The sequence below is a fragment of the Cupressus sempervirens genome, chromosome 4 (assembly GCF_028749045.1).
Source record: "Cupressus sempervirens isolate cs-2001-9-10 chromosome 4, ASM2874904v1, whole genome shotgun sequence".
NCBI lineage: Eukaryota > Viridiplantae > Streptophyta > Pinopsida > Cupressales > Cupressaceae > Cupressus > Cupressus sempervirens.
The window spans coordinates 79203915-79348093 of record NC_143121.1 but is presented as its reverse complement, the minus strand read 5'-3'; the positions used below and the strand labels follow the sequence as shown (position 1 = coordinate 79348093).

Below are 144179 nucleotides of genomic sequence, written 5' to 3'. Positions count from 1 at the left end.
TGAACTTTAGAATAGGAATCTTAATGTTAAGTGGGAACACTGGTTCTTTTCCATAAATGAAAAAGTATGGAGAAGTCCCCAAAGCATTCTTGACTCTAACTCAATCTGTCCATATGGCATTTTTGAGTTGTGTATTCCAATCTCTAGGGTTCTCCTTCAAAATTTGTCTTATTACTATGATCAAGTTCTTGTTTGTAGATTCTGCTACCCATTTCCTTGTGGGTTAATAATTTGAAGAGAACTTGATAATGAATTTATTTTCAAATGCCCATTGGGTCAGGAATGCCGATGTGAAAGTAGACCTATTATCACATACAAGGGTGAATGTCATTCTGAATCTAGTAACAATGTGTTCTTCCAAGAAGTTTGTTACCACATTAGTAGTGTAGTTTCTAAATGTTTCTACTTCCATCCATCATGTGCAATAATTTGTAGCTGTGAGAATAAATGTATGTCCAGTTGATGATGGTGGATTGACTGGACCAATGAAATCTAGCCCCCATTTTGTGAAGGCACATACCTCATACACTAGTTGTAGTGGCATTGTCAAGTTCCTTTCTCTATTTGCATTGGTTTGATAGATATGGAAAGAATGCACATGCTTGAAAGTGTCTTTGAAATTTGAGAGCCAAAAATAATACGATCTTAAAATCATGTGAGTCGTTACTTTTACTGAACCATGTCTTGTACCATACTTGTCATGAAAATGTTCTAAGACTTCCTTTGCTTCCTCACGTCCCAAGTATTTTAGATAAATGCCTTCATAGTTCCTTTTATATAACTTTTTGTTTTGTAGCATGTAGGATTCACACTTCATTTTGAGTCCCCTACATTGTGAACTATTCATCCAACTAGGACATTGGTCTTGTAGAAGATAATAAACAATATCCTAGTACCAAACATTTGTCACCACACCTTGGTTAATATTGACTTGAGATATAATCATTTTATTATGATCATCCTCATTTGTTTCATCATCAAACTTGAACTTCTTTTCATTTCCATTTTGGTTATCAACTATCATTCTTGACAACCCTTGACCTCTAACTAATCTCATAGGCTAAATTTCAAAATCAAATTCTTGAAGTATGGCCATCCATATACCTCTCCTCTCATCGAGTTCATTTTGCATCAAAACAATCCTTACTGCTAGATTAGGTACAATTGTATACACTTTACTTCTTAATATATAATGATGGAACTTCTTCAATGCCTTGATTAACAAAAAAGACTACTTATCAAGGTTTCAATATTTCAGCTTGGCATTCTTTAGAGGGAAACTCATGAAATTGATTGGTCTTTCATCTTCCTTTTCCATTTCCTACATCAGGATCCCAGCACAAGAGTGCTTTGAAGCAAAGGAATATATCTTAAAAGGAAACTCATAGTCAGGACTTGCTAAGACCAAAGTTGTAGAAATGGACACTTTGATATCTTTGAATGATTTCTTAATCTTTGGAATCCATTCTATCTTAGCCCCCTTTTTGAGTAAATCATTAAGGGGATGAATGATTTCTGCAAATCCACTTATGAATTTCCGCACAAAATTTATCTTCCCGTAGAAAGATTTAAGTTCTTTTCAACTATGGGGAGGTGACAACTTTAGAATAGCTTCAATTCTATTAGGATTGATGGAGATCCTGACCTTAGAAATTATATGACCTAGGAGCTTTCCTTTAGTGACCCCAAATGAACATTTCTTGGGATTGAGTGATATGTCGTACCTATGATACTTATTGAATACCTTTCTTAAATCAGCAATGTGAGTGCTTTGATCTTTAGAAAAGATGATTAAATCATCCATGTAGATGACTATACGCTTATTTACTAATCCCTTAAAAGCTTCATCCATGGCTCGCTGACATGTAGCCCTTATGTTAATCAGCCTGAAAGGCATTCTCCTATAGGAAAAAATTTCCCATTTAGTTGTGAAAGTTGGTTTTAGTTGATCTTCTTCATCAACCATCACTTGATTATATCCTAAATATTCATCTAGGAAAGACATCATTTTTTAGCCATTTACAATTTGTAGAACCTCATAAAGTGAGGGTAGAGGATAATTGTCCTTTTGAGATGCCATGTTTAAGTTACAAAAATCAACACAAAGGAAAATATCTCTAGTCTTTTTTTACTAAATTAGCCACCCATATATAATGGTGGATGGGGAATATGAACTTTGCATCCAGCAATTTCTTGACTTCCTTCATTATCAAGGGCTTAAGGATGGGATTGACAAGTCTTTTCCTTTGTCAGAAAGTTTTAGCATCTAGTTTTCATGGGATGTCATGAGTTATAATCTCAAGATCATATGTCTTTAATTCTCCATAGCTCCAAGCAATAACATCTTTATACTCAGTAAGCAACATGAGCATTTCTTCCCTTTCTTTTGCATTACATGCCTTCCCTATTTAGACCATTCTTAGATCTTCTTCAGTTCCTATGTTGTATTCATCACAGTCCTCAATCCTTTTTTCTTGGATCATTCTTTTATTAAGTGTTGATTGATCATGATAAAAAATATGTTCTAACTCAACCATCCCCTTGGGGATAGTTTTAGTCTTTAAAGTTAGGATTCCATTTTTATCTTCAAGTTTATCATCTTCAAGTTTGTCATCTAGATTTTCATCAATTTCTTGTCCTTAAAGTCATGAGGCCTCACCCCAAACCATCTTAGCACCTGTGATACATTGTTATTTTGATACTCATGCTGACATGTTAGAACATTATTGGATACACTGAACATTGTTATGCTATTTTGCGATGTGTGATGCTTACTTCAGTTAGTTTATTTTGCCATTTAATGCTTATAAATATGTATAATGATGAAATAAAATGTATGCAACACTAACACATTTGGTTATGCAAGTTGAAAGGTTAGAAATATGAGTAGAATTAGATAAACAACTATTTATTAAGAAATGGATGCTTTAAATTATATATAATTCCTCTAGCATGTTATTCACATTATGCATGTGATTTTTGGACCTACTGATGTGTGCAATGAGTGTGTAGGAAAATTAGCCAAGATAACTCAATGGAAGAAACAGAGTTAAATTTCTTGTTAATTTTGTGCTAATCTTATATTGTAATTCTTTAAAGGTTGTAATTTGATCTTACTATTCTCCTAACTTTTAATTGTTCCTAACAAGCCTTTAAAGGCTTAGAAAAATTAACTTTAAGTACCCCTATGGATAAGGGTATGGGTTGGGGTACTTTCCAACCCTTTAGCCTCCTAGGTTGACTCTTAGGGTCTATTAAAAACCCTATTCTAGGCTCATTTCGAAAATGAGTTGCTCTTTACTTGGGTTAGTGAACCAAACCTCCATCTTGAGTTACTTGAAGCTTAGTGGGGTTAGGGAACATACTTAGAGGCATTTTGGGGGAGTTTAGTTTTTTGTCACCCAATCCTCCAGTTTTCGAGGAAGCCTTGAAGATTGAAGAAAGAAAAAAAAAAAAAAGGGAAGCTCTTCTCAAACCACCATTACCATAACTCTTTTATGAAGGTAGGAGTTCTTCACTCCATGAATGGTTTTTCTTGTGTCTGTTCATGTTTTGAAGCTTGTTGGAATCTTGTTCGAGACATTGTGTAGATATGTATTCCTTGCTTGTGTGTTGAGGGTGGTATTGGGAGGGATTTTATCTTGCTTTCCTTGATGTTATTCATATGCCTTCTTGATTTTTTGTTTGTTTGAGAGGTTTTCATGGGGATGTTCTTGGCAACACTCACCCTTGGATAGGGAAGAAGTGGCCATGCTTGGGGAAAGGGCCTTAGTTGGACCTCAATAGTGTAGAGTCTCCTCTCATGGAGAGAGGAGGGAGAAAAGGGTAGGGCGTATGGGCCCCTACTTGTCATCCCATACCTTGTTGTTATTGATAATTCTTGAATGTGGTAAAAAATGAAAATTCTTGTGGATATAGCCTCGAAAGGGCCTTGTGAAAGAATGGAAATTCTTGAAGTTTTAGCCCCGAAAGGACTAAGTGAAGGTATGGTGATAGACTTCTCTTATTGATAAAATCCACCTTTCCCCTATATTGGTTCATTGTTGGACCTATTGTGCAACCAGGTGGGAATGTATGTTCTTTTTGCTTGTCTCCTTGTGTTGTTATCCCCATGTTGTTTCTTGTATCTTCCATGTTTACTCTTGATGCAATGAAGACATTTGATAAAAGTCTCTTGTGGAAGCCTTGAAGAAAACTCAATGAATTGTAATGTTATGTAAATTGTAATTGAATTTGATGTAGTGGCAAAGACATCAGGTTTTCTTACTGGTTCTTTCCCGATGGAGCCTTGAACCAAGATGAATAATAGAGGAAAGAAAAGATTATGAAATTTTCCTTGCATTGATCTCATGTGATTTCAATTTTTGCATATGTTGTGAGAAAATTAGAATGATTGTAAATGTCTAGAAATGGGAAATATGAGTTCTCAATTATAATAGAAAAAGGCAATTGGATGTGTTGAAGTTTCAATTCAGTTTTGAACATTACCATGTTGTAATATCAATCCTATATTGTGATCACCAAGCTAGCATTTTTATTGTTAAGTTACAATAATTATACAATTGAATTTGATAAGAATTATTCATCACCTTTCTTTTATTTCTGAAGTTAGGTTCATGATTCCTTGATAAGATTCACAAAGTTAACTCTTTCATTGCCAAGTTTCATGTTGAATATAAACAATTGATCTAAAGATCATGTATCCCTTAAATTCAAATAGAAGGAAGATCCACCATTGTGATGTAGTGAACAAATAAATCATAATTTATGAGATGTAAGACACAAATATGCCCTTGCATAACCTTGGAATTTGATACTGGTTGTAACAATTCATGTTGTCATTAGATTGGAATGCATTACTGAAATAAAGATGTATATATATATGTATGTATATATATATATATATATATATATATATATATATATATATATATATATATATATATATATCAAAAAAAAATTCCAACTCTTAGCCAAAATTGGCTTTCAAAAAAAAATGTGCACCTCCAGGCCTAAAAGACCTCTCTGGAAAATGTATGGAAGAAATTCTAATTTCCCTTGTCACAGAGAAGATTCTCTGTATTATTCTTTTGGATCTCAAATAAACACCATTATTAAATCCTTTAAAGAATATATATCCAATGCTTTTGAAATTTAAAATATTCTATAGAAAATTTTGTTGACATCTTTTTTTCACCAATAAAAGTTTTGGCATTGAATTTCCATAAGACTTGTGATACAAGTCGGATTGCATAAAAGATCTTATTAATTCAAAAGGGAGACCCCACCTCCTACGAGCAAGTACAAGGGTTGCATCATGCAAGAGGCGGGAGAGATTATAATTTTTTTTTTTGCAGGGTATTTAAGAGAGGGGGGGGAATGGGAACTCATCAACTTAACCCCCTCACATCACGCGCTAACCTGTCAGAGGTATTTGGGGTGGAAAGAGGGAAACAAGGGAAGCTCTCGTACCATTCCCCTGCTGCCACAAATTCACAGTTCGTCCTATGTGGTGTGTCCCCCATGCAAGGATAGGGGACGGTCCTGCCACGCGCAGGCCTTGGTTAGCACGTGGGTAGGCCCCCATGATGGGTACCAAGGGGTAGGCATTTGATTTGAGGATTGTGTGGGGTTTATTTAGTATGTTAGGATGTTTAGTTTATAGTTAGTATGTTAGTGTTAGTTAGTGGTAGATTTTAGGTTAGTATATGGGTAGTTAGTAATTGTTTTAGCTATTTTGTTCTTAGTTAAATTTATTAATTGTAGTTTAGTTTGTTGTTTAGTTAATTATTATTGAGTTAGTTTAAGTTATTTTAATTTGAAGTTTAGTTAGATTAGTGTTAATTTAATTATATTAAATTTAGTGGTAATATCTTTAGTTTAGTACTAAATTATGTTAGCTTAAAATTTGAATTTAGTTAACTTGTCTTAGTAGTAATTAATTTAGTCAAGGGTCCTAATTAATATCTATGTTTAGTTAGTTTAGATGTATGTCTAATTTAAATTAGGATTAGTCTTGATTATTAGGTAGTGATTAGATGTTAGAATATTAAATTAGTTCAAAAAAAAAAAAAATTGCATGAAATAGAATATTGTAATTTAAAAAAAATTTTAATGTTTTATTAATTAGTTTTATTCTATGATGAGCTTTATAGATTGATTTTAATGTGGACTTAAAGTTACGATAATTTGGATAAGTTTAGATTAAAATATAGATTCATTGAATTTGTTATAGTCACCAACTTTAATAGTGAACATTAAATTAATTAATTAGACTGTATAAGTAAGGTGGAGTTAATTGTCAATTTAAAATGTTAAGATTGGTAAGTTATGAAAGCTTGTTTTATTTTATTACCTAATCGTAGTTATATTAGTTATATTGTATTGCCTTTAGAAATGTCTTTTCCTAATAAATTTAAGTCTAAATTAAGTGGTTATTAAAGATTTAGATAGCGTAACTCTTATGCTCATTGGTAAGGAAAGTTAATGGGAATGTTATAAATATTAATTGACATAGTATGTTTTAGTTAGATTTCATTCATTCAATTTTTAGTTATGTAATTAACGGTATTAGTACCCTAGGATAATTCTTAAACTTTATTCTAAAACTTTAGATTGGACTATGGATTTAAATCTAAAAAAACGTAAATTAGAATGAAGTTGAAAGAGGATAATTGATTGTCATGAAGCCTAAAGTAAATATTTAAAATTGCAGTAACATTCAAGTGATCAAGCTAAAAGAGGGTCTAATCAGTTAGATCACCTTTAGGGTTAGTGGTATTTTTTTTCTCATAATTAATTGTTTTACTAAATTAAATGTTGGGTTATGACCTTAGTTAATTAGATTAAAAATAATAATAATAATAATAAATAAAAAATTGTGTGTGTTTTGCCCCTTATATTTTGGGCAAGACAAAAGTGACCATTGCACATGATAAATTCAAGTATGTGTCGATCATCTTGAATACTTGAGAGTTTGTAATATTGTTTAGAATAGATCAGGCAGCAACAAACTCTACTAAAAATATTTTTAACTTTATTCTTTCAACTAGTTGTAATGCACTTATCAAAATAGTGAGAGCTTCTACCACCATGTTATTCCTTCTTGGAATGGACCTTATGTTTAAAGCTTCAAACTCATCTAGTAAATCCCATACACTCTTCCTGTAAGAAAGTAACCTTTTGTTTTTGCAAGAGTATAATGATTTTACTTGCCAAATAACCAACTGATAATCTCCTTCGATCATGAGAGTCATGACTCCTTTCTCAAGTCCAAAGAGAAGTCCTCAGATCAATGCTTCATATTCTACAACATTGTTAGTACATCTAAATTGTAATCGATATGCTACGTAAAATGACTTACCTTTTGGATTAACCAATTCTATACCTACTCCAACCTATAATTTACATCTAGAACTATCAAAGTGAACTATCAAAAGTGGATCTTCCTTGGACTTTCTCACCTTGTTTTTGTTGGTTCTTAACTTCTCTTTGATCTGACAGTTAAAAGATTGCTTCTTGGGAACCCTTTGCAACTTATCATGGGGTGGACTTTATGATTCCCCAATGTAACATGTTGGTAGAGGAAACGTATGTTTTTCTTGTTTGTCTTGAATTTCCTCTATCAATTCCTTAATTTCATCTATTTTGGGTTTAGGATGAATGACAAAATGAAGTCCACCCTTGGCCTTTCACATACTATCTTCTTCTCTAAACCTTGATTATCCCCAGGGGAGGAGAAGGTAGACCTCCTCCATCTGAAGAGGTATCACTATATGATAAATTTAGAACTTTGATTTCCTCTTCGATTTTCTCTATTAACTCAATTGAGTTTATATTATTTTGATCTCCCACGAGTCTCTTTTCTAGAATATGGTTATCCTTGTCTTGTATCATATGTGTTAACACCCTTGTGACCACTTTTTGGCATGATATGCATTCAAATTTAGAGTGGTTAACTTTGTGTAATTGGAAAAATCCTGGGAGGAGTAAGATACTAGGATCGGATTCTTCTCCCAAGTATTGCAAATTAGTCACCAGGCTATCTATGAATTGCCTCATAATCTCATCCTTTGGGATTAATATCTTGAGTTCTTTCTCTTGATTGTTTGATGTTTCAAAGTGGATTGTATCAAATTCCATTACTTTGTATGAGCCCAAATCTGATTGGAGGAATGCCACCTCATTCAGAGAATTGTACTCTATGACCATCATTTTTAATTTGGGTTCAGCATCTATCTTTATTTGATTGTTCACTCCCTACCATGGTAACCATAGCTAAGTGAAATCCATGGAAAACCATCCTCTTAGGCATTTTGTCCATTCTCTACTTAGAGCAACCCATATGTCTCTGAAATGCTCACCACATGTATATTAATGACATCTTGAATTCGAGGATCAATCATCAACTATATTCAAACGTCTTTCAATGCATTGATGACTTTCACCTCTATTTTGTCCAACTGTATCACTATCCTATTGGAAGGTTGAGGACTTACCCCTAAATTTTGTGCTATTGATAGTGGCATGACATTACACGAGGCTCCTAAATCAATCAAGAAATTGTAAAGGTTCTTTCCATATATCTTGATGCTAAGAAAGAATGGGGGTACTTCAACCTTTTCTTTAAACATAGTTGGCATCACTTCTGTAGCATTGACTTGTTGAGATACTATCTTTTGAGGGACTATATTCATGTTATGGGGTATCTTTATATGATCCAAAGTCTTCATGTGCACTTCTCACTATTGTGGACAATTTTGCAACATGTCAAACATGGACATATTTGCTTTGGTTTGTTTCAAGTCTTCGATGGTGCTATACTTTTCAGTAGACCAAGCATGATTCTTCAATATTGTTAGCATGTTCACTTGGTTTTGATTTTTTTGTCCTCCATATGGTGGCCTAATTGGTGTCAGATTGTTACACACTCTCAAATCAGGAGGAGTTGGTTGTAAAGTTAGAGGGATTCCACCCGTCAAAGGTTCTTTTCTATTTCTCAAATTATATGTATTTTGATTATCATTGCAAAAAGAAAACATCTCATCATACTAAAGATTAGGTTCCTGACTAAATGGAAAATAAAACTCTTCAGTGGTTGGTTGTTATACCTATACATTTTGTGTAGAATCATAGGATTCTAGTAGCATAGCATTAAATTTTACAAGAGCTTTGTGCTTTTCTTGTGAGCTTTGAGTCATCTCTTGATTCCCATTATAGTATGAACCATCATAGTTGGATGCATTTTGACTATCATCATACTGATTAATATCTGCATACTAAACATTATTATTGTTGTTATCGGCAAGAATGCTTCCATTATTCAGCCAAGTATTCCATTGTCAATTTTGTCTTTGGAAGCCATTGTTATGATTAGGAGGATTGAAATTGTTCCCCCCATTGTTGTTTCCAATGAAGTTCTTATTATAATTTTGGCCATAATTGTTGTTGTAAGAACCAGCATTGTTTCTTTGAAAGTTATTGTTCTATCCTTGTGATAACCTTAGATGAGTCAATTCATTGTTCATTTGTGACATAGTCTTTTTCATCTGACCAAATTCAAAAATAAAACCATTGTCTGCTTTAGTGGGTGCCACTGGCCTTTTCTCAAAGAAGGTAGCTGTTGGAGATTCAAACCCTAGATACACTAGAGTAGGGTTTTGTAGAGCAAGTGCCTATTGCAATGGAATTGGGTTCATAAGTATGAACTAACTAGGCATCATGGGTACTCTGGTAGGATATGTTGGCATCATTGCAATAGCTAGTGCTAGAAGCATTAATCCTCCTCTATTAGGATTAGCTTGCTTAGTGAAGGTAATTGCTTCTATGAAGACTTTATCTAATGTGTCAATATTTTCTACATGAAGTCTTTTCAGAAAAATTATAGTAAGATGGTCCATAGCATTTAGATAAATCTAAATAGTAGCTTCAACTGATATAGTGTATGACATCCCTAGCTTGTGATATTCCATATGAAAGTGATAGTTGAAGTGAGAAACTATCTCAGCTAGGTCTCTTTTGATTGATATGAATTGTTGATGTATCACGGCTGGGTTGATGAATGTTTTGAATTGTTCCAAGATTTTTTTTTTGAAAGTATCCCAATCTCCTAGGCATCTAGGTAGCAAATTAAAGCACCAATTGACAAAAATTTCCCCCAAAGAGTAGGGGAATAAATGAAGAACCACATCCTCATTAGCAACCTATTTTTAGTTACAAATTTCTTTGAATACTTTGATGTGATCTTCGGCAATTCATGTCCTAATATAGATGAACCTTGGGCAAAACTTCTCGGGATTCTTAGGGAGGTCATGGTGTGCACCTCTCAAGTTTATTGTTGAGTCTACAACATTTGCAAAAAAGGGCATAAGAGGGTTTGGCAGACCTAACAATGGTTGTTTAGGTGTAGCTATTGGAATATGTGGCGACCCACCAGGGGTTGGAGTAGAGGTGGAGTTTAAGAAGATGATGAAAGTTAGAATGAAAGTGGTTGAATTTGGAGTATTCCCTTGTCACTACGTGGTTTTTAGAAGTGGGTAAGCTCAAGGAACTTGTGTTCACTTCTCATGGACCTCAATGCTCACTAAAATGGGGATTCTGGATCAAAACCCTCTAGTTTGCATCAATTCTAGAAAAAGTGCACCTCTGCAGAAGTACACTTTCTCACCTCACTAATTTTTTTTTGCACCATAGAGTCTTGCACACCTATGTACCTACATACCTGTGGACTTGCATAGCTACACACTTGAATTTATCAAAACTTAGAAAAATTTTCTAAACTTGTGTGAAGTGCTGATTTTTGCAAAAAGTGCAGAATTTTGAAACTTTGGAAAAATTTCCTTCCTTTTCTGAGAATCAAATGTGTAGCCCTCCTTCTAGCACCACTTCTATTGAGCTATCATTTTACATGATGCTAAATGACAGGAAGTCTTTTGAACTCCTCTCTTGAAAAGCTAATTTTGGGAATCAACTCCAAGGTTCTAGGTGATCTTGCGACCTACTGCAATCTACTCAATTGAAGATAATTATGAATGTTCATGAGGAGGATTTTTCTGGTTCATTTTGATTTTATATGAAATGAAGAATTTTCATGTTGTTTCAAAAATAACATTTAAAAACAACTATGTTTTTGTATTTTTATGTTTTTTATGAATGCAATTCTAATAGTGCAGCTAGTATGAAATCCTATTCTAATAAGGGAGTTAATAAAACAAATAACAAGAACTTTAAAGAAAATAACATGAAATTCAAGGCAAGTAGCATGAAATTGAAATCCTAATGGACATAAGCTATAGAAAAAAACACATCTACAAGTTAAGCTTTCAAAGAGATTGGTAGGTAACCAATGAAAGTAGGTGCAACGCTTCCTCAATTCCAATGATGCAATCATCAGTAAGAAACTTTAATGATCCTATGATATTTCACTCTTCATCAAATTATAAGGCCACAAAAATTGCACTCATGCAAGACAAAGAGTTATGCAGGCACAATTTGATGATTTCTTCTTGAGCTAGATATGTTAGCAAAATTTGTCAAACTAAAAAAAATGCCAGAGCTAAAAGATCACACAACCAGAAACAACGAAATAAACCTTTGGCTTAATCACAATTCCATGAACAAAATTCACAAAAACATGATACATTCAGGCAAGAATTCCTACACTCCAAATGCGAGCACCAAAAGTATAATTTTATTGCAAAATAATAGTGACCCTCATTACATATTACAATGGGGTATTTATAAGAAATTGTCTCCTCAATTTGTTTTGAGAGTGAGAGATATCTTCATGCAATAAAATTATTTTAAAAAATAAAACAAACTAATTATATACAAACTAACAATCTAACTAGTGCTAAACAAGACTCCATCCATATTTTATTCATTCATTGGATGCATGAGCCTTTTACATGTTTAAGAAAAATAAATATCAGAGAAGAGAGAATGAAAAAAATTTGAATTGAAGTGGAAGTGTCTAGGAGTGCCAAAAATGGAAGCTAATCCTTCATAGGGCATTTGTAGGAGTTAAATTACCATCAGAATAAGTTTATGATGCATGGAAAGCTCTATTTTTGGAATTGGCAGGTGACTGTCGATGAAACGTTTCCAAAAATGTACACCTACAAAACTGCACACGTGCATACCTCAAAATGGTCCAAAAATCTCAAAATTTTATTGAGTGTCAAAATTGAAATTATGGCATTTGTGTTTTGTTCTTCTTCATCCCAAAAAGCTATGTTTGGATGCTTGCCCTTGAATTTCTCTATAATCTTAGTAATTTTAGCTGCATCCAATAAATCTAAAGCCTTGTATTTGTCCTTAACCTTTTGTCTATAATTCTCTACCTCAATTCGGGCATTAGCAAAATCTCTAAGTTTGGTATCCAATTCTAACAAAGCTTCTTCAGTCTTGAAGGCTTGTCGGATATCCTCATCATCAGCAACTTCCACAAAAATTTTCCTGAAATACTCTACCACTATCTCCACATGTAACAACTTTTCTTGTTCCTCATCCTCAAAATTATCAAAGCATGCATCGCTATAGTGTCTCTCTACTTCCAAAATTTTCTCTTGGGCTTGGTCCCTAAGCTGATGAATTTCCTCATGTAATTTTTCCATTACTTTAGTACTATCCACTATTTTCTCTATCCAATAATCAATCATATCTAACTTTTCTCCTATATATACATCAATCAAAATCCAATACATTTGCCCCTTTATGGCTTGCAGAGTTTGTAAATCCTTACTAGGGGCCCTTACTTCATCCATTATATGGAAGTCCTACTTCAAAATCGCTATGAGTTTATTCATGTTCTCTTGTGTAGCATGTACTAAATTCAAATTTTGCATGATAATCAAAATACCTTTCTCCTCAAAACTTTCTTGCCATTGCTAACATGCTTTCAAAATTAGATCCATATGCATAGCTCTCCCCTCTCTAAGAAGAATATTCAATGTGTCTTCAAGGTTATCAAGATCAAGAGGACCAACCACTTCAGCCAACTATCCCTTTAGGATCTCGATCTGCCTTTAAAGTCTTTGGAGTTTGACCTCATCCTACCCCAATCTCCTTAAGACTTTTTTAATTCCCATGGTCACCATTAATCAGGCTATATCCCATATAGGTCTCCCAAGCATGGTCTCTTTGAGTTGATAATCTTTGGGACCAAGGCTTTCCATAACTGTGTCTTTAGGAGGAATGACCACTTGCACAAATAATTCCTAGTTTCATGTACTAGTGAAAAATGCCAATGGCATTACTTCATGTGATAGGGATGAAGGTTTATTTAAAATCTCTATAATGTCAAAAATCTCTTCCTCTAAAGCATGGAATTTAGGTATGTTATTCCTCATTATTTCCTTTTGGATCCACCTTGGGATGCACTCTTCTAAAGACCTTCTTCTTGAGGATGAACGAGTGTGTTCTACTACCTCCTTCCCCTTATCACTCCTCCTAGGAGTTGTTTCCCTCTACAAAGACTCTTCTTCTACAACTTCTATTTGAGCAGACCTTCTATCTTGCTCCTTAGTGTCTTGGGAAGGTGGTTGAGAATATTCCACCATTTGTCCCTCCTTTGACACTTCATCGGTGGCCCTTTGTTTTGGTTCTTCTCCTTGTGATGGCTCCATCTAAACCTATTCCTCTTCTAAACATTGGGGTAGAGTAATAATCAAGCCCTTATCTATCATCGTGACTTGTGGTGGAGATGGGGGAATAAGATTAGGACCAACTGAATCTGGTGGCATCTGCATCCAGTCTTCTTGTTGAGGTTCACCAGTAAGGGTATCCTTGATCTTATCCCCAACTAGTTTTGTACCAATGGGCATAAAATAAAAATTTGACATTTTTAAAACATCATCACCTTCTTCACTTTTCTCATCCACCCATTATTGTACTTCACCTTCCAAAGAAGATACTTCCAAGGGTCCTGCTATGATGGATGTAAATATGCTCATGGTACTTCTTCTTTCTTGCTCGATGGCTCTAGCTAGTTGGGTTCTTTTCTAAAAGGGTAGCTATTCTTCTTCATCTATCTCTTCTTATTGCTCCTCTTCCCCTTCTAGAATGTCTGAAGAATATATGAAAAAGGTACCATTCTTCTTGTCACCCTTTTCCTTTTCCTCATTTAGATCTTGATCCTCTTTGGATTTATGGAGGTAGAAGGGGATGTTGGCTCTTCTTGCAAAGGAGGAATGGGAACTTGCTAACTCTCTCCCTATTCTAATTGGTTAGGCAGAAAGGGATGTAATTGAGGGTCATCCTAAACTTGAGAAGCACTGGCATCCTCAGACCCTTGTACACTCTCTTCCTATTGCTAGGGAGGTACTTGCACTTCACCTTGTTCTATCTTAATCCTTTGAGGGGAGGTCCTCTTCCTCTTGTTCTTTTTCTTCCTCTTTGGAGGATGATAGTATCCAATTGGGCAATCAAATTGGTATACTATCTCTAGCCTAATGGGATACTGAGCCACAAAGGTAGGAATTGTAGCTTTCCTCCCTCTACCTTTCTCAAGGTGAGCTTGAGCATGAAAGATAATAGTGTTAGGCATTAGATCAAGTTGAAAAGGTTTCTTGATCCAATCCTTGGTCATTCTGACCACATGCCTTGCCTAATGATTAATATCATCGGTCTCCTCCCTCTCAACCTCAGCATTCATAATGGGCCTCTCTCCTATTTTGGCCAAGTTGAATAGAGGGTGCAGTAGCTTTCATGAATCCTGTTGCCTTATTTCCTCTAGAATGTTGAGCTTGAGAGCCTTCTCAACTAGATACAAATTCAACCTACAATAGTCCCTTATGCAAACATCATAGTCATTTGTGGCATTCATCCAATGATCTTCAATGGCATCTTCATGATGGAACCCCTTGTCGGCAAGACTCTCCACTCTAACAATATTATCAAAATAGAGTCTAGGGGAGTTGTACTCCTTGAGGGGATAATTCTCCCATTCCCACTCAAAGGATGAAATATCTTCTTTCCATTTCACCTGATATGGTCCTATGACCAAGGGCCATGCCTAGAAAGGTCTCCATTGTCTCTTCACTCTCTCATATGCAAATTCAATTTGTTAGGAAATCTCCAATAACACTAGTTTGTCACTTGGATATCTAGGGAGCTTCTTGGGGTTGATAGTGGCACTAGCTACCTGCAAATATGTGAATGTCTTGATTTGGATGAAGTAGGCCTCAAGAGCTATTATCTATGCTTTAGCCTCATCTAATAACCTCTTTGCATAATTTCCTTCTATGAATTGGATGATTGCAAGGATGAATGTGTCATTCACAATTCTATATTCTTTGCTTTGCACCAAGAGCTTCTTCCTCACCAGTTGATGGTAGACAATGTAGGGCCAAGCATTGGGATCTTGCATAATGCCTCTCTTGTACAAACTCGGGTAGTTTTTCACCCTTTCTGCAAGAAGATAAACCATGTAGGAAGTCATATAAAACTGTTGATTTTCCTTAACTACTTGGAATTGCTCACACAACTTCTCACTTAGTGTGGTGGCCCAATCTAGTGGCATCCTCTCCATCTTGATTGTCTCAATGAAGTTGACCATGAAAGCACTGAGGTGGTAGCTGCTGGTAAACTGATGACTCTTATCAAAAGGATAATGGAATATCCAATGTCACCCTTCATGTATCCCTTAGTCATGTCTACTTTCCCTATGACCTTTCCCAAAGGAGTCTTCTCAATGAGGTAGGAGGATTGAATGATTTCCATCGCCTCTTTCTAGTGCTTCCTATACCATCTCTCTGCTACTTCATAGGAGAGTCTAATAAATTGATCTACCTTTGGGAGATGGAAGACCCTTTCAATGTTATCAAGTCATAAGTCCACTACCACTTCTCCTTTCATGGTCTTAACCACTCTCTCTTTAGAAACAAAATGTTGTGCTAGAGTCATGATCAATTCCTCTAACTACACTGATACTAGATGTGAAGTTGCACTCACCAACCCAAAATGAATCAATGATGATACTAGTGCAGATCTATCTGTGGTTTTGTTACAGATCCTAAGGAATTCTCCAAAATCTGTGTGCTCCAAGTCAATGTCCCTAATTTCTGCATGATCGTCATGAAATCTCAGCTTTGATAGCATATCTTGGAATTTAAATATAATGGGCTTGCGTGCCATTTTCTCTCTAGAAGTGGATGCCATAATATCTACATGATACAAGAGAAAAAACATTTATTAGTAAGAAACAATGAAAACTTAGAGAAAAAAAAACAAAAAAGCATTAAATTTTTTCTCCAATTAATTGTTAACAAAAAATTAAAAATGAAACTAAGTTTCCTTTCTATTTATTTATTATTATACATTTTTATATTTTTTTGGTTTTTTGTTTTTTTTTTTAATTTTTAATTTTTAATTTTTAATTTTATTGTTTTTCTTTTTAGGGTTAGTGCACATAGTGGGAATTGGTGGAAGCACTGCATTTGCAAAAGGCATGCAGCTAGGGTTTTGGTGAAATGGGGTGCACACATTGTACGGTGCAAAGCATGTGCATGGGCACAGGAGTGAGTGGCACATTGCATGGTGCAAAGTGCATGTATGGGTGTGGGTGTGAGCGATTTATTGCATGGTGTGAAGCATGTGAGCACAGGTGCAATTGGGATGATGGATGTAGTGGGCATGGGGCATGAAGGGGGTTGCACATGTAGTAGGAGCAGTGTGCATGGCCATGGAGGGAGTGGCACACATGGGAATAGAGTAGTGCATGTAGACCATTGCATGTGGGATTAGCAAGTGTAGTGGTACCAGCATGCACAGGGGAAGTAGCACACGTGGGTATAGAGGGAGCTGTGTGTGCAATGTTTGGGCATAGAAAGCACATAGTGGACAAGATTTCTGCAATAAATGTTATGTAGAGGCGTGTGGGTGCAGAGTGTTGCACAATGGGCACATTGTGTGCAAAATCACCTTTTTTAGAAATGCGCTTGTACAAAAGTGTTTGAAACAAATGAGGGTTTGAAAGGGGAGGCGGGGGGTTTTTATAACCTCGCCCCACTGCAAGGTGCACAAGTGCATGGGTAAGTGGCATGAACCATGCGGGTGGTGCATGCCTTATGTGTGGTGCGCTTTTTTTTTTTGAATTATATATTTTTTGATTTTTTGATTTTTCCATTTTTGATTTTTTTGACTTTCTCTATTTCTTGATTTTTTATGTTTTTTATTTTTTATTTTTTGAATTTTTTGATTATTTTTTAATATATATATATATATATATATATATTTATTCTAACATTTTCTTGAATCATGAATCATGAATTTGGGAATTCAAAAAAAGGTAGGGGGGCCCATTCCTAGTACAGAATTGGGCGTGTTTTATGGAACCACAATAAGAACCTATTATCATTTATTATGATAACATAAGTACAATGAATATGTCTAAGAATCATGTATTGCATTCTAAGACTAAGCATATATCAATTAAGTATCATATGTTGAAAGAGAAAGAAATAGAAAAGGAGATCAGATTTGAGATACCTTTATGAAACCTTTTCCTAAAGATACATTTGAGTAGTTGAGAGGTATGATTGGGGTTATGCCCCTAACTACTTCTGAGTAGATGATGCAATAAGTGCATCAATCTAGTGGTATAAAGTACTACTATTAGATTGGATTGAATGTTGATGCTTCCCATATGGGGAAGTATCTATGATGAGTTGAGTCATTGAGGACTCTTGGTATTTGGTTTTGAATAGTGTCGTTGGACACTCTAGTTGGTTGAAGACTCAAAGTAGAATATTAGAGATTGGTATTTAACAATTGGTATTTTGTAATATTGAGGCCTTTGACACTGATGTCAATGGGGGAGAGAATATGCATGAAAAAAATCTCCTAAGAAATGGGATAGAGGAACTCCTTAGTATGAGTGGGGGAGAGATATATCTTTAGGGAGATTTAGAAAGATTTAGTTTAGTGTAAAGTAAACAATTATTGTCAAAGAAGTAGGAGTATGCACCTATTGTGTTGAAGACTTTTAGCATGTGAACAATTGATCTTAATCCTCAAGTCTAGAGGATTTCAGACTTGATTGATGAAGAGGATATGCGAAGATGAGAACAATAACAACAAAGTATTGTTTGGTATTCTTAGAACTTAGATGCCTTTCATATATGTTTCCATAAATGTCAAAGGGTGAGATTGTTAGCATGAATGTTGATAATACTACTTTAACAGAGTATTCTAAGCATTGGAGAGTATTCACACATTGCATTCATGAGTATATTTTTCATTGATGTCAACATAGAATGGTTTTTGTAAAGATCTACTAAGTGGAAGATAAAGATCTTTATGGTATGGACAATGTTTTAATTGTCTAGTGATGTGCAGCCGTGGAAATGTTCTACACTATGTCCTAATGACATGGTAAAGTGAATAGATTCTAAGTTGAAGATGTATAGAAGTTGTACCTAATTTAAAGAGAAAAATCCAGTGATAGAGTATTGGGAAAGTAGTTCTTATTGTTTTCTCACTATCTTACATCTAAGATACAGTAAGATGATGCATAGTTACATAGTGATATGGGACATTCATTTGGTGATGTTAGCAAGTACGCAATCCCTAGTATCACACGTGTGAATTTTTTTATACACTTTGACCTGACAATACTATTGTTATTGTAACTAATTAATTATCTTATTATAATTAATTGATAAAACCTCAAGGCTAACTCAATGAATTATTTTGAAGATATGGTGTAAAGGAAAGATGTTTTCCTTGTTTGTAAGTGAAGTATGAGAGTATGATCATGGTATCAAGTGTGAAGTACAAAAAGGAGCAAAGTGTTTGAGGAATGCATACAAGAAATCCAAGGGATTATTGGATGTGAGTTTTGTGATCTGATTACAAGATCAGACGGAGAAGAGGTCTAGTTGATAGGACAAAAGAAGAGGAAGGAAGTACATTTCAATTCTATTATTCTGAAAGGAATAATATAAAGATCATTTGGACAATGAGTTCTTTGGTCTTGCCCATAATATTTTTTGGGTAGTGGATATTTTTGTCTTCCACAACACCTAATAGGGTTGGCACAACTCCTAACAGGGTTGGAATCTCCAAATAGGGATTCAAAGTCTCCTAATAGGGACTAATATATACTAAATGTATTCATAGACTCCTAATAGGCTCCATCCTCTAACAAGGAAAATTTATATCAGTACATCATGTTGTGGATACTATCCCCACTAGGGTTTTCCCTAGTTAACATATATGGTGTTATTATGTACGAGTATCATTTTCTAGTTTCTGATTACATTGCTCATATTGTTAAAGTTTAATAAGGTTGATAATTGTGATATTAGTTGGATAATTGATTCACACCCCCCCTCAACTATATTGGTGGACTATATATCCTAACAATTAGTATTAGAGATTCAAGCCCTTGAAGGATAAGCTTAACAACTTTTAGAGATCCACAAAAAATCTTTTTAGAAAGGATAGTCCTAGATTTGATGAGGCCAACTATGATAGTTAGAAGAAGAAGATGAAGACTCGTATGTTGTGCATGGGTCTAAGATATTGGATCTTGACAAGGAAGGAGAGGAAAATCATTGCAGAAGAAAAGCTTGAAGGATGTAGTGAAGAATAGAGAGATTTATTCATGTGTAACATGAGAGAAAGAGAAGCTCTATTATCATCTCTTCTAGAAAATGAATATAGTTGGGTAAAGACACTTCAAACATCTCATGAAATTTGGAAAGCATTAGAATCTACTTTTGAAGGTGACACTCATGCAAAGAGAATGAGATTGCAGAATTGGATATGTGCATTTAAAGATGCTAAGATGATGCAAGATGAACTAGTAAGAAGTTATCTTGATAGAATATCATAAATTATTGTAATAATTTGGTCTCATGGTGGAGCCAAGTAAGAAGACAAGGTAGTTTAGAAGATCTTGAAAATATGACACCACCATTCAAACAAGTTGCTCAAATGATTCGAGTCTTGATACCTTGCACTAAGGATTTTGCCAAGGAAACATTTCTTGGAAGATTAGAAGCTACAAAAGTAGATCTAAGATGATCTGGAGATTTAGCAAGAATGGAAATCACTTTCAGTGCCCTTAATATTGAACCTAATCTAATAAGGAGTGCAAGGACATGTGAGGATTTTCATGGTAATAGAAAATCTAATGAAGACAAGAAGATTGAGGAAAGTATAGCCCTTCTTGTGAGAAGAGAAAAATATGGTAAGAAAATTTTTAAATTTGAACTTGTGATGAATTTGGTCATCATGCATCTAAATGTCCTAAAAGAAAGAAAAATTATAATGAAAATTGTAATCCTAGAAGATATAGAAATTGTTTGTATGCAAATGAAGATGAAGAATCTAATGAGAAAGGTCAAAGTGAAAGTGATAATGAATTGGGATTTGTAGCTATCAAGGAAGATGGTCTTGATATAGAAATTAGAGAAGAAAGAGATCTACTTTCCCAAGTTAAAAAGAAATCTAACTGGATAATTAATAGTGATTATTCACATCACATGAATAGTGATATGAATAAGTTTGTCAAGTTCAAGAATCATGATGGAGGTATTCTTAGAGTTGGTAAGAATGTAGGCTTTCATATAATAGGAATTGGATCCATTACTCTTGATGTTAAAACTAACACTAGTGATGTTTATTTTGTTAATGGATTGAAGCATAACTTGTTGAGTGTTTGATAGTTTGTGGACAAGGGTTATCAGTTGCAATTCATTGAGAAGACTTGCATTATCAAAGATAGAGATGGTAAGTTAATTGGAATAGGCATAAGATCTAGAGGTAATGTATTTCAATTGAATCCTACTAAAATTATATGCTTGGTAGCTAATGTGGAAAATAGTTGGTTGTGGCATAGAAGATTATGTCATATAAACTTTGATAATATTGTGAAGGTTAATAGCACATTTGCAGTTAGAGACTTTCTTATGATAACTAAGCCTAGTAATGTTGTGTGTAAAGAATGTATTTTGGCTAAGCAGAGGAAAGTATCACTTCCTAGCAAGAAATTATCTACCATGGAGAATCTAGAGATCAATCACATAGATCTAAATGGCCCTTCATGAACAAGAGGATTATATGGTGAAAGGTATTTTATGGTTTTTGTTGATTTCACTAGAATGGTGTCGATGGCATTTCTTAAAGAGAAATCTAAAGCTTTTGAGAAGTTTATGATATTTAAGAATAGAGTTGAGAATGAATATGGTATTAAGATAAAGTGTTTGAGATTAGATAGATGAGGAGAATTCACCTCTAGAGTATTTAAAATGTTTTGTGAAGAAAATGGAATAAAAGGGAAGCTATCTTCACCTAGAACACCTAAGTAGAATGGGATTTCTAAAAGAATAAATAAGTCAATAGTATAGATAGCAAGAGTAATGTTGTTTGAGAATGATGTTTCTAAGATATTTTGGAGAGAATTAGTTAATACAATAGTGTGCACTCTGAACAGAGTATAAATCAGAAAAGGTATGAGCAAGACACCTTATGAACTATGGTTTGGTCAGTCACCATTAGTTAAGTATTTCAAAATAGTTGGGAGAAAATATTACATTAAGAGAGATGATGACATTGGTAAGTTTGATCCAAGAAGTGATGAAGGTATATTTCTTGGTTATTCATTGAAAAGCAAGGCGTACAGATGTTTTAACTATAGAACTAAAACAATAGTTGAATTCAAAAATGTAAGCATTGATGAAAATTTTGGAACGAAGGAAAGATGGTAGATTACAATTCAGATGAAGAAGAAGACAATTCTAGAATTCTTAGAAGAATTTAGAAGTTTTAATTGAGACTAACAATGGTTTTTGAAATTATGTGTTGACTTTTGAGCTAAGATGATAGTAGAGATATGAATGTAGAGATGAGATAAGAGTTGAGATGTCAAATCCTACCTCTAATAGGAATTTGACAAAGAATCACCCTCTTGTGAAGATAATTTGAAGAAAAGAAAAAGGTGTGATGATAAGGATTGGAGTAAGTGAGAAGATGTGCTTGACATCTCAAGTTGAACCTAAGAGAGCAGATAAAGCATGTAAATATGAGCACTAGATTCGATTAATGAAGGAAGAATTAGATCATATTGTTAAGAATGATACATGGGTATTCAAAAACAAGATAAATGAACAAGATTTATTCATCTTGTTTAACTCTCATCCCTATGTATTTATTTATGAGGACAAATACTAGATGATGATTACAGAGTAGCCAAAATCACATAGCTAGATCTACTTGATGAAAAAAGGCAACAACCCTATGACCATCTCATGGTATATCATAATCACCTCCAACACAATTTCAATAAGAAGGTTCACCCATGTAAATTTTAAGTAGGTGACATGGTCCTCAAATAAAATATGAAAATCCAAAGAGGGCAAGTTTGAGCCTATTTTAATTATTGAAGGTGAAACATTGAATGAGCCCACTAACATCATTCACCTCAAGAAGTTCTATGCCTAAGACCCTTGATATATCCTACTAATCCTATTGAAAAATAATAATAAATACCCAAAAAATAAAAATAAATAATAAAAGAAGGAGAAAAAGAAAAATAAGTATCCAAAGGTGAAAACATGGCAATTGAAGCACCTTGGATAGGTACCTTGGTGAAAACCGAGCAAATAGGAACCATGTGTACTTGATCTTTTCATTATCTATCAGTGATCTACATTCATACACCATCTCCCCATATGTCTTTTTGCCCATCTTCCCATTTCCCCAAGGTGTTCCAATGATCTCATCATCAGAATATCACTATCACTACCCCCTTCCTTGAGCTTGGAAACTACATCAAAATAGTGTATCTTATCATGACCCTATAATTTGTATCCTAACTCATGTATTATATCTCATATATCATATTCATGTATTCTACCACATGTATTATATCCCTTGTATCATGCAAATTATCAACTATATCATATTCATGTATCATACCCCTATATTATAATTTGTGTCCCATATTAACTTTTTCTTGCTATCTCCTCATCTTGAGATTTTTCCATTATACATAAAACCACTCACCCATTATACTAAGTACCTCATCCCTCTACACTTTTCTATAGTAGTCCTTGTAAATCCCTTGGTTAGTTTGTCAGACATACCCTTGCAGTTAGTCCCTAGCTTAGTCCTATTGTTTATCTCTCATTTGTTCATATCAGTTTGTACCTGGTCATAAAATTTTTATTCTCTTGAATATGTACTTTTGTGAATCATTATGCAAGATCTCTTGTCATCCATACATTGTCCTAAAAAATTTATAGTTTCCCAATTCATCGTAGCCTCAAATACTACCAATAGGTCCTTGTAGGATGCATCTATACTCATGTCTGATCTTTGGTAAAAGGTTATCTTTAATGGATTTATTCTTTTTTACAATATTGGATTTCACTTTTTGGTTCTCAAAATATCTTTCCAATAAATTTTTTTGTTCCCCCCTCAAGGCCACCATGATCTTTTATATCATGGTGTGTTGTAAATGGAGCAATTAGAGAGCAAGTTTTTGATTAGGTATTTTTTGCTTGTGAGAAGTCAAATGTGACCCTTACATGTTCCAAAGATATGATCATTCTAATCACATGGTGCAATTGGGAAATATTCTTTACTTATGGATTTTCTAGTTTTGTTTCCACTCTTATTCCTTTTAGATTCATGTGTGATGTTGGGGCAATCCTTGTGCACTTATTTTGAGTCAGTCCTATCTAATATTGGTGAATTATCCTCGATGTTCTTGGTAACCTTGGTATATCCCCAATATTCCTATATCAAACTAAGTTCTCAAGCTACATGGTGGTACTTCTTTATGAAGTACCCCACCCTCAATCTTCAAGCATAATTTTATCTCCCCAATTACCTCTTTTTTTCCTTAAAAAGGTAAGAAAATACCCTTCACTTCAATTTACCACATCTATCCTACATATCCTCCAGTTTCTATTTCCTAAACCATCTATAGTTTTCCTATCTTTCCTATACCATTCCACTCCACCACACAGGTCCAATCTAATAGCTATACCTTTTCCATTTTCCCTAATCCCCTAGCCCATCAACTCTCCCTGGATCTCTAACCTCCCAATAATTATGTATAAACTTGTGTACATTCATCCACCCTCAACCAAGGCGATAGTCGATTAGTGATATGCTATAGGTCCATCTTACCCATCATTTTATTCCCACATTTTCTTCCCTACCATGATACTTGAATTTAAATCACCTCCATTCATCTCTTATCTCATTATCATGATCTCTTTTAGTTACATTATCATTTTCATCAATACACATTTTAGATTTCTTTTACATTCATTTTTATCCATTTTGCATTGTCATAGTTTTTAGGTTCATTTTTATCCATTTTTTCATTATCATAGTCCTTAGGTTCATTTTTATCCATTTTTGCATTATCATAATCCTTAGGTTCATTTTTATCCAGTTTTGAATTATTAGTCCTTAGACTCACTTTATTTATCCTTTATGCATCAGCATAGTCTTTGGGTTCATTTTAGTTATCCATTTTTGCATTATCATAGCCTTAAAGTTCATTTTAATTATCCATTTTAGCATTATCATAGCCCTTAGGTTCATTTTAATTATCCTTTGTGCATTATCATAGTCCTTAGATTCATTTTAGTTGTCCATTTTTTCATTATCATAGAACTTAGGTTCATTTTAGTTATCTTCTTGCATTATCATAGTCCTTAGGTTCATTTTAGTTATCCATTTTGCATCATAATAGTCCTTAGGTTCATTTTAGTTATCCATTTTTGCATGATCATAGTTTTTAGGATCATTTTAGCTATCCATTTTTGCATTATCATAGTCCTTAGGTTCACTTTAGTTATCCTTTTTGCATCATCATAGTCCTTAGGTTCATTTTAGTTATCCATTTTTTTCATAATTATAGCCCTTAGGTTCATTTTAGTTATCATTTATTGCATCATCATATCCCTTAGGTTCATTTTAGTTATCCTTTTTGCATTATCATAGTCCTTAGGTTTATTTTAGTTATTCATTTTTGTATTATCATAGCCCTTAGGTTCATTTTAGTTATCCCTTTTGCATTATCATAGTCCTTAGGTTCATTTTAATTATCCACTTTCCATCATCATAGTCCTTAGGTTCATTTTAGTTATCCATTTTGCATTATCATAGTTTTTAGGTTCATTTTAGTTATCCATTTTACATTATCACAGCTTTTAGGTTCATTTTAGTTACCTATTTTGCATCATCATAGTTTTTAGGTTTATTTTAGGTATCCATTTTTGCATCATCTTAATCTTTTTATTTTTTTAGATTCCTTTGTTTCATATATACCATCCATATCATAAACAAAACCACATCCCACCACCACCAAACAGCATGCATATCATACATCTCATATAAAGCATCTCATCCTACATCACAAATTGTTAGTAATATCATATATTTTATATAAAGCATACCATCATGCACAACAAAATGTCACTAACATCAATGATTATCATCCATCTCATAAACAAAATCACATCTTGCATCATATGTAAGTCCATCTCATACATATATCCACATAAATTTCATAATAGCATATAGCATAATAAAATTACAATGACACAATACTCACAAACATATCTCATCCCAAAGAATTCTCACCATATATACATATATCACATCCACCAAAGAATAATGAATAAATCACCCAAGCCTAAATGAATAAAAAAAATCCATCATAGTCCAATTCAATGTCCATATAGTACAAGTATCCATAACAAATACATTTGGCTATGTGCCCACAAAAATACATATTTGTACATCATAAAATATATTGGAAAATAAAAAACTATAGCATATCACTGCTCAACCTCACCTCATCCATCACCTCCTCCTTGTGAAACCCCTCTCCTCACCTAGTGCCACTAGTGGTAGTGGTGGCCCCATCCTCCCTCCTCCTCCTCCCATCCCTAAGCTCTCCCCCTCATCTCTTGTCCCATTTATCCCCGTCTCTAGTCTTTAGCTCTACCTTGTCCACTGTGTCCCACTAGTCCTCTAAGAGCCCCTAATACACTACCCATTCTCCCCCCAACCCTACATGCCTATGTGTGTGCTAGTTGTACCCGACCATGTTGGTGTCCTAGAGTACTCAATTTGATCCACTAGCATAGTTGTATGGTATCTCCCCCTATAGAAACCTACCCTCTTCTACAGATCCTCCATCTCCCCCTCAATCTCCTCAACTCCTCCATGTTGTGATTTGGAGCCTAATTAGACTTGAAGGTTTATTCAATGCTATTTTTCTCCCATATTATTTCTATTAGGGTTTGGGGGTAGTGCCCCCAAGATAGAATCAAGGGGAAGCACCCCTGTAAGGTCCTAGAAAAGCACCCTAGGTGCACTCCATGTCGTAGTACAAGGTGGGGTCAAGCGGCAACACCTCCATGGGGGATTTCGGGGGCAGTCCCCCAAAGCCATGACCTTATATTATAAAAGGTGTTGGCTACTATTTTTTCCTTGGATGACTTATTCTAGTCCTAATTTTGTAAGAAGAAAAATCTTGTATAAAAAGGCTTAGGGATTTCATAATGTAATGGTGATATTGTAGCTCCTTGCAATAGTATTGTGTTGTAAGGGATTGTAGATCATAATCATTGAATAATAATAATATTGGACTTGCTATTCGTGGACATAGCCCAGAGATTGGGTGAAACACATTAAATCTTGGTATCTTGTGTTCTCTTCTATACAATCTATTATTTTCTAATATTGGTTATATTTGCATGTAACTATTATTTCTATCGAATGTTAATCCTAACAAATGGTATTAGAGTCAGACAGTCATCATTATTTTTAAGCTAGACCATCATCATTTTTTTAGCGATCCTCTATAGGAAGGTCTCATGGTTGAGTGGGAGCTATGGTACATGAGGGTAAACCAAAGGTGGAGAAGTTTAATGGGTAGAACTTTTAGTTATGGAAAATGCTAATGGAGGCTATCTTTATCAGAAAGACTTATGGAAGCTATTGGAAGGAAAAACAAAGAAATAGGGAACTATGACAGATGAGGACTGGGAGATTTTAGATAGAAAGGAACTTGCAAGCATTTGATTATGCTTGGCACCATTAGTGACATTTAACATTACAAAAGTGAAGACAATAGAAGAGTTGATACAAACCCTAGTGAAACTATATGAAAAGCCCTCCACTTCAAATAAGGTATTTCTCATGAAGCATTTATTTAATATGAAAATGATAGAAGGTGGATTTATTGAAGATCATTTAAATGAGTTGAATACTATTACTAGTCAGTTATCTTCTATGGGTATTAATGTTGATGAATAAATTAGGGCTCTCTTGATTTTGTGTTCTTTGCCTAAAAGTTGGAATGGCTTGGTAATGGTCGTAAGTAATTCTCTTTTTGGATCTATTACCCTAAAATATGATGATGTGATCAATGTTATTTTGAGTGAGGAAACTTGTAGGAAAACCCCATGTGGATCTACATCAAGAAGTGCTTTGAATGCACAAAGCAGAGGCAGAATGAATTATAGAATAAATAATTTTGATAATCATGGGAAATCGAGAAGAAAGTCAAAGGGGAAAAGGTCTCAATCTAGAGGCCAAGGAGATTGTTGTTACTGTAGTAAACTAGGGCATAAGAAGAAATATTATTGGACTTAAAAGAAAAATGAAGGAGATAAACTAGAAGGAAACAATAAGGCAAATGTGGTAAGTAACAAATTTGAAGAGGATGCTTTGCTTCTTTCTTTAGAAATTATTGATGATTCATGGGTTTTAGATTATGGTGCTTCATTTCATGCTAAACCTCATCAAGGTTATTTTATTGATAATGTCTAAGGGGATTTTGGGCTTGTTTTTATGGGCGATAATGAACCTTATCAGATTGTTTGCAAGGGAAAGTTAAGATTAAGTTGCAAAATGGGATTAATTGGATACTACATTAGGTAATACATGTTCCAGTGTCAAGTAGGAATTTAATTTCAGTAGGGCAACTTAGTGATGAGGGTTGTGTAGTTACATTTAATGATAAAAATTGGAAGGTTCCAAAAGGTTCCTTCTAGTAAAAAAAAGGTGTAAAATTAGGCACCTTATATCTTTGTATAGGTCATATTGTTCTATCTACTTTAATTGTTTCACAGAAAAATGTATGTCTAGGAATAGTTTTTGTAGTTGAGCAAAGAGAACAATTAGCTACTATAGATTTTGATACAATGTTGTGGAAAAACAGACTTGGGTACATGAGTGAGAAAGGTATGAAATTACTTCATTCAAAGAAAGTTTTTCCAAGTCTGAAATGTGTTAGTATGGATTTCTTTGAAAGTAGAGAGTGAGTTTTGTGAAGACTAGGAAGGAAAATAAAAGTGAGAGATTAGATCTTGTGCATACATATGTATGAGAACTAGCTGAGGTATGTTCCCTTGGTGGGTTTCATTATTATGTTACATTTATTGATGATGCAACCAAAAAAGTATGGGTTTATTTTCTTAGAAAAAAATTTGATGTATTTCAAACTTTTAAGAAATGGAAATGCTTGGTTGAAAATGAGATTGGGAAGAAATTAAAATGTCTCCAATCTGATAATGGTTGTGAATATTGTAGTCATGAATTTGAAGATTATTGCTCCATTAATAGTATTTGTAAATACAAAACTATTCTAAGGACTCCATAGGAAATGGAGTGGTTGAATGCATGAACAAGACTATAATGGAGTGTGCAAGGAGCATGAGGTTTTATGCATGTTTTCCCTTATACATGTGGGAAGAGGCTATCAATACTACTATATATTTGATTAACAAAGATCCCTCTACTCCTTTAAGTTGTATTATTCCAAAGGAAATGTGGACTGGTAAGAAGGTGAGTTATTTTTTTCTCAAAACCTTCAACTGATAATAGAACCAATCTAGAAGCTAAGTTAATGAAATGTGTATTTGTTGGATATGACATTGAAGAATTTTCTCATAGGCTTTTGGATTTTGAAAATTGTAAAATTGTAAGAAGTGGGTATGCCATATTCAATGAGAAAGTGTTGTACAAAGATTTGTTGCAACAACATGAGAAGAATGAAGATGAGTATGTATTGTTGGATGATACTCAAAAATATGATGTTCCAACAATTTTTCATGATGTAAAACAACTGCAACAACAAATACCAAACACCCTAGTGAATGTTAGATGGTCAACAAGGCTAAGTAGACCTCTAGAAAGCTTTTCTCCTTCTTTGTATTATACTTTACTAACAGATGTTGGTGAACTTGAATGTTATGATGAAGTTGTGGAGGTAGATACTAAGGTTTAGTGGAAGTCTGCAATGAAAGATGAAATGGACTCTTTGCTAAAAAAATAAGACCTAGGATTTATGCAAGTTGCCTATAGGTAAAAATGCTTTATGGAATAAATTGGTTTATAGGTTAAAAGAAGAGGATGGAGGTAAGAAAAGATTTAATTCCAGGTTAGTGGTAAAAATATTTGCATAGAAAAGGGGCATTGATTTTGATGAAATATTCTCTCCTATTGTTAAAATGACTTTTATTCACATTGTTTTAAGTATTGTGGCTATTGAAGATTTTCATTTGGAGAAGCTTGATGTTAAAATGGCCTTTCCTAATGGTGATTTGGATGAAGAGATGTATATGGCATAGCCATAGGGATTTGAGGTCAAAGGTAAGGAAAACTTAGTGTGCAAATTGAAGAAAAGTTTATATGGCTTGAAGCAAGCACCTTGGAAATGGTATCTAAAAGTTGATAGGTTTATCCATGAGCATGAATAAAATAGGTGTCATTTAGATCATTGTGTTTATTTTAAGAGTTTGGGTGATGAAAAATACATTATTTATGTTTCTATGTTGATGATATGCTTGTAGCTAGGTCTAACATGGATCAGATTAAGCGGTTGAAATGCTAGTTAGCACATGCATTTGCTATTAAGGACTTGAGGGCAGCAAAACAAGTACTTGGTATGAAGATTTGCATAGATAGAAAGAATGGGAAATTGACATTATTTTAGGCTGATTATATTGTGAAGGTGTTGCAACATTTCTCTATGGAGAATGCTAAAGTTGTCAGCACACCTTTACCTAGTCATTTGAAGTTGACTACGGAGATGTGTCCCAAGACACAAGAAGAGGAGGATAAAATGTCTAAGGTACCTTATGCTTTAGATATAGGAAGCTTGATGTATGTTATGCTATGTGCAAGGATAGATATTGCACATGTAGTGGGAGTTGTTAGTAGGTATATGAGTCATTCATGAATTGAGCAATGGAATGTAGTTAAATGGATTCTTAGATTTTTGAGAGGTACATCCATTAAGTTTTTACACTTTGGGGGCTCTACTACTGATTTATAGGGCTATGTTGACTCAAATTTGCTAGGAGATATTAATACCAAATAGACTACTACAAGTTATGTATTTACTATTCATGGAGTAACAATGAGCTAAGTTTCTAGGTTATAGAAGGTTAATGCTTTATCCACTATAGAGGCAGAGTATATTTTTCCTATAGAGGTAGCCAAGGATATGATATGGCTTCAATTCTTCTTGGAAGAATTGGGACATGATTAGAGGGATAATTATTTGTCTACATATAACTAGAGTGTCATTTAGCTTGAGAAGAATTTTGCATTGCATTCAAAGACAAAAAAAAAAGATGCCATACCATTTAATTCAGTCAATTTTGGATGATGGATAGTTAAAGATGGACAAGATACATATAGATAAAAATCTAGTAGATATGTTTACAAAGGTAGTAACAAGGGAGAAGTTGAATTCCTCTTAAGCTTCAATTGGTCTTTTAGACTAAATAAAATAAAAGAATAATAGAGTCCAAGATGGTTTGATATTCCAATTTGAGCTACAAGTTTAGCAGTGCTATGATCAGTCTCCAAGTAGGAGATTGTTATGATGTAAATCATAATTAGACTTTGAGGTTTATTCAATGTAGTTTTCTTCCCATATTATTTCTATAGGGGTTTAAGGGTAGTGCCCCCAAGATGAGGTCAAGGGGAAACGCCCCTGTGAGGTCTTGTGGTAGCACCCTAAGTGCACTCCCTATCACATTACAAGGTGGGGTCAAGGGGCAATGCCCCCACAAGCATTTTTGGGGGCAATGTCCCTGAATTCAAAAATGACCTTATATTGTAAAAGGCATTGGCTATTATTTTTCCATTGGACAATTTAGTCTAGCCCTAATTTTGTAAGTGAAAAAAAGCTTGTATAAAAAGGCTTAGGGTTAGGGATTTCATAATGTAATGGTGATATTGTAGCTTCTTCCAATAGTATTGAGCTATAAGGGATAGTAGATTGTAGTCATTAGATAATAATAATATTGGACTTATTGTTGGTGAACATAGCCCAAGGATTGCGTGAACCACATCAAATCTTGGTGTCTTGTGTTCTCTTTTATGTGATCTATTATTTTCTGATATTCATTATATTAACATTTAATTATTATTTCTATCTAAAGTTAATCGTAACACTCTAGCCCTTCCATCACTACCATCTATGCTCTAAGAGTCACCACCTCCACCACCAACCCATCCCTCTCCTCATGCACCATATCCACCCTCCTCTGGAGCCTCTCCCTCTCTACCTCCATCATAGGAAACCACCCCTCCAACCATAATCCCCCCAACTCAATCTCTTCTTGGTTTAGTTGCCCCTGAGTCACATTTTGCTCCTGCCAAAACTGATCTCACTCAACTTTGAACTAGTCCCTCTCTTACTAAGTATCCTATAGTAGCTAGCTCATAGCCTCATGTGCCTACTACAAGGATGCATATCTCCTTGCTAATCCCCCATCTTCTCTACCTATGGATGATTCTCCTCCTCCTCCCTCAACTATCCCTTGGCCCCCTCTCCTCCCTCCTAATGTGGCCTATTTGGTTGTGGCCTCACCTCCTCTTGTCTCCCCTCCTGCTCTCCCTCCCATTTCCCCCTCATCTATAGTTTCTCCCTTAACATGATATCCTTCACTCATTGTTTTAATCCCCTCACCTCATATCTCCCACTCCTCATTTTTGAGGTAATCTCCGCTGCCACCCTGGTCACATATGCCCTCCCTACTGACCTCAAGCATTGGAACTAATAAATCCTCTCTCTATAGATGTTGTCCAAAAGGAATCATTAACTTCTTGGTCACTCTTTATTACCAAATTGGATTTCTTGGCACATCCTATGGCTATCCAAACTACTAAAGTACTCTATTTGGTCAATATTCCTCAGCTATGTACTCCATAGACCAAAAATGAAGCATAACAAAATGGTGTAAGGTAGATGTTGCCTCTCCTCTACCCATGGCCTGAGACCCACGTATGACCTCTATTTCATTGCTTGGATCTCATCAATATGGACTCACTAGTAGTCCACCTCCTTGATATGGTGGTATTTCAATGGATCTCCCCAACTGTATACCACCAGTTCCTCTGGTCTCCTATCCCTCCACTCAATCAATATGAAAATTGCAATGTGCTCCCACGCCCAGACCTGTAGTAGGGTTGAGAAGCCCATGCTCCTCCCCTAATGACACCCTGCAGTCTAATATACTATCTAATGTAAGTCCTTTTATAGCTCTACAAGAATCAATGAGCCCCATGTAGTTGGAACTCTCTCATCTATGATCTAGATAATCATAGGAATCAATGCAAGTGTCACTCTTGTCCTATGAAATGTGCCTTTTCTGATTTTACATGATATTTCAAGCCTCAAATCAGATTTTTAAAACCAAACAACCAATATCACAAAGATCCACCAATTTCTCAAATAAACCCAAATCGGGTATGTCCAAAATAGTGCCAAAAGCTTCACAACTTCACAAATTATTAATAAATCTGAAAATGCACATTTATAAAAAAATTTCAGCAGCATAAAAGCATACAAAATGAAATTTCCAGATCCATATAGCCTTTACACAACAGTTCACAAATGTAGGACCAAAACTATGCTCATCGAGCTCCCAAAATTAACACAAAAATGCTCGGAAACACCACAAAAACACTAATAATCTATCTCAAAAGTTTAATCATGCCCCAATACATATATTCAGCTCTATTTTAACACCTTAAAGTCTGAAACACAGCAGCAACCCAAACTAATATGAAATACTCAACTGAAAACACCAAACTCATACAAAAAACACACCCGAAAACCCACAAATCTGCACTGTTCAGCACAAAGGCAAACTTTGTATGAGCATGCACATGGAATGGCTTCAAAATCCCATCGTTAACCTTCTTGGAAACCTAAAAACTCCCATTTTTGGGTCTTCCTGGAAACCTACAAACTCTCATTCTTGGGTCTCCTTCTCTAGAGGTTTGGCAGCTTCTGAAGAATAACAAAGAATGAGCAAAAATCAAGTTCTGGAATTAACCCAAAAAATCGTCCAAACCCCTTAAAAGAGGGCATAACTATAACTCACGTCCAAGAGAGGTTAATGAAACATATTTTAATACTAATTTTCATTTATTAGTCCAACGGTTTCCAAAGATTAACCCCCTTTTTTCGAAACTTCACTTTCTTGGGCCTGCCTGCCTTAGCAAAGATTATTATTTTTTAATTATTTGAAAAGGGGACATGACAAGTCCTCCCCTCCCAAACATTTCTTGTCCTCAAGAAATGGCTGAACAATAAACTAATCAATCCACCTAGATCCCAAATGTAGTCATGAACTATACTACTACCAATTAACGCAGGCTCCTACAATATCCTCTGCAATATGACCAAGAGGAATCCATAATCAAACTGACAATTATAGCTCAACCAAACTCCAAAATCACCACTACTAGAGTAAAAAACCCATGAGACACAAACTCTTAGAACATCATAACCCAATTAAAGTGGACAAATCAAACTACCAACACAGTAAATACCATCAACGCATCCCACTGGCCTATACAGAATGTACAATTCAACTCTGCAACAATGGTGAATGCTCTCGAATGAAACTGTACCAAGTATGGAGAATCCACACACTGTACAACTCCTACAGTCAACACAACTCTACAAATCACTGGCCACTATCTCATAACCATAACTCCCATGCACTGTTGATGGTGAAAAGACATTACAAGATAAAGAGTAAGAAATGGAATCCAAACCAAATTTTCCTGCCATCAAATCCTCAAAAAAAGGATCAAATGCTAACTGATGTACATACCCTGCAATATAATGTTGATTAAAAAATCCAACCTTAGTCAACAGCTCACCATGAACAAGTGATACAACCCACTGTGACTGATCACTAGCTAAGTGAGGAGATGTCATAGCCAAAGGTGTAGAATCAATAACAACACCCACTGAAGCATCACTCCCAAACTCCTGCTCTAAGTCACATATTATCAAGCTATCAACTGCAGAACCTATCACCATGTCATGCCCATCACAACTCTCATCTTGAGGCATCAAACTATCCCATAACTGATGATAAGCACTAGGAACCAAAGTACATCTCTATATCATCATCTCATCAACATGGTCATCAAAGGTAAATTGATGAGCATACCTCACAGTGTAATGCCGATAGAATTTGCCAATCTTAGTCAGTGGCTCAGACTATAATCTAGATGAAACTAACTGCAATTGATCATTAACCATGTTGGAACTAACTACTACCTCTGAAGATATCACCAAGGGAGTAGTATTACTAGCAGGAATGATGCCAACTGCCGACTCACCAAAATCACACATGATCTTTGATACATCTCTAGTTTCCGTGCCATTAGTACTAGAGGTCACCACCATGTCAGGCATACAACAATCTACTACAATACCCAACTCAATTGAACCTAACTCTAGTGGGAATGAATCTTATATGCCAATGTTAGTATCAAGGATGGATGCATCCCCATCTCCACTGTCTCTGACAATCTCGGCCATGGACATCCTCGGATCACCAAACACCACAGCTTGGGATTGTATAGAATCAGGTAAAGATTGTAGTCACTCTAACTCCATGGTCACCTTAGCCAAATGAAACTGTGACTCCTTGAAAGCCAACTATGTACTCTCAAGAATCTTAGAAGTTACCTCAAGCTGCTCAGTAAGCTCACTCACCTCATCTTCCTTGGCCAATAATGCATCATATGTTGTACTGCCCCACTCCATAAGATAATCTCTGTCGGCTACCAACTACATATAATTCTATCTCAAAATCCAAATAGCCTCCCATAAAGAGTGGATCTCTGTCAAGGAAAGATAACTGCCTTCTTGCTCATCACTAGTAGGAGAACCCCATCCATAAACTACTAACAACTAACGAGCAGCATCGAAATGCTGGCAAGTGATAGCAATGTCTCGATCACTAACTCTCAACTAATTAGACACATGATGGCACTGGCCTTACTGTCTCCTACAAAACTCCTCTGATGCACTGTCTAAAGGAGTATCCTCAAAGTTACTAGTCTCTAGAGTATTACCATCCATATCCTGTGAATCAAATCTAAAGCTCATATCAACATACGGAGTATCAAAAACATTAGCATTTCTGTCCAACTCCTCTATACCCAAGGAAATTAAGTCTTCAAAACTGCCCACTACATCCTCCTGGATGTCATCAATGCCAATATGATCCTGGGACTCATCTATACACACTTCCAAATATGAAATATCATCAACACATTCCAGCAAGTATGGTCAACTGGATGTATGAACAAAGCCCAACATCGGTGTATAAAAACTAATACCAACATCGGACAAGATACTAGCACAAGAAAAGACAACACCATGTAATCTACTAATCAAATCCATGATAGCACCGAAACACTGCTACCAAAAAGTGTTAAAGATCTCCAATCAACTGAATCCCAAATGCTAATATAACAATCTCGAGTCCATATCCGTAAACTAGAATCAACTAGTAACTCAAGAAAACTCCTCACTTGAGTAATATGACCAATACCAACTAACTCCACATAGCTGTCATGATGAGATAATGAAGTCACAATACTATCTTTGTTCACCTTCAGCTGGCTAGACAAATCATGTGAAGTGCTACTAGCCTCAACCTCATGTGATGAAGCATCTAATTGTGCCTAGTACTCTTTCTCATCAAAGTCGTGAATGCTCAATGTCTACTCATCTCTACCAGGTATCTCACCATCCTGCACAACAACATCCTCCTAATCATCATCTAAACCCACTACACTGTAGTCATTGCCTATTGTAACTATACCATCCTAAATACCTGTGGCATCACCCTTTGATGACCTATAAACAATTGTCTCAATTTGAGTATCAAGTTGACCGTTACTATCAATCTGTGTAATATCCTTTCCCACCACCTCCTATGGCAGAGTAGAATCTGAGACCTCTGCCTGGCTATAAGCTAGTTTCTCAAACTCTTCATGCAAGTTCTAGGTAATTGTGTCATCTACCTTGTGATAAAATCTGCCAAATAGAAATCCAGTCAACTTATCCACCTTAGCTGGGTCAGACAACATGTCATTCATTATACGGTGGTGCTCAACCAACTGTTTAGACATGTCATGGCTTATTTTTATAAGTTTATCTCGAATGTCTAAATAACCATCCTTTCTACTATTTTGACTTTGGATATCAATTGTCCAAGATCGTGTCCTTTGAGACTCTGTACTATACCTGTCCATTCTGGATAAAGTAGAGTGTAACCCCAATAGGATATAACTTCTTCAAACACCAAGAACTAGCATGCAGATGATTAGAAGTAGCATGCAACCATAAATTTTGACATGCAGCTGATTAGAAGCAACATGTAATCATAAATTCTGACATGCAAGATCTGGGTAATTGTCAAAATTGACATGCAAGATCTGGGTAGTTGTCAAAACTGACATGCAAGCTCTGGGTAGTTGTTAAAACTGACATGCAAGATCTGGGTAGTTGTCAAAACTGACATGCAAACTTCTACAACCACCAAATTCACCAAGAACTAACATGAAAATGATTAGAAGTTGCATGCAACCATAAATTTTGACATGCAACTAATTAGAAGCAACATGCAACCATAAATTATGACATGCAGGATTTGGGTAGTTCTCAAAACTAACATGGAAATTTCTACAACCACCAAATTCACTAAGAACTAACATGAAAATGATTAGAAGTAGCATGCAACCATAAATTTTGACATGCAGCTGATTAGAAGCAACATGCAATCATAAATTATGACATGCAAGATCTGGGTAGTTGTCAAAACTGACATGCAAGCTTCTACAAACCCTCAGGCTGGCAAGATCATGGCTTTGATACCACTGAAATGTCTCTTTTCTGATTTTACATGATATTTCAAGCTTCAAATAAAATTTTTAAAACCAAACAACCAATATCACAAAGATCCACCAATTTCTCAAATAAACCCAAATCAGGTATGTCCGAAATAGTGCCAAAAGCTTCACAACTTCACAAATTATTAATAAATCTGAAAATGGACATTTTTACAGAAATTTCAGCAGAATAACAGCCTAAAAAATGACATTTCCAGATCCGTATAGCCTTTACACAACAGTTCACAAATGTAGGACCAAAACTATGCTCATCGAGCTCCCGAAATTAACACAAAAATGCCCAAAAACACCACAAAAAAACTAATAATCTATCTCAGAAGTTTAATCACATCCCAATACATATATTCAGCTCTATTTTAACAACTTAAAGTCTAAAATATAGAAGTAACCCAAAATGATATGAAATACTCAACTAAAAACACCAAACTCATACAAAAAACACACTCGAAAACTCACAAATCTGCACTGTTTAGCACAAAGGCAAACTCTGTATGAGCATGCACATGGAATGGCTTCAAACTCCCATCCTTAGCCTTCTTGGAAACCTGAAAACTCCCATTCTTGGATCTCCCTGGAAACCTACAAACTCCCGTTCTTGGGTCTCCTTCTCCACAAGTTTGGCAGCCTTTGAAGAATAACAAAGAATGAGCAAAAATCAAGTTCTAGAATCAGCCTAAAATGCCTCCAAACCCCTTAAAAGAGGGCATAACCATAACTCATGTCCAAGAGAGGTTAATGAAACATATTTTAATAATAATTTTCATTTATTAGTCCAACGATTTCCAAAGATTAACCCCCTTTTTCTGAAACTTCACTTTCTTGGGCCTGCCTACCTTAGCAAAGATTATTATTTTTTAATTATTTGAAAAGGGAACATGACATCCTATCAGTACTATAGAAATATACCTTGACACTAGTTTTCATATGTAGAAGTATATTTTCTAATCTATGACAACTTGCTCCAAGCGCTCATCTAGTGCGACCTAGCCCCCCTAGGTCTAGAACTGGACTTAGGACCCCAAAAACCACTACACAACCCTGTCTCCTATGACTCCCCTTGTAACCATAACTAGCAATGCCCCACACTAGTAGTTGGAAGATCTTGTAAACATCGTCCAAGGTCATGTTCATCTCATCTATCGATAGATGAAGCATCCTTTTCTTGTTGTTCTAGCACTCACACAATGTTATCACCATCGCCATGCATGTATGAGTATGTGGCAGCCTTTCTAGATAACCTAGCTTGATCATGTCAATCCTCATCCAATCCACTGGTGTAAACTACTCTTCCATGTGAAGAATAGTGGCACATTGCTCCCACAAAACTAATGCATTGAAAGACCACTACATCTAGCATACAACACTCATGTTAGTACTAATTTCATTTAACCCCTCTCTACCTATGTTTCATCACCATCCCTTTTACCCCTTGAGTTAGATCTTGTTCCTGCATCCTTTCCAATGGGATTGTGTTCCCATGACCCATCTCTATCCTAGTGTTCCTGAAGCTAAACATTTTAGTGGGAATGCATTTCATCTTTTTCCCCTCCCCACTCAAATCCTAACCCACTTTCCTACAACCCCTCCTAGTCCCTATGTTCCGATAGTTGTAGACCATAGTGGGAATGCATCTCCCTTTGTTCCCACTAGTCAAACTTAACCTCATTCTGATATTGACTTTACACTTACCCCACCCTACACTACAAAATTTGGAGTTAACTTGCAATGACAATTTCTGATGGGTGTGTTATTTGTGGTGATTGTCATGTTTTTTTTTACAAGTTTCCCCAACATCATTGCAATACCAATATTGGTGTTGTAATTGTGACACCTGTGTGAGTATTAAAAAAAATGAAAACATGACATAAATCATTCCCCATTTGTTTTGATTATCGAGAGTTTCACACAAAAGAGTGTGGAGAGCTTTGAATGAGGATGGAGAGCTCTGAATGTTTTCATGCCCTTGTGATCAGTGTATTTTATTATTGTGATATCTACATTTCATTGTCCTACCCTCTCTCTTGAATTTTTTTGTTGTGATTTCTGCATTTCATTGTTGTGCCTTTTCTCTATGATTTCATTGTTGTGCCCTTGTGATCTTCATGACCTTACTCTAGGATTTTCTTCAAGGGGAGAAGAAATACCTATGTTAAATGTTCTTTTCTTTTCCTTCTAAACATGTATGTCTTTATTTTTCCTTCTAAACATGTATTGCTTTATATATACATAGAGATCTTTTTTAAGATGCTTATTACATATTAGCTCACAACAACAAAATTAATCAAATTTCATTCATATTCCAAAATCCAAATAATAAAATAATAAAAATCACTCAATTAGTACTAAGTGACTTAGCTCGATGGGAATAGAATGTGAAGGAGGATGGATGGTGTCTGCAACTCGTTGTCAAGCTAGGGCAGTTGTGCCCTAGCTCCTTTTTTGTATGATTGTGACTGTGTAGGAGGGGAGTGGTTGATTGAGTGTATGTGGGGGGAGTCATTTTTCTGCTATCAATGGTTCTGGTTATCCTTTTCTGGTCATTGTTCTATGATGAGATAGTTTTTTTGGCCTGTGTATGCGTGAGGGGGTATTGCATCTATGTTTGACGCCTCTGTTCTCACCTTTTCTGCTTGTGAATTTGTGCAACATCTATGATCTGATCGCAATGCTATTGTGATGGGTTAGGGCTGTGTTGGGCCCAGACAGATCCCATTGTTTTGGGGTGTCCAAGGCTGGGTGGGTTAATGGCCAAGGGAGAGCCATCTAGGGCGGTGCTTGGTACAAAATTTCAAGAAATAGTGGGTATGAATATGCCAGGTCAGGATGCAAGGGATTTTGAAAATGCCCTCTTCTCTTAGAATATAGGGGCTACAGATCCAAGCTTGCCTGTGGGATCTCAGATCACAAAGATTAATGGATGTCTTGAAAGATGCAAATATAGACCCAAACTGGTAATTCCCTTTCAAATGATTGCTGAAGATGTTGAATATTACTCTAAACATTCATTGTATTACAAGTTCCTGGGTTTAAGAGTTTCTCTCCAATTTTTAGAGAACTAGGCTCAGAAAGTGTAAGAACTAGAGGGCGAAATGGAGGTTACACTACTAGCAAACAATTTTTTCATGGTAACTTTTCTTTGTATGGCTGATCGGAATAGGGTTTTTGAGGGTGGACCCTATTTTTATAACCAAGTAAGACTATTCATCAAACCATGACATGCAGGATATAATCCTTCTGAGGAGCTTCTAAATTGGGTTCCAGTGTGGGTTCAGTTACCCAGATTTCCTATAGAATGCTTTCGCAATGATGTTCTCCATATCGTTTCATCGATGCTCGGGAAGCCGGTGGATCCTTCATCACAAACCTTGGGGAAGAAAGTTGTGAATTTTGCTCGAATTTGTGTGGAACTTGATTTGAGTAGACCACTACCTGATGTGGTGGAGATGTGTGTAGGCTCACATTCCTGGGTGCAACAATTGGATTATGAGACCCTTCCTTTTCGATGCTTCCTTTTTCATGAATATGGCCATCTTGTGAGAAGATGCCCAAAGGCCAAGCCAATGGAACAACAACTTTTGCCTCCTCCTCAAGATATTGCTGGTGTAGACAAAGTGAAGAAGCCTATTAGTGGGGAGGGCAAGGATGCTGAGGGCTTTGTTTAGGTTAAGGCTCAAAATCGGAATAGAGGCTAGAAGCAGACTCTAAGGGAGCGACAGGAAGAAAATACCTTTAACAAGTTTGAGATCTTGGATGAATTGGGTTAGCCAAAAGTTAATCTTGGATTAATTATTAAGGATCAACATGTAGGGGATTCTAGAATGGAGACTATTTCATCCATTCCTCTTGTTGATTCTCATGTGGAGCCTACCATGCCTATGGTCATAGATGGGCAGACAGGGGTTCAGATGATATTAGAGCCAAATGTTGAATTGGGATAGGGGGTAGAGAATGTTTCTATTCCTGCATGGACTGCAGCTCTAGATTCAGATAAGCGAGGTAAATCTTCTCCTCATCTAGGCATTCTTCAAAAAGATGGTAAGAAAGGGGTCTTAGAGAAAAATGTTAAGATGGCACAAAAGAAGGACCTAGAGAAGATTAAGATGATAGGGGAGATGTTGGTGGATTTAGGTTCTGTGAAGACCTTGGATTTCCACTTTTTGACTCCTTTGAAATGATAGTTATTTCATGGAATGTAAGGGGCTTGAACAGTGGCCCTAGACAAAAGGTTGTTCGAGAATTAGTGAGGAGTCATTCTCCTGATGTTCTCTTCCTTTAGGAGACTAAGGTTTCTATGGAATACATTATGAGTATTGCATCTAAGTTGTGGAGGAATCGTCTATGTCAGTGTATTGGAGCTCAGGGATCTTCAGGGGGTGTGGCATGTCTCTGGAACCCACCAAAGATCCATCTTGTGTCCTGGATTTCCTTTAAGTTCTCCTTATCCTTGGTTGCTCTGTGCACTGAGTCGGAGGAATCTGTCCTTTTTTCTAATGTCTATGCTCCTATTGACTTCCAAGATAAGCTCCTTGTTTGGAATAATATTTTTTTGGTTCGTAGTTTATTTCCTTACTTGCCATGGATTATTGTTGGGGACTTTAATGTTATTCTTGATCTCACAAAAAAATGAGGAGGTAATACAAGACTGGATCCATCTTCTTTCTTTCTTTGAAATAATATCTCAGCACTCAATCTTGTGGATATCAAGCCTAACAATGGCCGCTTGACTTGGAATAATAGAAGGGAGAGTGATAGGTGCATTGTTGAATGTAAAGACCGCTTCATGGTTTCCTATTTTTGGGTGGGTGGATTGTGGTCTTCTAGTTTTGAGATATTAGATTGGAGAGGCTCAGATCATTGGCCAATAAAGCTTGTCATTTCTTCAGCTCGCTTGCCTCAAAAGCCACCTTTTAAGTTCCAGCTTATGTGGCTTCATGACTCGGACCTCTATGGTTGTGTTTCCGAATGGTGGCAGGTTGGTAGGCCGGCTTTTGGTACAACAATGTATATTTTTGCTAAGCTTCTCTAGTATGTTAAGTACCAGCTCAAACGGTGGAATTGACAATGCTTCAGAAACATTTACCGGGAAAAACATGAAGCTCAAGTGGAGTTGAGTGGTATTACTAGATTGATCAGGGAGGAGGGAGTGTCTGAGTATTTGTTGTGGGAAGAAGCCAGAGCTTTAAAAGCATTGGAGGAATGGGATTTGAGAGAGGAAATCTTTTGGAAATAGAAAGCTCGGATTGAGTGGCTTCAAGAGGGAGACAAGAAAACTACCTTCTTTTTCAATTTAGTGAAAGCCAAACAACATGGCAATGTTATTTCATCTTTGGTGACTGATAGGGGGGAGGTTATTTCCTCTACTCAGTGTATCACTAATGAAGTGTTGCAGTATTTTGCTTCTTTATTTAGAGAGGATGCATAGGGAGACTTTGTTGTAGAGGCCTAGGTCCTTTCATGTATTCCTTCTTTGGTTTTTTTTGGAAATGAAACAAAATCTTATGAGTGTCATAACTTTGGAGGAGTTAGAAAAAATTGTTTTCCAGATGAAAAAAGGTAAGGCTCCTGATCTAGATAGTTTCCCAATTGAGTTCTTCCAAGAATTTTGGGACATTATTAAGTTTGATTTATTGGAAGTTGTTCAAGAATCCCAAAAGAATAAGAAAATGCTCTGGGCCCTGAACTCTACCTTCTTGACACTCATTCCCAAGGGGGAGGGTATTAATTGGTTAAGTCAAATTTTCCCTATTTCTCTTTGCAATATAAATTATAAAATTATATCTAAATTGATTTCTGAAAGGTTAAAAAAGCGGCTTACAGTGCTAATCTCCAAAGAGCAAAGTGGCTTTGTAGAAGGTCATTAGATTTTGGATGGGGTGGTGGTGGCTACTAAGACTATCCATTCCATGGCCAGTTCCAAATCCAAGGCTATGTTCATCAAGCTGGATATGGCCAAGGCATATGAGAGAGTTTGTTGGTCCTTCCTTCAGAAGGTTTTGGGTGCCTTTGGTTTTGAGGAGGAATGGATTTGTTGGGTTATGAGTTGTGTGGGTTCGAATTCCTTCTCAATTTTAATTAATGGGGAGAATTCTAACCTCTTTGGGGCCTCTCAAGGTTTGCAGTAGGGTGACCCTCTTTCTCCTTATTTGTTTTTTCTTTTGGTGGAAGGTTTGGGAAGGTTGATTAAAAGGAATGTTGCAGGAGGCTTTATTTAGGGCTAGCAGTGGGGAGGGGGTATTCCTATTTAGTCTCACCTATAGTTTGTGGATGATACAACTTTGATGGGTTTGGCTACTATTAGGGAGGCCTCTAACTTGCATAGAGTGCTGGATGTCTAGCTTGCTGCTTCCGATCAGTTAATTAAAGAGGGAAAGTCTTCAATTTTTTTCTTCAACACTCTGCCTTCAATTCAACAAAGAATTGCTCATATACTCAGGTTCCAAATTGGAAGTCTTCCTTTGCTTTACCTTGGGATTCCCATCTCTACTAGTAGGCAATCTAGGGATTCCTAGAAGGTTATTCTGGATAAGTTTAATGTCAAAGTGAACCACTGGACTCATTGCTGGTTGTCCTTTTCTAGTCGGGTCCAGTTAATTCAATCTGTGGTGCAGGCTCTTCCTCTTTACAGGTGTTTAATTCAAGTGGTGCCGATGAGCTTTGTTAAGAGCCTTGATTCCTTAGCTAGACAGTTTTTATGGGTTGGTAATTTGTCATCAACTAAGTGGAGCCTTATTAAGTGGGAGACTATTTGTAGTCCTAAAAGATTTGGTGATCTTGGATTACGACAATCATTGCTTTCTGGTACTGCTCTAGCAGCTAAACTATATTGGCGATGGTGTGTGGAACAAGATCTAGTGTGGGCTAGGATCTTGTCTCACAAGTAATTTTTTGGGATCCCCTAGCAAGATATCCCTCTATATAGCTTGGTAGGGAAAGGCTCGACGATTTGGAATACTCTCAAGAAGGGGGCTGCGCTTATTGAGGGCGGTCTCTTCTAGATTTGTAAGAGTGGGACAGAGGCATAGTTCTAGAATTATTCTTGGGATGGCTACCCCCCCATAGTTTCCCAATATCCTCACCTGAGTATATTGGCACAGATGTTTTGCGAAGCTAGCTGGACTAGGGTGTGTGACTTTAAGTCATTTTCCCTTCAAAGGAAGGTGGTGGAAGCAAGATGGAAGACTTCAAGGGAGTGGCCTATTTTTGGGTTGGAGGCTGAGTGTGCTGAGCTTCATAACATTATTTTGGGTCATAGTTGTAGCACCCTTATGGATAGTGATGTGTTGGCTTGGTCCCCTAATCCCAAAGGCACATACACTATGTCTTCTGGTTATCAGGTGCTGCTCTGCTAGCAATTTGCTGGGGGGGAAGTCCATTGGTGGAAGAAAGTATGGAATAATTTCTCTTGGCCAAAATGTAATTTCCTTTCTTGGACTTTGTCTTGGAATAGATGCTTGAACTGGGACAATATTCAGAAGAGGGGCTTTGTTGGCCATTCAAGGTGTGTTCTATGTGGTGGGGGGGAGGAAGATTCTCCACATTTATTCTTTAGTTGCCTATTCACACTGCAATTATGACACTTCTAGTGGGATATCTGGAAGAGTCAGTGCTTTCATACATCCTCCCTAGCTAATCTTTGGATGAGATTGAGAAGGCCCCCTTCCTCGGCTCCCTTCTTGTAGGATGTCTACTATGCTGGCCCTATCTTTTTGCTATGGCAAGTTTGGTTGGCAAGGAATCATAGAATCTTTCAGGGTGAACAATTGGAGATTCAATAGGTTTGGACTAGAATTATGGGATTGGTACAGGAAACTGTGAAAGCTAAGAATGAGATTATTTTGCTACTAGAGAAAGGCGATGTGGAGATAGTTAATAGGTTTGGTATATAGGGGATATCTCCAGCCTTAGCTTGCATCGGGAGAGGTAGGCATGTGAAACATAGAGTTCAAAGGATGGGGAAATGGCTTCCCCCTCCTACCGACTTTCTAAAAATTAACACGAATGGTTCTTCTAGTGGTAATCCTGGTCCGGCTAGGATCGATGGGATTGGTAGGGATTCTTCTGGATTTGTGGTCTTTATCTTCTTGCTTAATGAGGGAGTGTAGAGTGTTAATAGGATGGAAGGCTTGGCTATCCTATATGCTTTGAAGTGAGCTTATGCCCTAGGGTGGTAGAAGATGATTTGTGAAGCTGACTCTCAAGTATTGGTTAATTTGCTCCTTTAGAGGAAGATGTCTGAAGTTAGTTGGCAACTATCTATGTTAGTGCAACAGATATTATAGGTTAGCTCTGTAATGGATTCAGTGTCTTTTACCCATATTCTAAGAGAATGGAATAGGGCAGCTGATTGTCTGGCTAAATGGGCATCAGAAGATAATGATGGCCGAAGGATTGATGAGTGGGAGCAATTTCCCTACGAGCTATGTCAGGATTTGGAGAGGATTCTTGTTGAAGATGAAAGTGGTGTTGGGGAATGAAGTTCTCATTCTTGTTCTTTCTGTAATCTCTAGAAGTTCCTAGGGCTTTGGCCCTTTGTTGTTTTGTACTCAATTGTTCTAAGTTTCAATAAATTTTTTACCCCTATTTTTTCCCAAAAAAAAAAAAGTGACTTAGCTCAAGATCCTACACAAAAATAATGCAGACCAGGAAAAATGGGTAGAGTTCACAAGAAATTCTATAAAAACATATCATAGCATATATTTTTAGAAAGAAACAAGCAATAACCTAGTTAAATTGGTCTAGTTGTTGACTAGCTAGTTGATTACAAATTCCTATGGAAACAATCATCAAATTAGGTACAATAAAATAAACAGTCAGTTGTTGCCAGCTAGTAGCATCAAATATAGTTTTTCAAAGTGATAAAATTGCATATGTAGCTACATCACTTTCATGCAAGGCATGAAGTGCTTTCCCCAACTTATAACAAAGGGTTGGATATAAAGGCTTCATACACTAGCCCAACAATGGAAGCCAATGACGTAAGCATGCATGTATTGGCATAGCCTCCCTATGAGGATCCTAGGTATCTATTGTTGTTCTTAATTTGGGCATCGTTATATGATCCAAAATGTTATGAAGTAGTGAAGCATGTAGTAACTTTGCCCATGTCTCCAAAAAATGTAGCATAGGTTTAGGGTCCCTTTGCTCCCTTTTGTTTTTGTGTAATTGCCATAATCACAAGGTTCATTCCCTTGCAAAAGCCTTTTCTACAATGAAATTACCTCTAAATGATGCAAATGATGTTAAAGTAGTTCCCAACCTTGTTATAAACAATGACAAAGAAAATGAAGATAAATTTATTCAGCTACATACATATTCCAAAATTCAAATAATAAGACAATAAAACTCACTCAACCCATGCTAAGTGACTTAGCTCAAGATCCTACACAAAAATAATGTAGTCAAGGAAAAATGGGTAGAGTTCACAAGAAATTTTACAAAAACATATCATAAAAAATATTTTTAGAAAGAAACAAGTCATAACCTAGTTACATTGGTCTTGTTGTTGATTAGCTAGGTTAATTAAAAATTCCTGTAGAGCTATCATCATACTAGGTACAATAAAATGAACAATCAATTGTTCTCAGCTAGTAGGATGAAATACAATTTTCCAGGGTGATAAAATTGCATATGCAAATGCATCACTTGCATGCCAAGCTTGAACTAATGAAAGATGTAGAAGAACCAAATGAGGAATCATGTGAACAACTATCTAAATGTTCAATAAAATAACAAGTCCAAAACAATAATAATAATGGAGGGAGTGACAAGGAGTTACAAAAAATATGAATGACGAGGAAGGGGATAAACGACAAGGGGCCACCTTGAAAGAAATTAAGGTCAAAAGGAAAAATGGCTTCTCAAGTTGTGACTGAATTAGAGACAATAAGAAGTTCAAGTTCATGGTACTCACCCTTATTTCAAAACAATAAAGAGATGTATGGATTACCCCTCTAATGAAATTAATGAACAACATATTGAGAGACATTTTGTGTTTGACATTGAAGCCATTTCAAATGATGATCAAATAGGGGCCTAAGGCATGAATGTCTTCTACAATAATTTGAGCACCCAAGATCGTGATTAAAGAATTCAAAGTCATGAGGATGAACTAGGTGAGATTACCTCTCTAACATGGCTATAAAAGTGAATGTAATGGGAACAAATAATAATAGCCCGACCCATTAGGAGTTAGCAAGGTAGATCAAATATTTACCTTGGGATTTGGTTTTTTGCAATCTTATTTCATTTTTGAGGTTGATTCCTAGATAGGGGTTCCATTCCCCCATAATATTTTTATATGTTGGTGTAAATGTCATAATAGATTCATAAAGGTTAGACTTGTGAGATTGTAGCTAGTCAATTTTTTTGGCAAATTCCTTAGCAACAAAATGACTAGCCCATTTTCTTGCCTAAACTAGAATGTGTAAGACATTTTTCTACACTTAGAAAAACTTCAAATTTAGTATAAAGGTTAATATTTTTAGCTTTTAAATTATGGTTATTACAAGTTTTTATTTATTTTTGTTAGTGTGTATTTTCCAAAACTGCTTAATTATGTTTATTTGAATCATTCAGCTTGCATTATTATTTTAAATTCCCCCAATCCATTTCATCCCTAATCATAAAATTGTTGTATTTAGCACTTGAATTTAACTTTAGCCTTATGGGGCATCTTTCTTTTGATCATAAAAAGGGGTGGAAACATCTATTTCATACCAAATAGATGTCCCCACCTATCTTTCTTTAATGTACATTTGTATTCTCACTAAAATTATTTGAAAATTTGCATTCTCATTGGAAGAATAACTTTAGTGAAGAGTTGAAGAAGTAAGTTTTAATTCTATGTAAAATTCATAATCACAAGGCTCATTCCCTTATAGAAGCCTCTACTATAGTGACATTACCTCTAAACCATGCAAAGGATCGTGAAGTGGTTCCCAACCTTGAAACACTCTTATTAGCAATGGCAAAGAAAATGTAGATGCACTACATGACAAATTGCATAAATTTAGTCCTCCCAATATTTGGATTGTAAATTCTCAAAGACACATGAAATTCATTCCAATTCATAATACCTATCACAACACTTTCCTAGATTCTACATAGTGCTCCCATATTATCCTTTATGTTGTCTACTTGTTGTTTATGTCGTGTAGTCTCTTTCTGAAGCCATTCCTTCTCCTTCTAGTATATTGCCATAGACTCTCTCTTGTGCCTTAAATTTTGATCAAAATTCTAAATATCTTCCTCTACCATATTTAAAATCAACTTCAGGTTGTGTTGTAACTCTAGCATAGGTGTTTGATCCTTGATTTCTTTCATTTCAGCATTCAAGTTTTCAAGATTGGTCAACATGCTCACTTGCGAACCTCTCATGTCAAGATTTTTTTGTATTGTTTCAATACCACTTTCTTTCTTCTAAGCTAACAGTTCTTCAAGTGCATTTTCTTGTAAAACATTAATTTTGTTGAAAATTTGTAAACTCTTAGAAAATGTATTCTTGTTTTCTATTACCATTAATGGGCTTCCCTTGAACAAAATCAAACTGAAGAGGCATAAATATACCAAATTTTTCTTTCAAAACCATATGTGCAAATATAAACATTAAGTACAACATGTCCAATATTTTTATAGATATGCACATTAATTACAACAATTTTTTCTTTCAAAACCATATGTGCAGGTGTAAACATTAAGTACATGTCTAATATTTTTGTAGATATACACATTAATTAAACCAAATTTTTCTTTCAAAACCATGTGTACAGATATAAACATTAAGTACAACATGTCCAATATTTTTGCAGATATGCACATTAAATACACCAAAATTTTCTTTCAAAACCATATGTGTAGATATAAATATTAAGTACAACCAACTTTATAAGGATGCAAGAATAAGTTATTCCTATGAAGAAGGATCATGTCAGATAATAGAAGGTAATTTGATCAAAATAGGGAGACAATCACTAGATTATTGTCTAACTTTCCAAGAGAAGCTGATAACAAATGTTATTGTCCTTGCAAGTGTTGTAGCAGCAAGAAGAATAAAAAACAAAACAGCTAAGAGACATTGTAGGGAGAATGGTCACACTAAAGGGAAAATTGATTATCATCCATTGGTAAGTTGTTTTTTATATTTTTTCCGCAATTAATTTAGATATGAATCATGGAATGGGGGTTATATTATCATCATTTTTATATAGGTCAATCTCCCTAGGGTAGTACATGATATGGACCACCACATCTTGGAGAAACATGGAGGTTTGAATATGAAGCAACATGGAGGTGTTAATATGGAGGAACATGGAGGTGTGAGCATTGAAGGAGAAGATCGTGATTCTATGGAAGATGATAATCATGTGCTAGAAAACACATTTGAAGATGATGGTATGAATGCATTTATCCATCACACATTTGGTACTCATGTTATTTTTGCTATTGCTAATGATAATGATGATTATGATGAGGATGACATTGAGGCCATCCATGATATACATCTACTTGAGAAGGAAAACACAACCCTTTACGAAGGAACCCAATCAACTCTTCTCTCTATTATATTGTTGTTGGTGAATTTCAAGGTTATGAATGGTTTATCTAACATCACAATGTCATGTATGCTAAGGTTTGTGATATATGTCATTATAGTCTATAAAAGATGAAATATGTACTATTAAGATTGTTTATACTAACGACATATTTTTTCTCTAGATTAATAGGTTACTATTTCTTACCAGCATCAAATGTTCTCCCTTGCTCGTATCAAGAATTATGTGCCACTATGAAATATATTAGAATGGAGTATTAATCAATAGATGATTGTCCTAAAAATCATGTAATTTATCATAAAGAACACACAAATGCAATAGAATGCCCTGAATGTCATATGAGAAAATATTGAAATGATCAAGTGACAAAAAAGGTGTCTCACAAGGTTCTTCATTACATCCCCATTATTACACGTCTTAAATAATTATTCAAGTGTAGTAGCTTGGCACAATTTATGGATTACCGTGCATGTAATAGAAGTCAAGATGACATTATTTGAATGCATGTGGATGGTTCATCATTTGTGGACATAGAGGAAAAGTGGCCACACTTTAAACAAGAACCTCAAAATCTTAGGCTTTCTCTGGCAACTAATGGTGTCAATCCATTTGTAGATATGAGATCTATTTATTTGGTGTGGCTTGTTTTTATTATCAACAATAACCTTCATTTATGGATGTCAATAAAGAGGGATCACATTATTTTGGAAATGATTGTTCCAGGTATTTTACTATTTTATTTTTACCTGCATGTAATTTTAAGTCTTAGAGTGAAATGACCACAATAATTATCCGATGTTGTTCATTCAACTAGGTAAGTACTAAGTGAAATATATGAATTTATATATTGAACCTCTTATCAACGAGTTGGTTGTGTTATGGAATAGTTTCACTATGTATGATATCTCTAGAAAAATTGGAAAAAGGTAATTTATTTTCCATGCAATTCTTGTGTGGACAATTTATGATGTGTTGACACATTTATGGGGTATGTTGTGCTGAAATCTACTTGTAAATGATAATACTAATTTCAAAAATGAACATATTTAATCCAATTGTACCGTTATCTTGTAGGTCTTCAAACAAAGGGAGAAATTGCATGTCTAATGTGTGGTCCAAAGATGAAATCTTGTCATTCCAAAAGTTTAAGAAAGCAAGTGTTTGGTAAGAATAGACACTTCCTCCACATAAATCATAAATATCAAAGTTCCAAAAAATATTTTTTCAATGGGAAAGAAGAGACTACATCAAAGCCAAAAAGAATGACACCTCACCTATGGCAGTTGGAATATAATAGAATTCTAGGTAGTGTCACTCCACCTAATAGTTTATATTTGAAAATTATATATTTTGATTGTGTTTTGTTTTATAATTATGTAGTTTTATGATCATGAAGGTCGTCAAGGCATCACTAACCACCTTCCAAATGGACTAAAATTTTATTCCAAATAATTTAGGAGGTTGTCCTACTACAAGAAACTATAAATTGTACATTTGTTTGATACTATGCATATTAGAAGGAATGTAATAGAGACACTATAGAAAATATTGGATGGAAGGCGCGATGAAGAAAAATTTGCAAAAAAATTTAGTGAAGTTCATGATTCCAATTATGTAACGAGAAATAACATTGAATCAAAAAGAAATGGAGACTAGATTAATGAAAGTGCCCTACCTTGATTATTAACAGAGCAGCAAAGTTATGCCATAAAAGAAGTCATGTACAAAAAAATTGATTTCCTACATGATTTGTTGCAAATATAAGCAATCTCATATCAAAGAAAACTGAATTTGGGCCAGGTCTGAAAATGACTAATTGGCATACCTTCATCAAGGTAAGTTACAATCATTTGTATTTACAATATATAAGTGAAATTGCATTCAATTTTCATTGTAATACATTACAAAACAATGAAATGAATAGTTGACAATTGTTGCAATATTTTCTACCTCTATCACTTCCAAACAACTTTGACAATAATATCAAACAAGTGATATATGATCTTGAAAAATACATGAGGTAAGTAGTGATATTTTTTCAATATATCAAACAAGTAATATATTGTAAATTCTCATATTTATATGTTTTTGTGTCTTGAATCCCTTGTAGGTGGTTGTCATCTAAAGAAATCCATAAAGAAGGTATAAAATATTAGAAGAAAAGAATTCATCTACTAATATGTGAAATACAAAAGTGTTTACCTTCAACTTTTTTCAATGCACACTACCTCATACACCAAGTTGAGGAGATTGAATTGTGTGAACCTATATAGCCTAGGTCAATGTGGATGGTTGAGAGGCACATAAAATTTTTGAAGGGTTTGGTTTGACAAAGAGCACATCCTGAGGGTTCTATGATTGACAGATATATGATACACTAGATGATGGTGCATGTTACTCAATATCTTCCTAATCTTGCAGCAAAGACCCATATAGATTTCATTTGGGATCTCAACTCCATTAAAAAAAATTGAAGGGGAGTACTTTGTGGGAAATGGTAAATTTATGAAAGTGAAAGGTAATAAATTTTGATATGTTATTGTAGTTAATTAATTCTTAATCTTCAAAATAAGTTTGTTGTAAGTCATCTATTTACTTTTGTACAACTACTAAAGAGTGGGATGCAATACATTTATTTATTGCAAACAATCAAAGATTAGATGATGGTATGGATTGAACAATGTCAACATTCTAGTCATAGATTAAATGGGAGCCTGTGTCTTCATTGGATAAACAAGCTCATTGTAATAGAGATCCCAATGTTATACAAAAGGAAATAAATTTAGCATATGGTTTAAGAGATCTCCAGATGCTTATAAGTTTGTTAATCAACAAAATATTTTTTAACTCATGATGCAATATTTTATACATGTGTGACATTATTGTATGTGAAACACATGGTTGTCTTATGCAATGTTTATGAATTTTACATCAAAGATTTAGATGACATGAAGAAAACTTGTGATTCTAGGATAAGTGCATTCTTCCAATTGACCAATATTTCATCTAGAAATGACATACATCCTTGAAAATCTCAAAATCAATAATATCTCATTTTGGTTGATATACTTGAGTGTGACTTTAATTCCTTCAAATTAGTTCTCTTTTTTGTCAAATATTGCATCCTGATAGAACTATTATTGAGCATGAGAATGGATTTCCAATCATTAATACAAGGTTGTTTGAGCTAGTCGGGGATGAGCCCTATGTTCTTCCAAGCCAATGTGAGAAAGTATTTTACTCAAAGGTTCCATATAAACTAGGTTGGTAATTTGTTATTAGACATGATCCAAGGGGAAGGACAATGAATTATAATGTGATGGAAGAAGAAGATATTGAGGAAGAGGAAGAAGTGGATCATGATCAAGAATTAGTAGATGATGCTCTTGATGCAAATGATGTTTCTTCTAATCATGATGATGATGCTTCTACTGATCATGACAATGAGGATGAGGAGGAGGATAATGATGATAATGATGATGATGATGATGACAATGACCAAGATAGTGGTGGTGACAATATCGATGATGATGATATGGATGAATAATAATATCAATGAAAGGGGGTTTGATTAGCTAACATTGGAGAGGGATTTTATTATTAATCAGAAGAATAAAATGTACAATTATGTGATCAATGCCTATGCTATTCAATATTCAGTTCTTGATAGATCAATGATTAATTTGATTAACTTGTCATGTACCCTTTACTATTTATAACTCATATGTGATGCTAATATTTGATGTAATTTTGAGTATATGTATCATGAATTTTTTAGCTAACATAAGAAAATTGATTTACTATTGTAGAAATCTGAAGCCATTTGATGACCATCTCACACAATCTCATGGATCATCAAGTTTAATTCAATACACCCCATACATATTAATGTATTTTACCATTTGTAAAATATCTCTCTCATTGCCACCTATCTCTCTAATTTCATAGAGTGCAGATATCAATGGATAGGTATTTGTCAAATTTGTCTTCCTCAAGTGAGAAAAATGTAGGAATGGAAGAAGAAAGTGACACATTTAGTATGCCTAAATCAAGGAGATAAGATCAAAATATCATAAAAAAATTTAATATATGCATGAAATTCTTCCTTGCTCAAGCGGGTTCATGTTCTTATGATGATGAGAGTGAAGGCAACTCTAATGTGCCCTTTAGGTATAAGCATCTACAAAAATAATGGGTTCTTGATGAAATTCCTCCAATAAATACAAATTTTTGTGTTGGAGAGAGGATATATCGTATAGCACCATCCTCATTACATGGTTTGGGCCTATTTTCCATAGATGGCATAAAGGTCTCTTATAAAAAAGATGTTGAATTGATGGAGTATGTGGAACCTTGATATTATTGTAGTAGTTAGATGCAAAATGTTAGATATAAAAAAAGTATGGGTAGGTATGCACTCACACAAAATTATATACAACAAAAAGTTAGTGAACAACATAAAACAATAGATATATACATTGATAGAAGGTTAAAAGCATTAGAGAATATTACAAGTTTCATAAATAGTACACTACTTACGTCAACTAAGAAGTGGCACAATTTCATATTTGAGCACGTGGGGAAAAACATGTACTTATATGTGCAATAAAATCAATACATGGAGGTGAAGAGCTTCTTATTAATTATAATTTGAATCACATAGATACAAACAAAGCCACTATCATGGGAGAGGTGGTATGTACTATGCACATTTAAAATCAACTCCAATCAATGAATCCAACACACCATTACACTTTTATATTTTTTTTGCTAACTTAGAATAATAATACATATTTTTTAACATGTATCAGTGAATTTTTTTGAAATACAGGGCTACAGTATGGATCAATAGCCACAGGATATGCATAGTAGTGATGGTTCTTCTTCCTGACAGGTAAAACTCATTGTTTTTGTACAAATTAGATACAAGAAATATGTTAATGCATATTTTTTATTATGTTTTATTCTTCACTATTACTTTGGATTGATTTTAAATATAGAGATAATAATATTTCTCTCGATGGGGAAAAGGGAAAGGAAAAAGTAGTCCAGGAGGAGGAGGACTTGCATGATGAGTTGATGAATTTATTATTGATTTTACATCATCCTCTGATCCTATGGTTTTAGTGCAAAAGGTGATTCATTCTATAGTAATAAGGTTAATGGAATTGGGATCAACTCAACCTCAGACTCCTCAATTATAAAAGATGAAGGATAGGTTGATGCACCTAGTTCATACATATACAGTAAGTATTAATGTAGTTTTTAATTATAACAAAATTTTAATAATAAATTTCATAGTATACTCTTTTATTTATGCCATTAAATAAAATTCATGTGTTATTTTTACAAAGGATGTTGAGGATGTAAAAGGGTGATTCCCCGGAGGATGATATTTTAGGTTGTTCAAGTACATCACATGCTCTATCCTACACATTTATTTTTCTTGAACAAAAAATAAATTAATATCTCTAACAATTTTTTTTATTGTGCTCTAAAAATATTATTTTTCAACTCCTACAATTGATCCTTTGTTAACTATTCCACCTACTACAAGTAACAAAATTGAAGAGACACAATCAACTACAAATTTGGTAACACATAGCATGACAACAAATGTGGTGGCACTGTCTATTAGTAAGTAGATTCTTCATTTTCCCTCTTATTTTTCATGTTTTTATTTCACTTAACTATTATTACTTGGGGGGCATTTTTTAATATTGGATTCATTTTATGTAGGAGGCAATGAGGACCTTCTTGGGTGTACCTATGTTAGATGTAGAGGAATAATAAATAATTGTGATCAATTGCTCATTCGCAATGAAGACAGTCTTCCCCTAAAAGTACCCCAACTTCTAGGTTCTCTAAAGATTGATCCTTTATTTTACTATACAACCTTGTACTCATAATCAAATGCACAAACCTCTCTTTCAATCCCTTGCAATAACTACTAATCTCATTATTATTTTGCAGAGAATAATATATTTTATGAAAAACTTAATGATGAATGTTTGCATATATTTGGGCCGACCATATGCACAAGGTATCATATTTTAATTTCATTTCTAGATCATGTTTCCTTTGATTAATTTCTTCAAGTAATATAAAAGGTAGCTTCAGTTAATTTATGAATTTAACTTCTTTTCTTATAAGGTGCAATTTGCAAATGAAAGAGTTAAAGGACCAACTCATTGATGCCATGACAACACTTTTGGAACCAACATCTTTCAAAGAGTTAGGCTCCTTGAGAAAGCTGACCAACCTTTGAAGTATATTAGGTACAACTACATGACTCAAATGAAAAAAAACCTTGTTATGAGTAGCCCCACTATATTCCTATTATTGAGTGGGAGAACCTTAAAAAGGATGCCACTAAGAAAAAAAAAAGAGATGATGGAGAAATGGTACCATTGGAGGAAAGAAGGTATGTCATAATATTAAGAATGAAATTATGTAATAATTACTCTTGATACTTATGTGATCTAACATATTTCAAACTTCACATAGGTTGCCTAATACATCAAAGGCAACTAAAGAAAGAAAACAGAAGCACAGGTAGCACAAGCTCGGCTTGGGTGGATATTCAAAACTTATTGCACGAATTATAGGTATAAGTAAATGAAAAAATATATGCAAATATTTATAAATTCTAAAAAAAATTCTCTTTATAAAATTTATTACAAAAGAAATCATGATACCGAGTCAAAATGTAGGTCATGGAGTTTTAGAAAACAACTTCTAAAGAGGACAAGAAATTAGCCTACACAAAAGGCTATACAACCATGGCTAAAAAATCTAGAGCAATGAGTGTGTCTTGTGCTAGATATGTATTAAAATGAATGATTAACATTTCTCATTATTTGTCTTCTATATATATATATATATATATATATATATATATATATATATATATATATATATATATATATATATATATATAGTTGATAAATGCACTGATTATTTACATTGGATTGTAGCCTGCCAATCTTAATACATCATTTGAGCACCATGGAGATGTGGATCCTAGTACTCAAGGTATATATTTTGTATTCAATTTTTTATTTCTGAACTACTAATACAAGTAAACATTTTAAATTGAATTTGGTGTAGTAATGCAAATTAAATTATAATATGTGTTGGGATTAAGAAAACATCTTGTATTGCAGTTGCAATGGATGCAAAGGTTGTTCATAATGAGCATGTTGAGGTCCAAGCCGGTTCTAATGAAACTTGTGTGTTAATGAATGTTATCATGTGATAATTCATGAATGTTACATTTTATTAATAAAATCATTGAATTTTAGATGTTAACAAGGAATTTAGATGTTTGGGGTAGGCAGGCAAATGAGCTTCCACCTTTACTTAGTTGGCCCTAATTAGTAGAGAATTTTAAACTATTCTCAAAACCATGTGAAGCTCGACATTAACCTATGATTGCATGAAAACCATGTAAATCTCTTGGTTTTAGGCAATGCAAAAGGATGCCATGGACAAACTCGTTGATTTATGAAATTTAGTTGCAATGTATGAAGTGTTTGAGAGAATGGCTTTCTATGGGATTGCCTCAAATTATTCCTCTTTAAGGTATTATATTATTTGTATTTATCTACAATCATGTTTTATCTTTGTTTAGGACTCTAAAAGAATTTAAATGTGTTGCTCTTATATCTATTTTTGCAAATAATTTTTAAGTTTTATAGAGAAATACATTGCTATTATGTCTACTTTGTAGTTTGAAACCTATTATGCTTGATATAAATGATGGTGATAATTTCTAATCATGGACAAGTCTTCTATAATTGAAAATTTAGGGTAGGCAATGAAAAGTCTCACACATTACCATTAAAGAATGAAATTCAACATGCCTTAACCAAAAATGAATAGGAATCCTGTAAAGTGCAATCTAAAAGTAAAATTTCAAGTGCTTAAGATATAAAATGTTTAAATAAAAAAGTTTGCATAAAAAAATTAAGAATTAGATTAACAACAAATCAATGATATAAAATATATTACTACATAGTACTGCATGATGTAAAGATAATTAAAAGGAGTTGAATAATGGTGACCCTAGAAATGGTGCATCACATTTTGGTCTTCTAAAAGATGACATAAAATGTCGCTTACACCAGTTTTACTAACAAACTTGCTAACAGTAGTCTTCTTTGTCACATAAAATTTAATCTATCTATTCTAAACATTTTTTAAGAATGATTATTATTTAAATATTATTCTTTTTGTATTTATAAATATTAAATATTCAAACTGAGAACATGTTTCTGAATTAAAGAAACCATTAAAAAAGTGAAGGACATTTCTTCAAATGGACATGTAAACAAGAATTTATGGAAACTCTCCTCAATTAGAAACCAAACTCTATTATTAAAATACTAAAAATTTGGTCCTCTAAGTAATCCCAACAATTTTTAATACATGGAAGTGCACATTTTTAGTGTGTCCATTTCATTAAATATAACTCGATTATTTTTAATTGTCCTTCCATGATGTCCACATTCTTGATAGTTAAGCTTTGATAAGTAAAAGAAAAGTGTGGGAGATGGAGAAATAAAATTCAATTTATTATGTATATGGGGATATCATTATTTTTTGTCTTGAATGAGGAAATAAACAATTAATGTATAAAATGCATCATAGTCAATTTGAATACAATAGAGGATCAAACCATTGAGATGCTTGAATTGCAAACAAGTGTTTGCCTTTCAAGAAATTCCAATTGATTGAGGAATTAAGGTTGTGTATTGGTAAGATGTTGTAGAGACAAGAGCAGAGTAGAAGAATCATTGTGCCTCTCTCCAAAATCAATGTTTATTTCTCTTCGGTTAAGTTCCAGGTGGAATCGATCCATCGACACCCTCATTGTCTCCACATATCTTCAACTCTTATACGTTCCAAATTTCATGCCTTCCACCAAAACATATTTATATTTCACCCCAATAATATTTCTCTCACATATATTTCGCAGTCCCAGACTCAGATTTTTCAATCTTCTAACCAAAGCAGCTGCTATAGACCAACTTTTCATTAACCTTTCATATGACTTGGTATATCTTTTTACAATCCTAATTAGATGAATTTTCATATCTACAAGCTTTTTGTAGATGCTTTCAAACTCCTCTACACATATAAAAAATTTTAGCTCCTCTAATATTTCCTTACACTCTTCCTCTGATAGAGAAATTTTGTTCTCCTTCATAATGATAGCCCTGCCCAAAATAATATGATGATCATCTCTTCTCTTCTTCACAAACTCTAGTAATGAAATGCACAAATTGTAAGTCCTCAAACTTAGCTCAAAATAGTCCTCCACCACCTTCATCAAACTAGTATTCTTTAGAATCAATATTTTATGTCCCAAAATGATTATTTGGGTTCAACAAAACATAAGAGTAGGGCTTATGTTGGTTTTAGATCTTCCTCTTCCACCACACATAGTTTTGGAAATAGAGAAAATTTATATGCCTTCAAACTCTCACAAACTCATGCATTTGAAGAAAAGAGGATTTGTGGGCTTATCAAACTCTGATAAACTTGTCTAAACATAATGCTCATTCCCTAATGAATTTGTATCAATAAGCCCATTTGTAGATGTTGTTTTCATTGAGAAAAATGAATGTGAGGCCCAAAAATTTCTACACCCAGTTTGTTTACATGTGTTGTACCTACACAGAATTCATCATTGATGTGTATGAATAAAACATGAATTCATGTAAGCCAAAGGAGAAGGTAGGTTGGGTTACAAAAGATTATGTTACGTGTTAATCTTCTTGTTTCAATGATAATTCTAACTATATATATATATATATATATATATATATATATATATATATATATATATATATATATATATATATGGCATCACTCATTCTAATACATTCAGTAAGTGGATCATATAATCACATAATATATATCCTCATGTTGGATCACAAAGTGATTGAAATTTTTGACACAAAAGCTTCAATGCAATAGAAACATAACATGATGATGGATCATAAAATGTAGTTTAGAATGTCAATACACAAACTTCAATATTTTCAATCTATAAATAATCTGCATAGCACAATAAACTATGGAAACTTGAGACCATAATGAACTAAAAATAATTTTTTGTCTTTGAAATGCAATGTCTGAAGAAAAACAGAAATAAATCCTTAAGCTTGATTTAGCTTGATTTCTACTAAATTTCTTGTAGAATTAATAATATTGGGATTTATATAACTTCTTCTTACTATTGGGTAGACAATAATTGTAAAAATTTGTATATCTGAGAGCTTAGGAGAATCTTTCCTTCCATGTCCAAAGGAGGAGGCCTTAGAAGAAGAAGATAGTAGTGTTGAGGAGATTGAAAAGTTTTGAATACATAGAAAGTTCATGTTCATAGCTTCTCATGAAACACCATTAAGGCAAAGCTTGGCAATAGATGAGGTTGTAACTACTCATTGTGCTTCAAATCTAGAATTTTTTTCTTGTATATTCATATCAAATGGAGCTATTTTTCTAATGGAAGGAAAATTAAATGATCTTGTCCTTTTTTATTTTAATGCAAGGGATGGTCCCTCTTATATCATAAGATGGAATCCATTAACTATATATCTCCATTTTATGTTGGAAATTTCTCATGTCTTGTCTTGCATTGTAATTATGACACTAGGATGGGCAGAGGTATGAGTCACTAGGCTTTCCTCCTCTTATTGTTATATGCAAAAGAAATTTTTGGTCATTGTTAAATATTATAATACATTTGCAGATGAGGAAATAGAAATCATGGGAGGAAGAGACTAAAATTTTAGATTATGAATTTTCAACTAGTTAGTCTAATATTTTCCATTTTCTTGTTGAATTATTGCATTTAATAACTTTTGTTGTAAATTGGGAGACATGAAGAACAATTTCAATAGTGGAAAAAAATGATATTAGATGATTTTAAAGTATATATTGATTCATGATATAAAAAAATAATTTTAAATGAGTCTTGTCATACAAATTGACTTGATATGTTGGGTTGGCTGTAAATTTCGGTGGTAATTGAGAAACTAAGTAAAATATTTTTAATGTCCCCTTTGCTAGATGTGCTGATTATAATTATGATATATCTTATGAATAGGTCATGTACTTCCAATATTACTTATAATAATACCTGTGAGACTTGTTTGCGCTTAATTATATCTTGTCTCTTACTATGATGTCAAATTGTATATCATCAACTTGCTACTATGAAAGTAATCGGTGATGACCCAAGCTCTAGCTCACATTGATAGTAAATGACTTATGAATTGCAAATGTACTTCTATGTCCTTGATATAGTATATTACATGGGTTTGGTTCTCCAAAGTAGATTCTATAACTATACTTGATGTTAGTGTAATGTAAAATCTAATTGTCTATAAATATAAATTTGTTATGTTATGTTTTTTTCCATGAAAGTACATTTGACTTATATATCTGTTATAACTATATTTTCCTTCCTTCAGACTTTTAATTATAGACTATTGTGTTGATAATATAGATGGTCATTTTTTATCATAGATTCTCCTATACTAATATGGAGTAAAAATAAACTAATTGATTTATATTGCTTCTAAAGTCTTCCACAGATATCTAATTCAATACTTAATGATTTACCTCTTTTTTTCCACCCTAGTATGTATTCTCCTTTGTCTATACTTTCTCCTTGATACTTACATTATGTTAGCTATACTGGCTAGTGATTAAAACTATCTCTTATTTCTAAAATTATCTTCCTTATCGATGCCCTGCTCTATCCTCCTCTATCTTCCTTAACCTCTGAGTCCATGTCTAGCCAATGTTGATCTTCTTTTCTATTTGCACTTGAATATATCTTGTGCCTAATTATATATGCTTTCAATTTCCCTTCACTCACATGAAGTATCATTTATTCCCTTATGTTCATTATCGGCTATATTTTTGTAATCTAATTCAAATATTTGATTATTGGTACTATTTTTTGTTGTACAATGGAAGTGTAATTCAAATTCTCTCCATGTTTTGATGTCTTCTATGAATGAAAAATATCGTGTATTTTGGGCATATGAATTCATGGTTGTTTACCATTTATGAACAATCCTATGTCTCTCTTCTATTGGTTTTTAGTATATTTTGATATCCTTGAGTGAATATATATAGGTCTAGCAGCCCGAATATGTCCATCAGTTGTTTGCATTAGATATGGGTCCCTTTCTATTGTTCCAACTACCCATTCTATTTGAAATTTTCCTTATATCTATTAAGTGTTTTCTCATTGGTCCCCTGCCATCTGGTTGCTACATAGAAATGGTTTCATTTTGTCTTCTTATAGTTTCTATTATTATTGTTTCTTTGTGAAGTTTGTAAGTTCCCACTACCTTATAACCCTAGGCATGATAGGAAGCATGGTCGTTTATAGCAAGCTCATGTTGTCCATGTGGAAGATGGTCCATTTTTGGTTCATGAACTCACTAGAACAATCTATTCCTTTCAAATTTTTATTTCTCATTTGTGTGACTACAATATACAGTCTACAAGTACATATTAGGCTATAGATTCAGAACTATAGAAATAATAGAATACTAGAATCTTGGAATACTTATTCAACATTTTCCACCAATTTTTTAATATAATTTAGCAATTTATCACAATTGTGATGGCTAGTTTCAATGGATAGTCATCACTCCACCAACATTGTCATCACATACCCATCATAATTGTGATGGACTAATCTAACATATAGTCATTGCACCCATGGCATTGTCACCACATACGGTCGCACTTGTGATGGCCTCTTCTAATGGATGGTCATTAGCCCTATAGCACAGTCATCAGATTTGTGATAGAAGACTAAAAATGTAAGTTGTCATAATTAAAATGGTATATATACAGTTGCAATTGGGATGCAATGAAAATGAACTCTTGCCCTTCTTCCAAATTGTGATGGCTTTAGGCATCGCAATTGTGATGGACAAGCTTGTTGTCATAATTTGTGATAGTAAAAGTCTAATGCATGTCTGACAAGATCCAATTTGTGGTTCTATCACTTGAGCAATGGGTGGCTATCATCATTTTGATGGCATGTCATCACAATTTGGGTCCAAATTTAGTAGTACTAGTTCTATGGGATTGGATTCTCATAAATAAGACTACTTTCCCACAAACATGATCACTTTCTTATGTCCAAATTTGTTGACTCACAAAACTTGTGAGCCAAATTCACTTTCCTATGAAAAAATAATATAGCCCTCCTTTTGACCCTTTACCCTTAGCCTTTTGGTAGGATCACAATCTTGCTGATCCCTAGAATCATCCTGCTAAACCCATGCCTATTAGAATGCCTTTTCAAAATTTTTGGAATGCTATAACTAAAAATACAAAATCACACAAAGAAAAGTTTTTGCACCTACCAATTGGTCTAGTGTTCATTGTTTCCATACTCATCGTACCACATCTACTTAATGCTCTAGCCATCCCTGCATAGACATCATGTCCTCCAAATTAGAGCTCAAAAATAGAAATAAGTCAATATAAATATGAGATCAATTACTCCTTTCTGTCCCTTGTAGCCCCTCTTATAGGCTCTTTGTGGTGCCCAACCTACTTCTTTGACCTCTCTACCCGCACTTTTTCCTTTAACCATGTTATTATTACAATTTTATTACAATTATAACATTCTTTTCATCCCTCTATATCCTTCTACTCACCTTGACGTGTTGTACCTTTTCAAGATGTCATCCAACCTCATCTTCTCTCCCCATCACCTTCTTAAGATTGCATCACCTAGTCTAGTCTCTACCCTTTTACTCAAGATTGGGGCAAGCCTTTTGTCTTAACAAAATCTTCTTGATGCCATTTGTGTTCAAACTTCTTTGAAATAGTGTTGTCCCAACACTATGTCAAACAAGGGAAAAATGTAGAAACCTAAATCTAATTACATTATTAAGTAATCTTATTTAGTCATCTTCTAGGAAATTATTGATAAAAATTATTTATATTTGATTAATTAATTTTCAACCCCTAGTTAATAAATTTATTTAATTAACTATAGTACAATCGATAAAATCAAACTACAACCCAAAGTCAATCATAGATCATACATATTTTTCATAGTTCGTCACATATGGCATACATCTTATTCACACATTTTCACAAGATAAGATATTTACTTATACCTTGCATCTTCATAATTTACTACTTACTCAACCTACATGTATTCACACACTTGGCATACTATGAAATAACTTATGGAATGATATCCACATAGTCAACTCATCATGACTTAGTAATTATGTTATCACCAAGATAATTCTTCAAGTCATATAATCTAATTCTTTTCTAGCTATATTCTATTGGCATTAAGTTATGTTTGTCATTACTAACAACACTTATTCATAATTTAGTATGGTTACCAAGTTCACCACTCAACCTCTAGTGTTTATCAAGCATTCAATGGTTTCCAAGTAAGTTTAGCAATTCAGTAGTTCACACTGAGAATTCTAGAGGTTACCAAGTGAGAATAGATAGTGTGCAGTCCATCAATTATCACTGAGCAGTTAGTGGTTACCGAGCTTTGCAGTATATACAGAATCATTAGTGCCTATGATATGAAGCCAATATCTACCGAGTGATGGGATGAGCAGTGTTTACCAATTGAAAGAAAGGTAAACATAGTATTTAGTTCTTACCGAATTACACTATATCTATCAAGTCTCTAATGTTCACCAAGTTCGAAGCTACATTGAGTGATTAGTATGGACTGAGCCTCTACTTTTACCAAATACATGATGATGCCAAGTAATGCAGTGGACATTAAGTATCAAAAGGTCACCAAGTCAAATATTCAGAACCTGAGTTTCCACATTTGGGCTGACTTAGTAATATTTGTGTTAACTTGTGTTTTGGTTGACCTCGTAAATATGAGAATTGGGATGGTATATAAGTAATGTATTATATCATTCTTCAATATGATCACAAGTAATGTTTTGAGAAGAGTGAATGTGAATTAGCAGCAAAGAAGAGTATTTAGCAAGGTCTATAAGGAGTAGTCAAGTCAAATCTATCACAAAGAGGTGATCAACATTTCAGGGATCTAATCAGAAAATTAGTTGTAAATAAAATCTATTGTTTCATCCTAACAAGTGAATCAGATTTAAATCCTTTAAGAGGGTAGTCTTAAAAGTCTTTTCCTTAAATCTCTTAACATAGTGCATACTTTATTGTATTTTTGTAAAACCTCTAACGAGGTGGACCTAGTAGTCCTAATTTCTCCTAACAGGGCAGATCATCAGAAGTGATCATTGTAAGCCCTAAGAGGAAAACTTTATACTACAGTATTGAAGTTTTGTGGGTATCATCCCCACCCCAATTTTACTTTATATTTGGAAGGTTTTTGGGTCACCAAATATTATGTTCATGTCCTATGAATTTTTATCTTTCAATTTCTCTTGCATGTAGTAGATTAGATCAATTAATGGTGAATGGATCATGTTGATTAAGTGTTGAATTTGATCAAATTTTTGAGGTTACTAATTCACCCCTTCCCTGTCAGTAACCTAGCTAGTCTTTATTATTTCCAACAATTGGTATCAAAGCTTTGTGGTTCTCAAGATAAAGTTTGACAGCTTGAGCAAAGATCAAGGACAATGGAGATGTTCAGACTTGACAAAGCTATTGACAATGAGAAGCTAGATCTAGAGATCGCCATAGCTCAACTCAAGGAAGAAAAAGAGCATGTTTCCTAATCACTTAAAAGAAGGAAGGAACTTGGAAAATAAATGAATGACAATCAATATGTTGAAGAGAAGATTGAGGACTTTTTCACTTTGAGCAATTTAGATGAAGCAAATAAGGCAATCAAAGAACTCCTAGAAAAGAATGGCTCTCTACAAGAAGAGGTAAGAAAATTGAAAAGAGAACAAGAAATTTAGTCAATAAGATTGTGTGAAATCTTGGAACAAAGGAATAAGGAAAGTGAAGATTTGGAGGCAAGGAAAAATGAAACTCAAAATCAATCCTTTCAGCAAGAAAATCTTATCAATCAGATCTCCAATGCAAATGAGGAAATCATGAGTCTGGGAGCTAAAAATGAAAGGTTAAGAAGTGACTTAAGCACTAAAAGACAAATCAATGAAAGAATGAAAGTTTATCCAAATTTTGAGAAGCAACTCAATGAAAGAATAATGAATTCCCAAGTAGACATGGATCAACTAAATTAGTAAAGTGAGTAGAATCTCTATAGGCAAAAGGGAAAAGTAGGACTTGGATACAAAAAAAAAGGTGAATCCTCCAAACAAGGTGCTCAAAGGAATCAAAGACCTACCTGCAATTACTATGGTAAGATAGGACACACATCAAACAAATGTTGGAGCAATGAAAAGGAAAAATTCAATGGAAAATGCTACAATTGCAGTTAGCATGGTCATAAAGCTAATGAATGCAAGGAGAAACAAAAGTTTGAAGGTAAATGTTACAAATGCAAGAAATAAGGTCACAGGGCATCTAAATGTAGATCTAAACCATACAATCCAACTGAATAATTTGTAAAGGCAATATTTGGTTGGGACTATAATACTTGGTGTAGATTTCATCATTGTGGAGAATATGGACACATTGGCATAAACTATGGAAGGCATCACTTGAGAAAGAAGGATACTACAATAAGATGTTATATATGCACTGAACTTGGTCACATAGCTAAGAATTACATGAATACAAGTAGAGTTGAAGATGAAAAGAAAGCTAAAGCTAATAACATCAGGAAGTAGATGAGATAGCAATGGATTCCCAAGTCTACCAAGAAAGCCAATTCAAATGATGGTCATGTCACTCAAGAATTGGGTGACTCCACCATTTCCAATTAAGTTCTTAAGGAAGAACTGAAACTGTATCTTCAAGTCATATCTCAAGAAATTCCAATGAATGAAAGAAAAAGATCCAAATCAATATTGCAGATATAGAGGGACCATAGCAAATTTAACATTTGTATTCATTGACCAAGGCTAGTTCATACCAAGTGAGGTTGGGAGTAACAAGTTTTGTTTGGTCATCAAGTTAGAAGGTTCTACTAAGTTATCTGAATAGATAGTGGATGATAGCCTGTCAAGCACTATGTCATTATGGCTCTCTTTGTACTATGGATTTATGGAGAATTTTTTCATCAAAAGGGCAGAATTTCAACTTCATTTTCACCATAAATTTAGTCTATCTAGAGTAGAGTGATTTTCAGAGCATCCAAGAAATCTTGAGTGTAATTTGCAACGAAGTTTTTGAAGGAGATTTTATTAGTCTACCGAGTGATCATAGCATCCACCAATAATAGTAGCAAGGCAAAGAAAGGTTCGAAGATGTTAGTGTGTGGTGTCAAATAAAAGGCTCCAAACTTCAAGATGGTGCAAGTAATTATGGAATCACTTGACCCTAATGGTGCTTAGTCTCAAATTTACCAAAGCTACTTCCCATAAATGATATTTGTACTCATTTCAAATGTGTTGTTTAAGAAATTGGAACCTTAGAAATGGACAATGTCCTAGTTGAATTATGTCTGGATGGAACCCTCAAACCTGAACATAAACACTTAGAGGAGAAGGGCATAAACCACATTTTGTACCTGCCAATGAACTTCTAAATCAAGTAGACTAGGTATATTTTGAGCCAAGTGTACAATGGTTAGTTATGGTTAGATCAACTTGTCTTGATATCAAAAAATATGATTTATAGAATCACTGGTCTCCCTATGCTCAATAAGGTTAAAGTTAGCAAAACCCTAGGTCGAGATTAGCTACAAAAGAAAACACTAATTGAATGGGATGATAAAGGATTGAAGATTAGTAATGTATCTAACATGGAACTTAGGTTTGGTATTCATATCATTACACATAAGGTATATAGCTCCAGTAGATTGAATAGTGTTCCACATGAGGCTCTGGACTTAGCATATAAAGTTTTCAAGAAGAATTTGGAATTTGATTTAGTAGACTTAATGTTGAAACAATTGAACAATAACATGGAAAGTATCATGACACCAGAGAATAACCCATGTAAATTCAGTTCTTTGTCAACTTGTTTGTTCTTTCATGTACAAAAGTTTTTCCCATCTAAAGGATTAGTGGTATGGAGAAAGGATACTCCATTTTTGTACAAAATCAATGAGTTTATTGTAGAAATGGGTGAGAATTTTGAGTATAATGGATAACTATTTTGAAGCCTTTAAGGAGAAAATGAATAACAGGTTTCAAATTCCACCAAAACTAGTTGAAGACTACAAGGATGATGTTTGTTTCATGGTTGATTGTGATAGGTCATACATTCAGGTGGTAAGGCATAGAATTGTATGGGTGAAACCTCTTCCCTAAGAGGTTAATATTGATGAAACTAAAGAGATAATTGAAGCCCTAGTGAATGAGCCAGTAGATCCAAAGTTACCTATCTTCAGAACATATGATGATGTAAAGGCCAGGATAGAGCTTGAGATCAAGCTCCCATAGGTAGTAAGTAAAGGTAAGAGGAAGATAGCAAGGCTGAAAACTAAAAGTGCCCCTCTTATGCTTACTAAGGGAAAAGGATAAGATGATTAAGAATTTGAAGAAGAAGAGTAGGAATCAGAAAAGGAGGAAGAGCTTGTGAAAAAGAAAGGCAAGGTGATTATCACCAAGCCACCCAAGGCCTTCACAGCTGTGTTTAGAAGAAGATCGAAGAAGAAAGGAGGTAGTAAAATTATATCCCCACTCACCTTCCAAGAGAGATTGAAGTAATAAGAAGAAGTTGCAAGTATCACAGATTTTAAAGCTTAAAAGTATGAAACAATAACTGATGTAGAGAAAATGCAGATTGAGAAGCTAGTGCTGACTAAGATGGGAAAATGGAGATATTCCCCTAATCAAATTGCCCCTCAAATTTCTAATGAATTATTGGCAAGATTAAAACCTATATGGGAATCAGTTGTGCAAAGAACAAAGGATATATATGAGCAACCTTTGAGACAATTGCTACCAAATATTACCAATGTTGAGGTTATGGTAGCAATGAAAGATAATGGAGGTAAGATGATGATTAGATTTCATACTTATTTGATTTTGGTCAAAGATATTGAGCATGTTGTTAAAGATGCTACTGCAATGTAGAAAAATATTTATCATTTGCACAAACTAAGTGAGGATCCAGTGGAAATAAATGATGATAATAGTGACAATAATGAAGAAGATAATACACCTTGTGTCACTATGGATGCTAAAGATTATAAGGTAGTGATGAAGGATGGTGAAGAAGTGAAAGAGAAAGAAGCTAAAGAGGAAGATAAGGAAGGAGACAAAGAAGAGAATGATCCAGTAAGGATAGTTGCACAAGTTATAGCCTTCCTTGCTCACTCTCCACCAAAAACTACTACATCATCTAGCATGGAGACAGCTTCAGCAAGTGTGATTGCAACTTCAACAGATACATCATCTACTCAATCACTATTTTCTACCTCTCAGCTCCAAGTATTAATAATGGAAGTGTCTACGACTTCATCCACTAAACTGCAGACCTCCTCTTCTTCAAATCCTGAATCAAGGACATTAGCAGTGTGTATAGCATCAAGTTCTACAATTTTTTCAACTTCAGTTTTGGATGCTCATGTAAGTACTTCATTTGTAAATACTTCTATCATTGCTACTATTGTATGTACTTTAATCTATGTTCCACCTAGTATTACTTCAATTTTGGGTAGCACTTCAATTTTAGATTCTGTTAGTACTCTAGTCAGTATTCCTTCAATAGGCCCTATTCAAGTTTTCACAGCAAGCCCTACCATTTCTACAATTGTTTCTATCTCTAAGTCCAAAGTAGTAATATTAGAAGTAGAACCAAGAACACCCCTTAAACTTCTTATTACTGGAAAAGAAATTGATGAAGATATAGAATTGGATAAAGAGATTCCAATTCCTAAGTTGGATCTTGATAATGCTACTATGGAACAAATGAGATTGGTTAGCCAACTTTTGGAACAGAAGGTTGGACAGAAACAATTAAGAGAGGAAAGGGACAGAGAGTTCAGAATCATTGAAAGTGCAAAGAACATTTTGATAGAGGCTATAGGTGTAGATGTTGACTCCTCTCAACACATTTTGTTATAGTTAGAGGAAGCAGTCAATAAATTCAATTGGGACTCTAGTAGTCAAGAAAAGTTGATAGAAAAGATAGAGAAAAAGTTTGACAATAAGGTGCTTGAGCACATTGCTATTAATCAAGTAGAGCTCTCCTCAATTTTGGCTAATCTTGAAAATTATTTTACAAATGTAACATCTCTTTTTGCCAAACTATGTGATATTATCGAGTACACTAAGGAAATAAAAGAAAAATTTACTAAGATAGCTAAGATCTGAAGGCTAGTGCTCAAAAGTTTTAGCTTGATCCCAATTCAAGCTCAGCACATCACATAAAGGTCAAATATTTATCTGATATGTAGGTAAAATTTTTGAGAGAGGAAGCAAGGATTAGGTCCACATTAATAGACATCCAAAATATGATCTTGCCAATCATGGACACAATGTAGAAACATATTGCATATTCAAAAACATTGATCCATGATAACCATTTTTCAATTGCAGATCATATTATTAAACTTTCAGTAGAAGTTCAAGTGGCACTTCATGCCTGCAAAATTTTGCAAGAGAACTAGGATAAGACATTAGCTCTTATTCTCAATATACATTCTGAGTTTCTCTCACATTTTTGTGTCTCTTTATAAGTATGGTGTGTATAAATGTTTGGCATTATTGTCAAAAAGGGGGAGAAAGAGATTTTTGTGGAGAGACATATGAATAGTACATAATAATAAATAGAGACTTGTATATATAGTATGGTATTATGACTTCTATAATATGTACACTGTATGGGGGAGATATGAGCAAATGTATATATAGTAGGTTTACAAAGACAAATTTTGAAAAATCAAAAAATCAGCACAATTTTTTGGCTAATAAGTGTTTTTGTCACTAATGCAAAAGGGGGAGATTATTAGCATTAAGTTATGTTTGACATTAGTGACAACACTTATTCATAATTCTATATGGTTACTGAGTTCATCACTTAGTCTCTAGTGTCCGTTAAGCATTCAATGGTTTCCAAGTAAGTTTAGTAGTTTAGTAGTTCACACCAAGCATTCTAGAGGTTACCGAGTGAAAATAGACAGTATGCAGTCCAACAGTTATAACCAAGCAGTTAGTGGTTACCAAGCTTTACAGTATCTACTGATTCATCAGCTCCTATGATATGAAGCCAGTATCTACCGAGTGATGGGATGAGCAGTGTTTACCAAGTGAAAGCAAGGTAAACATAATATTCAGTTCTTACCAAGTTACACTATATCTACTAAGTCTCCAATGTTCACCGAGTTTGAAGCTATGTTGATTGATTAGTATGGACCAAGCCTCTACTTCTACCAAATGCATGATGATGCCGAGTAATACAGTGGATGTCGAGTATCAGAAGGTCACCAAGTCAGCTATTTAGAACTTGAGTTACCACATTTGTGCAGACTCAGTAATATTTGTGTTAACTTGTGTTTTGGCCGACCTTATAAATATGAGAATTCGTATGGTATATATGTAATGTATTAGATCATTCTTCAATATGATGGAAATTAATTTTTTGAGAAGAGTGAATGCGAATCAATAGTAGAATAGAGTATTTAGAAAGGTCTATAAGGAGTAGTCAAGTCAAATCCATCACAAAGAGGTGATCAACATTTTAAGGGTCTAATCAGCAAATTAGTTGTAAGTCAGATCTACTATTTCATCCTAATAGGTGAATCAGATTTAAATTCTTTAATAGGGTAGACTCAATAGTCTTTTCCTTAAATCTCTTTTAAAAGTACATACTTCATTGTATGTTTGTAAAACCTCTAACACAGTGGACCTAACAATCCTAATTGCTCCTAATAGGGAAGATCATCATAAGCGATCATTGTAAGCTTAACAAGCCAACTTTATACTATAGTATTGAAGTTTTGTGGGTATCATCCCCACCCTAGTTTTACTTTCTATTTGGAAGGTTTATGGGTCACCAAATATTGTGTTCATGTGCTATGAATATTTATCTTTTAGTTTCTCATGCATGTAGTAGATTAGATCAATTAATGGTGAATGGATTATGTTGATTAAGTGTTGAATTTGATAAGAGTTTTGAGGTTACTAATTCACCCCTCCCCTTTTAGTAACCTAGCTAGTCTTGATTATTTCCAACAATATTCTATGTTGTTAAATACTCGTATTGGTATTTCAATCATGACTCACAGCTTACTATTCATGCACACCTATGCATGTGTATGCATCATCATGAGAATTTAACAAAAATTTCCCCAACTATACATAAGCTAACTCCCAATGAGTCATCTATACACATCACATCTTTTTTTTGTGTTTATGCAAACTATCTAACATGTAGACAATTTTTTATCACTAAATGCATAAATGAAATGTTGAATATATGTTTCCATAAATGACAACCATCATGACATCTATCTAACCATATTGCTAATAATCTCCCCCCTTGGCATTGATGGAAACATTTGGGAAAATTGAACAAGTCCCAAAATGATGTCATACATCGTCAAAAAAAAAAAAAAAAAACTACACAAAATTGCCTTCAAATCATAACAATTTTATTCATGTTTTGATGGATCCTTATATTCCTTATCACTCATCTACATTAATTTATAAGTGTACTCCCCCTTACATATACAATATAAAACTTACAACTATACAATTTTCTTTTATATAATTTTCCTTTACATATTACTCCCCCTTTGACATTAATGGAAAAGGTGTCCAAAAAAAAATTTTATCAACAAAAACTAGGTGGTCAGTTGCCGATCAACTTGATAATCTAGAAAAGAAATCTGCATATGCGTGTTTCAGTCTTTCCATTTCCTTCTTTTAGTACTCATTTACTATATCTGAAATATTGATTAGTGTGTATAGTGCAAAAGATGCCACTTCAACTCTGCTCAAGTCAATATAGGAAAATTTGTCATACAAAGTCTTTGCTACAAGACATTCCTCCAATTGCCTTTTCAAAATGTTGAGTTTTGTTGAAAAAAATTCTCTAAGACTAGAGAATCTTTTTTTGCCTTCTCCTTATCAGATTCCAAGCCTGCAATCACATCATGTATCTTCTCAACTTCTACTTTACATTCCTCAATACTGGTCTCTAGAAGTTGTAACTTAGTAATGACAATTTCAAGTTCACTCAACTTACCCTTTATTTGTGTCCTAGAATCACTCAGGTACTTGTATGATACCATGCACTATCCATACAATTTCTTCCCTTCATCATTTTATTTTTTGAGCTCCTTGATTGTTCCATCAAGTTCTTTTACATCATTTCTCACATTAGTGCATATTGTATCAAATAGTGATGCACCATATTTTGCCTGTGCTTTCATTGAAGCTACTTCTGTGAGAGTTTTGAAATATTCATCAAATATATTCACCAAATCCTTGGCCTTTGACTGCAATCTTGATTTTCTATAGTTGTAGTAACTATCTTCTACATCTATCCAAGACTTCAGTTAATGTCTTCTCCAAAGACTTTACCGATTTGTTCTTCTTGAACAACTTGCTCAGTGAGCTCATTAGTCCTTTCTTATCTTCATCATCTAATACTATTGTTGATGGGTTAGCTACTGGTACTATAGAAAATATAATTTTTGGGGCTATATAAGGTACGTGAGTCTCTTTTTGGAAAACCATCTTCGCAATTTTTGACTCCATATTTTTTAGATAAGGCAAGAATGCTAATCCTTGCATCACAATCCTCCACTTATGCTTAAGTTCATAATCTTCCATTTTCTTTTCCTCTTCTTCTTTCTTCTTCTTTTATGCTTCCTTTCTCTTCTCATCTTCTTCCTTTTTCTTCTTTTCCTCTTTCTTTTTCTTGTGCTCCTCTTCTTCTTTCTTTTTCTTCTCCTCTTCTCCATCATCACCTAAGCTAGATTAAGCTATAATATTGCCAACAATAATTTGGCCATAAGCTAAAAATGGGTTCTCTTTTGTGTCCACAGTTATGTGAGTACTATCCACTCGCATGGATTTAGTACCTATAACAATATGTGGTGGTAAGAGTGCCTTTTGTGTTTCTTCTGCTTCTTCTTCTTCACTGGTAGGTTTGGTTGCTTGCACATACACTAGGCTCACAAGTTTTGACTGCATACTCACCTCTAGCATTGAGGTCATAAATTTCACAATTTCATCCTAGTTTTCTTTCCTTCCCTCCTCATAATTGCCTCCCATTAGAAGAATTGCTCTTCTTTTTTTCCTCAACAAGGCTTCAATACCCTTCAAAATTGTGTTTGAGTCCTCCTTACTGTCAACCTCACATAGTTTATTTATCATAAATATCCTCATATTTAGATCTTCTTTCAATACTCTCTTATTTCTATTTATAAGCCTATTAAATAGATCTTCAGGTATCTTATTCTTTGGTTTCCATGCTCTTTTTCTAGCAGAAGTTCTACCTTCTTGCACATCTTGCACTATTGGTCTATCTCGAACTTAATCCTTAGAAATCTATGAATCACTTACTTGCATCATTTTTCTCCTCTTGCTTGGTCCACTGGTGGTCTTCTTGACCCTTTTCTTGGTTGATGGTGCAAGTTCATGCTTCACCTTGACCAATCTCTCTAATTTCCTTTGTGAAACATGTACTTCCACCTCTTGTTACTTTCTTGGCTTCTCACTTCTTTTCCTTACAAGTTGGACTTGTACTACTTCTACATATTGTGTAATAGGGGCTTGCGCACATAGTTGTGCCACTGTCACACCTTCTAAAGGTCTTGCTATATCAATAGGAGTTGTGGAAATCACTTCAAACTATATTCTTTCTCTCATTTCCATTGCAATTCTTTTTACCTCATTTAACTCTTCTCTTGTCATTTTTTATTCCTTAAGGATAGAAGCAATAACTTTCTCTACTTTCTTTGTGTTCTTATTGTTGTGTAGTTTTGACTGAACTACTCTCATTTTCTCCTCATATGTTCCCCATCTAGAGCACTCTATATCATTTTCTAACTAGAGTTTGATCTACACATACCTTTCTATGAGCTCTACTCTCATCTCATATCCCATAGGTTCTATGAATTTTACCCTTGGTACCATTGCTTCCATACAGGTGTTATTAGTTTCCACCATGAAGCATATCATCCTTATATTGCTCCACCATGGAGGGATAATTTTAGTCTAAAAGTTCTTCATCATCTTGTCTATGTCATTATCTAACATTCTCTAACTTTGATCTATAGAATTGAGTCACCATCTTCATTGCACACTCATTGCTATACAAATTTTCCATACCAAGAAACTTCTTTTAGTATAAAAGAATAAATGAGTTAGTAGGGACTCAAATCTAAAAATTGTGCTCCTTGATTTCTTCCCCTTCGCAATATTATCCAAAAATTGCAATCTAATGATCTCACATAAAATAACTTGTCTTCCTTGTACTTCCATTACATAAGCTACATGTAAAAATCTATCTAGTACTGAGTTAACTCTTCATCCATGGTTGAACTTGTACCCTAATATCTTGTTGAGTAGCTTTACTCCTTTTTCTTGAATAGAGTCAACCTTCATGTTTCTTCCATCAAACCTTGTGTTCAAGTTTGTCTTAGCCATCTTTCTAACATTCTTTTCATTAAGAAAATTACATCCCTCATTACTTAATCCTGTAACCTTATGAATTGGGTCATTATTAATAACTATCTGTGCATCACCTAGCCACAACATACCATCATTACTTCACTAGATTTAAGCCATCTATGTTCACATACTCAGACTTTAAGGTTAGGCCATCATTATACTTTGTTCCCAAATCTTGATGAATATCATCATCACTGATGCGTTCTATCTTGCAATGAATATAGCTTCTGACATCTTCAACATGTAGTACATTCTTCAGAACTTGAAAAAATGCACCCAATGGGTCATCTAGAAGTGACACAAATGGATGCTTCTTGAATACATATCATGGTCTATTAGTCACATCATACGCATTCTAACTAGCCATTGAATTGTAACTGCACATACTAAAATGTTGGATTCAAACTATGCAAAATACCTTAAAATCATGATTTAGGGCTTCTACAACTTTTTGCTTCAAACCCTTCACTTTGTACTTCAATCTGCTCTCAAATTTCTCTTCAATTTTCTCAAGGCACTTTTCATGAACAAATGGTATGCACAATCTTTCTTGCGATCCTTAAATCATTTCAAATTGCACTGCGCATTAAATGCATATCCACCACAAATTCAAATATTGTATTTGTTTACCAATAAGCTTGATTTCTCAACTCTTTCTCACTGCAATCATATTTAGACTTGTGAACTTGACCATAGCCTTCTTTCTATGTCCTTAACCTTCTCTTAACTACAAAACATCCAACTCTCTCTCTCTCTACCATTAGTTCTGGCCAACTAATGCACTACCTCTACTGAAACTACTCAATTCAAGTAGGATGAGTCACAAAAAATATAATTTCATTGTCTAATTAAGTGCATTGAAATATTGGTCATCCAAAACTATATAAGAGCTTTTTGGATATTTAGCTATCATAAATGCTTCTTTGAATTCATCAACATGTTCCTTAATTTCTTCCTTCTAACTATTACCGCTATCAATATCATTCCTTCTATCATTTCTTTTGTTGTTTCTTTTGTTATTAGGATTCTTCTTAAAGTTCCTTCTATCCATTCTACAATATCTCATTGTGTGTTATAATTTATTACATAACTAACATATAGGTGCATTTCTTCTGTGATTAGTTCCATTTTGATTCTTAGGTGCTTTGCGATTCCTTGCAATATGTCCAGGATTGTTACACTTGAAACACATAAACTAGTTCTTCTCTCCATTATATTTCTCTTCATCATTAGATCTAATATGTAATCTTCCTCTTATATTACCTATAGGGTTAGTATTCACAAGCCTTATACTATTTTAATTATTACCATCAAACTTAGGTTTCTCGCATTCTACTACCTTATGTCCATAACAATGATAATTATAACAATAGAAATTAGTAATGAGTTTAATAGACTTACTTTTGCAATCTCTTTTCATGTGTCTAATTTCATTACATATGAAGCATCTACCTCTAAGCTCACATCTTACTTCCCTGGGTTGTTCATCTTTCTTAGGTTTATCAACTTGCTCTATTTTTTTAGGTTCATCATGTTTCACTGATAAATCAATTAATTCTACTTCCTCTGATACTTCAGTAGATGTGCTTAATTCTACCTTACTCAGATCAAATTCCTTAGGGGATTCAATAATTGGATCTGGTTCTCTTCTAATTTCAACTTTCTTGGCTCATTTTTCTACAATCAAATATCCATGTCTTGTCTTGTCATAAGAAGGTCTCTAGTGAAATATTTGTTCACCTATCTTCTCACTGCTGGAATAAAGTTTATCTAACTGTTTCTTAGCTTGTGTCAATTTTCCTTTCATAATGATATTTTACTTTTCTAATGCTACATGTTCAATCTTTATAGTATCTAGTTCACATGTAACTTGAATTAATTAGGATCTAGTAGCTGCATTCTCAATTTTTAGTTCAGGCTCATTCTTGCCACCATTTTTTTAAAGATTTAACCTAAGTTCAACTATTCTCAGTTCATGTTTCAAAATCTCATTTTCCTTCTAGAGATTTCTTATTTCATCATTGTCACTAGTCTATACAAATGATTCCTTGCCAGATTTTAGATCATCAATCTTATCTTTTAACTTGCCAATGAAAACTTTCACATCTTCATACCTATCTTTCAAGTTATCTCTTACTTCAGTAAGAAGTTCAATCTTCTCAAGATCTTCTTCAAATTTTTTCCTCAATTGTTCCATATCTATAGGGATCTTACTCAAGTTGTTAAACTTATTTTGAGTAACTGGGCTCTAATACCAATCGTTAGAAATAGATAATACTGAGAGGTGGGGTGAATCAATAGTCTACAAACTTTTACCCACAACCAAATATTGTTAATTACTTTATATCTTGCATAACAAAGTAAACCAACAATAATGAATAGTAAATATAACCATGTACATAGAGAACTCATAACACCATTATTTATTAACTAGGGAAACCCTATCCAAGAGCAAATCCCGATGGGGATGATACCCACTAGATGATTCACTAAATAATAGGATCATGTTAAAAATATTGACCCTGTAAGGAGTCTATGAAGTACATATACTATCTTGAGTCCTTGTTAGAGGACCAAGCCTTGTTAGAATCCTTAACCTTGTTAGGAGTTTCTTCAACCATGTTAGGAGTTGGTAGAACACATTCAATGTATGCAAGAAGAGTCCACTAGCCTAACATGCAATTATGCAATTTAGTTCTTCACAAGAATATATACATACAATACTTTATATCTATTGTACTTCACAGTTGCTCTAATCAAATATCAGATGTAGTTCACATATCAAACTTCGCATCAGTCGTAGATCATACATATTTTTCATAGTTCATCACATATGGCATACATCTTATTCAAACATCTTTACAAGATAAGATATTTACTTATACCTTACATCTTCATAATTTACTACTTAGTCAGCCTTCATGAATTCACACACTTGGCATACTATGAAATAACTTATGGAATGATATCCACATAGTTGGCTCATCATGTAGTGGCTGCCCTAGTTCACATTTTTTATTATCATTGCCGAACTCTTTCTTTGTGAATTTTCTATTAATTAAGTCTAATTAAAAGATTTAATTAATGATTCAATTTAATGGAAAATTAATATGATATTTTTATATTTAATTTTATTTAATTAATCAAATAAAAAGAATTAAGTTTGAAGATAAAAGTTATAAGTTTAAATTTGGAACATGATAATATTTATTTAATTTAATAATGATATATTTAGAGTTTATTTTTAAAGAAATGCTAAATAATGTTATTATTTAAGTTAATAAATATCTTACTAATTAAGTTTCTAAAATAAATTTAAAAGTGGAAAAGAAATTAATTTATTAAAAATTTCATGACCACATGATAATTGCATGAGATTTAAAATTAGTAAATTAAATTAAAATGATTAAAAAAAATATTAAATAAATTAATCTGCATTATTTTAATACTTATTCACCTAGGAGTATGCACACCTCTTTTATGCATGTGTTGTCTACAACACAAGAGTTAGCACACTAATTAAGCACATGGTGTCTGAAACCTCCTCATTCTTATCCACAAATCTGGAAGGTTGGATAAGGCTTGTGCTTAGTTTTCAACACTTATCTTATCTCCTAGTTCTTTCTAGAGACATTCTAGGTGCTTCCTAAGAGATCTTTATATACTAACACTCCTAGTGTGTAAGTACATGCTTCTATATGCTTCTACATGCTTCTCTTCTATATCCTTCTACATGCTTCTAGATGTTTCTGATAATAGTGAGCATTCATATTGATCATACTCTTTGGCCTACTATGTGCTAGGACTGCAAATTTTGGGGAAGGAAGGAATTTTAGAAAAAAAAGAAGGTTCTAAGAGGAGGGATTTTTCTCTACATTTTCTAAGGCGTAGCAAATTACAATCAGTGTCCAAGTAGATGCTTGTGGTATTGCATATTCTAATACACTCTTTATCTTCCTGTCTTCTTGGTGTCTGCTGATAAATGCCAGGAACAGAATGAAGGTAAATGCCAACAAAGAATGCACTAGAGGAGATAGTCTCAAGCCCCAAATAGGATATCAAATCACATAACAAAAATACTCTCAAAGTCCATCTATATGCTTCTACATGCTTCTATATGCTTCTACATGCTTCTCTTCTATATGCTTCTACATGCTTCTAGATGCTTCTGATAATAGTGAGAATTCATATTGATCATACTCTTTGGCCTACTATGTGCTTGGACCGTAAATTTTGGGGAAGGAAGTAATTTTTGAAAAAAGAGAAGGTTCTGAGAGGAGGGATTTTTCTCTACATTTTCAAGGCATAGTGAATTACCATCAGTGTCTAGGTAGATGCTTGTGATATTTGCATATTCTAATACACTCTTTCTCTTCCAGTCTTCTTGGTGTCTGCTGGTAAATGCCAAGAACAGAATGAAGGTAAATGCCAACAAAGAATGCACTGGAGGAGATAGTCTTAAGCCCCAAATAGGATATCAAATCAAATAACACAAATACTCTCAAAGTCCATCTATATGCTTCTACATGCTTCTCTTCTATATGCTTCTACATGCTTCTAGATTCTTCTGATAATAGCGAGCATTCATATTGATCATACTCTTTGGCCTACTATGTGCTTGGACTATAGATTTTGGGGAAGGAAGGAATTTTTGAAAAAAGAGAAGGTTCTGAGAGGAGGGATTTTTTTCTATATTTTCTAAGGCGTAGTGAATTACCATCAGTTTCCAGGTAGATGCTCGTGATATTTGCATATTCTAATACACTATTTCTCTTCTTGTCTTCTTGGTGTCTGCTAGTAAATGCCAAGAATAGAATGAAGGTAAATGCCAACAAAGAATGCATTGGAGGAGATAGTCTCAAGTCCCAAATAGGATATCAAATCACATAACACAAATACTCTCAAAGTCCATGAATCCTAAAAGTATACTAACTCAAAGGTTCCAACATAAAGATCAACATCTAGACCCAGAGGCACAACAAAGAGAAATAGGAATCTACTATCCAAGTGAGAAAGTGTCACCACAAAGTCATGTAGAAGTTACCCTAGTAGTTAGCTTAGGACTCTAGGGTCCCTAGTGATCCCTACAGCCACTAGTATCCTCTTGTACTGATGAGGCATACTATGGAATACAAGGTTGTAACCAAGTGTTCTCTCCACCCTAGTCTGTACTAGCACTCGAGGCATGGGCAAGAACATAGAATTATCTTATTAGGTTCATTTAATCCCCATTTAGTGTAATGTTTTCACTTATTAATACAACTTACAATGGGTTTTCCTCAAGCAGCCTCTTAGGTTCCTGGCCCCCATTGCAAGCCACTTCCTTACACTACACATAGATAACCTACCCTAAGCTCATGAAATCACAAATCAAAGAACCATAGAAAAATCACCTCAACCCTATACAAACGACTGGAAAGAATCAAAACATAATCCAAAATATCACATCAATTCTCCACAAGCAACTGAAAAGCATCAAATGATAAATCACAATATCCATCGGTTCTCAACAAGCAATTGGAAAAATATCTCAAATTAAATCACACTACACCTTGGTTCTCAACGAGCAAACGAAAAGTATCCCAATAACAATATTGATCGAAGACTCCAAAATGGTCAAGTCAAACATGTCACAACATGACATTATCAAGATCAAAGAAAACACTTCAGTCCCATCAAGGCGACTAGAAATTAATCCAAGTATAACTGATCAATGACTCAAAAATGGTTAAGTCAAGTGTCTCATACACATTCATCTCAACTTCACACAAGAAGACTGATGAGCATCAATGAACAACAACTACAAACATCTCATAGAGCATACCATCACATTACCATGGTTGGGTTTAGAAAGATTGAGATCAAATAACATCAGCATGACATCACATCTCATAACCCCTGAGCCTCTGGTAAATGACCTATAACTGGTCAACAAACTAGTCAAACCCAAAACCCCAAAATAGATAGCATAAAAAAACAAGATACAAACACATGTTTTGCCTTTCTTTTGCAATCAAATGGTTAAGAAAAATATGAGGTTACAATTTCTATTTCAGAGTTAATTTCAAGTGTATAAGATTCTTCATTTAATCTCCAAGTCAACCCATTTATCTCTTTGAATAAAACATAGAATTATCCCCCATTATTTTGAAACAATTTTCTAAAATAATTAGAAGATAATTATTTACTTAATAAAATAATTAAACTAGTTCCCATTGACTTTTAATAAAATCATTTGCATTATTTTACTAAAATCAATGTTACTAATAATTAAATAAAACTCCCTTAGTTTCAAGAAGCGTTTCTCATTATTCAAATCATTAGAATAAGACTTGTCAATTTTCAATTAAATAATTTACAATTTTATTAACATCGGTATTATCGATGATCATATCAATTAAAACTCCTTTGCATTACTTAATTATCTATTAAATTTAATTAATTCTACAATCAATTAAATTAATTAATAATTACATGACTATATTAATAACTCAATGAATATTAGTCAATTAATAATTAACATAAATTAAAAATCAACTATATTCCAATACATTAATATTCAAATTAATAATTTAATAATAAACTTGTTAATAAATAACAACAAGTTATATTAAAACTCTTATTATTAATATTATTGTTACTAATAACAATAATATTAAAACAAAATAAATAAATAGTATTTAAAAATTCATATAATGTATTAATTAATATTAAATAAATTTAATATTGAATCGAACATCTCCCATGATTAATTAATCTTAATTAAATTATATCTAATTAAGTCAATTAATAAATTATATAACTAATCATATTAATCTTCCATTAATTATTAAATCACTCAATACACTTTAACTCAAGGAAGCTTCTAGAGTAAGCTAGATAGCACTAAGAGATAAGTGTGACAACTAAGCATACACTCACCAAAAAAAGTGGAATATCCTTGATCAAGATGGGAGGATAAGTATGGCTTAAGTAGGAACAAACTCCCGCGTCGTCAACAACTTGTCACAAACTCCTAGATGACAACTATAGTCTAAAATTATTAATCTTAAGTAAAATAATAAATGATTAATAAATTATTATTATTAAGAAATAACAATTTAAAATGTATCTATATTTTTATCAAATCCTAGAATTAATCTAAACGATGAATACAATGTACCCATTTTTAATTAATTAATTTATTCTCTCTAAGAAGATTTTTCTATTAAAATTCAAACCCTTCTCGGTAAATTTCTCATTCCCTAATCTATTGGAAGAGGGTTATACATATCTTACGATTTTCCAATAAATAGAAGATTTACTATTCATAATAGGAATGCATATAACTGAAAACATTTGTCACAAGAATTCTTTAGAAAGCATTTAATAGACACCAAGACAAGAAGAGAAAGAGTATATTAGAATATGTGAATATCACGAATATCTACCTGGACACTGATGCTAATTTGCTACACCTTAGAAAATGTACAAAAAAATCCCTCCTCTCAGAACCTTCTCTTTTTTGAAAATTCCTTCCTTCCCCAAAATCCATAGTCCAAGCACACAGTAGGCCAAAAAGTATTATCAATATGAATGCTCACTATTATCAAAAGCATCTAGAAGCATGTAGAAGCATATATAAGCATGTAATTACACACTAGGAGTGTTGGTATATAAAGATCTCTCAAGAAGCACCTAGAATGTCTCTAGAAACAACCAGGAGATAAGATAAGCGTTGACAACTAAGCACAAGCCTTATCCAACCTTCTAGATGTGTGGATAAGAATGAGGAGGTTGTAGACACCATGTGCTTAATTAGTGCACTAACTCATGTGTTGTAGACAACACGTGCATAAAAGAGGTGTGGATACTCCTAGGTGAATAAGTATTAAAATAATGCACATTAATTTATTTAATATTCACTTGACTCATTTTAAATTAATTTATTAATTTTAAATCTCATGCACTTATCATGTGGTCATGAAATTTTTAATAAATTAATTTCTTTTCCACTTTTAAATTTATTTTCAAAACTTAACTAATAAAATATTTATTAACTTAATAATAACATTATTTAGCATTTATTTAAAAATGAACTCTAAATATATCATTATTAAATAAAATAAATATTACTAGATTCCAAATTTAAACTTATAACTTTTATCTTCAAACTTAATTCTTTTTATTTAATTAATTTCCCAATTAATTAAATAAAATAAAATATTAAGATATAATATTAATTTTCCATTAAATTAAATCATTAATTAAATCTTTTAATTAGACTTAATTAATAGAAAATTCACCAAGAAAGAGTTCGGCAATGATAATTAAAAATGTGAACTAGGGCAGACACTGCATCCACCCCCCTAGAATTAGGTTTACTCCTAGAAGCCTACATGAATGCCAAAACCAAGGGACTCACTATACAGGTCCCATTGAACCCTTTCCCCCCTTGTAGGAGGATATGACTCAACTGAGGACACTACAACACACTTAGAGAAATATGATTCTAGTTTAATAATAAATTGAAAACCACATTGATCCAACATTCATTCTTTCAAAAAATACTGAAATAGATCCCCTAAACACTCTAACCAAGAACAACATAATGTTCGCAAGGATAATCAAAGGCATACTACCTTAGAGCATAGATGAAAGATACATGTTTTGAAAATAGAATAAGTTTCAATTTCTAGTTTTGCCCATGTTTAGGTCTCAATATGATTTTCAGTTTTGAAACCTAAATGTTGAAGTATGAAAAATATGCAAGTAATAGTTTAAGTATCGTATCTACTTTCAAGTTTTCAATTTCAAAGAGATACACATGATAATTCAAAGTTTTCATTTTTTGTTCAACTAGTTAACACTAGTGGCATTCCAATATACCTAGAGCTCCCAATGTAGAAACTCGAGCTCTGATACCAAATGTAACACCCTGCCAAGGGATCCAAAAGAATTAACCTAAAGTTTTACTAAGTTTTCCAAGCCTTTTTTTTTTTTGAAACATGAAAGGTAACTCATTCACATCAAACACATAGTAGCAGAAGCAATAACATACAATCAACTGTACGTATACATAACAGGTTACATTCCTTAAGGATCCCATGACATTGAGTCACATTTAATCTAATTAATACTATGTCTAACAACTGCCACATCCACATCAAAGAATAATTAAAGGTCCAAAGTCCATAATATACATTTTTTCTAAATGCCTCTTGGAAAATTAAATTTGGAATGCTCAATCATCCACTGTACCAGGCACAGGGTATGAAAGGCTTAAAAGAATATACATATGTAAATATAAAGATACATCATCCTTTTCGAATCTATGATACAAGTAAATGAAATCATCCACGATACGTGATACATCCATCCATCATTAAAGATATAACAATCATCGTAAAAGATAACCATTCATCATAAAACATAACTAACTAAGTGTGTGGTTCCTCCCAACCATCAATAGCATCATTAGACCATCGTGTGCCCTAGCAATCCCCCGTGCACAACATCCCAATCTATTGAAGAGATCATCTGTAGTATCATAATAGGGATGTCACTCCTAAAACATGCTACAACGTATGCATAAAGAAATCTAACATAAAAGAATATAGCATAATATGATCCTACAACGTAGATAACATCATCTATCACATGCTAATCATCAATATAAAGAAATGTGTCATTAAATAACATCCATCATAAGATCCAAGAACAAAATGAAGGTAAATGACAACAAAGAATGTGCTAGAGGAGATAGTCTCAAGTCCCAAACAGGATATCAAATCACATAACACAAATACTCTCAAAGTCCAAGAATCCTAAAAGTATACTAACTCAAAGGTTCCAACATAAAGATTGACATCTAGACCTAGAGGCACAACAAAGACACGTATGAATCTACTATGCAAGTGGTAAAGTGTCATCGAAAAGTCATGTAGAAGTTACCCTGGCAGCTAGCTTAGGACTCTAGCGTCCCTAGTGATCCCTTGGTAGGGTGTTACACATCATGACTTAGTAATTATTTTGTCACCAAAATAATTCCTCAAGTCATAAAATCCAATTCTCTATTATGCTCTGTTTTGCACTATTAAATACATATACTTGTATTTCAATCATAACTTGTGTCGTACTATCTATACACACCTATGCACTAGTACACATCATCATGACAATGTCATAGAACTTTCCTCAACTATGCATGAGATAACTCTCAATGAGTTGTCTATACACATCACATATTCTCTCTATGTTGATGTAAACTATCTAACACTTAGACACTTTTCTATAACTAAATTCATAAATGAAATGTTGAATATGTGTTGCCATAAATGAAAACCATCATGACATCTATCTGACCATATTGCCAACATATAATGCTCCATTAACCACCAAAGTTATCCATTGCATCTTTACCATGTCAAAACCCATTTACAGCTCCATTATTAATTCCCTCATCCATCTTTATGTTTGATCACAAACCCATCAGTTGAAGCTTGGCACACTTGAGCATGCATCCATCATCACTTGGACACATCGAAGTATCAAGGTCACACTTGGGGAGCTCACCATTCTTGGTTTACCTTCCTCTACAATGTTTCCTTTGTCTTATCATGCATATTGTTTTTAAATATAGTTTGTGAATGATAGATTAATTTTGATGTTCTTTACACACTAATTTCATAGCATATAGTAGCATTGCATACAACTCCCACTTTTTGGCCAAGCTTGACACTAAAGTAGATATTTTTGACAAAAAAATTGATTTTCCAATGCATATTGCTATAAAACCATAAAGAATTTGATAATGATGTAAACTAGTGATTTTTAGAATTTTCTATCTAGTTTATGTTGGATCCTAATTTAACAGTTTTCAAAATAACCAAGAAACCAAAAAAGTGCATCTAAGGCTAGCAACTTCTTATGATGAATGCACCTGACTGTAGTCTTGGGCCAACTATAAGGCTAGACCCTTCTTCTTCTTCAGGCTCTGCAAAACCTAGGTAGGTAGACCTCAAATTCAATTGATATGGTACCAGTGCAAAACATATTCCTGAATCAATTTACTGCAGATTACAACCCTTATATCTCCTAATAACTCATGTAATAACATAGATCTACAATAGAAAATTGCAAATCCTATGATATTCACAAGTTGAGTGAGGGCATCACATTTAGGTTCTTCAACATGAAAGGGAAAGAACATTTGATTTATAATTTTGAATTCAAAAAACCCTCAAATATGTAGCATTAAGACTTAATGATCCTGTAATTGACCAGTGCCTAATCCATTGGGAAAATCTATGAATCAAATGCATACATATGGATATCTGATACTTATTTATATATTTACATATCTGATCTATCTATTTACCTTGCAAATAGACATCTGTGCTCAATCTAAACCTCATTCTTACATGATATCCCCATCAATAAACTTGAAACCTTGTTAATTTCCCTGAAGCATTTACATAACCCCTTTAGTTATAAGCAACAATGAAATAACATACAACCTTAAGGGACTGCAACTACAACCTAAGCTCTTTGTTCAAAGATTATAAAATATTGAAGATCACTGATAACGGAGACAAGATTCATGAAAAAACTCAATCTACTATTCTTTGTATTAATTTCCTTGAAACAATATAATCAAATGCATGAAATTGAAAACATGAAATAAGCTAATAGATCTAAACTATCTATATTATCTGCACTAGTGATGTTCACATGAGAGAATTATGCTAAAGAATGGCGTCACAGTATTGGAAATACATCAAGACTAGAACCAAAACTTGGTATCACAGTAATGTGCCAATTTTTTCCAAAGAACTAGAACCCACTAGTTTCTCAGTGATAAAAATTGGAAACCTGTTGGTATTACCTAGTGAAAACTGTGAACAAAACCTCAAATGAAAGAGAGAAAGAATGCTATAGGAAAGAGAGAATTATTGGATCTGATCTCAGAATGACATGTGTCCACTTAGAATTCCATCTCTTGCAACTAAATAAATTCTCTCTTCTTTCTACCATTGATCTAATTAGTTGTTTTCATCATTACTTGTAACTGATTTGCAAAACATCTCTTGCTGAATGATGAAATCCTTTGATTGCCAAAATATCTGATATGCATCAAGAATGCTGATAAAACTCCATTTAACTAACTTAGAAATTACCCCAACTAAATTTTCACTATCTCTTACCCATATTCAAGTCATTTCCATGCCAAAAATTAGTTCTAAACTTTCTCACCTAAATATAGTTGCACAATAGGAATCTGGAAGAAAACCTCCTATAGCATGAACCAATGGCGTTCTGTACAAAAACCAACCCTAGAATCAGAAAGTTTGTTCTCTATGAATTCTAGCAATATATAATATCGCTATATTTGCATCTCAGGAACTTCTAGAAAGTTTATTTGAAAATGACTCCCCTACCATAAGTGTTCAATGCTGCAACTTAAGATTTTAAAATTTCAAAAATTTAAAGAATCTCTAATGTTGAATCTTCGTATTAAAAACCCCTTTTGAATTTAAAATTCTTGACGTGCATTTCATTTCAAAACATTTTAAACTTGACATTTAAAATATTTTATTCCTTTTCCTTCTACCTTCATATTCATGGTCATTGTTTGATTGCTCCACCTCTGACATTGCCACCTCATCACCAGTCTGGCTCACACTGCCACATGTTAATCACCTGCATGCCTGCATATCTTAAACATTGATCACTTTACTTTTGCGAGCATGTTCCCATCATCAAATGAAGCCACATGTTAGCATCTTAAGCATCCCTCATTTGATCTTCTATTTGGCAGCACATCATCTCTGAGCAAGTCCTGCTACCATGTGGTAGTAGCCTTCTTACACGCATTACCTATTCAGTGTGCATCTTCCTTTTGTGGGTATGCCCCTTTCGTCTGATGTGGCCACATGTCACAATCTCATTCACTATCGCCACATCAGCTTGTGCATTCGTTTGTTAAAAATTCTGCTCTAGTTGGATCTAATTGATGTCATCAGTGGGGCCCCTCACATGGGTGCTGCCTTTCCAAAAGGTATTGTCTTAAAGACATTATGCCTATTGAGTGAAAAAGTATATAAATACTTGAAAATCTTTTCACACTCCCAATGTGGGATAATAAGCAAGGGTTTTCCTTGTATTGTCCCAGGTGTTTGGATGCTTGTAATTGTTGCTTTGAAGAAATAATGCAGTGATTAATCAAACCCCGAATCTCCAAGAAATCAAAAAAACTTCTTACTAAATCCACATCACAAATCGATTTCTTTTTCATACTTTGACTACCATCTTTTACTTTAAAAGGTGCGAGCTCTACCCATGACTGCATGGTGTCTTCTTTGAACATGGGATGCTCCTTATATTTGACTACTCCTACTATGCGTGTAGCTTTCTTTGGTTATAAATTTTTTTCTAACTAGGATGTCTTTAATCAACTTCCTCCCTATGTTCTCCTTGTTGTAGATATCCTTCATGTTGCGTCTTTGGGTTTCCTCATGTTATGATGTCGTAGTTGCTCATGCTCCCTTCCATGGGATTTCTTCTCTATTCATGGTGCTTTGGATTCAAAAGCCACCTCCTCCTTTTAATGCAAGTTCTTTCTCACAAGCATAGGGGTCCTTTATCTACTCTTTTTTATGTGTTCCTACTGAACACTCATTCAAACTTTCCAAGTTGCCTTAGCTCTGTATGATTGTCTGTAAGCCATAGACTAGCTTTTTGCAACCTATGAGCATATCTGTTGTTTTCCTTTAACGCCTCCCCTCTTTAACTATGGCTTTGACTACTGGCTACTTTTTTTATATAGCCCCTCTACCTTTTGAAACATTGCCTCTTGTTTTAGACTGGCTTCAATGCATTTTTTCTTGGTGATTGGTAGCTTCTTTCCCCACTACTTTGCATGGGTTGTCTTCTATCAATGCTCAAGTCTTCACGTGAGTTGCTCCTTTGATGTGAATCCTTTGCAGTAGGCTTTTTTTTGATGTGAGGCTATGTTCCTTGCTATTGAAAATTAATGCATCTTCCTTTGTTGCTTTGAATTTTTTGACTTCATTGGACCTGGTGGCTTCTTGCTTGTGTGGGCAATGTTTTCTTTAAAACATTGACTGCTTCCCCTGCTTCAATGTGGGCTCTGCCCTTGTTTTTGTTTGTCAAACAAAATAATCTTTCTCTTTAGGCATAAAGGGGTGATCACAATATGGGTACACATGATTTGCACGTTTAACTATTTCAGATAGATCAAAAATCCTCCCCATTCCATCTTCACTTTCAAAGTGGGACTTTGTCTACCATGACCTACTCATTGTATGGTCTTCCCCTTTTTTTACTTGCTCGTGCTTCATCACTTTTTTTGATGAAGTGAATGAATTTCTAACTATTAAAGATGTTGCAAAAATGATTATTGTGGAAGAAATAAGTCTCTATTTATTAAATGAACGAGCTTTGACAAGTGTAGAAGATGGAATCTTTCTGAGTATGGTGAAAATGAAAACTATTGGCTTATAAAATGTCGTCCCTAAAAAAATTTCAACTCTTGGAGAGCTGCAGTGATTATCCATCACTCTCAATAGATGCCCAACTTAAACCTTAAATTTTGAAGAATGATTTGAAATCTAGAAATTGCCAAAGGAGTTTGGAGAGAATGGGGATTTCCCAAGCTGGTTTATTTGGAGATTAGAACATCTCTCTTTTGGAAGAATTGCTTACATTGGAAAATGAAGTGATGTAATGTCTGGCACTACTAATAATAAATAATTTTCCACACTACAATAACTCCAAACTCATTTTGAAGGATTCTTCATTCAACATTAATGCTACATCATCTCCATCTTTAGGCTTCTTGATCGCTCTCATAATTCAATCAAAACACTCACACATAGCAATTAAATTTTACCATAATTTTGAGTCAATTGTCTTTTAATCATCAATGGCTTCCCTGAAATTCTTCATCACACTTTTTACATTTGAAGTACTTTTTGGAAAAAAAAATTTGATGGAGATCTTAAAGCCTTGAGAACATGCAAGCAAACAACAAAATTCTTGACATACCCTATCAGCTTGCTGAAGTTAGTCAGACCCCAAAGTGGGTCTGACCAAAAAAATTTTTGTTTTTGAACCATTGAAATGCTGAATTGATCTATTGATAATCTCGAACTAATTGAAATTGATTTTGAGCATTAATTTGATCATTAAAAACTCATTTACCAAGCTTTTACAAATTGTGAATTTGGTGCTAGGAGGTCCATTGACTGGCCTTAAAAGCTAATCCAAACCTCTAACCAAGCTTTAAAATTAGATAGACTAACTCTTTGCTCTGCATATTTGCATCTTGTCAAATCTCATCTCATGATGAGTTCGGGGTCAAAAGATATTCACTGTCAAAGTTGCTCACTTAAAAACACCTATAGATAAACATGTCTGAAAACAACAAATTGGGTTTAGAATCATCTTCAAAGACTGGGTAAACTGACACTTGGGAAGATGAAAATTGGGGAAGGTATGTTGGCATGATTTCTATAATGAAGGATGCTAGGAAGGAAATCAATTGGGATAGGAAGTGATGCTTCCTTTGGTATCTTCCCTACCCTTGCTATGGGATTTTGATCTGGCCAGAATTGAGTGGGATCTTCGTGGACATTGATATCTTGAAATGCTTTATGGCATGGTTTACGCTTCCCCTACCCAAATGATTATATTAGAGATAGTTCATGTAAGGGTTGGCCCTACAGGCGATGCTACTAGTACCTGCGCCTAAGATAACTTTTTCTTTAAAAATGATAATGAGAAAATTCTTTCAAAGATAGAATATTAACATCAATATCTAGAAATTTTAGCTAGTTTCATTCAATTTAATTTAAGAATGTAGATTTTATTTAGTGGCAAAGTGACGCTAACAATAACTTAGACATAGCTTGTTTTTAATCAATATAATTTGAGTTGTATTTATTGAAATGAATTTTTTATTGATTTTTTAGAAAGGTAATACACATACCTTTGATGGACACATTTTTTAAATTTTTTATTTTCTCATTATCTATTTTTCCTGAAGCTTCAAATCCATATTTGTGAAATGGCTAGACAACCTATTTTAAATAATCTAGAAATTAAACATCATGATAAACTTAATATATACTAAAAATATAGTCATTGGAAAGCTTATTCAAAGTACATGAATTTTCTATATTTAGTTTTAAAATATGAACCTATTTATCCCTTGTTCAAGCCCTCAAAAGGGAAAAATTTGATATAAAATTGAGTAAGTTTGTAAAATTTCCAATTTTGGGACCTTTGAATGAATGGGGCTTCAAATGAAGCTCTTGGAGAGGCTTTGAACAAAGGGGCTTCATTAAAATACCCCTAAGGGGTATTTAGGTGGCACTATGGGGGTTCAAATGAATCCTCCTGGCCTACTTTTTGGCCACCTAGTGACCTTAGGGGAGTTTGACTAAAGCCTCCTGGCCCACTTCTTGGCTACTTATTGGCCCTAGGGGTGTTTGAAGAAAGCCCCATGGCCCACTTTTTAGCAACCAATTGGCCCTAGGCTATTTACTTGAATCCCCTATAGCAGTTGGCACAATGAGCTTTGAATGAAGCCCCTAGGGCCATGAGGCTTCACTCAAAGAATAGGCTTCATTTGAAGCCCCGAAAAGATGATTTTCCAACTTTTCATCTTACTTCTTCATGATGAAAAGTGGGAACCATTATTGTTGCCTTACCTAGTCTTGACTTTATCAAGATCCATCTTTATGCATCCATTAGAAACAACAAATCCAAGATAAACTAGTTTAGTTTTCAAAAAAACATATTTTTCTTGATTGATCATCAAATTTTCTTGGTGTAGCCTTCTCAAGACCATCTCCAAATGCTTCATGTGCTCCTCCTTGGACTTTCTAAAAGTCAAAATGTCATCTAGACAAACAATTACAAATTTACCTATATAATCTGATAGCACTTCATCCATGAGCCTCGTGAAAGTGCTAGGTGCATTTGTCAAGCCTAAGTGCATTACAAGCCACTCATACAACACTTTATTTGTCTTGAAGGTTGTCTTCCATTCATCACCAATCCTAACTCTGATTTGATGGTACCCATGATTTCGTATCCACCTTGCAAAAATAACAAGAACCCCTGAAATAGTCCATCAAATCCTCAATCTAGGGAATCTATATCTAATTGTTATCTTATTGATAGCCTTAGAGTTAGTACAAATCCTCCATGTTCCATCCTTCTTAATTACAAGGATAGTGGGTACAACACAAGGAATTAAGATCTTCCTTGTAAGCCTTTTCTCCAATAAGTCTTGCTTTTGTTTAGCAATTTCTACACTCTGACTTGGAGTTATTTTATATGCTACCTTGTTGGGTAGATTTGCTCCTAGTATTAGGCCTATCTGATGACTCACATCCCTCATAGGTGGCAAATAATTTGGTAGTCCATTATCTACAATCTCATGATACTTCTCCAATCATTGTTGTACTTCTTGAGGCATATTGACCTTCTCCTTAGTCTCTTTCCTTGGCTTCACTATCATTGCACAACAAACTCCCCTTTCCTTCTTCATGACTTTAAGTAACTCATTTCTATTCAAAAGCATCACACTAGACCCCACATGTTTCTCTTCATTAGGTTCTATCAAAGGATCCATCTAAAACTTATTTCCTTGCTCAATGATTACATAACTATTCTTTTTCCCATCATGAATGGACTTTACATCATGTTTTCATGGACATCCTAATAGGAGGTGACAGGCATCCATAGGCATTATGTCAAATATCACTTTGTCTTTGTACTCTCCTATTACAAATTCCATGAAAGTTTTTTCATCCACCACTATTTTTTAACCCTTTCTTAACTATGAAACCTATAGGGTGTGATGTGAGGTATTCTTCTAAGCTTCAGTTTGTCTACCATCTCTATTGACACTATGTTCTCTATGGAACCATAGCCTACTATCACCCTGCAGTTCTTCCCATATGACCTACACATAGATTTAAACAAGCTCTTCCTTTGGGGTGGCTTTGAAATACTAGGAGCTTTCAATAATGTCCTTCTCAACACAAGATTTTCTCCATCTACTTCTAGCCCTAACTTGGAGATTGGGTAAGTGACATTTTGGGTGTCCTCTTCTTGTACTAAGTGAGTTCTTATTTCTCCCATGGATGAGGTGGAACCCTTTTTAGGATATCTACTCATGGTATGGCCCACTTGGTTTCAATTGTAGCATCAAATAGTGAAGACCAAATCACCCCTGCCTTGTGACTAAAACCTACCTCTAGGAGGTGCTCTTCCTTTCTATCCTCCCCTCTAAAATGTATCTGTTGGTCAATTTTTCCCATCATTCAGCCCATCATAAATAACTGATTTGAGAGATCTTCAATGGGTTGGATTCTTTGATGTGGGTTAACATGCTTTTTGGTTCAGTTAACATCTCATGTTAACATGGCTTCTTCATGTGTTGAGTTGGCTTGGTTCCTCCATGTGTTGAGCCAATTGAATTTCTTCATGTGCCAAGTTTGATCATTTTTTCTTCTTGTGCCAAGCTAGTTCAATTTCTTCATGTGCCAAGTTGTGGGTTAATGTGTATTTTCTGCCAAGGTTAACATTTCATGTTAACCATTTTTGCTATTTCAAGAAGTGACTTTTCTTGCTTCCACAAATTCACAAAATTGTAAATCACCTCTTCTACCACATATTAGGAAATGTGTCAAAAAATGAATCAATGATAGGTGGTGGGTTAGTTCCTTTAATGCATTTTACTCACTATCAGATCAAGGATCATCTATGGTTGTTTCTATGTCACTATGTAAAGTGGCAAGGGAGTTATCTCATGTGAGATAGCGACAATTTAACCTTGATTTTTTGGTGGACCCTTCCTATCAGAATAGCCAAATAGTTGTCAAAACATGTTGGCATCTTGTTGGTTTCTTATTGGCCAAGATGCAAACTCTATAAGGAGGTGGATCAATTTATGTTTTTTTGTCCAATGCAAACAGATCAAAGGTGGTTGCTTTATCACTTTGGGGAGTTGCTTGATCTTTAGTTATAGAAATAAAGTGATGAATTGACACCTGGTAGGTGGTTCCTTCCCTTTTATGGGTTGTGGTGTGGTGGATCTCTACCTTGCTGGGTTTCTTTTAATCAAATAGTGGTTGTATTTTCACATTGTTTCCATTTTCTCTTGTGAAGATGCAATGGCCATTGGATCTGGGTTGCATGCCACCTCGTGGGTCCTTCTTATGAAGGGTTTCTTTTAATCAAATGGTGGTCGTATTTTCATATCATTACTTAGGTCTCTTGCAAAAATATGATGGCCATCAGATTTAGATGCATCTTTAGAGATTCCTCACTTCATCTCAGTCGTCTATGGTTATAAAAGAAGATCTTGGATCTATGGTTGTATTTTATTCATCAGTTGGGGAGATTTTTGCAGCATCCAAGCTGTTCATTTTTAATGAAGATTTCCATCAATGGTCTGCATCTTTTTTGGGAAAATCAAATTTATTCCACGAGGCTCAACTCTATATTTTTAGGGCAAATTAACTTGCGTCTTATCCCAGCCTATGTTTTCTTTGATAAGAATGCAGAATTATTCATTGCAGCCATCATACTTTAAAATGATTGTATCTCTAGTGCTAACCAACATTTCGAGACTTGTTCCATGATGTTAATGAATCTCCATGCCTCTTAATTATTATTCTAATCAGATCTTTTGGGATTTGATTTCTTATAGTTGAATGCATTGATTTTGGTCACTATTGCATCTGGAGTTGTTTCAAGATCAAATTTCCTCCAAATTTGCAGTAACTGCTAGGTGTAGTAGTTGGGTTTAGGTTTAGGGTAGAAAATATCCTACCTATACCTGATCTATAAGGGAAAATCTTGTAATCTCTTTTAGTGGTTGGACCCTCTCTATTTCTCTAGCATTGCTCTAGCTTGTCATTGTAAATCCCCTTTGCCTCTGAACTGTATGACATTATGCCTTATCTCCTTCAGCTATTAATGTATTGTGCAAGAGCTATTTACCTCTCATTGGTGTATTCTGAATATCTATAGTCTTGCATGACTATATCTCTTTTTGGCCTATGAATGATATATAAAAGAATTCTCTTCTTCCTTATGTCATTTTTTTGGGTTTTCTGGTCTACATGCCATTGATTCATTACAACAATTATGGATGTGTATATCTTTTTGTGTTATGATGGCTCAATAGTGCATATATAGGTAGATATTGGTTTGAACATTCTATTTTGGTGCATCACCTCCTTAGAATAGAGTAGGTAGGTTATGTTTTTTGCATCTCCTTCTCCCTTTCCTCTCAAGAGTAGTTAGATGCATCCTAATAGTAAAGGAAGTCTGTCTTTCCTAGAGACTCACCCTCAAAGTTCAAGTCCCATAGCTTGGAGGTTGTTTCCATGTTTCACAAGGTTGTTGTTAAGTAAAAACTTTGGACAAGTGTGCAAACTTTTGTGACAACAGTTTTTGGCATGCCTGGTGGGACAAACAATTTTAGCTACATAAGTTTGTTGGAAGCCAATTCAATCTTCATGCATTGAGAATTTGGGTATTATTCTCAGTGAAATTAGCCTTTTCAAGGCATTCAATCAAACACCATGCTGACTCTAGTGCAAATCTATTAGTTTCAAATAGACCTAGAGTTGGTATGTAAAGATCATTCTTGATCTTTTGGTGATTTTTTATTTTTTCTATGAAATTGTAGTTTTTATGAAACTCTAACCATGGACCCATTTCATAGAAATAGCTACTATTCCCCCCTATATCATGATAATACTTTTCCTCAGCCCTCATTTTTCCAATTCCAATCTCAACCCCAAGCTGGTTATAGCCAGTATGCTCAAAATTATTACTCCCCTCCCACCCCTATTGCACCAATCCCAACATCCCCATATGAGAAGCTTAAAGATATGATGTTGGAGTTCAAAAGGTAGATTGACTCCAAGTTCCAAGAGAGGAGTGAGAGGATGGATGCATGGAATAAGAAAATGGTAGAAAGTCATGAGCAATTATTAGACCTTGAGAGGTATCTTGATGAGATTGCAAGGCAACAAGAGATTCAAAAATAATAGGAGGAGATGGCATACCATGCCTATATCCAACAAAAAGAAGAAGAGAGGGAGAGACAAACACATTTTGAGGAGAATTTTAGAAGGTAATTTGTTGCAGCAAGAGAGGAGGAAATGAGGCTACATTTGACTCATTTTTAGACCAAGGAAGTAGAGATAGCCCCATCTCCAAAATATGTCATTCCAAGCTTTAAGAAGCCCCCTCCATTACAAGAGCCTATTCTTGCAACTTCTCCACTCCATGTGTAACAAAAATAGTTGGGTCATGAGCATTCTACACCTATCACCATTTCATTCTTTAAGGATGGACCAGTTGTATGGACTCCTGATGGCCCAAACATAGAGCTTTGGAAAAGTGAAACAAAGCCCACAAAGCTGCCAAGGGAGGAGTTCCAACCTGCTGAGGATGACAAAGAGATAGTTGTTAAGAAGAAGGAAGAGGTTCCAATCCTCTTATTTGAAGAGTTTCCCTCTTTTTTTGGGGAAGAAAAAGAAGAGAAGGTTACTTCTTTCTTTGAGGAAAAAATTGTGGACTTTTGAGCCTTTACAAGAAGATGAGGATCTATTGTTGGAGAAGGAAGAAGATAATTTGTTGCAGTAGAAATTCCTCCATGATGTGGAGGATGGAAAAGAGAGCCTCAACAATAGCTCTATCCTTGAGGAGGAACATGTTGACATGCATGAGGTTGTCCCTTAGCCTATGCATATTATTGCAGTAGAGAAAAAGAATTCTAATGAGGAGACTTTTTGGGATGATCTAGAGATGTCGTGTTCATCCTTGGACATGAAATAGTTTTCTCCTTCATCAAAAGATCATGATTTGTAATAGACTCACACCATACTAGTAGCTCCAAAGGAATTGGTTCACGAGCATCATAAGCAAGATGTGGAGATGAGTTCTTCACAAAAAGAGGAGGTGCCACTTCCAAACCAGCAGGATGCCAAAGTTGCAAAGCACAACAATGTGGTCAAGGCTAATTGCTTAGAACTATTTCCATTAAGAGGATGCCCCATAAGGCATCTAGCTCTACAAAAAATCAGCAAGTTTCCCTCGGTCATGCTCATTTGAGAGTATGAGAAAGAAGATCACAAAGAGGAGAAAGTATGTTTTTCTCTAGAAAAAATGCCCTAGTGAGGGAAGGATTCATTGCTTTAAACATTGGGAAGGAGGTATTTCATGAAGCAATTTGTTTGTCATGCTTGTTTTTATTTTCAACTGCCTTCATGCATGGAAGAAAAAATCAACTTGTGAGGAAGGGTAGCTATTTCAACAAGCCATTCAATAACTTTGTTTCAATTTTTGCATTGTGAATAAGTTGTACATAATAAAGTAGTTTTTTTTTTTAGTTCTTTCTTGTTTTCAAAGAAGTGCATGAGCACATTTGCTCATTTTCTAGAGTTTTTCTAAGCTTTCCAAAGCTCCTTGAAGCTTTTTGTTCTTTGTTGGTTGCAGATTTTTGGTTGGTCACAAGTGGGATAACACATTAATTCTTGGTAGTGACTCTATCCCCAATAGATTTCTTAAGGCTACTAGCCTATGCTTAGTAGGAAACCATACCCTCTAATTCACCAAGAATGTTGGCCAAATTTTCCCCCCATTCAGCACATCATTAATAACCAATCTAAGAGATCTTAAATGGGCTACATTATTTGATGTGGGTTAACACACTTTTCAGTTGGTTTAACATCTTGTGTTAACACGGTTTCTTCATGTGTTGAGTTGGCTTCATTCCTTCATGTGACAAGCTAGTTCAATTTCTTCATGTGTCAAGTTGGATCATTTTTTCTTTATGTGCTGAGCTAGTTCAATTTATTCATGTGCTGAGTTATGGGGTAATGTGCATTTTCTGTTAGGGTTAACATTTCATGTTAACCATTTTTGCTATTTCGAGAAGTGGATTTTCTTATTTTCGTGAAATCACAAAATTATATATTGTCTCCTCTACCATGTATTGGAAATGTACCAACAAATGAATTAGTGCCAAGTGGTGGGTCAATTCCTTCACTGCATTTTACTCACCATCAGATCAAGGATCATCTATGGTTGTTGCTATGTTGCTACACAAAGTTGTGAGGGATTTATTTCATGTGACATAGCGATGGTTTAACCTTGATTTTTTGGTGGACCCTTCCTATAAGAATAGCCAAACAATCATCAAAACATGTTGGCATCTTCTTGGTTTCTCATTGGTCAAGATGTTGACTCTACAAAGAGCTGGGCCAAATTATGTTTTGTCGTTCAATACAAATAGATCAAGGGTGGTTGCTTTGTCACTTTGGGGAGTTACTTGAACTTTAGTTATAGAGAAAAAGTGATGAATTGACACATGGCATGTGGGTCCTTCCCTTTTATGGGTTGCATTGTGGTGGATCTTTGCCTTTCTAGGTTTCTTTTAGTTAGATGGTGGTCATATTTTTGCATTATTTTCCTTTGCTCTTATGAAGATACAATGGCCATTGGATCTAGGTTGCATGCCATGTGATGGGTCCTTCTTATATAGGTTTTCTTTTAAATGGAAGGTGGTCATATTTATGCATTATTGTTTGGCTCTCTTGCAAAGATATGATGGCCATCAAATTTAGATGCATCTTTGGAATACTTCACTTCATCTCAATCATCTATGGTTATAAAGGAAGACTTTGATCTATGGTTGTGTTTTATTCCTTGGTTAGGGATACTTTTGCAGCATCTAAGCCATTCATTTTTAATGAAGATCTACATCGATAGTTTGCATCTTTTCTGGGAAAATCAAATTTATTCCAAAAGGGTCAACTCTATTTTTTTGTCAAAAATTAACTTGCATATCATCCCATACTACATTTTCTTTAACAACAGTGCAAAATTATTCATTATGGCCATGACCTATTACAAGGATTGTTTCCCCAATGCTAACCAAATTTTTGGGCCTTGTCCCATGGTGCTAATGCACCTTTATGCCTCTTAATTATTGTAGTGATCATATATTTTGGGATTTGATTTATTATAGATAGATACATTGATTTTGGTCACTATTGCATCTTGAGTTGTTCAATGATCAGATTTCCTCTTGATTTGCAATTACTGCTAGGTGTATTGGTTGGGTTTATGTTTAGGGGAAAAAATATCTTAGTTATGTCTGATTTATAAAGGCATATTTTTTAATATTTTTTAGTGGTTGGACCCTCTCTATTTCTTTGGCATTGCTCTAGCTTGTCATTGTAAATCCCCTTTGCCTCTAAACTGTATGACATTCTGCCTTACCTCCTTCAGCCATTGATGTATTGTACAAGAACTATTTGCCTCTCATTGGTGTATTGTGGATATCTGCAATCTTGGATGATTGTATCTCTTTTTGGCCAATGAATGATATATAAGTGAATTCTCTTCTTCCACTAGTAAATTTAGGCCTAATTTGCAACGCAAAAAGGTCTCAATTTTGACACAAGTTGGTCGTTAAAGCCACCAAAGTTGTCATCGAACAAATTTGGTCAATTTTCTACCACATTCATTGTGCATCGAAATTTCGACTACATAAACGTCGATTTACCGACACAAATTTCATCTATTTCTCTATCCAGCTTAAACTATTATTTTCCCAATTTTGACATAAACTTGCCCAATTTTGAGTTGGAATTTTGACGACAAACCCTTAGCTTTTGACGCCGGAGCCATACTTGCGACGTAAATGGTGCCAGTTTGGTGTCTCAATTGCAGCGAAGATTGGTCCATAATAAGATTTGATATCTCTTCATCTGTAATGTATATTAATGCTATCATGTTAGTTGTTATATTAATAAGATTCAATATCTCTTCATCAATATACCTCTGGTTCTCGATGGAGACATGCTCCAATCAATAGAAAATTTCATCATGAAGCAGGAGGTGAGGTTGAAGGATTTTATGGAGGCATTCGGAAGTTAATTACAGAGGAAGAGATTTTAGCCCAGAAGAAGTTGTGGCCAAAAGAATTGCTAGAATGATTGATTGTTACATTAGAATTATCTTCATTTAACATTAAAGCTGCATGCATATTGGAATGGCTGACATCATCGTTAAGTGCATTTGATGATAGCACATTTGTTTAGGATATACATAGAGAATGTCAAGAGTGTTGTTGAAAAATTTTGTATTTGTTTTGGCTTTGACATTGATGACTGTGTTCCAACTATTTTGGGCTAATATTTGCTTCACAAATGGGTGATGTATATGAATCTTGTGCCAATAGAATGACTTTTGTTGAAGTTCACTTGCCCATTGAAGAGTTGATTTTTTTATGATGGCACAACAAAATGTTCTGAACCATAGACTGCTTATCCTAAAAATCTTTCATCATCCTTCGAAACTAATCAATAATAATGCAATATATTGTAGTATTAACTATTTAAATTATTCCTGCAAATGAGGAACTTAATATAATTTGATTGAGAAACCTTACATTTTGTACGTCACCATTTTGTATTATACCTCAAAACAAAAAAATGATGGTGCCATGTGATCAAGACAACAAAAATCTCTATGGAATGTACAAACCTTGGCACTAGACTTCTTCTCCATCTACGAGGCATTCAATGTTGGAGACAGAACCTTGTATCTACTCCACAAATAATGTGCTTACTAAAGTTGTTGTGGTAGAAAGTTCTCATAGGTTAGTTCTAATCAGGTCTGGTGAATAATATGTGAAAACATCAATACAACCAAGGCACTAATTTTTCCTCATTTTCCTCATGTATGAGAGCCTTGAAGAGAAGCTCGGATAAAAAGAAATTAGTCATATGGATTAACTTAATAGTAGCAAAACTGAAGAGAAAAATTGTTGGTGGTGAACTACTTAAGTTGCAAATACAAGAAAAAGATTGGTCGCAATGTATGGGCTATCCTAAGTGGCAGAAATGGTCATAGTACAGTGAAATTCACAATTTCAATATATCTAATTTGTAATTAAAAAGAAATTTCACTGTATGGAAATATGAGGGCTTCTTTTACAAACTTTTTTTCATTTATAAGAATTTTAAGAAACTTTTTTTGTCAAATTTTAAACCAAAAGGATTACATTGAGCTAATGTTTGAAATGTTGGAAATATTCAAGATATAACAGTTTACTGAGAGGGGAGGGGTGAATCAGTAAACATAAAATCTTAAATCAATTCATATTAACCAGTAAAATATTTAATCATCTAATCTGCAGTATGTAAACATTCATAACACATAAGCACAGAGATTTTGGTGACCTAGAAACCTTCCAAAATAGAATGTAAAACTGGGGTGGGGATGAAACCCACAAATCTTCTTTACTACAGTAGGAAGTTAGCCGGTTAAGGCATACAATGATCACTTCTGGTGATCTACCCTGTTAGGAGCATAAAGGATTGTTATATCCACCTTGTTAAAGGATTTGAAACATACTTCATAAGTATGCACTCTGTTAGGAGATTTAGTACAAAGACTGTTAAGTCTACCCTGTTAAAGGATTTATAAAAACTGATTCACCTGTTAGAATGAAATAGTGGATCTGAATACAACTAATTTCTGATAAGATCCGCTATGCTTTGATTGTCCTTGATATGACAGATAAAACATTTCTGCTCCAATGCTGACCTTGCTGAAAACCTTCAAAATTCAGCTTACATGCTTTCGCACACATTCTTCACATACTTCATATACATCACACACATATATATCCTTAGAATGATACAATACATTACATATATATACCATCCAAGTTAAAATTACATGCAATGGTCGGCTGAACAAAAGTAGACAAAATTTAACTGAGTCAGCCAAATAGCAAAACAAACTCGGTAGAACAAACTTCTTTGTTTACCGACTGAGCTCGGTTAACACTGAGTCCTATATTAACCGACCTAACTCGGTTAACACTGCATCCGTCTTTACTCGGTTAATATTGAGTTCTTAATTAACCGACCGAACTTGATTAATGCTGAGTTCTTGGTTAACCGACTGAACTCGGTTAATACTAAGTTCTATGTTAACCGACTGAACTCAGTTAACACTGAGTTCTATGTTAACCGACTGAACTCGGTTAACACTGAGTTCTTCTTTACTCGGTTAATACTGTGAGAAAAGTGTTGTCCCTAATGGCAAATAACTTTATGCCAACAAAACTCTACCAAGAGGAAATTGAACTAAGGCTTAACAAGTACAGGTTCTTTCTTTCCTTGTCTTGTTCTCCTGGAGAAGACTGCAGAGGTTTGTCTTTTAGGTTTGGTGATGATCACCTTGCCTTTCTTTTGTTGAGGCTCCTTTTCCTTGTCTGACTCGGTTTCCTCTTCTTCTTCTTCTTCTTCTCCTTTGCCTTCTGTTATCAGTTGGGTTATCCTTCTCTTTCCTTTTCTAATGGCCTGAGGGATTTTAATTTGGAGCTCAATTCTGGCCTTAGCTTGATCATATGTTCCAAAAATTGGTTGCCTTGGGTCTACTGGTTCATTCACCAGTGCTTCTATGATATCCCTGGCTTCGTCAATTTTTACCTCATAGGGAAGAGGTTTCACCCATGCTACTCGAGGTCTGGCTGCCTGAATGTATACCTTGTCGCAATCTACCATGAAGCATATGTCTTCTTTGTATTCTTCAACCAGTTTGGGTGGAATTCGGAACCTATGATTCATCTTTTCCTTAAATTCTTCAAAATAGTTATCTAGAATAATATCAAAATTTTCACCTAGTTCTGTAATGAACTCGTTTATCTGATAAAGAATTGGTATATCTTTTCTCCATACCAGTGATCCCTTTGATGGAAAAGATTTCTGAATATAGAAGAATAAAAAAATCAAAAGCGAACCGAATTTGCAGGGATTGTTCTTGGAGGTTCTAATGTTTTCCATATTCTTATTGAATTGGGATAAAAGTAATTCTGATAAATCAAATTCTAAATTCTTCTTCACTATTTTGTACGCCAGATCCACAGCTTCACAGGGTACACTGTTTGGACGGCTTGAACTATAGATTTTGTGAGCAATGACGTGAATGCCAAATTTCAATTCGATGTCAGCTACAGTATTTAGCTTAAGTCCCCTACCATCCCATTCTGCTTGGGTCAGTTTTTGCAATTCCTCCCAACCTAGGGTTTTGGTAGCCTTGGCTTTGCTCAGCATGGGGAGTCCAGTAATTTTGTTAATCATATTCTTTGTGATGAGCACTGGTTGTTCTAACCACAATTAGCCATTGTGAACTCGACTGAGTACATACCTAACCCATTTAATTTGAAATTTCCTTGGCAAGTGCGAAATGTGGGTTAACCCTTTTGTTTCAAGATGCTTATGTTCGGGTTTTAGGTTTCCATCTATGCTCATTTCACCTAGGGCATTATCAATTTCTAGGTTTCCAAGTTCTTGAATAGAGCATTTAAAATGAGATCTTATATCATTGACAAGAAGTACCTTTGAAGGAATTTGAGATTGGGCACCATTGGGGTCTAGTGATTCTGCAACAGCTGGTGCTAATTTGAAGTTCGGTGCCTTCCATTCCTCTCCTCTAATCAGCATTTCTGAGCCTTTCTTAGTCTTAGAGCTTCCACTTCCGGATGCCATTATTACTTGGTAGGTGTAAAAAAAATTCTGAATTGATTCTTTTGTTCTTTTGAAAAATTCGCTCGGAAATGTCTTAAGCTCGCTCTGAATTTGCAAAAAAAAAAAAAATATCTTAGCTCTTTGTTCGCAGTAAAAATTTAGATCAAATTTTGCCCCTTTTGATAACAAATTTGCCATAAATGTTTTGGTACGATGGCAGAAGAAATGACAGGTTGTCATCCACTAGCTCGGTAGATATTATCAACTCGGTGATCGAAAGAAAATATTGAAGTACCGACCTTACTCGGTTAGGTCACGAACCGACCTTGCTCGGTTGACACAACATGGTCAATGAAACTTAGTTGTGATCGACCGAACTCGGCAAAGTCTCTTACCGACTCAACTCGGTAACTGCTACTCGGTTAATGAAGCTTTGTTACATCCAACCAAACTTGGTAAAGTATTGAACCGTCCTGGAGTCAGAGTGTATCTACAATACTGATTTGATCCATCTTATTCTTTTGGAGCTGCATAGGATAAATCTTGGAAGATGCAGTTCCAATGTTGTTTTTTTTTTATGAATACTAATTGGAAATGGTAGAGTCACCCACCTCTTGAGTGACACTCCTTTCTGACTTATCTTGTTCGGTAGATTTTGGAATCCATTGCTGCTTCATTTGCTTTCGAATGTTATCTGCTTTGATTTTCTTTTCATCTTCAATTCTTTTGATATTCATGCAATTTTTGGCTATATGACCAAGTTCTGTACATGTATAGCACCTTACAGTTGTGTCTTTTTTTCTTAGGTGATATCTGGCACAATTTATGCCAGTATGTCCATACTCTCCACAATAGTGACATCTGCACCAGGTGTTGTAGTCCCATCCAAATATGGCTTTGACAAGTTGTTGACCTGGATTGAATGATTTGGATTTGCACTGGAATGCCTTGTGACCATGCTTTTTGCATTTGTAACAATTGCCTTCAAATTTTGGTTTTTCTTTACACTCATTTGCCTTGTGACCATGCTGATTGCAGTTGAAGCACTTACCATTGAATTTTGCTTTCCCATTGCTCCAGCATTTGTTTGATGTATGACCTATCTTTCCACAATGATTACAAGTGGATCTTTTATTCCTTTGTTCACCTTGCTTGGAGGATTCACCAGTTTCCTTGTATCCAAGACCAGCTTTGCTTGTTTGTCTTTGAAGATTCTGCTCATTCAATTGATTTACGTCTACCTGAGATTTCATCATCCTTTCATTGACTTGCCTTTTAGAGATTAGGTCATTTTTCAAGCTTTAATTGATTTTTCTTTCTGATCTCAAGTCATTCTGTAGACTTTCATTGATTTTCTTTTCAATGTTCAAATCATTCCTTATTCTTTCATTTTGTGCTCTGAGAATCCTGGTTTCTTCATTTGCATTGGTGAGTTGGTCTATGAGATCTTCATACTGATGAGTTTGATTGTGAATTTCATGACTTCTATCTTCCAGTTCTTCTTGTGCTTTGTTTCTTTGATCCAAAGCTTCACATAGCCTGATTGACTGTATTTCTTGTTCTCTCTTAAGCTTTCTTACCTCTTCTTGCAGAGATCCATTCTTTTCTAGAAGTTCTTTGATTGCTTAGTCAGCTTCTTCTGAATTGCTTGATGGTAACAGGTCTTCAATCTTCACTTCAACATACTGATGATCATTCATTTGTTTTGCAAGATCCTTTCTTCTTTTTAGGGATTGAGAGAGATGTTCCTTTGCTTCTTTAAGTTGAACCATGGCCATTTCAAAATCTAACTTTTCATTTTCTATAACTTTCTCCAATCTGAATATCTCCATTGACTTTGATCTTTGCTCAAGCTGTCAAGCTGTTTCCTGAGAACCAAGTTAGCTCTGATACCAATTGTTGGAAATATTCAAGATATAACAGTTTACTGAGAGGGGAGGGGTGAATCAGTAAACATAAAATCTTAAATCAATTCATATTAACCAGTAAAATATTTAATCATCTAATCTGCAGTATGTAAACATTCATAACACATAAGCACAGAGATTTTGGTGACACAGAAACCTTCCAAAATAGAAAGTAAAACTGGGGTGGGGATGAAACCCACAAATCTTCTTTACTGCAGTAGGAAGTTAGCCGGTTAAGGCATACAATGATCACTTCTGGTGATCTGCCCTGTTAGGAGCATAAAGGATTGTTATATCCACCTTGTTAAAGGATTTGAAACATACTTCATAAGTATGCACTCTGTTAGGAGATTTAGTACAAAGACTGTTAAGTCTACCCTGTTAAAGGATTTATAAAAACTGATTCACCTGTTAGAATGAAACAGTGGATCTGAATACAACTGATTGCTGATAAGATCCGCTATGCTTTGATTTTCCTTGATATGACAGATAAAACATTTCTGCTCCAATGCTGACCTTGCTGAAAACCTTCAAAATTCAGCTTACATGCTTTCGCACACATTCTTCACATACTTCATATACATCACACACATATATATCCTTAGAATGATACAATACATTACATATATATACCATCCAAGTTAAAATTACATGCAATGGTCGGCTGAACAAAAGTAGACAAAATTTAACTGAGTCGGCCAAATAGCAAAACAAACTCGGTAGAACAAACTTCTTTGTTTACCGACTGAGCTCGGTTAACACTGAGTCCTATATTAACCGACCTAACTCGGTTAACACTGCATCTGTCTTTACTCGGTTAATATTGAGTTCTTAATTAACCGACCGAACTTGATTAATGTTGAGTTCTTGGTTAACCAACTGAACTCAGTTAATACTAAGTTCTATGTTAACCGACTGAACTCGGTTAACACTGAGTTCTATGTTAACCGACTGAACTCGGTTAACACTGAGTTCTTCTTTACTCGGTTAATACTGTGAGAAAAGTGTTGTCACTAATGGAAAATAACTTTATGCCAACAAAACTCTACCAAGAGGAAATTGAACTAAGGCATCCAAATCTTAACACACTATATTATAATAATTTCATAGTTAAGAGTTGTGCTTGTAGACAACATCCAAATCTTATCTGGTGGGTGCCTCTCATATTAAATTTTAAAATTATTTTTTTCTAGTTCAACATGGAATGACCTTTCATGTTGGTTATTCTACTAACCCTAACTCATCTCATCTAGGTCATATCAGATCTTGATAAAGGCTAGTTTGCAACAATTTAACTTCTAATAGCTAGTTTGTAAAAGTAGTTAAAATAACTTGTTAGTAATACAATTATCTTCATAAAGAGGTCTAATTTGTATTCCCAGTACAACACTCACCCAAATATGCTTTCAAAAGGTATTTAAACAACAATAAGATCTTGAAAAAATTAGATATGAAAGTGGAAATGATAATCAAGTCATGCACCTCTTCTTCATCTCGTTTGCGCTTGTTTTCCTTAACCTTTTTGTGAAGATTTGCAATGTACTTATCAAATATCTCCTGACAGAAGCTTTCATCACTAATTGCCCTAAATATTCATATCCAATATATTTATAGCTACTACTAGTGTAAGGTACATGATAACTACCTTTAATTACTCACAATAAGATTAATTCCTGATAGTGGCTCTTTTACTTGTATGCTTCTGCATCTTTGAGAAAAGCTATGCAATCCTCCCATTCTGAGGAAGCAACAATTTCCTAAAATGGAAAAACAATATATAACTAATTTATCGTTACATAGATAGAAATTTTTTTATGATAAGAATAGAAATTCATTCATATTCAGGATTTTTAATGTACAAAACTTTGTGAAATTTTACTCTAGGTGTAAAAGTAGTAGAGGAAAAAGAGACTGCATTAGAAGGATTTTTTCCAAAATGAATAATGTAAACCTTCAGAGAATAAAGCAAAACCGTGAAATCATCTGCCAACCTTTCCCTCCTTTTTGCTACTTTCTCTTCCTTTTCCTTTACTTGTTCAATCACTTCTTCAAACACAAGCTGCAAGCAATACACAGGATGTCAGTAAGACCTAACAAAATCATATATCCCAAAACAACTTGCATCACTTTCAACATTTGCAATTATTTTAGTTTAACCTAATAAAAATCCATTATCCACTAATGAGAATAGACTAATGCATTTGTGATAGCGATTCACTTCTAACAACTACTTACCAGTGCAAATGAGTCAAAACATAATATAGCTGATGCAATGATCAAATCAGTTAGGAACCAGAGTCATATGGAACATAAGGATAAGATCCTTGTTTGTATAAATAGTAGTTACTAGAAACATAACAATATGTGACAACATTGTTCAAAGGCAAATACCAAATACTTTTATTGTGAAGTCTTCTGTAGCTAAGACAAAAAATCTAGAAATGTAACCAGAATAAACCTTAAGATTTGTTTCAAATGCAGCAGCCAAATCATATAGTTCCCCAATGGAGGCTTTGAACTTGTCAAGAGTCCATGCTGATGTTACTGCAAGCTGCAATCATTACATCAAAAAGATTACAATATATTTTACATCCAATGGAAAATCTTAAAGCACAAAAGGCACACCTTTCCTAACTCCATAGCGTCTTTTATGTTTGATTTGTCCTCCTAGTACTGCCAAAGATACATATTCAAAAAATAGTTACATCAAAGGAATCAAACATACATTGCCTTGAGTAATAATGATTGCAAGCCTGATTGTGAAAGTGCAGTTAAATCCTGCAATCAAATCATTAAAATATATGCAACTTTCTTACCTATTTTTTCATCCCTTCTGCAACATCTTCAAAAAAATCCTTGGGTGGTGAACTAGATGTATTTGAAGGAGGCTCTTTGCTTTATGATCCTCCAATTCTTTTCTTTATCAAAGAACTAGAGCATCATAAAGCAAAGAGCCTGCTTGAAATGAAGTGTGTCTTTGCTATAAGCAGTCCAGTTGCTTTATGATCCTCCAGTAATCTTCAAAATTCATCCCGATTTTTACGTTCTTTTTGGCACAGTTCTTCTTGCATTTAAAAATATTCAAGTCATTCCAATATACAAAAATAAGACAGATGAAAACTATGGAAGCACACTACTCTCTCATTCTAGACAACCTTTTGAATCATTTGTACTTCTTCCTCCTCCAAATCAGATATAACACGTCAAAATTTTAGGATGTTCTCAGGTCATTAGGTATGATAGCTTTTGGAAAGATAAGATGCCCGTAACTGAAGCCATTATCCACATAATGACAGCAAACTATTCATCAATCAAGATAAAAACCAAACAGCTTTCCAAACACAGGCATTTCACAGCTATGCCATCTCCAGCACGCCTTCCAAATTTGAGTACAGCAATATGGGTTCTAAGATTACATGAAAAGAAGGTCCAAAGAGAAAGTTAGATAAATTCGCAGGTTAACATGTGTATTCAACACAAGATCACAATTTCCTACGAGCATGACTTTAAGATAGAAAAAAAAGAATGTGAATTTGAGATTTGTTGGGATACCTCGCAAAGTCATTACAATTTCAGAGATTCCTGACTTTAGAATTCATAAAAGAAATGGAATAATGTTTTAAGGAAGATCAATTGGGATTATAAAACCCAAGCATGAAATTGAGGAATAGGACAAAGAACGAAATGTCATTAGTTTATCAATCTAATTTCATGTTCATGTTTTCTGCTCACCATAACCTTCCTACCCATCTCAAATATTATAATGTGAGAAAATTCTGAAAACTCACCTTGGTTGAGTTACTTGTCCACCCTTTTGATTCCCTCCATTGTTGAAAGAACTAAAATATATCAAAAAATTAAGTGTTAGTGAAACTACTTGAACAAATGAAAGGGAAAAGTTAACAAATTTTGTACAATCTAAGGGATTTATTGTGAATTAAGTAGACTTCAAGATCATTTGATTTCTAACATATGATAATAGATCACACTATTGAAACATTGATATAACAAGCATACAATATATTGAAAAATAACAACAAAAAGCATTACATATTGTAAAAACAATAATATGTACCAGAGATGCAAGGGGTGAGAATGCCATCTCCTATAATCATACGAGTTCCCACAAGGGCTAGTGCTAACAAAAATCTCTTGGAAAAGTTACTTTTTTCAAGAGCTTCCTTTATCCTAATGGCTCTATTGTGCTGTCTACCTGCAACTTCAAGTGTATATGAGGAGATTTTCATGTCTTCTTCCTAGTGATTGGGTATCATGCTGACATTTGCATGGCAGCAAATCAAAGAATAAAGAGAAAATGTTCCACCTGCAAAATAAACCATCCCTTTAAACTTAGAACACATGTTTTCACATCAAAAAGATCAAACTTTGACCTAAAAACAAAGTGAAACTAGAGCTGTTATAATCTTACCATCTCCATTATCATTGGCCCACAATACAATGAAGATGTATTTGATGAGGGGCAAAAGAGTGAGAGAATATATGATCAAAGACAAAGCTCCAAGAACATCATTAGGATGTTTGATTCCATCAGGAAAAGTACTTGCATACACATAAATTGGTGATGTTCCTATGTCCCCATAAACCAAACTAATACTCTGAAATGCCAATTGCACAACTGCAACCATGCTCAACATCTGAGAAACAAGATTTGTCATAAAGAGATGTTAGAATAGTTACTAAAATGGTCATAAATTATGTTGTTATAGTAAAAGAATACTTTAACTTAAGAGAAAAAAACTATACAATATTAAAACATGATATCGTGCTTTAAAAACTAACAAGGTACCTGTAATGAAGAACTTCATTTCAACTTGCTAATTGGTTGTCACTATTAACTATAAGCTTATCTTTAAAGTTTGAGCTTCACTTGGTTTCGAGAATAGTTAAATATTCTCTACTTAACAGGGCCAACCACGTGAAGGATTATGTGTGGTAGTATGTTGGAGAAATAACTCCTATTTTAGGGATTTTGACAAAACGACATAGCGAGAAATATTGAATTCAAAAGGATGAGAATGTGAAGGAACAAGAGGTGTAGGTGAAGGTTCAAATCACATGAAAAGTCATTTTTACACACTATGAATTTTGTTGTACATTATGTTGTATTTTAAGAGTGCTCCCCCAAGGTAGATGTGTTAGGCTTGGTACTTTGTCTCTTTACTTCACTGATATATGTGTTTGAATTAGTCTACACACAAATGATTAACATGTTACCAAAGCTAATATGCCTTTTGTGAGGTTGCAAAGAGCTAAGGAATGGAAGAGAAAGATTGGAAGCAGGGTGATATCAAGAAAAATATCTTAATGAGTTTCCATAGGAGAAAAAGTAGGGATTCCCTAAAAAGGATAATCTATTGGTTCGATATAGACACATAATCCATGTGATCAAAGCTTCAGTAGCAATGAAAAATACTAAAAAAGAAGAATGGATTTTAGATGTGGTGGAAATGCTCAGCTTTAAATTCTTTAGGTTTCTCAGACTACATTATTATCTGAAGATAGAGATTAGATTTTTTGATGCTTCACACTTAAATTTGATGTATAGTGTATATGCACTTCATTTTTGATATGCAACAAAGCACAAAATGGAATTGATGACAGTATAAAATAAAAATCACTAATGACAACATTATATACTGTTATCATAGTTAACAGAATACTATAGAATATTGGATTTGATATCTTCAATTATGGATTTCATTAGGATTTACATGCAGATTAAGTGCAGATTTTATGCACACATGACCCAAAAGAAAACAGGGGATAGGAAACTCAAGATAGCAAGAAATTATTGTAAAAGAAAGGGAAAGTCAACAAGTATAGTGGTCAAGGTGTTGCCTATTTTTATGACTCAAAATCTAACATGGTACATCATATCGCAAGATTTGGTTGTCACAACTTTGAGTAGGAATTTCTTAGTTGAATTAGAGTTTGAGTTCAGCGAATATAAAATTTGAGAAAAGAACCCATAGGAGACATAGGCTCTAAAATTTGTCACTAAATATGAATAAAGGGCTTCATTTTGTCAATATATCTTATGTAGGATTTATGCCCAGATTGAGATTGAGATTTATAAGCAATTGTGTCAGCATATGACTTACATACCTTTCAACAATAGATAGATTAAATTGAGCTAGTTGAAATTGTTGATACTGAAGTTGAACCCTAAATTTTCTCATTAATGTACTAGTAGTTAATACTATTGCATACCTTTTTGGATTTTTTGGTGCACTTTCTTTTGTCAGACGTTTCCCTTTCTCCTTTGCATTGAAAATGAACTCATTCCAGTCCCTCATGAAAACAAATGGAGGATGCTCATACTTTGGGTTGTGGACAAGGCTCTTTCTATATATCTCCCTCACAACCTTAAGATGTCAGGCAGCTTTTTGTAACAATTTCTTATGATCAAAAATATTACTACCAAACTCATGCTCTATATCTTTGATGAGCTCATCTTTTAATTTTTGAGATTGGTAGTTCCACCTTTTAAGAAAAAACACAAAATTGTTAGATATAGCTAGTATACGAAAAGACTCAAATGAAAGGAAAAATATTGCACCAATTAATGATATGAAAAAAAATAGTGGGATAAAATTAGTTCAGTTATGATGTATAGCAACCTAGTATGTATGGTGGGCTCGAATCTTCACAACGTGAGGTCATAAAGCCTCCTATAAAATGTATCGTTTCCTGTAAAAAATGTCATGGGATAATTAATAGTAAAAACCATTAAAACGAATCATATGAAAGAAGACTCCCACTTTTGGTTCTCTGTAGAAAAATTAGTTAGTATCTTCTACTCAAAGCATGAAATTTCAATGTACCAAATTACTAAACTAGAGAATCACTGGTATAGACAAAAGGTCATTGATAATTCAGATGATCCTACCAAACCCCTAATAAAAAGGAATTCTATAATAACTAAACAACTTGCACAATACAATACACTAAAGGGCATGAGGCATCACTCCACATCAAAAGCCCTTGCATTCACCACTTCCTATCATGTTTACATCTTGCAAGAAAATCCTTATTACAATATAAAAAATAATTATTTAAAGTACCTGGAAGCTTAGGACATTTCAAAGGCATTAATTCATTATGGTCAATCAACAACGATGTCTCCATAGACCCCGTGCTAGAAACACAAGTAGCTCTAGGAAATGATGGTGAATTATCACCAATAGATGTACTATGATTCGCATTTGGCAGCGTGCCAAATGGTGCATCTCCTAACACAAAAAAAACAATACACTATGTGATGCATCCCAAGATTAAAGTACATATTATCAACTCATAATTAACACAAAACCAAATATAGCAAAATAAGGATTTACCAGTTGGATGTCCCCTTGTTGCTGACATTACAGTCAGCAATCTCATACGGGCATCTGTCAACCTCGTAGGAGTCTCTTGCATGAGATGACTTGAACAATACATTGTTAGCAAAGACATTCTAAAATAATAAAAGTAAGAGTTAAGAAGTTTTGAATGTTCAAAATAAAAAATTCCTTCTAACTTGTCAACTAAAAGATTATTTTACCAGTGGCAGCCAGAACTCTACTACTACTGCCCTCACCATGTTGTCCTTAACCACGTTCTAGATCAATTCGCAAAAATTCCTATATAATAAGAATTTAGTAGTTAAAGTTTCTTACAACTCTTTGAAAAAATTGCATCAATAAATTATTTTTGCACATATTACATATTTTACTTCACAATGTAAAAGATTATAAAATATAAACCTTTATTGAACTTTTGTTATAACTAAATATTCATTGGAGCTTACTTCATAATGTTGAGCTTGCGCTTTCAATTCCGATAGCCTCTTCCTCATCTCCTTGGGTTCCATATTTGCCTCATCAAAAATTTTCATTGCTTCTAAATTAATTTGCCTAATTTTTTTTCAACATTTTTATAAAATTGGGAGTATCAGCAATATCGGCCTCATCAGAATGCATAGCTAGTGGCTCGGTGGTCACTGCTATTGCTTTACCCTTATCTTGAACATCAAATTGTGAGAGGAATATCAGTAAAACTATCATAAAAACTCAAAAACCATAAATAAAATAACGTAATAATATAAAATTTTTCAACTATCTAATTTGTACAATTTCAAAAAGGTTTACCCTCACTGAAGAAGGGGTGGGAGTAGCATCCTGCTGACCTCTATCATCTGTCAGATCCATATCATCCTGTCACAAAGATTAAACATAAAAAATTCAGCTAACTGAAAGCAATAGACAGCAAAAAAAAACTTATTAACAAAATGGTAAATAGTACTTACAACCCTCATGATAGTAACATTGTTTCTATCTATGCGATTTAAATGGTAATCAATTAGTAGTTCTTTCCCTACATTTATTGATTTTATTGCACAAACAAAAACTTCATTCCCCTCATGCGCCTCAAATATGCAATTGGGTTACTTACTAGTTGAAGCAGGTTGCATACTATTTATAAAACCTACAATATTACCTATTTCTTTTGGTCTCCCATCAATGTACATAGCAAATCTTTTACTTTGATCATTTTCTTTCCGTTGTATATAATTAGCTGATACCCCATACCTACACATACTTTTTTTATATCGAACAATCCGCATCCAGTCATTGTAATTGTAATATGGACCAACATACTTGAACAATTCGACAACTTTTTTGTAACATGCCTTTATCCCATCCATGGAAAATAGGCCCAAACCATGTAATGAGGATGGAGCAATGCGATATATCCTCTAATTAACAAAAAAATATGTGTTAATTGGAGGTAGCTCATTGGGTATCCATTCTTTCTCAATGTGTGAGTACCGAAAGGGCACCTTGATGTCGCCTTTGGTCTCATCATCATAAGAACATGACCCCCCATTAGCAAGGAAAAATTGCATGCGTTTATCAATTTTTTTTCTATTCTTTTGACCTCTAGTTGATCTCCCTCTTTTAGCCGTACTACATGTAGAGCTTTCATATACCATTTCCTCATTTCCCTCATTCGATGTAGATAGATCTGACAAGTACCTATTTGGTGGGTCCTGCAATCCATCAAATGGAAAGTGAAAGTGACATATGTAAGTTGAAAGTGATTATACAATTATATTTCTATACAGACCTTCTTTGTCTATATATACGTTATATGATTATATAATGTCTATTTATAACATATGTGCTCAATGATAAACAAAAAGAATATAAGAAAATTATGTCTATTTATTGACTTATACCTGCTGATCCATGTCATTGTGCACAATCCATGCCAAACGGGTCAAATCTCCTATAGTCAATTGACTATTTGCAAAAAGGGTGACAATCAGACACAATATAAACATTTGTAATTATAAATAACCTATGTTGTAATCATTAGAAATGAACACAATAAATATGTAATCAAATTTTATGAATATGTTAATCATTTACCTTAAGTTAGCTAAAAATTACATGATACACATTTGCTACAAATAACTTAGAAGACAACATGAACAATAGGCAACATCACAAACATGTCAACAGAAGGGGTGATGATGTACCTATAGTCAATTGATTGTTTGCAAAAAGGGTCATAATCAAACACAACATAAACATTGGTAACTATAAATAACATATGTTGTAATCATTAGAAATGAACACAATAAATATATTATCAAATTTCCTACATATGTTAATAATTTATCTTAAGTTCACTAAAAATTACATGATACGTGTATGCTACAAATAACTTAGAAGACAACATGAAGAATATGTAACATCATAAACATGAACAAATTTAGCTTATATATGGAATGCAAGATCATCAACAAAAGGGGTGACGACGTTTGTAGTCATTGATTATCTTCTTCTTCATCATCATCATCATCATCATCATCATCATCATCATCATCACCATCATCACCATCATCATTGCCATCATCATCGCCATGATCATCGCCATGATCATCGCCATCATCACCATCATCATCGCCATCATCACCATCACCATCATCATCATCATCACCATCATCATCACCATCACCATCACCATCACCATCATCGTCATCACCATCATCTTGATCTTCATCATCTGCTTCTTCATCATCTTCAATATCTTCTTCTTCCATAACATTATACTTTATTGGCCTTCCTCTTGGATCATGTCTAACAAAAAATGACCAACCCTATTTATTTGGAACCTCTAAGTAAAACACTTTCTCACATTGGCTTGGAAGAACATAGGGCTCATCTCCAACTGGCTCGAACGACCTTGTATTGATCACTGTAAATCCATTATCATGTTGAATAACCATTCTATCTTGATCATTTTGATTTAGTCGTAACCTGTACCATTTGACAATGAATAGAACTACTTTGAAGGTGTTAAATTCACACTCAGTTATATCATCCAAGATGCCATAGTATTGATTTTGAGATTGTTGAGGATGTATGTCACTTCTCGATGATATATTGGTGACCTCAAAAATTGTAGTTATCCCAGAATCACAAGTTTTCTTTGTGTCATCTAACCTTTTTATGTGGAATTTGTGGCCATGATAGTACATAGCTTTGTGGTGCTTGACCTGTAATTTTTGAAGTCTATGTAAATTATTTGCATCATGAGTTGATACGAAACATATGTTGAGTTATGATCATTAATAAATTTCTACGTACCTCTCCACCTCTTAAACCATTTACTAGATCAACTACCATTAGCATAACATTGAAATCTCCATTACGATGAGCTTTTGTAACCAATGAAGCAACACCTTCCCATGTTAATGAGCAACCATTTTGTTGACATCATTCAATCCATTTCGTCATCCAATCAAGATTTTTTGCAATATACAAATGTATTGCATCCCACTCTCGACCACCTGTTTCAAATAAATATGCCAATTAAAAATAACTTATATTGAAGATTTATATGAATTAATTAACTACAATAAAATCTTAGATTTACCTCTCACTTTCCTCAATCTACCTTTTCCCATCAAGTACTCCCCTTCAAATTTGTTAATTGAGTTGGGATCCCAAATATGATCTACATGGATGTTTGCTGCAAACTTAGGAAGATATTCAGTAATGTACACCATGGTCTGGTATACCATATATCCCTCCACCATAGAACCCTCAGGATGTGCTCTCTGTTGAACCAAGCCTTTCAAAAGTTTTAAGTGCCTCTCAACCATCCACATTGATTTGGTTGGTACAGGTCCACACAATTCAATCTCCTCAACTTGATGTATGAGGTAGTGTTCTTTTGCATTGAAAAAACTTGAAGGTAGACACTTTTACATTTCACACATCAGAAGAGGAATTTTTCTCTTCCAATATTTTATATCTTCTTTATTGATTTCTTTAGATGAAAACCACCTCATGTATTTTCCAAGATCATATATAACCTGTTTGACATTGTTGGCAAAGTGGTGTGGGAGAGATAGAGGTAGAACATACTACAATATTTGTAAAATGATCTTGTCAATATTTTATAAAAGAATCCAATTGAAACTACATGTAGTATGTAAATATATAGTGAATACAAAATAACATGAATTACCTTAGTAAATGTATGCCAATCGTGTGTTTTCAACCCTGGCCCAAATTCACTTTTATTTGATATGATATTGTTTATGTTCGTAGCAAATCATGTGGGAAATCGTATTTTTTTTATGACTTCTTTTATAGCATTGCTCTGTTGCTCTAACAATAACCAACTAAGGGCACTTGTATCAATCCGGTCTCCATTGTTATTTGGTCGAATACCATTTTTCATTACATGGTTGGATTCTTTAATGTCACTACAAGTTTTGATAGTTTGATCTTTGTCACGCCTTCCATCCAAGATTTTCCATAATGTCTCTGCTACATTCTTTCCAATATGCATAGGATCAAACAAATGCACAATTGGGAGTTGCTCATAGTACGAAAACCTAGTAAATTGTGTAGTATAAATTTTTAGTCCTTTTGGAAGTTGGACATTGATGTCTTGATGACCTTCACAACCATCAATCACATCATCAGTAAACAAAACACAATATCGAAATATAAATTTGAAACAAAAATCATCAAATGGAATGACATTACCTTGATGATTTATTTTATTGTATGCCAACTTCCATAGATGAGGTGTTATTCTCTGTGGCTTTGATGTAGTCTCTTCTAGACCATTGAAAAGATGTTTTTCGGTAATTCGGTACTTATGATTTCTGTGCAGAAAGTGTCTATTCTCATCAAACACCTACTTTCTTAAACTTTTTGAATGACGAGATTTCATCTTTGGACCACAAACTAGACATGCAAATTTACCCTTTTTCTGAAGACCTACAAGATTGTGTATAATTGGATTAAATGTGTTAACTTTGACATACCAAAAAAGAGGTGTCAAGAAGAGAACATACCACAAAAATGTGTTAGCCCAGGGGCATCGTGTATTGTCCATACAAGCATTACATGAAATTGAAATTGTCTTTGTCCTATTGGTCTACAAATGTCATACATAGTAACCCAATTCAATAACACCACCAACTCGTCGATAAGGGGTTCAATATATATGTTGATATCTTTGACTTGGTACTTACCTAGTTGAATGAGAAAAAACATTACATAATTATTTTGACCATTTGATAGATTAGTAATAATAAATTAATTTAGATGACCACTAAATCAGAAAATACCTAGAACAATCAGTTTCAACATTATGTGCTCTCTCTTAATGGACAACCAAGGAGGTATGTTATAGTTGATAACAAAAACAGGCCACACTGAGTAAGTAGATTACGAGGTTCTTCTTTAAAGTGTGACCATTTTTCCTCTATTTCCTTAAATGCCGAACCATCTGTAGGCATTCGCATAATGTCATCTTGACTCCTATTGTGTGCATGGTAATCCATAAATTGTGCCAAGCTATTGCACTTGAATAATCATTGTAGACGTGGAATAATGGGAATATGCCAAAGAACCTTACGAGGCACCTTTTTTGTTAATCGATCTGATTGATATCTACTTATATGACAAGTAGGGCATTGTGTTGCAAATTCGTGCTGTTTATAATATATAATATGATCATTCGAACATGAATCTATTGTTTGATACTCCATTCCAATATCTTTCATGATGGTTGATAATTCTCGATACGAGTGAGGTAGAATGTTTGATGGTGGTAACAAACACTCACCTATCAACCTACGACCAAAAATATAATTTCTTAATTTAAAGAATATTAATTGCTACACAAACCCAATGTTAATTGTAAGGGAACTATGAGTAAAATAATGAAAGAAGATGGCATACCTTAACATACGTGTCATTGCTAGATTGGATAAACCATTCATTACCTTCAAGTTCACCAATAGCAATACAATGGCAAGAAGAGTTGTTTTGGAGCCTTCATATAGGGGCTTCTCTGCCTTCTCAAGTAAAGGTACATCAAACTTTGCATCATCATCACCATCATCATCATCATCATTATCATCTTGATCATTGTGATCATTTTGATCATCCTGATCTTCTTCCATGGTATCATTACCTTCTACTTCAATATTCACACCTCCATGTTCCCTTGTTTGGAAATCTGCATTCTTCGAATTGTCATGGTCCATAACATGAAAATCGGGGATGTTGACCTATATGAAAATGATGACCTTACATTAACCATGACCTTGATGTCATCATCAAATCATGTCTCATGTAATTTATAAACTATTAAAATGCATACCAATGGGTGATACTCGTTTCCCCCTTCAATGTGACCATATTGCCTACAATGTTGCTCAGCTGTTGTGATTAGATATCTTCGAGTCTTTAAGCCCTTACACATTTTACAAGGACAATAACATTTTCCATCACCTTTTCTTTTCAAGTTAGACCACAGTCTAGCAATTGCCTCCCTATTTTTTTGTGTGTTGATATCGTCAGACATGGTCTTTCTTGAATGGAATGACTCGTTGGTGGAAGAAGGATGATTTGTTTGCAACCTGCAGATGGAGTAGTAAGAGGAAGACACATATAAAAAGGAGTTAGGTCTCTGAACCAAGTAGGAGTTAGGACATGCTGGAGTGGGGTCAGCCCAAGATATTTTGGAATCTTGAAGAACTTGGTAAAGGGTATCTAGAAAGGTGAAAATAAACAAGTATTTTCACAACTACAAAGGAGGAATCGAGAGCATTATAAATAATGAAGAAGAAACTTAAATCCATACAACTTCACCTCTATTTACAATTTGGCCTTTTTGCAAGTGAAATATGACAATATACAAAATTTCCAATCACATTTTCACTTAAAAAAGAACACCAAATATACCTTTGCTACAATATCTTCTTCAAATTCTTCGCTATCAGATTCTTCAAAACTGCAAGCTCCTGTGCAGAAAAAAGATGAGATGTACTAAGTAATTTTTGATGGGCAATATTTAAACAAATTGACTATCAAAAAAATAATTTATGAAATTCAGTTGCTTTATTATGTACTGAAGACTTGGCAAGATGTTCCCAAGTCTATCTATAGAATGCCTATCTGCATGGTTGTTTGCAAATAGTCTAGTATGGTGCTGCTTTTGAACAACAACAAATGTCACTAGGGCCTTAAATTCATTGACTATGATTTTAAGAAAAATCTACGACGAGACTTATTTTTCAGATGCATGATCAAAAATGATTTCCACATTGAAAAGTTTTATGAGAATTCCTAGGTTCAACAGCTATGTCTTTTCTAGGGCTTATATCATCTCTTTTTTTGAGCTTATGCAAGTGACAAAGTATGAGAAGGGTAGACTTTAGCAATGGCTATTGATTTTGTTATTATTCCATTGTTTATTATTTTTCTTATCTCATATTTATGTTTATTTTTCATTTTTCATTTCCACATAAATTGTGGCCTAAGGGGCCACACCTTTTTATATTGATTTAAGAAAAAAGATCACACATAAGGGTGCATCTATAGCTAACTACTTAACATCTAGAATCATATTAACAAAAAGGTTCATATTCATTCTCAAACATATTAAATTGTGCATCAACATAGCCACCAGGGCTAGCCTCCAAGAGCAATCTAGAAAATTTCCACTATTTAGAAGGGTGACAAGAATCATAGTGCATCTTGCAAAAATCATTTTCCAGACCAATACACAGGCTTTCTCAAGAGTATAGAGAATAGCCCAAGCTTCCATCTAATTTTTAGAATGAGTACTTAAGGAAGTAGAAAAGAAAAACTAAATAGGGCTTAAAGTTCCACTACTAGTACCACCCATTCCTGTTGGACATGGATTACTCCTTCAAAACCCATCTATATTGATTTTGAGGAAATCATTTGGGAGGGGAGACACTAACCTAAATGGTTCACTTTCTTCACTTGCTAAACTCTAGGACCAAACCTATTTTGTGAAGAAAGAGAAAAGCATTGATCCAAGTGATTAGCAATGTGGAGATCCAAATGAACAGTTGACTGAGATAGCTCTTGTTTCGACAGACCACCCTCTCATGAAATCTCATTCATATTATAATCTTGCACGATCTTATCATAGAAAAGGTGATTATGAAATTGCTGGCCGCTACTACTATTTGGCACCCTCAAATTACATGTTACACTTTGATGTTGGTGTTGCCATTTAGAAGTTTTCAACTTCAACACTTCAAAAGCTAAAATGTACTGCTGATGAGGTTATGAAAATGTCACCTATGCAAATAAATGTTACTTATACAAATGTTGGTTATGACATCTTGTACATATGTTACTTATTCTAGTGTCACTTAATCAGTGTCGCTTTTAAAATTTGTAAAACTAATATTGTTCTTCAAACTTACTCTTTTGTTGGTCTAGAGTCAACAATTTATTTTTTAAAATTAAATATTTAAATTTATATTGGAAAAGGATGAAAAAAATACTTATTGATTTAACTCAATTTATAATTGTTATTTAAATATTTCTTAAAATAACATAATCCTTAATCTTTTTTTTTTAGTTCTCTTTGTTTTGTGAAAACTATAGCATTCTCTACTTGATAGGACCAACCACGTGAAGGTGGAAGCTCATCATGGCCCCTCCTAGGAGTCTCTTATGACCCTTTACAACATCTTAAGAGCTCTAAGATTTATTCTTAGGGATCGTAAATGGTCATAAAGGGTCATAAGAGATATTAGGACATAATAACTAAGAAATATAATTGTAAGCATCATGGTTACATTTTTTTGGAATCAATGTAATTAAGTTGTATACCCAAGTGACAAAGTGCATCTAGAAAATGAAACTACAACCTATTGGGATTGAGACAAACCTTATAAAACAAAAGCAGCTAGGAATGATTGCTTGCCAATATCTGTTAAATAGATTTGTGGGAGGACCTTGTATTCATGACCTACACCTTGTATTCATGAGCTAGGAATGATCGCTTGCCAACAGTTGTTGAATACATCTGTTGGAGGACCTTGTATTCATGAGCTATAGATGTATTCAACAACTATTAGCAAGTGATCATTCTTACAGATGAATTAGACTTGGAATCAAAGGTGTGGAAGTTTCTTTGCATTGCTTGGGTACACAACCCAATTACATTTCCAAAAAAATGTGACCATGATGCCTACAATTATGTTTCTTAGCTATTGTGAAATCTACATATTTTATAGGAGAAGCATTTGATGTTTATGTTGTGAATCCACTAAATAGGGTTAAGATTTGACTTGGGAATGTTGGTTAGATGATTTGAGAGAAAGAATGGATAGACAGATGGAGAGAGAGATAATACAAGTGGTAGAAAAAGCCATGCCATTTGTAGGATGCCACCATCCTTTTGGTAGATCAAAGGAAAACATGGTAAGGACTATAATACACATTGTCCTCAAGAATATTATCTAGGAGTCTTTCTATCACTTCTATTATCTCTCTCTCCATCTATCTCTCAACTCTTTCTCTCAAATCATTAGACCATACTATTTAATCTTGTCAGGCTATTTGAACAGCTACATGACCCTGAAAAAGAAAATCTTTTGTATAGGCTAATATTGTTTAAGTTTCCTAATTATGTGGGTGCATATCTACGACTTGCAGCCATGGCCCATGCTCAAAATGAGATCCAACTAAGCCTAGAATTGATTGGGGAGGCACTTAAGGTGGATAAAACCTCAGTAAATGTGATTACTATGCTTGGCAACCTGGAACTGAAAATAGATGACTGGCTTAAAGCAAAAGAAACAATAAAGCTACACAAAATGTATCAGATGGTAAGGATGCTTATGCTGACATTAATTCTCTTAGAAATTGGAATTATTTTGCAACTTCACACAATGAGAAGAAGGATCCAGATGCAGAGGGAATACATCTTGATAAGGCTAGGGAACTGTATTGTAAAGTGTTGGCTCAAAGACCTAGAAATGTCTATGCTGCAAATGGGGCAGGCATTGTGCTAGCCGAAAGGGATCATTTTGATATTGCAAAGGAAATTTTCACATAGGTTCAAGAAGCTGCAGTAGGAAACATCTTTGTTTAGATGCCTAATGTGTGGGTAAATCTAGCACATGTTTACTTTGCACAACGACAGTTTGGGCTTGCAGTGAAAACGTATCAAAATTTTTTGAGGAAATTCTATTTTGGTATTGACACCCAAATTTTATTATATTTAGCTTGATCACATTATGAAGCAGAACAGTGGCAAGATTGTAAAAGAACATTATTAAGAGTAGTACATTTGGCACCCTCAAGTTACATATTACGCTTTGATGTTGGTGTTTCCATGTAGAAGTTTTCAACTTCAACACTTCAAAAGAAAAAACATACTGCTGATGAGGTTCATCAAGCAGTGTCTAAATTAAAGAATGCACTACATGTGTTTAGACAACTATCAGTAGTGCCAAGCCCTCATACACATGGCTTTGATGAGAAGAAGATAGAGTTGCATGTGGACTACTGAAAACACTTGCTTGATGCTACCAAAGTTCACAGAGAAGCAGCAAACCATGAAGAACAACAAAGCTATCAAAAGCTAGAAGTAGCACGCCAACTTCTCCTAGTGGATGAGGCAAAATGGAAAGCTGAGGAAGAACGAAGAATTATGATGGAAAGGAGAAAGAAAGAAGAAGAATTGCGGTGGGTGATGCAACAAGAGGAGCAATTTGAATGTGTGAAAGAATTATGGAAGAGTAAGCATAAGGACAGGGATGATGATGATGATGAGGCTGGTTAGTCTGAAAAGAAAAGAAAGAAGGAAAAGAAGAAAAAGAAGAAGGATAAGGATCACAAGGCTTATGATTCTAATATGGAGGAGCCTAATATTTCCATGGAAAATGAGGCAAATTATATGAGTGATAAGGAAGAAGCTGATACGGAAAATGCCCAAGATCTTCTAGCAACTGCAGGTCTAGAAGACTCTGATGATGGCGACACAAATTCTCCAGTTTCAGAAAAATCACGAAGGAGACATGCATACATTGATTCTAAAGATGAAGAACCCTTATAGAAACAGAGTCAAGAGAAGACAATACTTTTGACGATGATGTCTAGGCTTCCTGAGGATTAACTAAATAGATTCCAAGAGAAGATGATGCACAGAGTGATGATGGATAAGCTACCTAAACATTTAGTCAATCAAATATGCCTTGTCCCTTCTAAATCTGTTTGACATTGTTCCAAGTCAAAAACATCAATTGAATCATCTGTATGGAATCTTTTCTTTTTTCCATTTATTGTTTTATATGGGCAACCTATTCTTGTCCTTATTCTAGAATATTTTCTGTGTTCTTCAATGTATATGCTTTATCTTCCTATCAGATTCTAGATTAGAAGAACACACAATTGAAAATAGATTATCTATTTTCTTGAGGTTTAACCTAATAGATTCCAAGATAAGATGATGCATACGATGATGATGGATAAGATACCTCAAAGTTTAGTCAATCAAATATTCTTTGTCCCCTCCAAATTTGTTTGACGTAATTAAATGAGATCTATTCAAAAAGCCTCAAATGAATCATCTGTAGGGCATCTTTACATTTTTTCTATTCATTGTTTTTATGGCAGCCTATACTTGTCCTTTTTTTATATCATTTTCTGCGTACTTCAATGTATATGCTTTATCTTCCTATCAGAGTAACAAGTAGTTGGTGTTGCTGTTTCTATTAGTGTGAATTATGCAAAGTAGCCAATTGCGTTTGATAAGAAACTCAGTGTCAATTCAAACGACATCCATTTCAAAGGAAGAAGACCGTAATCTATTTTTTCAAGCACTTCTTCTTGATGTGATAAATTGGTAGATATAAATAGAAACTAAACTTTGATCAAATTAGTAATTACAGTTTGAACCTAGAAGACTTTTATCTAATTCATCAATTGTAGCAATATTAATCATACCATAATAGAATAATACTGAAAAAATAAATTACAAATTACAATTTTCATACCAGTACTTTTCATGGTGATCCACGAGAATCACCAAATGCATTGCAGAATAAAAATGTAAACATATTCATATTCTTCAAGAGTTTTCAATTTCTTCCATCTAATTAGTTTCACAATAAAAATTCTATGAATCCAAAGTTTTGAATCAGCAAGACAATTTTTTTTTAATAAAATGTATGAGTTAGAGCTTCAACCAAAGATTTAATTCTAACAATTAAGCAACATATATACATTCAGTTTTTATACAACAGAAAGAAGGAAAGATTAGAAGGGGTTTAAGCTTCTATGTGCACCATCGTAGCAAGAATGAAAGAAATTTTGTTCATGTAGATTTCATTTTTTTTGTCACTCACATAGATAAGTCAGAGTCTTGTTTCAAAGCATAATCCTGCAAGAAGGGGGTCTAAAACATAGGAGAAGAAGTAAAAGAGAACCACATATTGGAGATATTACATGCATAACTAAAAAGAAAAAAGTGTATGATTTTTCAAACACTTGCAGACATACATGATAGTAACCAGACCCAAATAGCTATACTCATGAAATGCCAACAAAAATATCTAGTGAGAAGTCTCTAAGAAAATGAAACTTGATTTCTAACATTTGAGATACTTGCATGTGAGTTACAAATTGAAATCTTCTATAGGAAAAAAAGTTGTGTTCAACAATAATAACAGATTTTTAGAACCCCATGATTTTCTTCCAACTCCTACAATGAAGATGGAAGAATTATATGCAGAGAATAGAAAGGAAAAACATAACTTATTCTATGGAGGAAACAACCCACTATATACCTTTAAAATGGTGAAGAATGCCCAAATCTTTAGTAGGAAAAGCCACGGATTCTACTCCAAACATAAAAATGAAATGTTACAGGAAGACAATAAGGGGTTTGTTATTATAAAGGTCTGAAAGCAACAGGATACCATATTCTCATTACTCAAACATAGTTACCTTCATATAAAAATTATGGAGAATATGGCAAAAAGCTCTAAACAATAGTGGCAAAATAATCCAAAAAAAATTCCAAGAAACCGTATGAAGGCTCAGTAAAAGAATCAGTGATTATGTTCAAACCCTAAGGAGAGGCTCTTTGTATTTGAAGTTTTCATATTCCAAAATATTGAATGGTGAAAATGATTCTTTTAGGGTTGAAAAAACACAACATATAGCTCCTCAATTCCTTTTTCATAAATTTCAGAGTCCGAATGCATTGATGGGATTTTATATTTTCCAAGTCCATGTTAATAACACAAATCGTGGGTGTTTAGTGGGGTCTTAATTTTATGTCCTTAGAAAATGCCTCAATTGCTAAGTGCACCCAACTACACTCAAAGCTGATTAAAGGAGCAGACGAGCAGTTAAATACAAGAAAAATGCAGTGAAAGCCACCCATACAACAAACAGAGAGGAAGCTTATTGAAGAGGTTCCCATCTCATGCATAGATTAAAGACAGAGAGTAGGCCAATGAAGAAATTGATGCAAGTGATAGAAAGCTATGGCCATTGTGGGAGATTTCAAGGCGCCAAAAAATATAAGCCGTGTTAAGAATGTAGCAGGTGTTAAAAGGGAGAAACAAGCTAGCTAGAGGAGGCATTTTCATAGCAAAGAGCAGCCGACAGAAAGTTTAAACACCTTTGCTAAATGGGAAGTCAAAAAGAAGAGAAAAAATGCCCATAACATGAATGATCAATACATAACAATAAGTCACAACAAAGTTTAACACACACATGCCCTTGTGCCCTTGTGCCCTTTTCACAAAAATGTTGATGCAGACATGCCCTTGTGCCCTTTTCGCGCAAATGTTGACGCAAACTTGCAGCGCAAATGAAATGTGAATTACATTTTTCCCTCTTTTTTTTTTTGTTTTATGCTGCCGTGTTGGTCGCAATTCTGACCAAAGTAATTCATCGCAATTGTGACCAACATGGGCTAGTTATTAAAAATAAATAAAAAATCTTTATAACGAGACCAACCAAACCATTTTAAAAACTTGGTCGCAAATTTTGGTCACCATTTAGGGTTAAATCCACTAGTGTTCCTTGTGTCATTTATTTGGTTTTCTGATTTGCATGTGATTGTTTGATTTAAACAAGTTTGGATGTGTATATCTTTCAGTTTTATGATGGTTCAATAGTGCATATATGGGTAGATATTGGTTTGAACATTCTATTTTGGTGCTTTACCTCCTTAGAATAGACTAGGTAGGTTTTTTCTCTTGCATCTCCTTCTCTTTTTTCCTCTCAAGAGTAGTTAGGTGCATCTTGATAGCAAAAGAACTTGGCCTTCTTCAGAGACTCAACCTCACAGTTCAAGTCCCACAGCTTGTGGGTTGTTTCCATGCTTCACAAGGTTTTCCTTAGGTAAAAACTTTGGACAAGGGTGCAAAATTCTGTGACAACAATTTTTGGCATGCCTAGTGGGACAAACAATTTCAGCAACATAAGTTTTCTAGAAGCCAATCCAATCTTCATGCATTGAGAATTTGGGTGTTATTCTCAGTGAAATCAGCCTTTGGAGGCATTCAATCAAACACCATGATGACTCTAATGTAAATCCACTAGTTTCAAATAGACCCAAAGCTGGCATGTAAAGATCATTCTTGATCTTTTGGTGTTTTTCATTTTTTTCTATGAAATTGTAGTTTTTATGAAACTCTAACCATGGACCCATTTCATAGAAATAGCTACTATTCTCCCCCTACTGTGTCGCCCCCCCCCCCCCCATATCATGACAATAATATTCCTCAATGCTCATATAGCCAATTTCAACCTGAGACCCAAGCTACTTATAGCTAGTATGCTCAAAATTATTACGCCCCTCCCACCCTTGTTCCACTAGTCCCAACATCCTGATATGAGAAGCTTAAAGATATGATGTTGGAGTTTGAAAGGCAAATTGACTCCAAGTTCCAAGAGAGGAGTGATAAGATGGACACATGGAATAGGAAAATGGATGAAAGTCATGAGAAATTGTTGGACCTAGATAGGTGGCTTGATGAGATTTCAAGGCAAAAAGAGATTCAAAGACAATAGGAGGAGATGGCATATTAGGACTATCTTGAAAAGGAAGAAGAAGAGAGCAAGAGATAGAGACATTTTGAGGAGAGTCTTGCAAGGCAAGTTGTTGCAGCAAGAGAGGAGGTAATGAGGCTACATTTGGCTTATTTTTAGACCAAGGAAGTAGAGGAAACCCCTTCTCTAAAACATGTCATTCTAATCTTTTAGAAAGCCACTCCACTACAAAAGCCTATTGTTGGAACTTCTCCACTCCCTATTTGAGAAAACTAGTTGGGTCATGAGCCTTCCAAACCTATCACCATTTCACTCTTTAAGGGTGGGCCAGTTGTATGTACTCCTGATGGCCCAAACATGGAGCTTTGGGAGAGTGAAACAAAGCCCAAAAAGATGCCAAGGGAGGAGTTATAGCCTGCTGAGGATGAAAAAAGATTTCTATTGAGAAGAAGGAAGAGGATCCAATCCTCTTATTTGAAGAGTTTCCTTCTTTTGTGGAGGAAGAAAAAGAAGAGAAGGTTGTTCTTTTCTTTGAGGAAAAAATCATAGCTTTTGAGCCTTTAAAAGAAGATGAGGATCTGTTGTTGGAGAAGGAAGAAGATCATTTGCTGCAGCAAAAAATCCTCCATGATGTGGAGCAAAAAATCCTCCATGATGTGGAGGAACATGTTGATATGCATGAGGTTGTCCCTTAGCCTATGCATATTATTGTAACAAAGCAAGAGGATTCTAATGAGGAGACTTTTTGGGATGAGCTAGAGATGTTTTGTTCATTCTTGGACATGAAATAGTCTACTCCTTCATCAAAATATCATGAGTTTTTGTAGCAATAAGTGAGGATTCACAACATACTAGAAGCTCCCAAGGAAGTGGTTCATGAGCATCTAAGCAAGATGTGGAGATGAGTTCTACACAAAAAGAGGAGGTGCCACTTCCAACTAGTAGGATACCAAAGTTGCAAAGCATAAAAATGTGGTCAAGAATAATTGCTTAGACTCAATTCCATTAAGAGGATGCCCCATAAGGCATCTAGCTCTGCAAAAAATCAACAAGTTGCCCCCGATCATTCTCATTGCAAAGAATGAGGAAGAAGATCAAAAAGAGGAGCAAGTATGTTTTTCTCCAGAAAGTAATGCCCTAGTGCTGGAAGAATTCATTGTTTTCAGCATTGGGAAGGAGGTATTCCATGTAGCAATGTGTTTGTCATGCTTGCTATTATTTTCAACTACCCTCATGTACAAAAGGAAAAATCATCTTGTGAGGAAAGGCAGCTATTTCAACAAGCCAATCAAAGGATTTGTTTAATTTTTTGCATTGTGAATAGCTAGTACATAGTAGAGTAGTTTTTATTTTCAATTATTTCCTATTTTCCAAGAAGTACACATGCACATTTGCTCCTTTTCTAGAGTTGTTCTAAGCTTTTTGAAGCTCTAGGAAGTTTTTTGTTCTTTGCTAGTTGCATGTTTTTTGTTGGTTGTAGGTGGGGGAATGTGTCAATTCTTGGTAGTGACTCTATGCCCAAAAATTGCTTAAAGCTATTGGCCTATGCTTAGTAGACAAGCATCCCCTTTGAGTCACCAAGAATGTTGGCCAATTTTTTTCCCCATTCATCCCATCATTAATAACTAATCTGTGAGATCTTCAATGGGCTTGATTCTTTGATGTGGGTTAACATTCTTTTAGGTTGGGTTAACATCTCATGTTAACATAGTTTTTCCATGTGTCAAGTTGGCTTGGTTCCTTCATGTGCCAAGCTAGTTCAATTTCTTCATGTGTCCAATTGGATCCATTTTTTTTTATGTGCCAAGTTGTGGTTTAATGTGCACTTTTTGTAGGGGTTAACATTTCATGTTAACCATTTTCACTATTTTGAGAAGTGACTTTTCTTGCTTCCACAAAATCGTGAATTTGAGTGTTGCCTCTTCTACCACATATTGGGAAATGTGTCAACAAATGAATTAGTGCCAAGTGGTGGGTCAGTTCCTTTAGTGCATTTTACTCTCTGTTAGATCAAGGATCATCTACGATTTTCACTATGTCACTATGCAAAGTTGTGAGGGAGTTATTTCATGCGATATAGTGACAATTTGACCTTGATTTTTTGGTAGACCCTTCCTGCTAGAACTGTCAGGACATGTTGGCATCTCATTGGTCTCTCATTAGTAAAGATGTTGACTCTACAAGGAGTTGGGCCACTTTATGTTTTTACGACCGATGCAAACAAATTAAGGGTGGTTGCTTTTCACTTTGGGGAGTTTCTTGATCTTTAGTTATAGCGACAAAGTGATGAATTGACACATGGCAGGTGGGTCCTTCCCTTTTATGGTCCCCAATGTGGTGGATCTTTGCCTTGCTGGGTTGCTTTTAATTAGATGGTGGTCATACTTTTGCATTGTTTCCCTTTGCTCTTGTGAAGATACGATGGTTGTTGGATCTGGGTTGTGTGCCACATGGCAGGTCCTTATGTAGGGATGCTTCTAATTGCATAGTGGTCATTTTGTTGCATCATTTCTTGGGTCTCTTTTGAAGATACAATGGCCATCAGATTTAGATGCATCTTTGGAGATTCCTCACTTCATCTCAGTCATTCATGGTTATAAAGGAAGATCTTGGATCTACGGTTGTGTTTTATTCATCGATCAGGGATATTTTTGCAGCATCTGAGCCATTCATTTTGAATGAAGATCTACATCGATGGTTTGCATCTTTTCTGGGAAAATCAAATTTATTCCACAAGTGTCAACTCTATATTTTCACGATAGATTAACTTGTGTGTTATCCCATCCTGTGTTTTCTTTGACAATAGTGCAAAATTGTTCATTGTGGCCATGACATGTTACAAGGATTGCTTCTCCAATGCTAACCAACATTTCGGGCCTTTTTCCATGGTGTTAATGCATCTCCATGCCTCTTAATTATTGTAGTGATCAAATATTTTGGGATTTGACTTTTTATAGTTGGATGCATTGATTTTGGTCACTATTGCACCTGGATTTGTTCCATGATCAAATTTCCTCTAGAATTGTAGTAACTGCTAGGTAAAGTGGTTGGGTTTAGGTCTAGGACAAAAAATATCTTAGTTATGCCTGATCTATAAAGGAAGATTTTGTAATCCTTTTTAGTTGGTGGACCCTCTGTACTTCTCTGGCATTGCTCTAGCTTGTCACTTTAAATCCCCTTTGCCTCTAAACTATATGACATTCTTCCTTATCTCCTTCAGCCATTGATGTATTCTATAAGAACTATTTGCCTCTCATTGGCGTATTGTGGATATCTACAATCTTGCATGATTGTATCTCTTTTTGGCCTATGAATAATATATAAGTGAATTCTCTTCTTCCTTGTGTCATTTATTTGGGTTTTCTAATCTGCATGTCATTGTTTGATTAAAATAAGTCTAGATGTGTATATCTTTTGGTGTTATGATGGTCAAATAGTGCATATATGGGCAGAGATTGGATTGAACATTCTATTTTGGTGCATCACCTCCTTAGAATAGATTAGGTAGGTTTTGTTTCTTTTATCTCCTTCTCCCTTTTCCTCTCAAGAGTAGTTAGGTGGATCCTAATAGCAAAGGAAGTTGGCCTTCTCTAAAGACTCAACCTCACAATTCAAGTCCCATAGCTTGGAGGTTATTTCCATGTTTCACAAGGTTGTCCTTAGGTAAAAACTTTAGACAAGGGTGCAAACTTTCATCACAATAGTAACTTTACTCTAATTACCTCCATTATCATCTATGGAATGAGCTTCTTCTAACCTACTTGGGTCTTTTCCCCTTCCAAATTTACCCTTGCCTCTGAACCCCTATTGTCTCTTCATCTTTGTTTGGAATCATGTCTCCTTGTATCCTTTTCCTCTACTCTCAATGCTAATCGAAAGCATTTTTTCATGTTGTCAAGGGCCATCATACTGATCTCATCTTCGATTCCTTGCCTCAATCAATTGAGATACCTTGCTACCTTTCTATTTACTCCTCCTATCTCCTTACCCTTAGACTCAACTTGTTGAATTCCTCAATGTAGGCACTTACTGTCAACTCTCTTTGCCTTAGGTTTTGCAACTTCTAATACATTTGTATCTCATAATAAGTGGGCAAGAATTGCACACTCAACCTGATTTTCATCCTATCCCAAGAAGATATTTTCTTCTTCCCTATTGTTACTCTATCATCTTGCAGTCGACCCCTTGATCCTAGCCTTGGCATAATTGAATATCTTCTCATCTAACACTTCTTTATAATTAAATTTATTTTCTATGGCCTCTAGCCAATCCAACAACTGTTCTCCATTCAAACTGCTACTATAGTAAGGAATATGTTCCATATTTTCCTTATTATAGACTTGAAGGAATCTACGAACACTTTCTAGTCCTTTTCCATTTCCACTTATTTTCCCTTGTCAGATGTTTCTCATGTATGACTTCATCTTCTTCCTCACTCTCATCTCCCCATTTAGTGACTCTCCTCTTACTCTTTGCTTCTACCATATTGGCCTTTTTCTAATAGTTCTTGGAACAATTCCACTATGGCACCCTTCATTATTTCCTTGGGTAGCATACTATCAACCTCTTGACTCTCCTCCTCTTTAGATATACACTAGATTAAACATAGTTTAGGCTCTGATACCACTCTAATGTAGGGGGTCTAGTGTTCTAGAGCTTATCTACTCCTAGTTAGGGTTTAGTCCTTTGAAGCATCCAAAGGTTCTTTCCTTCTATGTCCTCTCCACCAACCTTGGTTTCCAAGATCCTCACTTCAGCTTGCCTCCTAAGTATAGTTGGGTTGATGCAAGAACAAAACCTCCTTATTTAGGAACTAGTCCTACTAGCCCTTGTTTACCTTGTTCCTTACACTAGAACTCAAAACCCTTTCTTAGGATCTTTTCCACACACTTATTAGGTCCTTACTAGTGCATTTCTTACCTTTCATACCCTTTCTAGACCTTTCAAAAAATTATGGTCATGTTAGCAATCACTTAGCTATCACCACTCATGAGTAGGACTAAATAGGCATAATTGTATTAGGTTTTTTTTCACTATTCTGGTCATTTACTCAAAATGATTCCACACAACTGCATGGAAGACCATATGATTTTAAAATCTATCACCTAGCAGTTCAATAATCCCAAATTACAAAGCTCCAAGTCACCCACAACCCTATTTTATCTTAGGCCCTAGTATCTTTTAGGCCTTTGGACTAGTCTCAAGAAAATGCTTCCTAGAAATCTTCAAAATTCATACCAACCCTAGAATCACTTGGTCCTTCAAGGGGACATTCTAGGGTTTCCAATCATTCCATTAAATGGATCATGTCAGATCATAGGTGTGCTCTTCAAATACATCTTCTTACTATCCTAGCTCACTTGCACTAAGCAGTCAGCCTAGGGCATCACTCCACAATTAAAAAATCAGTTACAAAGACAAAAATAAATATAAAATGAGTATCTACATGTTCTAACCTATCATTCGACAAGGTTTCATACATTTTCAATTGTGGATTATCAGTTAGGGCCATTTTATTTCTTGCAACTCTGTAAATAGAAACCACAACCTAGTCACCTAAGACACAATATAACTCTTCAACCTCGCAACTTGGAAATAGATGTAAATATATAAAATAAGGATAAAACAAAACTCTACATTTTGTCATATTATGCAATCCAATCTATACACAGTTGTACAAGAGTGCAAAAACTCTATAAATGCAAGGAAAAACTCCAAAAATGTCCATATAGGTTATTCACAAATGTGGTCTACAATTGAAACCATTCTAAATTCAAAAAATCTTCATCCCATGCTGATATACCCGAGCATGGGTGGTTCCAACCGCCCATTTCTTCATTTGCAACTTTCTTGAACCCGTTTATTCAGCAACTTTTGAGCATTTTTGTATTTTTGGGTGTTTTAGCTATGTGGGTGCTTCTAGACCTATCTTAGGACTTTATTTAGGACCCTTAGGATCCTATAGAAGACCAAGTATCCTATTTTCTCAATCTTAGAAACTTTTGACCAACTTGACAATATTTTGACCCTATGGGCAACTTTTGCCCTTACAAACAAATTAGGACAAGTTTGGATCCAAAGACCATTGGATCTTATTAAACTCACAGAAAGACTCTTAACTAACCCTAAACAACATCTAAACCAACCATCAAACAAAAAATGGAGGTTCTTTACACCACTCATGGGCCTATTTTATGTACATTATTAAAGGATGACAACCTTTTATAATGAAATGTTGACTCTAACATTATAAGGTGATGACTTTATAATGATTAGTTTACTATCATGATGAATATCATGTGACTTGATATTTATGGACAAGTCATGACAGTTAAAAGGACATATTGATAGATATCATGTGACATGGTATATGTAGAATATCATTATGTTCTCTTATCATGGTGGATATTATGAGATGTAATATCTATGGATATACCATGATCTCTTATGGTAGATATCATGAGACTTGATGTTTGTGCACACACCATAACTGAGAATAATATCATGAGAATTGATGTACTTGAGCATATCCTCTGATATCAAAATTTAGGTGATATAATTATTCAAAATAAGGAGAACTTATTGATATATATGTACTTTTTCTTCCCTAGCTAAGATGATATATTTAAGTTTGAAGATTCAGTTAGACAATATCTCTAATCAATAATATAATATATACATGTCTATGTGTGTGTGTGTGTATGAGTACATACTAATATATATACACATGTATATATCATCTAAATTTATTGATTCTTTATTTGTTGATCTCTACATCATAACTGATATCATATATATATATTCTAATTGTATCACAGTAGTATCTTACTTGTACCAATCCTTATTTTGAATCAATATTAATTTGAATGCTTCAAATCGGGTTGCAATCAACACCATATTGGTTATTGATATCATTATTGATGGTAAACATGTAATAATCTTTGATTGGTGATTATTACTTGTTAATTATGATCAAGTATGATCATGAATGGTCATGTCTCTAGTCAGAGACATGCCCATTTACTATCACACCCTTTCATGATATATGTATATTCAATCACTCTAGTCTTGATAATTATCGAGATATATTAATACAAGGAAGAGCTGAAGGAGTGTAAATCAAATTTGAAGAATATTATGACATGTACATTTTGAACCAATTCATTGTCATTCAAACCTACAATCAAATATATCAACTATTAGCATTATACTAAAATTAAATAAGTATTATGAAATATAATAGATACTTTATAGAGAATGTTACTAAAAAGGAGAAAATACCCTTTCTAGCTTGGGATTAGGTATATCCTCCTTAAAAAATTAAGATTCCAAGGTTACAAATTTGGATATGCAAACAAGGCTTTAGGTGCAAATATTTTATGGGAAATATAAAATCTCCTTCTCTTAACTGGAGCAAACTTATGAGGGATAAATATCTAGATAATTTTGATACTAAGTATATTTTTATATTATCAAATCTCCCTAAAGAATTTAAGCCCTTGGACTTTATTAGTTTATGTCAAGATGTTATTCTTGGCACTTTTCTTGGTTGATTCATGATAGATCTCGAGCTCTTTTTTGGGAGGATTCTTGGAATAATCATCTACCTTCATCCTTTCTTATTAAATTGTCACACATTTCTAAGGTTTTAAAGGTCCTTTGGGGTAGTAAATTGAGGGATTATTGGATTCTAGATATTTCTAATAGCACTCCATTTATTATATGGAAAAGTATTAATTTTATAGATTATCCGCAATATATCAAAGATATATTTTCTTTATATTTGAGTAGTAATATGGAGTTTTCTCATAAGGGAGGTGAAATTATTCAGACTAAATCAATATCTATGATTATTTTATCAAGATGGATATAACTCTTTAATGCATGATAATATTGTGCCTAATTGGCTTGTGAAACTATTTTGGGGTTCACTCCTAAGGTTGGGGAATCTACTTGGCTTGTCATTCAAGAGTGTGTTCTGTCTGGCATATGATTAGATATATTGGGTATTACAATGGGCTTCCCTTATTTTTCTATGGTTATTTTATGAATCATCCAATCATTTATTCTTGCATTTCCTATTTTCATAGCAACATTGTACTAGTTATTTAACAAGTTTAGGATGGTGTTATTCCATCCCCTCTTCATTACTTCCCCAATTCAAAGCTAGCCTTTTTTATTTTGATCATAAACACTAGCATATTTTAGGGATATTTTTTGTTCTCTCCTTATCTATAATATTTGATTGGAAATATATATTATGAGTTTTAGGAAAGAATTTAAATATTCTTCTCAAATTTTAGATCATATAGAGAAAAATATTTCTTGTTAATCAACCCCCTTGGTATGGAACTATTATGGGATGCACTTGTTTTCCTTATTTGGGGATTCTTTTTCCTCTTGGTTCTTTCTTCTTTGGGGTTTCCTCTAGTTACCTGTATTATGAGGTGAAGACTTCCTCTATTTGGTGGTAGAATCTAGTTGATCAAGGTGGTCATTTTAGGGCTTCTGATACATGTGTAATGAAGGTGTCCTATGTTTTGTTCTTTCACTTTCTATTTTCTTATTGAAGTTGAGGACCCTATTGAGGTGGGGGAAAAGCTTATGGAGGTAGTTGGTTACTATGGGGAATCGATGGTCAATGGGTTCAATGGGTACTCTCCTTCTATTATTTGTGAGTGTATCTTTCTTATCATTAGAGATATGGCTAGAGAGAGCATATATGAAATGCACTAAAAGGGGATGACTCCATAGCTAAATGCTTTGATGTGAAATGCAGAGAGGTGTATATGTACTATGTTTGCCAAGGCCGAAGGTATAGTCTTGTTTGGTCCTATATTTTTTCTTAGATTTTTGAAAAGTTTGGACGGCTTTAGTTTGTTCCCTTATTGTTATGGTGATTTCCTATATTAGTTTTTCTTCCCCTTATGATCGAGTGACTCCTAGTTGTTTGTGAGGGCACACTCTAGTCCTTTTTTGTTTTTTTTTGTTTTAGTCTACAACTTGTCATGTCCCCTTTTCAAATAATAAAAAAAGAAAATCTTTGCTAAGGCAGGCGGGCCCAAGAAAGTGAAGTTTCGGAAAAAGGGGGTTAATATTTGGAAACCGTTGGACTAATAAATAAAAATTATTATTAAAATAAGTTTCATTAACCTCTCTTGGATGTGAGTTACAATTATGCCCTCTTTTAAGGGGTTTGGAGGCATTTTGAGCTCATTCCAGACTTGATTTTCACTCATTCTTTGTTATTCTTCAGAGGCTGCCAAACCTGTGGAGAAGGAGACCCAAGAACGGGAGTTTGCAGGTTTCCAGGGAGACCCAAGAACGGGAGTTTGCAGGTTTCCAGGAAGGCTAAGGACAGGAGTTTGAAGCCATTCCATGTGCATGCTCATACAGAGTTTGCCTTTGTGCTGAACAGTGCAGATTTGTGAGTTTCCGGGTGTATTTTTGTAAGAGTTTGGTGTTTCCGGTTGAGTATTTCATATCAGTTTTGGTTGCTGCTGTATTTTATACTTTAAGCTGTTAAAATAGATCTGAATATATATATTGGGACGTGATTAAACTTCTGAGATAGATTATTAGTGTTCTTGTGGTGTTTTCGGGCATATTTTGTGCTATTTCGAGAGCCCGATGAGCATAGTTTTGGTCCTACATTTTAAAGCTATTGTGTAAAGGCTATACGGATCTGGAAATGTCAATTTGTAGGTTTTTATTCTGCTAAAAGTTCTGTAAAAATTTCCATTTTCAGATTCATTAATAATTTGTGAAGTTGTGAAGCTTTTAGCACTATTTTCAACATACCCGATTTGGGGTTTCTTGAGAAATTTGGTGGATCTTTGTGATAGCAGTTGTTTGATTTTTGAATATCTGATTAGAGGTGTGAAATACCATATCAAATCAGAAAAGGGGACATTACACAACTATTGTGGGGGCTTGTCCCAAGTAATTCATTAAAAGAGTTGACCATGGTTGGCGGGTCAATTTCTTGCTGGTCTTTGTCTTTCATAGAGGGAGATTCAATTATTGCATATTTCATTGCTAGGTGTTGGTAATTTTGTTATTGGTGTCTATCATTTTGGTTGTACTCTAGGTTAGAATGCATTAATTGCTACTTTTATTAATAAAAATTTACCTTTATAAGACTATGAGTAAGAAGTGGAGCTTCTCTTGTTTGGACAAAAATCTATTGAATTCTTGACAGTTATTGTACAAGTTTGTAGTTCTAGGATATATCTCTTTTGTTCAATCTATAAATACACATGTTGTATTGGAATAGAAAATCTTTCTAACAATATATTTCAGTTAAATTTTGATGGGGCCTGACGAAGGAATCCAGGGGATTGTGGAGTTGAAATTTTCATTGGGAAAATCCAAGGTTCTATTGTCAAGCTTTCATGTGCCCACATTGGTAGTAGCACTAATAACTTTGTGGAATTCATGGCTTTGGAGAATGGTTTAGAATTGGCCAATTCATTAAATATTAGGAAGCTCAAGATTTTAGGTGACTCTATTATAATTTTTCAAGCTGTCACTTCTAGTAAATCATGTACTTGGTTATTATAGTATGTTTTAAGGACATTATTAATCTTTTTCTTCAAACTATTTTCTATTATGAAATCCAACATTGATATATGGTGAATAATAGTATAATGGATAAAATGGCTGACTTTTCCTTTGATAAAGAAAAATCATACTTAGAATTTGATAGTGACCCTACATTTTTAGTATGATTTAAGACATTGCATGATTGTTAATTCTAACCCCTAACTTTGGCTCTTTGTTTCAGTTTTTCCTCATTGTCATGTTTGACCCTAAGGACTTGTTTCTTTCAATTATTTTTTATTGATCTAGACACAATTGATTTCATTCTACTTCATGTTGGTTTTATTAAGAGAAGATGAAATATTTTTTGTGGCACTTGGTTTTTACTTTGTACACTTTATGATGTGGACTTGGAAATCTAATCATGCAATTTAATCTTTGATTAAGTGGTAAGCATTATATTCTTTATTTTATGTTCTTCACTTTCTTTGTTACTTATGAGATGGCATCTTTCATTTTGATGAGATTTAGCCATTATATGCAAAAGGATGTTTGATTATTGATTTGATATGCCATTAGTTGGGAATGTGATCATATACTTGTTAGGATGCATATTATGGATTTGATTGTGTGTTATGTTTTTGCATCAATGTTTTGGATCACACTCAGTCATCCATCATCAAGATGAGAAGCAAAACGTTTATGTAAAAACATGGCACACAATTGAATCCAAAATATGCATCCTACTATGAATGATTGTGGAAATTTGTTCAAGTTAACATATCCTTGTTTCTTTCTTTATTTTGTCATTGGAAATGTTGGGGGAATGTTAATGACTTCTAAGATTTATATATCAGTTCTTTATTATCTATGTAGGGTCAACTAATTTTTATATATTGGATGGATTTTGTTCTTATATGTTATATCACCTATTATTTGTGAGTGATCTAGTCAAAAAAATGTAGGTTAATAGAGTTATTTTTCTGTTACTTCCATAGAAACTTAGGATTAGCTCTTTTATTGTCTTTGAAGTTTTTTCTCTACTCCTGTCTCATCTTTGAATGAATGAATTGGATGAATATCCCTTTGGATGAGGTAGATTGTTCAAATATCTCTTCTGAGAAATAACTATACCCTTTTATAGAGAATCTTGTAAAGTTTTCTTTCTATAGTATGTACATTTGTTACCATTGTAATTCATCCTTTGGATGTAATCTTGGTTGTCTCCTTATTTTGTAACTATTAAGACTTTTTTATTTAGATTTCTTATGAATAAGACAAGTTGTTTTTTATTTCAAAAAAAAAAAAAAACTTTATATTGATGATGACTTGTCAAATTTCCAAATATGTAACTTCTATCAACTTAAGTCTTTCAAATATATAAGTAAAAAAATTCAATATTTTTTCTATTAGAATCTTTTTATCAATATACTATTACTTTTATTTTAAAATTTATTTATACAAATCAAAACATCATTTTTGTCGAGATGAAAAATTTGCAAGTCCTTCAAAGTAAATTAATCATTTATAACATTTTTGGTAACTTTAACTTACCAAATCTATAGCTTCTCTCATTTTGAAATTTATTTATGAAATCAAGAAATCATTTTTATAAATATAAGAATAAATAATAAGTTTTTCAATAAATTTTTTAAAATAATTTATTATCCATTCTATAACTTCTTTCACTTAAATTTTTTAATATAAAAATCTACAAATCGTTCTTATCAATTTCTAATCAAACATGTCGTCTTTATTTTGAATTATCCCAATATATTCTACAAATTTATTTCTTTGATGTATTCATTAATAGATAGTAAATTGATGGTAGATTTAAAGATATTCTTAAAAATAATAGTAACGTCCTTACAATTTTCTAATGTAAAAAGATAAATTTGACAATAATAATTAAATGTTAATTATAATTGTAGAGAATTAATATTAGATTAAATAGATTGAAAGAATTCCATGAATAGATTAAAATAAATGAACTATTAAAAAGAGTATATGTTATAACAATCTTAACCATAAATATTTCACTAAAATCAAAGGGGGGAAATGTTAAATAAAAAGATCAAATATATATGATAATCAATATTAGATTTTAAAAGGTTGTCGTTGCATTTGTAAAAAGATAATTGTATTATTATTATATATATCTATATAATAATAATAATAATAATAGTTTGTAAACATATTTTCTTTCAATATGATATAACTTGTTAATCTATCTCTTTAGTGTGGAAGAAAATGAATTATGAGAGAAAAAAGAGTCATATGAGACAAAATCAAAATTTTAAAATTATTTCAATTTAAAAAATAGTTGTTGGTGATAGTGAACCCTATTTAAATAGTTTTTTAAAAATCTGATAGAAATTTGAGTTTACTAAAAATCATTTAAAAATCTAATTTTCATTTTAAATTTATTTAAAAAATTATGATATTGGGTGAACAAATTAGAGGAGATGAAAAGAGGGTCTACAAACTGAAGCAACTCACATGCAAATAGATTGTTATATATTTGTCATGTGCTCTTCATTTTTAAAATTTACAGTCTCTAATAATTAATTGTTGAGGAGACAAACAATTTGATTATGTTAATGTTTTAGGATTTTCTTTTTTAATGAATTTAATCTTATGTTAATATTAAATCAAAAAGAGTTGTCGAGAATTTAGATATATATTAAATCAAAAATCAATTAGTCCTACTTCCATCTAAAATATGTAACATAATCAAATAGTTTGTCTTTTCAATAGTTAATTACAGGGTGTGTAAATTTTTAAAATGTAGAGCACATGGTTTGATATTTAATATTAGTGGTCTTACCTCTTTATAATCAATTCTAGCTAATCTTCTAAGTTTTTATAGTTATGATAAAAATTGATTCCACAACTGGCATGTTGATTCAATATTTCAGTGAAAAACTAATTGTCAATGAATAGAACTTTTTTTATAAAAATAAATCAATTAAAAACTAATTGTAAATGAAAAACATTGAGCAGGTACAATGAATAGAACTTTTTTTTATAAAAATAAATCAATTAAAAACTAATTGTAAATGAAAAGCACTGAGTAGGTACAATGAATATAATTTTTTTATAAAAATAAATCAATTAAAAACTAATTGTAAATAAAAAGCATTGAGCAGTACAATGAATAGAACATTTTTTACAAAAATAAATCAATTAAAAACTAGTTGTATATGAAAAGCATTGAGCAAGATGCAGTCAATACAAATGATGCCAGACTAAATCATCACGTATCTTTTTTGTATTAAATTTAGTTATTTAAAACATTAAAAAATAATTTGAACATACTAATCAAAGGCACATAAATGAAATCAAATGCCATGTATTTTAAAACTATTCCAGCCACAGCTCAATAAATTATATAATTAATATTTTATTTTAAAACTATAAAAGCAATCAAAAGGTGTTGGCTATTTGACCGAATATTTAGACCAGCCTCATAGCCAGTGCTAACCCTATAGCCTATAGCTATCAAATCAACACAACAAATGCCTAACTGTATCTGTCTGTCATTCATGACTTGTTTCAATTTTTTTATACTTCACTTTCTTTATATACTTAATTTTCTTACAGTTGGCCAATACTTTATTTAAATGTGAATATGAGAATAGTAAATTCTTACCTATTTAAAAAATTTATATTTAGTCTAAATTTAAAAGAACTAGATTTCTGTTTTATCTAATTTATATTATATTTAAAAATAAATATAAAGAATATAAATATGAATTAGATTTAAAAATATATATTATTGCTATTCAAATTAAATAACATTATAGTAATAAATATTTTAGCAATATCAATTAAAATCTAATTAATTATCTTTAATAATAAACATATAAATTAATTAATTTTAATATTTAATTTTATTAAATCAACAAATCAAGTATTGTAATAAATTTTAGTTTAAGATTTAATAATCTAAATCTAAACAAATAAATGGTTTTAATTTCTTAAGTTTAATAAATTGTACTTATTAACATTTTTTTATAAAGTGAAACACATAGAAAATATTATGAAAGTTTCTTTAATTTTTAAATATACATAAAGAATTGAACTTGTGAATGTATGTAATTAAAGTTTTGTAAATAAAATTTTTTATTGAGAAATTTATTTTTAAAAAAAATTATTTATCTATTATACAAATATTTTGCAAAAAGAGGGGTAAAAATTTATTAAGACAGAAAGGAATACAACAAGGAGAGCTCAACAAGGAGCTCGATCCTGAGCAACAAGATCATCAAATTCTTGCACCATCTCAAAGGACAGTTGCCCCCTATCCCTAATATTCCAACCCGGATCATGACTAGAAGCCCATTTGGCTAAACAATCAGCAGTTCTATTCCATTCTCGAGGAATATACATGAACTTAATGAACTGAAAAGAGGAAGAGAAGAAAAGAATCTACTTAACAACAGTGGCCAACTGCCAACTAACATCCTCAAGCTCTTCCGAAGAAAGCATGTTCACCACCACCTGGGAATCAGACTCACAAATAATCTTACTCCATCCCCACAAGCAACACTGTTCCACAGCATATAAAATAGCCTGAGCTTCCATGAGATTGTTAGTATTATCACCCTTATGAACTGAGAAAAAAAATTTAACATCCCCAGAACTACAACGAGCCACTCCGCCAATACCAGTCAGACCAGGATTCCCACGGGAAGAACCATCAGTGTTAATTTTCAGAACTCCACAGGGAGGAGGAGTCCAGTGCCCATCCCGGTTAACTCGACCCTTCCTCTGATGGTGAAGCTGCTTGGACATAGAAGGAAACCTATGAGCCGCAACCCCATCCTGCAGATGAAAATTGAGGTGATTATAGATAGCAAGATCAACCGGATCCATACCCCCATCAAGCTCACACTTCACAAGAATAGTTTCCTCAAGAGAATGTGATATTTTCCACCAAAGATGCAAAACACCAAGTCGAACATCTTGGAATATGCAATGATTCCTCTCCAACTAGATATGCTAAAGCATGAAAGATGGGCTAGCAATCCAAGCAGCATGGAGAGAAGAAGACTTGGAGGGAGCACTACCCAAGCGGGCCCAAAACTCAGGCAAAGAGGAAGCATGCAGACAAGAGCAACCCCAAGCACTCCACCAAAGGTGCCATATCTGAGTAGAATAGGAGCAATGGAAGAACAAATGGGAAACAGACTCCTCTCCATTACCACACAAAACACAATAAGAGGGGCCCTGAAATCCACGTTTACAAAGATTATCCTAGGTAAGACAACGGTTGTGAGCCACTAGCCACATGAAAAAATTGCACTTGGAC

At 34.1% G+C, this 144179-nt stretch overlaps 1 pseudogene; it reads left to right on the top strand.

The window, feature by feature from the left end:
* The first annotated feature begins 42004 nt into the window (after window positions 1-42004).
* On the top strand, window positions 42005-124097 carry LOC149560025 (protein CTR9 homolog; annotated as a pseudogene).
* Window positions 124098-144179: the final 20082 nt, after the last annotated feature.